The 144,179-nt window shown below is 44.5% G+C and overlaps 2 protein-coding genes across 2 annotated transcripts; one reads left to right on the plus strand and one right to left on the minus strand.

The window, feature by feature from the left end:
* Window positions 1-16,553: 16,553 nt before the first annotated feature.
* Window positions 16,554-27,629, minus strand: LOC141127661 (RRP12-like protein). Its single transcript, XM_073614363.1, has 8 exons — window positions 27,626-27,629; window positions 25,091-25,299; window positions 23,950-24,033; window positions 22,119-22,195; window positions 21,932-22,037; window positions 20,818-20,934; window positions 20,559-20,697; window positions 16,554-16,690 (listed from the first exon to the last, which is right to left on the minus strand). The coding sequence occupies exons 1-8, from the start codon at window positions 27,627-27,629 to the stop codon at window positions 16,554-16,556; spliced, it is 873 nt and encodes a 290-aa protein (XP_073470464.1).
* A 7,427-nt stretch (window positions 27,630-35,056) lies between these two features.
* EXO5 (exonuclease 5) lies at window positions 35,057-67,720 on the plus strand. The gene is made up of 6 exons (XM_073616710.1): window positions 35,057-35,296; window positions 45,902-45,965; window positions 47,547-47,827; window positions 55,235-55,339; window positions 64,928-65,100; window positions 67,156-67,720. The coding sequence occupies exons 1-6, from the start codon at window positions 35,149-35,151 to the stop codon at window positions 67,603-67,605; spliced, it is 1,221 nt and encodes a 406-aa protein (XP_073472811.1). The 5' UTR covers window positions 35,057-35,148; the 3' UTR covers window positions 67,606-67,720.
* Window positions 67,721-144,179: the final 76,459 nt, after the last annotated feature.

Consider the following 144,179-nt stretch of genomic DNA (forward strand, 5'->3'; position numbering starts at 1 on the left):
GGAGATGCCGCTGATCGGCTCTCCTCACCACACACTCTGTCAGAGCGAGGTGAGGAGAGCCGATTACCCGCACTTCCTTCTTTACATGTGACCAGCTGTGATTGGACACAGCCGATCACATGATTAAAGAGATCGGGTGCTGCGCCGTGTCCTAGCAACACAGCATGACTGCGATTGCCACGCGCCCCCGCGGGCGCGCAGGAGCGGGCCGTTCGGATGCGCCGTCATGTGACGTCCACCCAGAACGAGAGCCGCACCGCCTCGCCGTCATTTGATGGTGGGCGGGCGGCAAGTGGTTAATGGGGAACTGCAGTCCGCTCACATAATCTGTGATAAAGAACATCTTTGCCATTCTGAAGCTTCCCTCCAACCACTTTGCATATTATTTTATATATACTGCGATTCTGCCAAATATGCTGCAGAAATCTCCCTCCACTGAGTCTGGCTGCAGCCATTTTAACTGTGGTCAGCTGAAGCTTCTACCTGTTCACTTCCCGGATTTCCACAGAGGCACACCTCCAGCTCTGCAGCTCTCATTGGCATCTTTTTTATTACTCACCCCCCCCCCCTTCCTGGCAAACTCTCACCAGAGTGAGAGAGAGAGAGAGAGAGAGAGAGAGAGAGCTGTGCGTGATGTCATAAGCCTAGACCAGTGATGGCGAACCTTGGCACTACTGGAACTTTTGGAACTACATTTCCCATGATGCTCATGCACTCTGCATTGTAGTGGAGCATCATGGGAAATGTAGTTCCAAAACCTCTGAGGGTGCCAAGGTTCTCCATCACTGTACTAGGCCAATGACCAGACAAGAGACAGGAAGTGGGCTGTATAAGGGATTTACTGGCAGGAAAAAAAATGTTTTACTATCCAAAGTTAAAACAACAACAAGAAGAAGGGCAGAAAATTTAATAGATGGAAAGATGAAAAAATGACTGAAGGTTCCGCTTTAATGACCAGGCCATTTTTTTTTGCGATTCGGCACTGCATCGCTTTAACTGACAATTGCGCGGTCGTGCGGCGTTGTACCCAAACAAAACTGACGACCTTCCCCCCCCCCCCCCCACAAATAGAGATTTCTTTTGGTGGCATTTGATCACCTCTGCGTTTTTTTTTTTAATTTTTTTGCGCTACAAACAAAAAAAGAACAACAATTTAATAAATTAAAAAAAAACAATTTTTTTTTTAACTTTCTGCTATAATACGTATCCAAAAAACAAAAATATAAAAAAACAAACGTATTCGTCAGCTTATTCAGATATATATTTTTCTAGATATTTTTGGCAAAAAAAAAAAATTGCAATAGGCGCATATCGATTGGTTTGCACAAAAGTTATTGCGTCTGCAAACTACGGGATAGATTTAGGGACTTTTATTTATTTTTTTATTGTTTTTGCTGGTAATGGCGGTGATCTGCGATTTTTAGCGGGACTGCGACATTGCGGCGGACAAACCTGACCCCAAATTACACTTTTTGGGGGACCAGTGACCTTATTACATCGATCAGAGCTTTAAAAATGCACTGATCAATGTTTAAATGTCACTGGCGGGGAAGAGGTTAACACTAGGGGGCGATCAAGGTATTAAATGTGTTCCCTGGGTGTGTTCTAACTGTAGGGGGGGGGCTGACAGGAACATGACATAGATCGCTGTTCCCGGTCGCTGCTGGCTTCCTGCGGCCGAGTGCAGGGTGTACCAAGATGGGCGTCGCGATGTTCACTTCCGTCCGCTAACTTCCGGTTGCGCCGCCTCTCCCAGGTATCGGATTGGGCATCGGGAGCATTTGTGCGAGTACAAGTAACTCGCGCAAATGCTCGTTATTGTATCGGAACAACCCTAGTTAGAACCCTCAAACATTATATATATTCATTTTTTTTTTTGCACAGACCCTATAGAATAAAATAGTGGGTGTTGCAATTTTTTATGTCACGCGGTATTTGCACAATTTTTTTGAAAAAAAAAACAAAAACACTTTCATGAATTAAAACATAAATAAATAATAAAACACTAAAGTTACCCCAATTTTTTTGTATAATGTGAGAGATGATGTAAATAGATACCTCACATGTCACACTTTACAATTGTGTCTGCCCGTGGAATGACAGCAAACGACGGTGCTTAAAATTCTCCATAGGTGGCGCTTTAAACTCCTTTACAGGTTACCAGTTTAGAGTTGCACGGGAGGTCTGAATTGCTGGAATTATTGCTCTCACTCTGACGTTCGCTACAATACCTCACATGTGTGGTTCAATCGCTCTTTACATATGAGTAACATATGCATTCGCATTGAGCACCGTGGGGCAGGGGTGCTCGGCCATCACAGACCGCACCCCTGGGGCCTGCGGGCAGCACGAGAAGACGCCCATGTGCGCCCTCCCGGCATTTTAAGCCCGCGCTGTAGCCGTCTTTCGGGCTATAGTGTGGGCAAAAACTGGTTAAGCCCCAGAGGCGGAAGTGTCATCCATTGTCGCTCTGATCCTCCAAGGGCATAGAGCCAAGTGGGGAGGGGGGGCATCTTGCCCTCACTTGACCTCCTGCCCAGCTACCACTCTGACTTCCTGCCCAGCTACCAATCTGACCTCCTGCCCAGCTACCAATCTGACCTCCTGCCCAGATACCACTCTGACCTCCTGTCCAGCTACCACTCTGACCTCCTGCCCAGCTACCAATCTGACCTCCTGCCCAGCTACCAATCTGACCTCCTGCCCAGCTACCAATCTGACCTCCTGCCCAGCCGGTGAGTGCTGTGGTGTGGAGGTGATGGTTATCCGGTGAGTGCTCTGGTGTGAAGGTGATGGTTATCCGGTGAGTGCTCTGGTGTGGAGGTGATGGTTATCCGGTGAGTGCTCTGTTGTGGAGGTGATGGTTATCCGGTGAGTGCTCTGGTGTGAAAGTGATGGTTATCCGGTGAGTGCTCTGGTGTGAAGGTGATGGTTATCCGGTTAGTGCTCTGGTGTGAAGGTGATGGTTATCCGGTGAGTGATCTGGTGTGGAGGTGATGGTTATCCGGTGAGTGCTCTGGTGTGGAGGTGATTGTTATCCGGTGAGTAGGGATGAGCTTCGTGTTCGAGTCGAACCCATGTTCGACTCGAACATCGGCTGTTCGATCGTTCGTCGAATTGCGAACGATATGGGCCGTTCGCGCCAAATTCGTGTGGCGCGTCACGGCCCATAATTCACTGCGGCATCGCAGTGCATTGCTTGCTGATGATTGGCCAAGCATGCACTATGACCCGCATGCTTGGCCAATCACAGCGCCGCCTTAACAGAGAGCCATAATTGGCCAAAGCCAAGGAGGCTTTGGCCAATTATGGCTCAGGGGATTTAGTACACGCCCCACACTATATAAGGCCGCCTGCACGGCGGCCCTGTGCAGTGTGTTCCGGTGTGCTTAGAGAGAGAGAGAGACAGTGTCATTTCATTTGAGTTAGCTAGATTAGGCAGGACAGTCAGTCAGTTAGCTGCACTTAAAGTGTATTGTGTATATATATGCATCCCAGGTGTTGCATATATATATATATATATATACACTGTATTCAGTTTAGCTAGATCCGTTCCTGTTATCTTCTAGACTATTTACATTTAGTGCAGTGCGTCCTGCTCACAGTGTTCAGCTAGATCCGTTCCTGTTATATTCCTACTGACAGGCAGGCTTGTCTTGTTACAGTATTTTGAAGAAAATTACTGGTGTTCTTTTGATCCTATTAGTGCCACAGTCAGGCAGCTAGACTATTTACATTTAGTGCAGTGCGTCCTGCTCACAGTGTTCAGCTAGATCCGTTCCTGTTATCTTCTTACTGACAGGCAGGCTTGTCTTGTTACAGTATTTTAAAGAAAATTACTGGTGTTCTTTTGATCCTATTAGTACCACAGTCAGGCAGCTAGACTATTTACAGTTAGTGCAGTGCGTCCTGCCCACAGTGTTCTGCTAAACCTACAAGTAAGTGGGGTGCGTCCTGCTCACAGTGTTCAGCTAAACCTACAAGTTAGTGGGGTGCGTCCACCTCACAGTGTTCAGCTAAACCTACAAGCTAGTGGGGTGCGTCCTGCTCACAGTGTTCAGCTAGATCCATTTCTGTTATCTTCTTACTGACAGGCAGGCTTGTCTTGTTACAGTAAATACAGCTACCTGAAGAAAATTGCTGGTGTTCTTTTGATCCTATTAGTACCACAGTCAGGCAGCTAGACTATTTACAGTTAGTGCAGTGCGTCCTGCTCACAGTGTTCTGCTAAACCTACAAGTTAGTGGGGTGCGTGCTGCTCACAGTGTTCAGCAAAACCTACAAGTTAGTGGGGTGCGTCCACCTCACAGTGTTCAGCTAAACCTACAAGCTAGTGGGGTGCGTCCTGCTCACAGTGTTCAGCTAGATCCGTTCCTGTTATCTTCTTACTGACAGGCAGGCTTGTCTTGTTACAGTATTTTAAAGAAAATTGCTGGTGTTCTTTTGATCCTATTAGTACCACAGTCAGGCAGCTAGACTATTTACAGTTAGTGCAGTGCGTCCTGCTCACAGTGTTCTGCTAAACCTACAAGTTAGTGGGGTGCGTCCTGCTCACAGTGTTCAGCTAAACCTACAAGTTAGTGGGGTGCGTCCACCTCACAGTGTTCAGCTAAACCTACAAGCTAGTGGGGTGCGTCCTGCTCACAGTGTTCAGCTAGATCCGTTCCTGTTATCTTCTTACTGACAGGCAGGCTTGTCTTGTTACAGTATTTTAAAGAAAATTACTGATGTTCTTTTGATCCTAATAGTACCACAGTCAGGCAGCTAGACTATTTACAGTTAGTGCAGTGCGTCCTGCTCACAGTGTTCTGCTAAACCTACAAGTTAGTGGGGTGCGTGCTGCTCACAGTGTTCAGCAAAACCTACAAGTTAGTGGGGTGCGTCCATCTCACAGTGTTCAGCTAAACCTACAAGCTAGTGGGGTGCGTCCTGCTCACAGTGTTCAGCTAGATCCGTTCCTGTTATCTTCTTACTGACAGGCAGGCTTGTCTTGTTACAGTATTTTAAAGAAAATTGCTGGTGTTCTTTTGATCCTATTAGTACCACAGTCAGGCAGCTAGACTATTTACAGTTAGTGCAGTGCGTCCTGCTCACAGTGTTCTGCTAAACCTACAAGTTAGTGGGGTGCGTCCTGCTCACAGTGTTCAGCTAAACCTACAAGTTAGTGGGGTGCGTCCACCTCACAGTGTTCAGCTAAACCTACAAGCTAGTGGGGTGCGTCCTGCTCACAGTGTTCAGCTAGATCCGTTCCTGTTATCTTCTTACTGACAGGCAGGCTTGTCTTGTTACAGTATTTTAAAGAAAATTACTGATGTTCTTTTGATCCTAATAGTACCACAGTCAGGCAGCTAGACTATTTACAGTTAGTGCAGTGCGTCCTGCTCACAGTGTTCTGCTAAACCTACAAGTTAGTGGGGTGCGTCCTGCTCACAGTGTTCAGCTAAACCTACAAGTTAGTGGGGTGCGTCCACCTCACAGTGTTCAGCTAAACCTACAAGCTAGTGGGGTGCGTCCTGCTCACAGTGTTCAGCTAGATCTGTTTCTGTTATCTTCTTACTGACAGGCAGGCTTGTCTTGTTACAGTAAATACAGCTACCTGAAGAAAATTGCTGGTGTTCTTTTGATCCTATTAGTACCACAGTCAGGCAGCTAGACTATTTACAGTTAGTGCAGTGCGTCCTGCTCACAGTGTTCTGCTAAACCTACAAGTTAGTGGGGTGCGTCCTGCTCACAGTGTTCAGCTAAACCTACAAGTTAGTGGGGTGCGTCCACCTCACAGTGTTCAGCTAAACCTACAAGCTAGTGGGGTGCGTCCTGCTCACAGTGTTCAGCTAGATCCGTTCCTGTTATCTTCTTACTGACAGGCAGGCTTGTCTTGTTACAGTATTTTAAAGAAAATTGCTGGTGTTCTTTTGATCCTATTAGTACCACAGTCAGGCAGCTAGACTATTTACAGTTAGTGCAGTGCGTCTTGCTCACAGTGTTCTGCTAAACCTACAAGTTAGTGGGGTGCGTCCACCTCACAGTGTTCAGCTAAAGCTACCTGTAGAAGGTTGGTGGTGTTCTCATACTACAGGCAGGCAGTTGATTTTGCTAGCTGCAGTATCAGTACATATATATATATATATATATATATATATATATATATATATGTATATATATATATATCCCAGCTTAGTGCAGCTACAGGCCATTAGTATGTCTGGAAGGCCAAGAAGGAGAGGCAGACAGTCACAAGCCAATAAGAGAGGGCAAGCAGGCTCTGTGTCTAGTGCTGGTCGTGGAGACGGTGCATCCTCATCAGCACGTGGCCATGGGACACGCTTGGCCTTTTTTTCGGCAGCTGGCCATGTTGAGCCGCAACATGCGGAAGACTTGGTCGAGTGGATGACCAAGCCGTCCTCATCCTCCTCATCCTCTCTCACCCATGCCCAGGGTACTTTGTCTGGCAAAGCAGCGGCCTCTTCCCTCGGCTCAATGTCATCAGTGACTCCTTCCCTAGCCCCACCATGTCCTCCTGAGGAGTCCCTCGAACTGTTTGACCACAGTGTTGGGTACATGCTCCAGGAGGATGCCCAGCGTTTGGAAGGCTCTGATGATGATACTGAGCTCGATGAAGGCAGTAACACGAGCACGGACAGAGGGGGTGCCCAAGAAGGACAGCAATCTGGCAGTCATGCTCCCCCTGCTGCAGCATACTGCCAGGTTTGCTCCAGTGATGAGGAGTGAGGGGATGATGAGGTCACTGACTCAACGTGGGTGCCTGATAGGAGAGAGGAGGAGGAGGAGGAGGAGGAGGAGGAGGCGGCACATCACCAACGAGGCAGGATGCCCTCCAGGGGCCAGCCTAAGGGCAGCACATTGACTGCATCACACCCCAAAGCTCCACATGTGCAGGGCGCTGCAGTCTCTGCGCGTTATTCAAAAAGTTCTTTGGTGTGGGCCTTTTTTGAGACGAGTGCATCAGATCGCACCGCTGCTATTTGCAACATATGTCTCAAGCGTATCTCGCGTGGCCAAAACATCTCCCGCTTGGGTACCACATGCTTGACCAGACATATGTTGACCTGCCATGCAGTTCGTTGGCAAGCGTATCTAAAAGACCCACACCAAAGAACAAAGAGGACCTCTGCTTGCTCCTCATCAGCTGAGATTTCCAACCCCACTAGACCTTCAGTCCTCTCTGAGACCTGCACTGAGAGGAATGAAGGTGTAGAATTAGGTGTGTCACAGCCACGTACTTGTGGGCAATCTGATTTTGGTACACCGACGTCAGATTGTACCAGGCAAATTTCCCTGCCCCAGCTGCTGCACCGCCGAAAGAAGTTTGCTCCCAGCCATCCACATGCCCAGCGGTTGAATACTAGCTTGGCAAAATTGCTAGCACTTCAACTGCTGCCTTTTCAGTTGGTAGACTCTGCCCCCTTCCGTGAGTTTGTGGAATGTGCAGTTCCTCAGTGGCAGGTACCCAAACGCCACTTTTTCTCACGGAAGGCGATTCCGGCTCTCTACCAGCATGTGGAAGGCAATGTCCATGCCTCGCTGGACAGGGCGGTCAGCGGTAAGGTGCATATTACCGCTGACTCATGGTCCAGCAGGCATGGACAGGGACATTACCTAAGTTTCACGGCGCATTGGGTGACTCTGCTGGCAGCTGGGAAGGATGCAGGACAAGGTGCAGTAGTGTTGGAGGTTGTTCCGCCACCACGCCTCCAAAATGCTAATGATTGTGACACACCTCTCTCCTCCACCCCCTCCTCTTCTTCTTCCTCCATGGCCTCTTCCTCGGAACCAGCGGTGCTCCGTAGTCATTCAAGGGGCTACGCAAGTACGCAGGCCAAAAGATGCCATGCGGTGCTTGAGCTGGTGTGCTTGGGGGACAGGAGCCACACTGGGGCAGAGGTTCTGTCAGCTCTGCAGGGGCAGGTTCAGAGGTGGTTGACGCCACGCCAACTTAAGGCAGGAATGGTGGTTTGTGACAATGGCACCAACCTCCTCTCTGCCCTCCGACAGGGACAAATGACCCATGTGCCCTGTTTGGCTCACGTCCTTAACTTGGTGGTGCAGCGGTTCTTGGGCAGGTACCCGGGCTTACAGGATGTCCTGAGGCAGGCCAGGAAAGTCTGTGTGCATTTCCGCCGGTCATATAATGCCAGTGCTCGGCTGACGGACCTCCAAAAGGAGTTTAACCTGCCCAAGAACCGCCTAATCTGTGACATGCCCACCAGGTGGAACTCAACGTTGGCCATGCTGCAGCGGCTGCACACGCAGCAGAGGGCCATCAATGAGTACCTGTGCGACTATGGCACCAGGACAGGGTCAGGGGAGCTTGGTTTTTTTTCCCCACGCCAGTGGGCCATGATCAGGGATGCATGCACTGTCCTGTCACCATTTGAGGAGGCCACGAGGATGGTGAGCAGTGACAGTGCATGCATCAGTGACACTGTCCCCCTTGTCCACCTGTTGGAGCACACGCTGCGTGGAATAATGGACAGGGCACTTGAGGCAGAACAGAGGCAGGAAGAGGAGGACTTCCTTAGCTCTCAAGGCCCCCTTTATCCAGACAGTGTTCCTGCGTGCCCGCCGATCACACAGGAAGAGGACGAGGAGGAAGAGGAGGAGGAGGAAGATTGTGTCAGTATGGAGGTGGAGCCTGGCACTCAGCATCAGCAGCAGTCTTTAAGGGATCAGTCCCAAGAAACACATGGACTTGTACGTGGCTGGGAGGAGGTGGCTGCGGACCATGTCATCCTTAGTGACCCAGAGGACTCCGGACCGAATGCCTCAGCAAACCTACGCTGCATGGCCTCCCTGATCCTGCAAAGCCTGCGTAAGGATCCTCGTATTCGTGGTATCAAGGAGAAGGACCAATACTGGCTGGCAACCCTCCTTGATCCACGTTACAAGGGTAAGGTTGCGGACCTTATCTTGCCATCGCAGAGGGAGCAGAGGATGAAACATCTTCGGGAGGTCTTGCAGAAAGGTCTGTGCAACGCGTTCCCAGAGACTGGGAGGTTACAAACTCCTGTTTATGGACAACGTGTTGCTGAGGCTTCGGTCAGTCAAAGAAGGAGCGGTGGAGAAGGTGGCCGTCTGACCGATGCGTTCAGACAATTTTTTGGTCCGCAGCCCCAAGATATGATCGGTTCCAGCAACCATCGCCAGCGTCTGTTTTACATGGTGCAGGAATACCTAGGGGCAAGATCAGACTTGGACACCTTTCCCACCGAAAATCCTCTGGGTTACTGGGTCTTGAGGATGGATCACTGGCCAGAGCTTGCACAGTATGCAATTGAGCTACTGGCCTGTCCTGCATCCAGCGTTCTTTCGGAACGCACATTCAGTGCTGCTGGAGGCGTGGTAACCGATCACAGGGTGCGTCTGTCCACTGACTCGGTCGATCGACTGACCTTCATAAAAATGAATGAGTCTTGGATCACCACCAGCTACCAAGCACCTGATGCTGATGTAACTGAATAATTTTTTTTGAAATCTCAGATCCCTTCAAAGACTGCCTATGCTGATGCTGAGTGACTATTCCTGAGTAATTATCCTCTTCCTCCTCAATCATCACGCTGATAGCTTGTAAGAGCATTTTTGGTTCTGGGCGCCACCACCAGTGCCTAAGGCACAATTTTTCAGCCCCTGTTTAACAGGGGCGTGTAATTACGATTTTTGATGTAATACTTTGCAGCAGGGCTCGTTCCTGCATTCCAACTAGAGTGTCTGTGAGGGGTTGCAGTGTTGTGGCACCAGCACCAGTGCCTAAGGCCCAATTTTTCAGCCCTTGTTTAACAGGGGCGTGTAATTACAATTTTTGATGCAATACTTTGCAGCAGGGCTCGTTCCTGCATTCCAACTAGAGTGTCTGTAAGGGGTTGCAGTGTTGTGGCACCAGCACCAGTGCCTAAGGCCTAATTTTTCAGCTCCTGTTCAACAGGGGCATGTAATTACAATTCTTGATCTAATATTTCACAGCAAAGCCCTGTGAGGGCTTACAGTGTTGTGGCCACAGCAACACCTAAGGCCCAAATTTCTGCTGAATATATAGGGCAGGACCCTACTTTCAAACAACTAACTTACAAACGACTCCTACTTGCAAACGGAAGGAGACAACAGGAAGTGAGAATAAATCTACCCCTAGGAAGGGAAATTCTCTCCTGTAAGAGTTAATATGGGAAAAACATTTCTCCTTTCCACTGATGCTTTCCAATCCATTGGGACAAAAAGTGAGGTGAAATCTTCTGAAGAGGAGGAAAGACAGCAAAACAAATGTCACAGGGGTGATAACCCTTCCCTATGTTTTCCAAAAAGCTTAAAAAAGATTTTTTGGCTGGAGCTAAACACGTTAAAAATGTACCTACAGCCTGTATACTGCTGTTCAGAGTATATAGGGCCTGGTGGCCCCACACCTTTCCTTATTTTAATTTTGGTGCGGGGTTCCCCTTAATATCCATACAAGACCCAAAGGGCCTGGTAATGGACTGGGGGGTACCCATGCCGTTTGTCTCACTGATTTTCATCCATATTGCCAGGACCCGACATTACATTAAACCCGCAAGCAGTTTTAAATGAGATTTTTTCCTTTAAAAATGACATTTGGTGCAGGGACTGTTCTAAACACGGGAAACACGTGTCACTTTACAGGCATACTATAGACACCCCTCAGGTACGATATTTAAAGGAATATTTCACTTTTTTTTTTTTACTTTAAGCATCATTAAAATCACTGCTCCCGAAAAAACGGCCGTTTTTAAAAGTTTTTTTTGCATTGATACATGTCCCCTGGGGTAGGACCCGGGTCCCCAAACCCTTTTTAGGACAATACCATGCAAATTAGCCTTTAAAATGAGCACTTTTGATTTCGAACGTTCGAGTCCCATAGACGTCAATGGGGTTCTAACGTTCGTGCGAACTTTCGGTCCGTTCGCAGGTTCTGGTGCGAACCGAACCGGGGGGTGTTCGGCTCATCCCTACCGGTGAGTGCTCTGTTGTGGAGGTGATGGTTATCCGGTGAGTGCTCTGGTGTGGAGGTGATGGTTATCCGGTGAGTGCTCTGGTGTGGAGGTGATCTCCCCATCCTGCTAATGACCCAGAAACCATGTGTAATGTCTCCTAAACATCTCCTGTACTATGTCTGCAGTCTCTGATCGTCTCCTGTAATATATCTGCAGTCTCTGATCATCTCCTGTAATATGTCTGCAGTCTCTGACCATCTCCTGTACTATGTCTGCAGTCTCTGACCATCTCCTGTACTATGTCTGCAGTCTCTGACCATCTCCTGTATCATGTCTGCAGTCTCTGACCATCTCCTGTATTATGTCTGCAGTCTCTGATCATCTCCTGTACTGTCTGCAGTCTCTGACCATCTCCTGTAATATGTCTGCAGTCTCTGACCATCTCCTGTAATATGTCTGCAGTCTCTGACCATCTCCTGTAATATGTCTGCAGTCTCTGACCATCTCCTGTATTATGTCTGCAGTCTCTGACCATCTCCTGTACTATGTCTGCAGTCTCTGATCATCTCCTGTACTATGTCTGCAGTCTCTGACCATCTTCTGTACTATGTCTGCAGTCTCTGATCATCATACACAGCCGCCTCTGTACCACCCCCCTGTACACAGCCGTCTCTGTACCACCCCCCTGTACACAGCCGCCTCTGTACCACCCCCCTGTACACAGCCACCTCTATACCCCCCCTGTACACAGCAACCACTGTACCCCCCTGTGCACAGCCACCTCTGTACCCGCTCCCCCCCGCTGTACACAGCCACCTCTATACCCCCCCCCTGTACACAGCCACCTCTGTACCCCTCCCTGTACACAGCCACCTCTGTACCCCCCCCTGTACACAGCCACCTCTGTACCCCCCCCTGTACACAGCCACCTCTGTACCCCCCCCTGTACACAGCCACCTCTGTACCCCCCCGTACACAGCCACCTCTGTACCCCCCTGTACACAGCCACCTCTGTACCCCCCCGCTGTACACAGCCACCTCTGTACCCCCCCCCCTGCACACAGCCACCTCTGTAGCCCCCCTGTACACAGCCACCTCTGTACCCCCCCCTGTGCACAGCCACCTCTGTACCCCCCCTGTGCACAGCCACCTCTGTACCCCCCCCTGTGCACAGCCACCTCTGTACCCCCCCCCCTGTGCACAGCCACCTCTGTACCCCCCCCTGTGCACAGCCACCTCTGTACCCCCCCTGTACACAGCCACCTCTGTACCCCCCCTGTACACAGCCACCTCTGTACCCGCCCCCCCTGTACACAGCCACCTCTGTAGCCCCCCTGCACACAGCCACCTCTGTAGCCCCCCTGTACACAGCTACCTCTGTAGCCCCCCTGTACACAGCCACCTCTGTACCCCCCCGTACACAGCCACCTCTGTCCCCCCCCTGTACACAGCCACCTCTGTAACCCCCCCCCCTGTACACAGCCACCTCTGTACCCCCCCCTGTACACAGCCACCTCTGTACCCCCCCCCCTGTACACAGCCACCTCTGTACTCCCCCCCACACAGCCACCTCTGTACCCCCCCTGTACACAGCCACCTCTGTACCCCCCCCTGTACACAGCCACCTCTGTACCCCCCCTGTACACAGCCACCTCTGTACCCCCCCTGTACACAGCCACCTCTGTACCTCCCCTGTACACAGCCACCTCTGTACCCCCCCTGTACACAGCCACCTCTGTACCCCCCCCCCCTACACAGCCAACTTCTCTGGAGTTAATCCCTTTTTAATGCATGCCAATATTCTGTTTGCTTTGTTAGCAGCAGCTTGGCCTTGCAAGCGGCGCTTTCCCTTTTGGGTGGAGCTCTGCTTTAACATCTAGGGACGATCAAGGGGTTAAATGTGTGCTCAACAATGTGTAATGTGTGTAGTTAGGGATGTTTTTCACTAAACAATGTCCTGGGTTTTTACTCCCAGGAGAAAAAAAAAACAAACAAAAAAAAAAGGGCACATCGCTGCTGTCTGTAGAGGGCCCTGTGTTGTTTACCAACACATAGCTCTCTTCTGTCATTCGCTCAACCGATCAGAGGGTCCAAGCCATAAATCATTGGTCGGGACCCGATAATCGCTTGTGCTACAGTGAATGACAGCCATCTTCGGGGCCGCACACGTATGCGTGGGGGGGGGGTACCCGGAAGAACATAGCGATGTACAGGTACGTGACTCTGCAAGCTGACCTGTCGCAGTAAATGTACTGCGGTGAGTCGGCAAGCGGTTAAACTCAATGCACCTAAACATAAGCGAAGAGCAGTGTGCATTAGGCCTCATTCATATGGGCGTACCGATCCGTACATTTGTGCGAAGGTCTTTTAGCGCAAAATCACGTACCTGTGCGTGAATTTTTTTCCCGGCTGTTTCCGAGTCTGGGGGTGTGCACGCGCGCTGCCGGCGACCTGCTCCCGCTGCGATTGGACACAGCAGGATCAAATCAGCGGGTCCAGCGGACCCGCCAATCGTTCCCGAGGCAGATAGAATGGTGGTCTGCTTATGTAAACAAGGCAGATTGCCGTTCTGTGACAGGCGAAGATAGAGAACTTGTGTCCTCTTACAGTACAAGCACCTCCCCCACACAGTAGGCACTCCCTAGGGACACATTTAAAGTGATTGTAAAGTCTTGTTTATTTTATTTTTATAAATAAACATGTTATACTTACCTCCTCTGTGCAGTTGACCGTTGGCCTCTTCTCCTGGCCCCGCTTTGGTGCTCTTGGCCCCTCCCTCCTGTGGAGTACCCCCACTGTGGGGGCACCCGAGCCGAGTCACAGCTCCCTGTGTCCATTCAGACACGGAGCGCCAACTCGGTCCCACCCCCTCTCTCCCCTGATTGGCTTACTGATTTTGATTGAAAGCCACGGGAGCCAATGGCTCCGCTGTATTTCGGACAATCAGGAGAGTTCCAGACGGGTAAGACACTTGTGGACATAGGAAAGAGAGGGGGCTCAGGAAAGTATTAGGGGGAGGGGGGGGCTGCTGCACACTAAAGGTTTGCTATCTTAATGCATAGAATGCACTTTCTGCCTTAACAACCCCTTTAACCCTTTAATCGCTCCTGATGTTAACCTCTTCCCAGCCAGTGTCATTAGTACAGTGACCGTGCATATTTTTTTTTTAGCACTGATCACTGTATTGGTGCCACTGATCTTAAAAAAAAAAAGAGTGTCAGTTAGGTGTCTGTTTTGTCTGCCACAATGTCGCAGTCCCGCTGTAAGATGCTGATATCGCTAGTAAAAAAACAAACAAAAAAACACAATAAAAATTCCATAAAAATATCCCATAGTTTTTAGACGCCATAACTTTTGCGCAAACCAATCAATATACACGTATTGGGATTTTTTTTTTTACCAAAAACATGTAGCAGAATACATATGTGAACGGATCTGAACGCAGTCTGCGCTTGGATCTTTTCATTGGATCCACGATCCGGGATGCACTTGGAGATCAGTGCAGCTGGCCAACAGTTACTGATTTCAGCAGCCTGCCTGGAACGCCTGTGCATCCCGCGTGGGTGTAGACGTGTGTAGACGATCCTTTACAGGGGTGTACGGATCGGTATCTCGGTGTGAATTAGACATGTGCAATTTGTTTCGTTCCGAATTTGTTAATTCTGAAATATCCAAATTTTTCTGAATATTTCGGAAAATTTTTCAAACGAATAAAAATCCGAAAATTCAAAAGAAGGAAAATCTGAAAACCCAAAATTCGAAAAATCTGAAATAATTTGGCTGCTAGTGAACGTAACGAATACGAATTTATCCGAAGTTACGAATGCTGTATCTAAAACGAATGGAACGTAATGAAATAATAATAATAATAATAATAAATATATATATATATATATATATATATATATATATATATATATATATATATATATATATATATATATATATATATATATATAAATATATATATATAAATATATATATATATATATATATATATATATATATATATATATATATATATATATATATATAAAATAAAAACTATTATTATTATTAATTAGTTCAGTTCGATTTGATTAGATATTTATTTGTTATTTCGGATAATTTGTAACTTCGTATAAATCCGTATTTGTTACGTTCACTAAGAGCCAAATTTGAAAGGAAATTCCAATACCTATAATTTAAAAGTTAGTTATTATTAGTTAGTTATTATTTGGATTTTTCGGATTGTCGTTCCTTCAGATTTCCAAATTCCGAATTTTCGAAAAAAATAAAAATAAATTTTTTCCCGGCAGTGCACATGTCTAGTGTGAATGAGGCCCAACACCATTTAACTCCTAGGAGCTGGTGCCTACCGGCCCTTTAAGGGGGCTTAGGAGGCAGGGCAGGGTTTATGATAATGTGACTGCCGTGATTGTCCGTCACATGAACAGAAAGCTCCCAATCGGAAAAAGGCGATTGCGCGCGGTTAGCGGGCCCGGGAGCGCACTCTCGGCACAGCTGTATTAGCCCTAACGAAGGCAAATTTTCGGCCACTCAGCGCCAAGGCCCACCCGCCGAGAGGCTCATAGGCGTTAAAACCATTTCATGCATTTTGAAATGTAAACTGTATGTGAATGAGGTCTTATTGGCTCTAAAAAGGTAACAATTTCTGTAATTACCCCCCACCCCAACCCCCGCCCCCCCGGATGCTGCAGGAAAAACTGTGGGAACAGAATCTCAATAAACAGATTTTTTGGTATTATTGCTATTTATTCTTCTTCGATGAATTAAATATTAAACACATGTTTTGAAATAATGCAGCAAAATACATCTGAGGGCGAATCATTCCTATATACATCATAACATGTTCAATGGCCTCTATGTACAAAAATAGCGTTTTCTCCTCTATCCCCGCCCACTTTATTCAGATAACGCACAGATGTGCTGCAGCATGGAGATGTGTCCTAATGCCAAGTTGGCGCATATATATGTCTCTTTTTTTGCATGCCCCCAGCATTGTTACTGAGCTGTTACCGACCATTCATGGTCACCTAACCGGCCCCTGATCCCTGTGACAGCCAATCACAGTGATCACACGGTAGAGGAAGCCCAGGTATTGCCCCATAAAGAGATGACATTGCTCCAGCCTGACGATCATCTTAAAGGGCCGTCAGAGAATTGCTTTATTAAAACAAACATATATTAGTGCCATTCCCATGCCGCTTGTTCATGTCACACGGAGAGAAGATGAAGACGGCCATTCATGTGGCCAACCAACAATACAAGATGGCGGAGGAGCTCCCGGAACATCGGCGCAGTTGATGAGCAGCGTAGTCAAGGTGAGAACATCCTCCATACATTGTCTTTGACCACCACGGGGGAAAGTCACCGATAGGAGTTCCAAACCATTCCTAAACTATCAGATGTCCCCCCTGTAGTGCTTAAAATATGTTGTATTCCTCCAGTCCAGAAGGGGGAGACACATGTAGTCCTGGATTTCTATTCACATATCTGACCCAGATGCAACAACTCCCCCCCCCCCATCCTCCATCCTTCATCGCTTTATCTGGTGCAGATACCCGGAGAGCCGCCTCTGCTGCTGCTGCCTCCTCAGCTCGTGTTTAGTTCTTTGAGCCATCGGTTGGTTCTTCGTTCCGGAGACCGGCGGCTCAACCGGTGCGGTTTCATTGGAGCGGTCAGAATCCTCCTCAGAAGACGTGCTTCCTCTGTGGCCACTTTCATTGATGCTGTAAAGGGATCATAGAAGAAGGAGGAGTTTGTAAAGGTTTTACACAGAGCGGCCCCCGATCCTCCTTTTCTGGGGTCCCCCGGCGGGTGCCCCCATGGAGAGCCGCTTTCCATGGGGGCACTCGTGCGGGCACGCACCCGAGTCCCGCTGCTGCATCCATTGACACGGACAGCAGGACTCCGCCCCCGGGTCGCTGGATTTGATTGACAGCAGCGGGAGCCAATGGCACCCGAGGCAGCGGCTGGAGCTGCTGGGATCGTCCTTGACACTGGAACGATCAGGCTCAGGTAAGAAAAAGGGGGCAGGGGGGTGGGCTGCAGCACAAAAGGGTTTTCACCTAGAATGCATTAAAGTGAAAAACTTCGAGACTTTAAAACTCCTTTAAAGTGATTATAACATTAAAGTGGTTCCAAAATTTGAAAGTTTTTTTTTTAATTCAAAAAACCTGTGTGCGGCAGCCCCCCCCAATACTTACCTGAGCCCCCTCTCAATCCAGCGATGTGCAGAAAAGCATCGGCTCTCAGGGGAACCTCCCTCCTCATTGGCTTCCGCTGCTGTCAATCACAGCCAATGAGGAGAGAGAGAGAGAGAGAGGGGGTGGGGCTGTGTCTGAATGAACACACAGAGCAGCGGCGGCTCAAGAGCGCTGCTGCTTGGGTGAGTATTTTGCAGACCTCACTTTTTGTCACAAAGTTTTGAAAATTGAAAAAAGAAAAAAAAAAATGTTTTTTCTTGTCTTTCTTCATTTTCAAAAACAAATGAGAGCTGCAAAATACTCACCATGCCTCTCAGCAAATAGCTTGGGGTGTCTACTTTCCAAAATGGGGTCATTTGGGGGGGTTTTATGCCATCTGGGCATTCCATGGCCTCCGAAACTGTGATAGGCAGTGAAGAGTGAAATCAAAAATTTACACCATTAGAAATCCTGAAGGCGGTGATTGGTTTTCGGGGCCCCGTACGCAGCTAGGCTCCCAAAAAGTCCCACACATGTGGTATCCCCATATTCAGGAGAAGTCATTATTCAATCACTTGGGACAAAAAAAATAAATATTCAATGGGTTCAACATGCCTCTCAGCAATTTCCTTGGGGTGTCTACTTTCCAAAATGGGGTAATTTGTGGGTGTTTTGTACTGCCCTGCCATTTTAGCACCTCAAGAAACGACATAGGCAGTCAAACTAAAAGCTGTGTAAATTCCAGAAAATGTACCCTTAGTTTGTAGACGCTATAACTTTCGCGCAAACCAATAAATATACGCTTATTGACATTTTTTTTACCAAAGACATGTGGCCGAATACATTTTGGCCTAAATGTATGACTAAAATTGAGTTTATTGGATTTTTTTTATAACAAAAAGTAGAAAATATTTTTTTTCAAAATTTTCGGTCTTTTTCCGTTTATAGCGCAAAAAATAAAAAACGGCAGAGGTGATCAAATACCATCAAAAGAAAGCTCTATTTGTGGGAAGAAAAGGACGCAAATTTCGTTTGGGTACAGCATTGCATGACCGCGCAATTAGCAGTTAAAGCGACGCAGTGCCAAATTGGAAAAAGTCCTCTGGTCCTTAAGCAGCATAATGGTCCGGTCCTTAAGTGGTTAAGCAAGCATTTTACTGAATGAAACCAATTCACTCAGTTTTGTTGTGATTAGCTGTGATTGGTCAAAGCTAATCACATGGTACAGATGGGCTGCGATTGCCCCTATCAGTACCATATGATCACATTGTACACAATGGATGGCATGAAAAGGAAGCAGGCCCGTGATTGTGTAACGCACGCCCCCAGCTCCTCCCCACTGCGTCCTATTGTCAGAAACTTCTCCCACTTGAACTTTGTAATAACATTGTATTTACTTTCAAAGTCTGACCTTCAGGCCACTTTCACACTGAGGCCCTTATAGGCTCAAAAAAATAGCGCCTGTCTAATCAGGTCCACCTGAAAAACTGACAGGCGGACCTGATCGGACAGCCCATGTGAAAGAGCCCTTACCTATATTAAAAAAAAAGTGTTTACTTCCGCCCTAGACCAGAAGTGATGTCGCTCCAGTCCTCCAAGATGGTAAAAGTGATCAGAGACAATCTGGTCTCTCTTCACCGCTATGGCCAGCGTCACAAACTGTTGGATCCTTGCCTGGGTATTCCTGAGCAGCAAGGAGTGGGGGCGCGATCCAGAGGCTAATTACCTGCTCGGATCGCTTTCATGAGAAAGTGAATGATCAGCTGAAAAAAATAAATACCGGGGGTTATGGCTGATGGTTTCAGCCATAACCCCTGCAAACCACTCCAAAGCCGCAACGTATATACACACACATACATACATATACACACACACACATAATATAATATATATTACGGGGCTCAAAATTTCAAGTCCTGAGCTACTAGCCAGGCCTCAAGGGTTACTCGCCACCAGTTGCCCCGCCCAACCACTACCCTGCCCCTAATTCCACCCCTAAACACGCCCTCAAATTATCTCATGAAATTACATTTAAATGATTTATACAGAATTAAGTTATAAAAATAAATATTAACAACAACTTTATTCGTGCCCAAAAATGCAGCCTACCCGTGTACCGCCAGTGCAGCTTGCCCGTACAGGGGAAGAGAGAGGAGAGCAGCCGCCTGGTTGATCAGAGCGCAGGGGGAACATAACAGTTTTTATTTCAATAGCTGTGTGTTACCCGCCGTGCACCGTTGTATACAGCCCCCCCTTGTCCGGGGAACTGTGATAGACAGATCACCCATCCCAGGATTGGATGGGTGATCTGTCTATCAAAGTACCCGGACAAAGAGGGGCTGTATATGGCAGCGGGGAACACACAGCTATTGAAATGGAAACTGTTATGTTCCCCCGCGCTCCGATAAACCAGGCGGCGGCTCTCCTCCCCTACGATCGCTGGGAGAATGGCTCCCATACAACCCAGGCTTCCGGCGGTGCTAGCCTGCCGCCGCCCCCAACTCCCAAGCAGCCCACACTCACCAGCCCTCAAAATCCACTGTATATATTATATATACACACACACACACACACACACACACACACACACACGTTAGGGATCATCCGATTAAAAAAAAAAAAAAAAAAAAAGTTACTTTTTTATCACTGTTATTGCTGTCACAATGAATGTAAACATTCCGTGTGACAGCAATAGGCAGTGACAGGTTCTCTTTATGAAGGGATCGGGGTGTCTATAAGACCCCAAACCCCTCCACTGCACTTGAAAGTATTCAAAACGTCAAGATCAGCGTTTTTGAATACTTTCTATTTTTTAAAACGGATGCCTTTAAGATGCCAGTAATTTGGGAAGTGATGTCATGACACTGCTTCCGGATTACTAGATCCGACACCCGAACGAAGCATCGGCTTTGTTCGGGTCTTCGGCCAGCCGGCAGACATGCTGGCTGGTTGCTCGGGCCTCCTGGTGGGACGGGAGAGCCCAGGCGAGCGGCGGAAGGCAGCGGGAGGGGGGTGTCACCTCCCATTGTTTGTAATAACAGCTGAGCGGCTGCTGAGCTGCATCGGTTGTTATTACAGTAAAGCCGACCATCTGCTCTAGAGAGCAGTACCGGGGTGATGCATGCAGCTGCGTGCATCACCCCGGAAAAACCCCTTAAAGCAATATCGGTCTAGCTTGCGACCAATACTGATTTTTCAGAAAATGCTGATATCAGCCTTACCGAAAATCGGTTGATTCCTAATATACGTATAGTGATCAAGAAGTGGGTAAAGGTCACCAACATTTTCGAAAGTTGCTTTACAGTTTATTGTAGCAAAACTCTAATACTCTTAATTTTTAAACAATTTTCAGTCTTGATATTTGATACCCTTCCCCCAGTGTTCTGTTCCTTCCCACAAATACAACTCTCACCTCCCGATTTCTTGATCTCCTGGACACAAAACTTAGCGGTGGACTGGGCAGCAGGATGGTGAGCGGGGGCGGAGTCTGTAAACATGAACTCGCTGCCCTTCAGGATAGAGCACACGCCAAGCTGAGCGGCCTTCCGCACCTACAACAAAAATCACACACACACACACACGGAGGATCAGATCATATTAAAAAAGTACCCACAGACCTCTGAAGACTTCCTTTTCTAAAGGTCTCTCGTTTTTCCTGGTCTACAACGTACTTTTGGCTTTGCATGGACAGTGAAGCTCAGTAAGCCATGGTACACCTGCAGAGTGGAGGGATAACTCCATGCAGACAGGTCCTGTTTCTGAAGCAACACTGACAAACATGAAACGATCTGAAAAAAAAAAAAAATTAAAAAAAGAAGACAATGTAATAATGAGATTGCAGGAAGACATACAAAAGTATATGAAAAAAGACATCGCTATCACCGTTGTACTGCAATCTTTGCTCCCACACTCTAAAAATATGTATGAATCTACTAAACACAATATATGAAAGTGCAAGGTGCTACATGTGCAAAAAAGCAAAAAGTATCAATTAAAGTGATTGTTAGTTAAAAAAAACGAAAAAACAAAAAACTCCTCCTTTTCAAACATGTCATACTTGCCTCCACTGTGCAGCTCGTTTTGCACAGAGAGGCCCCGATGACTGCCAGGTGTTTTTTCACCTAAATGCATAGGATTTTTTTTTTTTTTTTACCAAAAATATCGCAATAAGCGTATATTGATTGGTTTGCGCAAAAGTTATAGCGTCTACAAACAATGGGAAAGATTTATGGCATTTATTATTTCATTTTATTTTTTTTTAGTAGAAATATGGCGGTGAGCTGCAATTTTTAGCAAGCCTGCGACATTGCGGCGGACAGATCGGACGCTTTTGACACTTTTTTGGGACCATTTACATTTATACAGCGATCAGTGCTATAAAAAATGCACTGATTACGGTGTAAATGTCACTGGCAGGGAAGGGGTTAAATGTGTGTTCCCTCGGTGTGTTCTAACTGTGTGGGGATGTGATAAGGAGAGGAGACATATCGTTTTTCCTACTCAGTAGGAACAATATGGCTCCTCTCCTCTGACAGCACAAGGATTTGATTTGTGCGTTTACACACACAAATCCCCGTGCTGGCGCTCGTGCACGTGATAGCGCGTGCCGGCGGTGATCGTGCCAGCCGGCCACGCGCATTCGGTCCCCCAGCGGTGCGCGCCCTCTGGTGGCCAAAAAGGGGTAGGACCTACCCATACGGGGTTTCACTCAAGGGAGCCATTCTCTAATATTACAGAAACATGAAAATCTAAAACACAGGATAATACAAAAGGAACACGACTTACCCATCTAAGAGCGGAGGTGCTGCCGCTGGCAGCCTGTGAGGACATAATATCCATGAAGGCCTTAGACGTGTCCGAGAATTTCTTAATCAGCACAGGACCCGGAACCCTAAAACACATCATCAGTTACTGGAAGATGAAAGACCAATAACCCGTAACCACTGGGGGCGGGGGGGACAGACAGGCTTACCTTTTCAGAACCAGGTTCAGCAGGTAGGCAACGGCAGACAGCGACTCCGCAGACTCAACAGCTTCCAGAGTGGTCATCTATGGGGGAAAAAAAAATATATATAAAAATTTTTGTTTTTATGTTCTGCAGTGTACAGACAAACCATGGAGGGATTTCCGCATTTAATCTCCTCATCAGTTAGTAAAATGAAGAGAAAACCAAATCATAAGCAAAAAAGTGTCACCTGGAAGACGATTTTCAGAGCCAAGCTTAGGAATTGCTTTACTCCCACAGGTTTCAGTTTTATTAAATAGTAATACAGTAGTAAACTCAAAACAAAGTTGTAAAAGTGGAACTTCTGCTTACCTAATTCCATCCCCCTCTCCGGTGCCACATTCCACATTTTCAGGGGGAGGGGGGAGCAGGTACCTTTTTTTTCTTTTTTTTTTTTTTATTATAGGTACCCTGTCCCCACTCCTGGGTGACCGGCAAGTTACGTCAAGAGCTCGGCCCCCTCCCCCTTCTGCCGGGCCAGTGACACTGCCAGGCTCCTTTACCCGCAACGGTGGCGGCAGCACCTGTCCATCGGCTGAGGTGCCGACATCGCTGGACTCCAGGACAGGCAAGTTTTCTAACGTTAAGGCGGCATTCACACCTGAGCGTTTTCAGCTCATAAAACGTCTGAAAAACGCCCATTCATTTCAATGGCACCTGTTCACATTTGAGCGTTTTGTCACCTGAAGCAAAACGTCTGAAAAACACCCTAATCTCAAAAAATAACATGAGCTTCTTTGGGACAGATTACAGGTGTTTTTCTGCCTTTTACATTGGTGACCTGAACAAAACCGCGGCAAAAACGAGGCAAAATGCGCGGTAAAAAACGCGCAACTTTGAAACGCTCAGGTGTCAATGCAGCCTAAAAATCAGCAGCTGCAGTATGTGGTGCTGCTGACTTTAATTTTTATTTATTTATTTATTTTTTTTAAAGGGGCAAGCGGAAGGAACTCCACTTTAAAACAAAAATTAAAAAAAACCTTCTCCCTGCAAGGTAATGTCATAATGTGCTAGTAGGCTTCACCTACTGGCACATTATGAAAACGTTACCTAAGAACGAAGCCCTCCAGTGGTGCGCTGTCAACGCTGACAGGGCTTCCATCTTCACCCGGTCTTCCTTCCGGGTTCACGGGGCTCCGGCTGCTTGAATGGCCAAGCTGCGATGACATCACTCCCTTCCATGCGCGCTGGAGTCTCGGCCACGGCACAGATCTCTGAAGGTAACGGCACGAGCATGCTGCCTCTTCAGTGTGACGTCACCGGCTGCAGGGACATTGAATATCTCCTGTACGGCGCACATTTAGGAGATGTTCCCCGTAGTTACAAGGACTCTTTATTATAAGCTTACCTGTAGGTAGAAGTGTCCAATGGGAGTTCACTACCACTTTAAGCCCCCGTTCACATGGGAGCGACTTCGCATTCGATTTGACGGAGGCACCGGTCAAATTGGTGCGACGCCGACTTTGCGGTGCCACACCAATTTGAAACAGTAGTACATGCGTTGCTTTTGCCGATTTTGGGTGTGACTTGAATAGACATTTGTGCATGAACTGGGCCAACCCCCGTCCATCGCTGTGCTGCTCTTCCAATGTCAGCTCTGCAAAGACAACAGAGCTAGCGGTGGCTGAGGGGAAAAAGATGATCCTAAATCCCGCAATTGCGGTGGGTCCGAAAGGGACATTAACTTGGTCAGGACCTGGACCGTGGTCCACCATTTAGAGACGCCCGTTTTATTGCATTATAGTGCAGCACATTTGAAAAATGAAGACAATGGCAACCATGCAGAGAAATCACTCACCAGAGCAGCAAAGTATTCCGTTTCTGTCTCCTTCCCTCCCTGAGAGCGGATCACTTCTGTTACTGCAGCCAGAACCGCACAGATCTAAAAAGACATAAACAATTAAGTCTCAGATCTATACTTTGTATCGGTGATAGAAGTCCTATAAACACAAATGAATGCAACAGTTAAAACACTACAGTGGAGCAAACAATAGATAATGACTTCTCCACTGATCACCAATGTAAGGAACATTCTTCTCACTGATCACCAATGTAAGGAACATTCTTCGCACTGATCACCAATGTAAGGAACATTCTTCTCACTGACCACCAATGTAAGGAACATTCTTCTCACTGACCACCAATGTAAGGAACATTCTTCTCACTGATCACCAATGTAAGGAGAATTCTTCTCACTGATCACCAATGTAAGGAACATTCTTCTCACTGATCACCAATGTAAGGAACATTCTTCCCACTGACCACCAATGTAAGGAACATTCTTCTCACTGACCACCAATGTAAGGAACATTCTTCCCACTGATCACCAATGTAAGGAACATTCTTCCCACTGATCACCAATGTAAGGAACATTCTTCTCACTGATCACCAATGTAAGGAACATTCTTCTCACTGACCACCAATATAAGGAACATTCTTCTCACTGACCACCAATGTAAGGAACATTCTTCTCACTGACCACCAATGTAAGGAGCATTCTTCTCACTGATCACCAATGTAAGGAACATTCTTCTCACTGATCACCAATGTAAGGAACATTCTTCCCACTGACCACCAATGTAAGGAACATTCTTCTCACTGACCACCAATGTAAGGAGCATTCTTCCCACTGATCACCAACATAAGGAACATTCTTGCAACTGAGGCAGACAGCTTGTAGTTCTGAATGAACTATGAGTGCTCTGGTAGTTCACTGAACCTTCCTGCTTCTCAGTAATTACCTCCCCTAGGGGCAGACAGCGGTACTGACAGTCTGCAGGAGCCGGACATTGTACCCGCCATCTACTGATTATAGGTGCAATGCTCTGCAGGCTAAAAAAAACAAATGCATATTTCTGTGTTTGCAAAACAAGGTGCAGTTATTGTTTATTAAATGAAAAGTTATCCTTCAAAGGTCTACAACCCGAGTCGCCACCCACCTCCTTGTGAGCGGCCGAGTTGGACTCCCAGAATCTCTGGACTTTGTTGAAGGTGAGGTTGGTGCAATCGGAGAGGCCGCTGAGGAAGGTGGCCCCGGATCTTTCTGTGATGGCCATTTCCTCCTCCTCCGGCCTCTTCTGTATGGACAGGGAACCTGACTGCAGGTCATTGTGCAGCTTTACAGCGTCTACCGTCAGATCACTCTTCCCTGGAGAGCAGAAAAATGAACATCAACCAATGACAGGTGAGGACACAGGAATCACAAACCTGGAGATGTTTTCACCGGATTGGAAGGACTTTTGAAGTCACTTGCCAACCGCAAAATATGATATAAAAAAATAAGAGATGATAGAGATATACACACATTATATTACCAAAAGTATTGGGACGCCTGCCTTTACACGCACATGAACTTTAATGACATCCCACTCTTAGTCCGTAGGGTTCAATACTGAGTTGGCCCACCCTTTGCAGCTATAACAGCTTCAACTCTTCTGGGAAGGCCGTCCACAAGGTTTAGGAGTGTGTCTATGGGAATGCAAGACGGCAGGCATTGCTTTATAAAGTTGGTCGCACCACATACTAATATACTTGACACCCGAGCGCAGGAGAGATTTCTACTGTTTATGGGAATGTTTGACCGTTCTTCCAGTAGCTCATTTGTGAGGTCAGGCACTGATGTTGGACGAGAAGGCCTGGCTCTCGGTCTCTGCTCTAATTCATCCCAAAGGTGTTCTATCGGGTTGAGGTCAGGACTCTGTGCAGGTCAGTGAAGTACCTCCACCCCAAACTCACTCATCCATGTCTTTATGGACCTTGCTTTGTGCACTGGTCCAAATCATTTGGTGGAGGGGGGATTATGGTGGGGGGGTTGTTTTTCAGGGGTTGGGTTTGGCCCCTTAGTTCCAGTGAAGGGAACTTTTAAAGGGTCAGCACCCCAAGACATTTTGGACAATTTCATGCTCCCAACTTTGTGGGAACAGTTTGGGGACGGCCCCTTCATGCTCCAACATGACTGCACACCACAAAGTTGGGAACATGAAAATGTCTTGGTATGCCGACACCTTAAGAGTTCAATCAGTCCTGATGTACTTAAGGCCGATCTCTTTTGTTGAGACTCAAAAACGCCAGGAAAGTACAAATACCCCCCAAAAGACTCCTTTTAAAAGTAGTTGAAAGTAGACAGTCCAAGGTGTTTAGAAAGAAGCATTGCTGGGTTTTTTTTTGTATTTCTGAACCACATCCCGCCCGCCAAATGACGGCATGGCTCTTGTCCTGGGTGGACATCTTATTACGGCCTCCCAGAGCGACCGCGCATCGTGGTGATCGGTGGTGCGGTGTGTCAGTCAGACACACCGCTCTCGGTAAAGAGCCTCTGGCGGAGCCTCTTTATCACGTGATCACCTGTATCCAATCACGGCTGATCACGATGTAAACAGGAAGAGCCGATCGGCTGCTCTCCTTAAAGGGGGGGTCTGTGCTGATTGTTTATCAGTGCAGCCCCCCCTCGGATGCCCACCCAGGACGCCGCCAGGACCACCAGGGATTGGCACCACCCTGGACCACCAGGGAAATGCTAATCAGTGCCCAGGCAGCTGCCAATCAGTGCCCATCCCCAATGCCTGCCAGTGCCATCGGTGATGCCTACCCATGAGTGCCCATCAGTGCCACCTATGAGTGCCCATCAGTGCCACCTATGAGTGCCCATGAGTGCCACCCATGAGTGCCCATCAGTGCCACCCATGAGTGGCCATCAGTGCCGCCTTATCAGTGCCCACCAGTGAAGGAGAAAGCTAACTTATTTACAAAATTTTATAACAGAAACAAAAGAAAAACTTTTTTTTTTTTTTCAAAATTTTAGTTTTTTTTTTTTTTTTATTTGTTTAGCAAAAAAAAAAAAAAAAAAAACGCAGTGTTGATCAAATACCACCAAAAGAAAGCTCTATTTGTGGGAACAAAATTATAAAAATTCTGCTTGGGTACAGCGTAGCATGACCGCGCAATTGTCATTTAAAAAGCGACAGCGCTGAAAATTGGCCTGGGCAGGAAGGGGGTGTAAGTGCCCGGTATTAAAGTGGTTAATAAAAAATAAAAAAAAAACCCTCAAAAATTTTTTTTATTATTATATATTGTCACCAGTGTAGTACCGCGTTGTCATATAACTTGTATGGTAGCGATCAGAGACACTGACTGGTGACAGTATGTGAAAAAAAAAAAAAATATATATATATATATATATATATATATTTTTTTTTGGATTATATAATAATATCTTTTTTTTTTATAACTATAGCAACACTGTACTACTCTTGAGGAGGTCGTCAGTTGTTTATTATTTTTACACCTTATAGCAAAAAAAGAGGGTTTCATCGAATATTTTTTATGTATAATTAATAAGATTGATTTTATAGTAATATTCAAGCGTACGTCGCCTTTAAAGTCCCAATAAAGAGGGATCTCTCTTTTTCTACCATCTATGAAGAGCCAGGCTTCCACATTCAACTGAGTTGTCCTGTCTACATTTCAGGTCAAACCCATGGCTAGCTCATGTCCTCTAAGAGAGAGCTTATCCATGGAGTAGAGACACTATACAGACCAGAGGACACGTATTTGTCCCATTCCCCACGACCAATATTGGCGTAGTGACCACTGAGGCCTACAACGGCTGAAGGACTCTGTAGCTCCAGGTCACTCTACAACAAGAATCTGCATCTCTAGGTCACTTAAGAATATCGTAACCCAAGGAAAATGAAGGGGAAATATGGACGCTCGTGGGTAGGGTGGGTGGAATGAGAATCGTTCATAGAGTCTCCCCCTACAGGACAGGATATTGAAGAGGAAGAATTCCATGAACATGGGGGAGGCATGGACAGTTCATCTGTAGGGTTGGTGGAATGAGAACAGTTCATACAAACTCCCCCTACAAGACAGAATATGAAAGATTCATAACTCTACAACACTGGGGTGTTTGGTTCATATTCTGACCAGGACATTGTCTGCATGAAGTCCGCATGTTCTCCCTGTGTTTGCGTGGGTTTCCTCCGAGTACTCCATTTTCCTCCCACACTCCAAAGACATGCTACCTCGCCATGGTGGAGCAGTGGTGAGCATAGCTGCTTTCTAAGCAGCTGACCCGGGTTCGATTCCCAGCCAACGCCATCTCACAAGATGGCTGCCTCACCTGGTACGTGTCAACCCCCCCTTCCCATCATATCTGTATATACAATGTTATCTCTACAGTACTGTGCAAATGATTTAGCCAGGTGTGAACAAATTCTGTAACCATAGAAGCCATGTGATCCCTTCCTGGCTATGTCCTGGTTGGAGATCACTATGAACCTACCATAGGGTCCAAGTGATCCCTTCCTGGCTATGTCCTGCTCAGAGATCACTATGAACCTACCAGAGGGTCCATGTGATCCCTTCCTGGCTATGTCCTGCTCAGAGATCACTATGAACCTACCAGAGGGTCCATGTGATCCCTTCCTGGCTATGTCCTGGTCGGAGATCACTATGAACCTACCATAGGGTCCATGTGATCCCTTCCTGGCTATGTCCTGGTCGGAGATCATTATGAACCTACCATAGGGTCCATGTGATGCCTTCCTGGCTATGTCCTGGTCGGAAATCACTATGAACCTACCAGAGGGTCCATGTGATCCCTCCCTGGCTATGTCCTGGTTGGAGATCACTATGAACCTACTATAGGGTCCATGTGATCCCTTCCTGGCTATGTCCTGGTTGGAGATCACTATGAACCTACCAGAGGGTCCATGTGATCCCTTCCTGGCTATGTCCTGGTCGGAGATCACTATGAACCTACCATAGGGTCCATGTGATCCCTTCCTGACTATGTCCTGGTTGGAGATCACTATGAACCTACCAGAGGGTCCATGTGATCCCTTCCTGGCTATGTCCTGGTCGGAGATCACTATGAACCTACCATAGGGTCCATGTGATCCCTTCCTGACTATGTCCTGGTTGGAGATCACTATGAACCTACCAGAGGGTCCATGTGATCCCTTCCTGGCTATGTCCTGGTCGGAGATCACTATGAACCTACCATAGGGTCCATGTGATCCCTTCCTGGCTATGTCCTGGTCGGAAATCACTATGAACCTACCAGAGGGTCCATGTGATGCCTTCCTGGCTATGTCCTGGTCGGAGATCACTATGAACCTACTATAGGGTCCATGTGATCCCTTCCTGGCTATGTCCTGGTCGGAGATCATTATGAACCTACCATAGGGTCCATGTGATGCCTTCCTGGCTATGTCCTGGTCGGAAATCACTATGAACCTACCAGAGGGTCCATGTGATCCCTTCCTGGCTATGTCCTGGTTGGAGATCACTATGAACCTACTATAGGGTCCATGTGATGCCTTCCTGGCTATGTCCTGGTCGGAAATCACTATGAACCTACCAGAGGGTCCATGTGATCCTTTCCTGGCTATGTCCTGGTTGGAGATCACTATGAACCTACCAGAGGGTCCATGTGATGCCTTCCTGGCTATGTCCTGGTTGGAGATCACTTTGAACCTACCATAGGGGCCTATTGACATGAAATGTTCCCCACATGTCAGTGAAAATCTATGAAATCCATACATACAGAGACACTCCAAAAACAGAGATATTGTGCTGCACAGTTGCTCGGGACTCCCATAAGAGATATTTTGAGACACAGTTGCTTGGCACTCCCATACAGATATATTGTGCTGCACAGTTGCTCGGCACTCCCATAAGAGATATTTTGAGACACGGTTGCTCAGCACTCCCATACAGAGATGTTGGGCTGCACAGTTGCTCGGAACCCCCATACAGAAATATTGGGCTGTACAGTTGCTCGGCACTCCCATACAGAGATATTTTATTGCACAGTTGCTCAGCACTCCCATTAAGAAATATTGGGCTGCACAGTTGCTCGGCACTCCCATACAGAGATATTGGGCTGCACAGTTGCTCGACACTCCCATACAGAGATATTCGGCTGCACAGTTGATCGGCACTCCCATACAGAGATATTGTGATGCACAGTTGCTCAGAACTCCCATACAGAAGTATTGTGCTGCACAGTTGCTCGGCACACCCATACAGATGATATTGGGCTGCACAGTTGCTCGGCACTCCCATAGATATTGGCCTGCACAGTTGCTCGGCACTCCTATACAGACGTATTTTGCTGCATAGTTGCTCGGCACTCCCATAGAGAAATTTTACTGCACAGTTGCTTGGACTCCCATACAGTAAGTATTGTGCTGCACAGTTGCTCGGCACTTCCATAGGGTTATTGGGCTGCAGTTGCTTGGAATTCTTAAACAGAAGTATTGTGCTGCACAGTTGCTTGGCACTCCCATAAAGAGATATTGTGATGCACAGTTGCTCAGCACTCCCACACAGAAGTATTGTGATGCACAGCTGCTCGGCACTCCCATACAGAAGTATTGTGCTGCACAGTTGCTCTGGACTCCCATAGAGATATTTTACTGCACAGTTGCTTGGTATTCTTATACAGAAGTATTGTGCTGCACAGTTGCCTGGCACTCCCATAGATATTGGGCTGCACAGTTGCTCGGCACTCCCATAGAGATATTGGGCTGCACAGTTGCTTGGCACTCCCATACAGACATATTGGGCTGCACAGTTGCTGGGCAGTAAATGAGTCTCTAGTGAACCCCATGACTTAAAGCAGCACTCCAGCCCTCCCTTCAGTCTTGCACAGTTGTATTAGATCTTTTCCTGTCCTGAAATTGCTTATTGTCATTAGTACAGTGACAGTGCATATTTCTAGCACTGATAACTGTATTGGAGTCACTTGTCCCCAAAAAGTGTCACTTAGTGTCAGATTATCCGCCGCAATGTCACGGTCCCGCTAACAATCGCTGATCGCCGCCATTACTAGTAAGAAAAATGAAAAACAATAAAAATTCCATAAATCTCTCCCTTAGTTTGTAGACACAACCGATCGATATACGATTATTGGCATTTTTAGAGGAAGAAATTTTATTTTTTACATTTTTTTTATTGGATGTTTTATAGCAGAAAGTCAAAAATATTGTTTTTTTTTTTTCTAGATTTTTTTTGTTTATAGGTGATGAAATCCCAGCAATAGAAAGTTCTATTTGTGGGAAAAATGAGATGAATTATATTTGTGTAGAGCGTCGCACGACCGCGCAATTGTCACTTATAGGAACGCCGTATCACAGAAAACGGCCTGGTCATGAAGGGAGGGGGGTGAAGAGGTTAAACCCTAATGGTGGAGATAATCACTTTGATAAACGATTAATTTCTTTTCTGATCGATTTCCTCCAATAGGAATAATCGATCGATAGGTGACAACCCATTCAATCGATATGATACATCTGAGGAAGTGGATTTCAATGGAAAAGGATACAATCATAATGGATAATAAATGTATTTCTGTTTCCATGGTGTAATCCCAGAATCTGATTGGTCACAATAGTAGAGTGGGAGTGGTTTAGATCTTTATCACTGTCTGGGGTCCCTATAGTGGAGATTTAGCCCTCACTTCCTCCGGGGTCAGAAAGGCAGGAAGTGAGCAGAATCTCTCCCACAGCAATAAATAAGGGGAAAAGGAGCATCTACTCTACACACAGCGGCCATCTTGGATTGCAGAGTCTCTTTCCAGGGATAAATGTTTTCGGGGACCAATAGAAATCCCCCAAATGGTTACAAGGGAACCCCATACTGAGAGAAATATGTAGGCTGCCATTGCTGATCGCCTTCTGAAAATGCTATACTCCTGGCTGGCTCTGGCTTCCATGCTTTCTGCATCACTGCATGTTCATTTAGAACTTCTTCCCAATCAGTGATGGAGAACGGACAGAAAGCATCAGACTGACACCCAGGCGATGAGTAGATTCAGTCTCTGTATTCTCCCATAATAATCAATCCAGGGGCTTTACAAGACGCCCCCCTCCCCCCCACTACCCTCATAGCAAACACTCTCATTTCTCTCTTTGTAATAAAATGACATTTAAATATAAAAAGGCCCAATGAGGAACTGCTTGTCTTTGGCAGACTAAGATCTTCCTAGCAGTCCAGCTTCATCCACATGCAGTGCAGCATAGGAGCTGTTACATTGTACAGAAACATACAAGAAGCTGCAGTCCCACCACAAGTTACAGCAATGAAGTGCTTTGCTCTTCTGCCTGGCAGCACCGGGGTCGTAGCTTCAATTCCCAACCACAGCGCCCCCCCCCCCCCTGCCCGGAGTTTGCATGTTCTCCCTGCGCCTGCGCGGGTTTCCTCCCACACTACAAAGACATGCTGGGGGGTAGATTGGCCCCTAGTACGTGTATAAATGTGAGTTAGGGAGATTAGATTGTAAGCTCCTCGGGGGGACTGATCATTATCACATGGCCTACCTGTTGGATTGCCTCTGCAGACTCCTCCCCTCCCCCCGATACCTGCAGCTTTCCTGCCAATCCCCTGGACAGGTTGGTCGGTGGCGGAGGGTCCTCTGGGCTTGTACGGCCCTCTGTGGAGACACCAATTACACAGCGAGACCCTTTATCTCCATAGCAACAGTGAGACACACCCCCCCCTCATAACACTAACAATAAAAACATTTTCCTTTTTTTATAATGTAACATATGAGGGAGAAATAAAAAAAAATAATTTGGCAGTGAAAGGGTTAAAGTGGAGTTCCACCCACTTTTACAACTCTCCAGCATCCCTCACTAAACTGTGCACTGTAAACAAATTGGATATATATATTTTTTTTTTCTCAGCACTTACTGTATATCTGCTGTATTCATTATTCACTTCCTCCTTCCTGGCCGTGGCCCATCGCATCATTTCCTGTTTGCAATGCCTTCTGGGAAGGGGCGGCAACTTCCTCTGAAACTGCTATTTTTATGGAAACCTGACCTGAAACCTATTACACTGCTTGTGCTGCACTGAGCGTGTGCGAGATCTGCAGATCTAGATCTAGGAAGATCTAGGAAGAAATGCAGTCTGGCTTCAGATGCCCACACTTAAGATGGCCACGGCCTGCTGTAAGTTTATAAAATAACAAACTACTGCTATAAACTAACAAAACAGACCTTAGTTTACAGACTAACTTTACTAGAATACATTAAGCTTGTGTATTATAGGGGTATTTTTATCTATAAAGTATAATTTCGGCCGGAACACCACTTTAAGGACATCCAGTCCACCATCCTAACAACCTGCACATAATTGTCAGCTTCCTCCATCACTGACAATTTTACTGCGGACATTATTCCTCATATGGCTGCATCCTCATCTGCCCTCCTTCATGTTTATATCTAATCATTCATCAAGTCATTCATTGGGATCATTCATTCCCCTGTACATGATATCTTGATAGCAATACTTTGTATCTATTTAATAGGAGGAGTGTTTGATGTTTGTATGTGGTGGCCATCTGTGTTGGTTTGTTGACAACGTTGTCATGTTTCAATATTGGTGGTGGTGCCTGTTTTTTTAACCATATATTGTTGATTGGTGTTTAAGTGTATCTTTTTCAATAAACATTTATATTTTTGGTAATTGCATGTTCCTCTTTGAAGAATTGCTTTTTCTCTTTTTGATTTTGATATGCATATACAATTCAGAGGTTCGCACCATTATTACGGCCTAGTGGCCATTGGTGTAAGTCAATTACCCTGATTTCTTCAAGGCACAGATACTATTAATCTTAGCCTTATTATCATACTACTCTGTAGAGCTGCTAGTTCTGTTTTTACCCTTTGGGTGTTTTCGAAATCTGACAGGTCGCCTAATCTGACAGAACACAGGCATGAAGGGGTTAAACCTGCAAAGCTTTTTTTTCACTATTTCCTTATGTTCAAAAGATGCAGAGCAATCTTTTAGATGATGGATGAAGAGTCCACTTCTATGAAGGTTACACAACAGAACTGAGGAAGGGCCTCTGAGACATATGCCCCGTACACACGATCCGAAAATTGGACAACAGAACGTCCTTTTTTTTTTGCATGCTAGTCTTATATTGAACCTGAAGAGTTTACTAAAGTTACGAAAATTCTCATACGACAAAATTAAAAATCGGAAGTGATGTCATGTGTTGTAGTGTATTTGTATTGTATTTTCGGACGACAACTGTACTGTTTAAACGAAAATCGTACAATCTGGTATTGCACGAGAAAAATTTTCGTGCATGTCCGATAAAATAATATCGGATGAACTTTCGTGATTGGCTCTTGAAAGCTCTGTACTAACGATTGGATTATCGTAAGATCGCGTCAAAAGCGATATTTTTCATCCGATTTTTGGATTGTGTGTATGGGCCAATAGGGTGGGACTTGACTCGCTATGAGGGTCAAGAGGGAGGGAACACGTGACCTGTGCAGCACCTCTATCAGCGTTCTAGGGGTGTCCTATCAGATAGCCTCTACCCATCAGAAAGCCGCTACCCAGCCTACTGCACATGCGCGATGCGCAGTCAAAGTGAGTCAAATGCCTTGCCACCATCTTGGTACACCCGCACTCTTCTGCAGTAAGCCTAGAGTTAGAAGTCGGCAAGCGGACATCTTTATACACCCACCAGAGTCTTGCTTTTCACAATTATTTTTAACAGTAAACTCAGCTTATATAGTGAAATGCAATATTTAGAAGTCCGTAACACTGTTTTGATGTTGAATCTTAAAAGCAGCGGCAAGCCTGCCGATCTCACAGGTTTGCTGATGTGACCGAACACCGCTGCTTTTAAAATTAAACATCAAAACAGTGTTTCGGACTTCTAAATACTGCATCTGACTTTATAAGCTGAGTTTACTGTTAAAAATAACTGTGAAAAGCAAGACTCCGGTGGGTGTATAAGGATGTCCACTTGCCGACTTCCAACTCCAGACTTACAGCGGACGAGTGCGGGTGTACCAAGATGGCCGCGAGGCAACGTCACTTCAGCTGCGCATTCGCAGAATACCGGGTAGCGGCTTTACAATAATGTTGTTTGTATCACGTGACAGCTCTCCCTCCCACCCACGTGACGTAAGATATGTGCTGAGATGAAGTCATAGATATGCACGCTGTGTAAAGAACGAGAAGCGCTATGTCGGGCAGCGGGGAAGCGCAAGGAGCAGACACTAAAGTCGGAGAGCATGACTACCGGGCGAGGATAGAGGAAGATGGGGAGGGGGACGACTTCTCAGACATTAGTGACTCTGAGCTCCTCAGTCTGCAGGAAGCGGCGGAGAGCTGTGAGTGACGTCAGGGGAGGGGAGTGGTTAGTTTGGTGGACACTGAACCTACAATAAAGGGGCACTGTTATTAGATATACTGTGGGCGTTTATAATGGAGATCCATCATAGTGAGAACATTCCAGGCAGGCCCTGGTCTTTTTATTTTTTCACAGCACTCTGCTAGGGCCCTTTCACACTGGGGCGGTTTGCAGGCGCTATTGCGCTAATAATAGCGCCTGCAAACCGACCCGAAAGTGCCGCTGCTTTGATTCCAGTGGGAAACCCCGAGGGCCTTCACACTGGAGCGGTGCGCTAGCAGGACAGGAAAAAAAGTTCTGCCAGCAGTATCTTCAGAGCGGTGAAGGAGCAGAGTGTATACCGCTCCTTCACTGCTCCTGCCCATTGAAATCAATGGGACAGCGTAGCTGTACCGCCGGCAAAGCGCCTCTGGTGGTTTTTAACCCTTTCTCGGCCGCTAGCGGGGGGTAAAACCGCCCCGCTAGCGGCCGAATACCGACGGTAAAGCGCCGCTTACAATAGCAGCGCTTTACCGCCGACGCTGCCCCCGCCCCAGTGTGAAAGGGCCCTTATTGTTACAGGTGTGTCATTACAAGAGCATCCTCCATTGTATACAGGGATAGTGGGAAATGGGCACACCTCAGAGTGACACCATCAAATCCCGGGACAAGCCTTGGTCTTAGGTCTCATGCACACGCTGGACGTATTTAGCACGGGTTCACACATGTGCAATGTCAGACATTGCATGTGATTCGCACCCACACTGTGGTGCAGGTCACATGCGAGGTCTGTGCAGTGGGAGTTCAGCTATACAGTTGTTTGCCTGTTACTCGCATTGGATCCGCATAGAAAAAGGTGCAGGGTCTTTTTTCTCTGCACTGGAATCGGATCGTGTGGGTGTTCTCACCCACTTGATCCGATTCTTGTCCGAATCCACAGTTTGCACTGCGATCTGATCTGGGGGTGTCATTAACATCGTATTGACACCCGCAGCAGTTTGCAGAAGGCAGTGTGAACTGCCTGCGGGAGAGATGCGATGTGGGACAGTGTGAACCTAGGCTGACAGCTGCTGTTTTTGGCTTCAGACTTTTTTTCTGCAGCCAGTAAACTCCTCAGCACGTTATCCTATGTGTCCATGCACACATAGGCTTCAGCGTTTTTTGGCTGGAAAAAACCCCCAGAACTAGTGAGTTTTAAGAGAAAAATGCTCTAACTCTGATAAAAGGTTAAAAACGCTAATAAATGCAGCTATTCTGGTTTTTTTTTAGCTTTTTTGAGCCATAAGCTTTTGTGGAAGTATAATTTAGCTAAAAAACGCTACTGCAAAAATGCTGCAAAACTCATTCTACAGCTTTCTACAGCTAATGCTACTGTTGCTTGTATAACATCCAGTGTGCATGAGGCCTTACAGATTACATTGTATTCTGGGACAAGCCTTGGTCCTATAGATTACATTGTATCCCGAAACAAACATTAGTCCTCTAGGTTACATCACATCCTGGGACAAGCCTTGGTCTTTTACATTGCATCGTATCCAGGGACAAGCCTTGGTCTAAGGCTACTTTCACACTGGCAGCACGCGGAATTAGCGCTAAAGTGCCGCTCGTTTTTGCGCTTTTCGGCAGCTAATGGAACTTTTTTTTACCCAAAAAAAGGGTAAAAACTCCAGTTTTGCGGCACTTTCAAATCGCTTTTAACCGCTTCAGCCCCGGAAGATTTGGCTGCTGAATGACCAGGCCATTTTTTGCGATTCGGCACTGCGTTGCTTTAACTGACAAGTGCGCGGTCACAAACAAAATTGACATCCTTTTTTCCCTTAAATAGAGCTTTCTTTTGGTGGTGTTTGATCATCTCTGCGTTTTTTATTTTTTGCGCTATAAACAAAAAAAGAGTGACAGTTTTGAAAAAAACAATATTTTGTACTTTTTGCTATAATAAATATCCTAATTTTTTTTTTTTTTAAATTTTTTCTCAGTTTAGGCTGATATGTATTCTTCTACATATTTTTGGTAATAAAAATCGCAATGGGCGTATATTGATTGGTTTGCGCAAGTTATAGCGTCTACAAAATAGAGGATAGATTTATGGCATTTTTATTATTTTACTTATTTATTTATTTTTTACTAGTAATGGTGGCGATCTGCGATTTCTTTTTATCAAGACTGCGACATTATGGCGGACACATCGGACACTTTTGACACATTTTTGGGACCATTGGCATTTATACAGTGATCAGTGCTATAAAAATGCATTGATTACTGTAAAAATGTCACTGGCAGGGAAGGGGTTAACTGTGTTCCCTCTCTGTATTCTAACTGAAGGGGGGGGGGGGGGGGACTGTCTAGGGGAGATGACAGATCGCTGTTCATACTTTGTATGAACACACGATCAGTCTCTTCTCCCCTCAGAGAACCAGGATCTGTGTGTTTACACACACAGATCCCGGTTCTCGGGGTGTGTCACGAGCGAACGCGGGAGCCTGGCGGTCATCGTGCCTGCTGGGCACTCGCATTGGCTCTGGGGGGGCCAGCAGTGACCCTAGTGGCCACAGGGCGAAGCGACGTAACATAACCAGCCGTGCCAACTGCAGCAGCTGGTTGGCAAGTGGTTAAGATGCTTTGGAAGCACTGGCCATTCAGTGCAATGGGCAGGGGCGTTTTGGGAGAGCTAAATACAGCGCTCCCAACCCATCCCAAAGATGCTGCTTGCAGGACTTTTCCTAACGTCCTGCAAGCGCACCTCCCCAGTGTGAAAGCACACACTGCACAGAATGGGAAGCAGTTTTCAGGCGTTTTTTTAGAGGCTACAGTGCTTTGCAAAAGTATTCACCCCCTTGGCTTTTTACCTATTATGTTACGTTACAGCCTTTAGTTATAATTAGGATTAAAAAAATATTAAATATGTGATGGATCAGAACACAATAGTCTAAGTTGGTGAAGTAAAATTAGAAAAATATATGCATAAAACTATTTTTCAGAAATAAAAAACTGATAATTGGCATGTGTGTATGTATTCTCCCCCTTTGTTATGAAGCCCATAAAAAGCTCTGGTGCAACCAATTGCCTTCAGAGGTCACATCATTTGTGAAATTATGTCCACCTTTAAGTGTCACATAATCTGTCATTACATATACACACCTTTTTGAAAGGCCCCAGAGGCTGCAACACCTAAGCAAGAGGCACCACTAACCAAACACTGCCATGAAGACCAGGAAACTCTCCAAACAAGTAAGGGAAAATGTTGTTGAGAAGTCAAAGTCAGGGTTAGGTTATAAAAAAATATCAAAATCTTTGATGATCCCTAGGAGCACCATCAAATCTATCATAACCAAAAGGAAAGAACATGGCACAACTGCAAACCTGTCAAGAGCCGGCCGCACACCAAAACTCGCGGACCAGGCAAGGAGGGCATTAATCAGAGAGGCAGCACAGAGACCTAAGGTAACCCTGGAGGAGCTGCAGAGCTCCACAGCAGAGACTGGAGTATCTGTACATAGGACGACAATAAGCCGTACGCTCTATAGAGTTGGGCTTTATGGCAGAGTGGCCAGAAGAAAGCCATTACTTTCAGCAAAAAACAAAATGGCATGTTTTGAGTTTGTGAAAAGGCATGTGGGAGACTCCCAAAATGTATGGAGGAAGGTGCTCTAGTCTGATGAGACTGAAATTGAACTTTTTGGCCATCAAAGAAAACAGTGTGTGGTGCAAACCCAACACATCACCTCACCCAAAGAACACCATCCCCACAGTGAAACATGTTGGTGGCAGCATCATGCTGTGGGGATGTTTTTCAGCAGTCGGGACTGGGAAACTGGTCAGAGTTGGAAAGATGGATGGTGCTAAATACAGGGATATTCTTGAGCAAAACCTGTACCACTCTGTGTGTTTATTGAGGCTAGGATTCACCTTCCAGCAGGAGAATGACTCCAAACACACTGCTAAAGCAACACTAGGCCTAGTCAAAGCCCAGACCTCAATCCAATAGAAAATCTGTGGTCAGACTTAAAGATTGCTGTTCACAAGCACAAACCATCCAACTTGAAGGAGCTGGAGCAGTTTTGCAAGGAGGAATGGGCAAAAATCCCAGTGGTAAGATGTGGCAAGCTCATAGAGACTTATGCCTCGTACACACGAGCGGACTTTGCAGCAGACTTGGTCCGACGGTCTTTCTGCTGGACTTTCCGCCGGACTACCTGAACGGACGGTCTTGCCTACACATGACCGGACTTTCCGGCAGGCTATGTCTGCCCGTCTTTCCGACGGACTTTTGCCGGAGTTACAGCAGACTTTCAGAATGAACGGACTTGCCCACACACGGACAAGTCCGTTCATTTTGAACGTGACCCGGGTACGACGGGACTAGAAAAGGAAGTCAATCTTGCCGGTTTTATCGGCGAGATTGACACCTTGCGAGCCCCGTCGCGGGTCATACCAGGCCCTTAGGTCTGGTATGGATTATAAAGGGAACCCCCTACGCCGAAAAAACGGCGTGGGGTCCCCCATAAAGTCCATACCAGACCCCGATCCGGCTTGCTGACAGCTGTTATGTCATGAGCAGTCTGTCCCATCGTTGCTCACTGCCACAGCACGTGTATTTATTGGCGCTCTGCTAGCGTCCTCTTGTTTTAAACAATTGAATAAATGTTGAATACTGGTTTCCATACGGATCGCTCTTAGAAGTTTTTTTCATTATGTCATTTACTCTTCCTGGGGATCTCTATCTCTCCGCCCGGCATCTCCACACGGACCTCCTCCCTCTCCGAAGGATATTGCCAAATTGAGAAAGAAAAGAAAATATCCAGCGGTATTATGGTTTTATACTCCTGATCTGAGGAGATTTCTGCAGATCACAGCCAGCCCAGCAGTCTGCCACGGACCCATTTATGCTGTTTCGGACCCCCTATAATCAAGGGGTCAATTGGATCTGGTAGCGCAATCTCTTTCCACATTTACCGCATGGATTGAAGTTTGTTACCAGTTTCCCCAGAAGAGAGTTATCTGCTACTTTCACCATTTCATATTTAAGGACTTTTGTTATTTCTTAGGATTTATTAGATTATTCAATACTCCATGATTATTAATATTCTTTTGCGCTGCACTTATTTTATCTATTGTATGTCACTGAGGTTGGTGTTATCCTCCTAGTGTTCAGCCTGCATATTGTTCTTTCACATTTGGTTTGCGCTGATTGTTTTTTCATTTTATCTTGATCCGAGCACGCAGCCTGGCCGGTCAGGAAAGGGGGTGGGATGAGCGAGCGCCCCCCCCTCCTGAACTGTACCAGGCCACATGCCCTCAACATGGGGGGTGGGTGCTTTGGGGGAGGGGGGCGCCCTGCGGGGCCCCCCCAAAGCACCTTGTCCCCATGTTGATGAGGACAAGGGTCTCTTCCCGACAACCCTGGCCGTTGGTTGTCGGGGTCTGCGGGCGGGGGGCTTATCTAATCCGGGAGCCCCCTATAATAAGAGGGCCCCCAGATCCCGGCCCCCCACCCTATGTGAATGAGTATGGGGAACATGGACCCCGCCCCCTTATGCCGTCACAGTCCCTGGGCATGCTGGGACTGTGACGTTTTTGGGGGCGTGGTCAACATCACCGGGTGATGTTGACCACGCCCCCTAAAATGTCAGTCCCAGCATGCCCAGGGACTGTGACGGCATAAGGGGGCGGGGTCTCCGCCTACATAAGTCACAGCGGGGCGCTCAGAGAGCAGTCCAGCCGGAGAGACTGTCGTGTCAACATCTGGAGAAGAGGGAAGAAGACAAGAAGTCCGGACCTCCGCTGGCAAAAGAGCAGCATGAAGACAGCAGAGGAGCCGGCAGAAGAACTGGAACACCGGGAGAAAAGGCCAGAGAGAGCGGAGAAGAACCAACCGGACGCCGGGAGAAGAGGAACCGGAGGGACCCCCGAAGCCGGAAGAAGACCCCCGAAGCTGGAGCAAGACCCCCCGGAGATGTTTATTAAATTATTTTAAAAACCTGTGTAGTGTGTTTTATTATTGACACTTTTCCCCTAGGTAAATGGGTAGGGGTACCATGTACCCCATACTCATTCACATAGGGTGGGGGGCCGGGATCTGGGGGCCCTCTTATAGGGGGCTCCCGGATTCCGATAAGCCCCCCGCCCGCAGACCCAGACAACCAACGGCCAGGGTTGTCGGGAAGAGGCCCTTGTCCTCATCAACATGGGAACAAGGTGCTTTGGGGGAGGGGGGGGCCTGCAGGGCCCCCCCCTCCCCCAAAGCACCCACCCCCCCATGTTGAAGGCATGCGGCCTGGTACGGTTCGGGGGGGGCGCTCGCTCGTCCCCACCCCCTTTCCTGACCGCCCGGGCTGCGTGCTTGGATCGGGGTCTGGTATGGATTTTAGGGGGGACCCCACGCCGTCTTTTCGGCGTAGGGGGTTCCCTTTATAATCCATACCAGACCTAAGGGCCTGGTATGCCCTGCGCTCGCCGCAATAGGAAAATTTGCTTTTCCTATTGCAGCGAGCGCGAGATGCAATACCCTGCCCTTGCGTCGTATCTGGTCCGTCGGACCAGCATACAGACGAGCGAGCTTTTCGTCGGACCAGCATACAGACGAATGGACTTTCCGTCAGGAACTGAGTCCGACGGAAAGATTTAAAACATGTTTCAAATCTAGGTCTGGCGGACTTTTGGGGAAAAAGAGTCCGCCGAAGCCTACACACGATCCGATTGTCCGGCGGACTCTGGTCCGCCGAGCCAAGTATGCTGGAAAGTCCACCGTGTGTACGCGGCATTATCCAAAGCGACTTGGAGCTGTGATAGCCGCAAAAGGTGGCTCTACAAAGTATTGACTTTAGGGGGGTGAATAGTTATGCACATTGACTTTTTCTGTTATTTTGTCCTATTTGTTGTTTGCTTCACAATAAAAAAAAAAAAAAATCTTCAAAGTTGTGGGCATGTTCTGTAAATTAAATGATGCAAATCCTCAAACAAGCCATGTTAATTCCAGGTTGCAAGCCAACAAAACCCGAAAAATGCCAAGGGGGTGAATACTTTTGCAAGGCACTGTATTTCAAGCGCTAAAACGCCTGAAAACTGCCTCAGTGTGAAGGATGTGCTTGGGTGTGTTCAGGATCCTAGTCCCATCCCACCTGCCCGATCCCACCAGGAAGCTGACACTGCTCACCTCCAATCACAGCCAGTGAGACATTTCCCAGTCTGTGCAGCTGCGGGCGGGAAATGCCTCACTGCCTGTAATTAACGGTGTGCAGTGTCGGCTTCCTGGCGGGATCAGGCAGGTGGGTTGGGACTAGGATCCCAAACACGCTCAAGCCCATCTTTAGTTACATCATATCCTGGGGCAAGACTTGGTCCTATAGGTTACATCGTATCCAGGGACAATCCTTGGTCCTCTAGGTCAGTCATTCTCAAGTACCCCCAATGGGACATGTTTCGGGAACTTCCCTTAGATAAAATAGCTCTTATCAATACCATGTCATTGATATTGATTTAAAGCAGCTTTGCAAAGTAAAGGAAAACCTGAAAACATGGCCCGTTGGGGGTACTTGAGCACTGAGGTTGAGAACCACTGCTTTAGGTTACATCATATGCAGGGATAAGCCTTGGTCTTATAGGTTACATCGTATTCAGGGACAAGCCTTGGTCCTATAGGTTACATTGTATCCCTTGATCCTACGAGTTACACCATATCCTGGGAGAAGCCTTTGTCCTATAGGTTACATAGTATCCCTGGCTGACAGCAATGATGACTCACTGGTTTTTAAGGACATGAAGGGTACCGACTACTGAACAACCAGCAGCCCTGAGCTGAACTGTCACATTGAGGAGTGGTATGGTATTCCGTTGCTAAATGTTTCACTTTTGCTGCAGCTGGAGGTTCATCTGTGTTAAAATAAGGTGCAAAAAAGCACCCTAAATACTGCAAAATAAAAATCTTAAAGCACGTGGTATTTAACTTATTTTTTTGTGAATTGCATGCTCCTGAGTTAGTGATATTAAAGTCTCTTGTTTGAAAAAAAAAAATTTAACCACTTGCCCACTGGGCACTTATACCCCCTTCCTAACCAGGCCAATTTTCAGCTTTCAGTGCTCTCACATTTTGAATGACAATTACTCAGTCATGCAACACTGTACCTATATTAATTTTTTGTCCTTTTTTCCCCACAAATAGAGCTTTCTTTTGGTGGTATTTAATCATCACTGGGTTTTGTATTTTTTTTTTTTTTTGTGCTATAAATGAAAAGAGACAGAAAATTTTGTTTTAAAAAAAAAAAAAATATTTTTGTTCGCTTCTATTATAAAATATTGCAAATTAGTAATTTTTTTCTTCATGAATTTTTGCCAAAAATTATACTGCTACATATCTGGTAAAAATAACCCAAATAAGTATATATTATTTGATCTGTGTGAAAGTTAGAGTCTACAAGCTATGGTGTTAGTCACGCTGGATGTACTGACGGCCTATCATTTATTGAGACGCTAACAAGCCAGGAAAGTACAGATCCCCCCCCAATGACCCCTTTTTGGAAAGTAGACATTCCAAGGTATTTAGTAAGAGGCATTGTGAGTTTTTTGAAGTTGTCATTTTTCTCCCCACAATTCTTTGCAAAATGAATGTGAATGTGTGTGTGTGTGTGTGTGTATGTATGTATATGTATGTATGTATGTATGTGTATATATATATATATATATATATATATATATATATATATATATATATATATATTATATTTTACAAAATTGTCATGTTAACAGGTTATTTCTCTCTCACCTGGCATAGGCATACCACAAATTACACCCCAAAACACATTCTGCTACTCCTCCTGAGTATGGCGATACCACATGTGTGAGACTTTTTTTTATACAGCCTGGCCACATAGAGATGCCCAACATGCAGGGAGCACCTCCAGGTGATCTAGGAGCATAAATTACACATATAATTTCCTGACAACCTATCACACTTTTGAAGGCCCTGGACCACCAGTACAATGGAAATACCCACAGAAATTACCCCATTTTGGAAAGCAAATACCCCAACGTATAATCTGTGAGGCACTTTTGAACATGTCATTTTTTTTTCCACAGGTTTTTGGAAAATGTGGAATAAAAATTTTTTTACGCAAAGTTGTCCATTTATAAGATATTTCTAATGCCCTGTACACACGAGCAGACTTTTCGACTGGACAGGTCCGATGGACCAAATCCGGTGGACAATCCGACCGTGTGTGGGCTTCATCGAACTTCCAACGGACCTTTTCGGTCGAAAATCCGACGGACTTTAGATTTGAAACATGTTTCAAATCTTCCAGCCAGAACTCCGCCGGACCCAGTTCCTATTGGGAAGCCCGTTCGTCTGTATCCTGTTCCAACGAACCAAATACGACGCAAGGGCAGCTACAGCACCTGCCCGTGAGAATATTTCCAGCACGATCCTGTTGCGCTGGTTCTCGGCGACAGGGTACTATACATCTCGCGCTCGCTGCAATAGGAAAAACGCATTTTCCTATTGCAGCGAGCACGATAAAGAGGCGACAATGTCCCTTAGGTCTGGTATGGATTTTAAGGGGAACCCCTTAAAATCGAGCACGCAGCCCGGTCGGGAAAGGGGGTGGGGACGAGCGAGCGCCCCCCTCCCTCCTGAACCATACCAGGTCGCATGCCCTCAACATAGGGGGTGGGTGCTTTGGGGAAGGGGGCGCCCTACGGCCCCCCCCTCCCCAAATGCTCATGCACTCTGCAGTGTAGTTGAGCATCATGGGAAATGTAGTTCCAAAACATCCGGGGTGTCAAGGTTCGCCATCACTGCTCTAGGGAAACCCAAGCAGGCGCGCTCCCTACCTGCGGCGCCGTGTCTCCGCCCTGCCTCCTCCATCTCCTGACTGGCTCACTGGCAGTGATTGACAACAGCAGGAGCCATTGGCTCCCACTGCTGCCAAAAGCCAATCAAGGGTGCAAGTCCCCCTGGACATCGCTGGACCGAGGTGGGGCTCAGGTAAGTATTTGGGGAGGCTGCTGCACACTGAGGCTGGTTTCACACCTATGCGAATTTGATGCAGGTTTCCCCACTTCCAATTCACTCCCATGGAGCCGGTTCACACATCCCCACAGCGGCCCTGGTGTGAATTGCACAGGAGACCTGTGCATCTTTTGATCCGTTTCAGGTCCGAATTCTGCCAGAAATTCGGGCTGAAATCAGACCTGAAACTGTGAATGGGGACGCACCGGACTGTGAGCCGGAGAGTGCTGCGGTGTGAACCCAGCCTGAAGGTTTTTTACCTTCCTTCATAGAATACACAAAGGTAAAAAACTGTGTTCCTTTTGAAAGTACTGCATGACTTATTTTAACACTAATACTCATGCGGTATGTAACCCTTAGTGAATTGAGCCCACTTCTGCCTAGATTTCTTCAATCAAGTGTTTCGGAAATCCCAGGTTTTTGCTGTAAAATCTGAAATCAGAATTAGTGTCCCTTTTCAGTATAGCACAGTGTACCTTCTGGAAAACATGATAAAAATTTCAGCTTTTTGTTGATACAGTCAGTTTAATTTGCATTTTGACAAACTGTATTCAATTGCTAGGTAAAATAAAATATACTGTACATTAATATTCCTTTTTACAGGTGATGCATATGTAGCAGATGGAGAGGGTTTGGAAACCTTAGACATTACAAGTCCTAGAAAAAGGTATGTGAAATCCTGTTTTAAATAAATGATAAAAGCACACTTGTAAAATTGCTGAAAAATATTGTCTTTCACCTGAAAATGAATGTGCTGGCTAAGTGTGAGGGCCCACACACACTTGTATTGTAAAATGTAAACGCTCTCTCAACGTACATTGCACAGTAATACATCTGTAATATGTTGCAGTTTACCAATCCTCAACCCCTTAGTGACAGAAGGTATAACAAATGTTAATGTTCGAACACAATTTTGCAACTTTGACATGTGTTATTAAAACTGTACATATCATAACCAGGGCTTTTTTTCTCAGAGAATAGGTGCAGGAACTCCCCCCGTCTGAGTCACCCCTTGTCTCTGCCCCTACCCACCTCTGACCACGTCCCTTGGTTCCACCCCCTACCCACCTACCAGTACTGCCCCTTTTAGAGAATACAGAACCAAGTATCATTTTGTGGTGCTAAATCATTTGTATGGAACATGTTAATGATAAAAAGAAAAGCAGTAAAATAGATCCCCTGCAGCCTGGAATAGAATCCCAGCAATAGATCCCCACACAACAATAGACTCCCCCAGCAACAATGGACTCCACCCCAACAATAGTAGATTCCCTGCAGCAACAGTGAACCACCCACAACAAAATATCACACCCAGTAACAAAATATCCACCCAAGCAACGTTGGACACCCCCCCCCAGCAGCAACAACAGATCTCCCAGCAGCTAGCATCCATAGATCCTCCAGCAGCCAGTAAAAATAGACCTCAACCTCAACAGTAGATCTCTTCCAGCATTATAAGACCCCCCAGCAACAATATATTCTCCATCAGCAAAAATAGACCCTCACACAAAATCAGATCCCCCACCAGCGACAATAGATCCCCCAGCAGCCAACATCAATAGACCCTCCAGCACACCCCATGCTATTACATACATATATTCAGTGCTGGAGGTGCCGGAACTGCGTTCCCCCGCGTTCCCGCTGAAAAAAAACCCTGATCATAACTACTTTGTGTATCCAGAGTAAAAGTGAAAATTAATGCAGCCATCACATATAAGAATTGGTAAGCTGCAATATAATAAATGTTTAAGTTCAGTTTAAGGCCAGGATTGGTAAAAATGTAATCAGCATCTACAATGGCTTTGGGTATGTTGTGAGCTGATCACCTGTGTTTTAATTTTTAAAATTTTTAGTTTTAGTCATAGTCTTTTGACTAAAATGCCATTTTAATTAGAGGTGCACCACATGGAAATCTTGGCACCGAAAATGCAGGATGCACTAAGCCGAAAACCCGAAAATGGCAGTTTTTAAAAATATTTTTATATATAATTGTATTATATTTGACTTTTTAATTAATATCATGATTTTAAGAGCCCTTTCACACTAAGCCGCGGGCTGCATTAGCTGTAAAACACCGCTAGTTTTAGCGGCGCTTTACAGTCGTTTTAGCGATACTATTCGGTCTCTAGCACTTTTAACCCCCGCTAGCGGCCAAAGAAAGGGTTAAATGTGCCCATGTATCGCCGCTGCCGAAATTTTCATTTCACAGTAGTCATAATTTAGTCCTTTACCTTTTTTCTTTTTGTAGTGATGTAGATGTGAACGCACCAGCTGAAGGTCAGCTCCACAATCATGCAGGAGTAAGCTGCAGTGAAATACCTGGTCCGTCAGAGATAACAGCGAGGAAAAGGAAACAGGAATCACTGACCCCACTGCAGAAATATCATATGAGGCACTTGGCTGTGACAAACATTTGCTCCCAGATGTGGTGTGAACAACAGATGGTGTACAAGATTGAGCAGCCAGTAGCTCTCAGACCAGGAAAGACTGCTGCAATGAATGAGGGATCCAGTATACATTTAGCCAGAGGTGAGGCATTTCCTGAAATTCGTTTTGAATCTCTTGTCTTCTTTTGAAATGAAAATGTAAGTGTATCTCCACTCATAACTAAATGTATATTTAAAATGGTTCTTTGCCCTGTATGAAAAAATACAATTACTGTAGCTGCTGACTTTTAATAAAAAGGACGCTCACCTGTCCAGGGGTCCAGCTCCATTGTCACCCAAAGTGGTTCTTCGACGGTCATTGCGTCCCTGGCACTGACATGTTTACTGTGGGTAGCCTGCTGTGATTCCTTGCGGCTCCACTGTGCATGCACAAGCCTTGTTGCACTTTGTAAATGGTCCGGCAGCCTTCTGGGACCTGCCCCTAGAAGGTTGTGGGTGGGAGGGGGAGGAGAGCTTCTGGTGGATCCGCCAAAGCAATCCAACCTTGGTTGGAGTGGGTACCTGTTTACTTTAATGAATATCCCACATCAGAGAAGAAACACCACACCAGGTGGACTCATATTAGCTCCTTCACTGTGTGATTGGGCGCTAGTCTGGTCCACAATCAATGCCATTTCAATAGTCAAGTAATGGGGGGGGGTGGGGGGTGGCTTAGAGTCCATGAGAGTGGCTGCTTAGATCCGTAGCTCCGGCTCTACACAGACATCCTGTCCAATCCTTTCCAAAAAGGCACTGAATCCTTCCTAAAGATGGTGGGATCCCAAGGCAGGCATTATAGTGAATAAATACGGGCCACCCGCGCCCCAGTCAGTGACGGAACAACTGGCAAAGTATCACAGGCAAGATGGCACGATCCCTCAGCTGATCCCTCCTTGAAGCCACGCTGCAGCCCTCTCCTATCTTAGCACAGCGCTCCACATCAGGGGTGAGTGACTCACTGCCTGCTGTGTTCCACACTCAGGCTGACCTAACTTCATTATACTCCCCCACATGCTCTGAAGACTGTAATTCTCCAGCCCCTCCCTCAGGGGAGCCTATTCTGGCTGAAATCATGCTCAGGTGGAAGGTGGCTGAAACCAGTTCTGGTGGCATCCATATTTACTTTTCGCTATTGAAGCAAGATGTGCAAACCTTGAGGGAGTGAACTGGGGGGGGGGGTGGGGGGCAGAAGAACGTATAAGCTACCTGGAGGACACTGTAGACCCCTTAGCTGCCACTGTGTGTACGGCTACTGATGAGCTGGTGTCCCTCAGAGCCAAAATGGAGGACTTGGAGAGCCGCTCTGGCAGGAATAATCTCCGCTCTGTGGGGTCCCCTGAGCGTTCAGAGGGGAGCCCGTTCTGAAAGGTTCCTTCACTCCTGGCTGAGAGATGTTTTGTCCCATGCCTTTATGATTGAGCTTGCACATCAACCCCCCCCCCCCCCCCGTCCTCCCTCGGGGGCCCCCTCAAGATCCCTGATTGCAAAAATCCTCAATTTTTAAGACAAAGCCGCCATCCTGCGCCTTGCTAGAGAAAAGGGCCCACTCAAGTTTAATGGTAGCAATATCTCCATATATCTGGATTTTCTCGGCTGAAGCGCAACGCCAGCGCATATCCTTTGCTGCGGTAAATGACTGCCTCCGTCCTGAGGGCCTGCCATATGCGATGCTCTTCCCTGCTAAGCTGCGGATCATCCGTGAGGGTAAAGCCCACTTCTGCACTTGTCCAAAAGATGCTATGGCCTGGATAGACGCTTGTTTTGGAAAACAGCCTAGACAACGCCGCAACTGATGCTGTACGCAGTAGCTTTTCTTCCTCTCTGCCTCACTACTCATCTCTCCTGAAGCAAGCTTGAGCACCTGTGGATCACCCTATGCTTCTTTTTGCCTCCTACACTCCATTGTTACAGATGACCTGAGGACTGCACCCATCCCTTCTTTCCTTCTTTTCTGCTATATGTTACCTGTGTGACCGATAATAAACTGTCAGATGCCATTGTAGGCTATAGCACCTGTCCTAACTGGCGGGTAACCCCTGCCTTGCCTTATATATTTTGTGTTTTTTGTTTAGGGAACCAAAGCTCACTATGTTTGGGATGGTTGAGCACGGTAGGGGGGAAAGGGACTTATTTTTTCTTTTTTGGGCCCTCTCACGTTTTAGTTGTTGGGACTGGCCAGACTTAGGTTTTTTTCTGCTGCTGTTTTTTATGCTCCTATTGCAGATTAATTTCTGTTGCTACAGTGCATTTATTCCGGTGTCAATGTTTTGTATGTTGTATTGCATCTCCCCATGATCCTCCCTATGTTGTTATGCTGTATATGATTGAATATGGCTAATGTGCTAAAACTGATCTCTTGGAATGTCAGGGGTTTGAACACCCCTCCTAAGCGGTCCTTGGTATTCTCCTTCCTTAAAAAATATAAGCCACATATTGTCTGCCTTTAAGAGACTCTCCTCACCAATGCTAAACCGCGGTCCCTTAAACGCCCTTGGTTGGTTACACAGTACCATGCTACACATACCAACTACTCCCGTAGGGTTACTGACCTGATAGCAAAATGTCTGTCTGCGGAAATCTTGTGGATTAAGATGGATCCAGAGGGCAGATGCGTTATACTTACTATCCAAATTATCCGTAGTATTTAAACTAGTGAACATATATGTACCTCCCCCATTTTCCTCAGACCTACTTTCCAATTCATCCCTGATGCTGCTATCTAGAATCCCTGGCCCCCTGCTCTATGTTGGGGACTTTAAGGCTGTTCTTGATCCTGCCATGCACCGCTTGGGGGGGGGGTGGGGGTAGACCCTACCCCTCATTTATTGACTGGACCCAGATGTATGGTCTTACTGAGCTGTGGCGGTGGAAGCACCCAGAGGAGCAACATTTTTCTTGCCACTCTGACTTTTTCCACACTATGTCACGTATAGATCTGGCATTCTCTACTGTTGAAGTACTCCCAATTGTGCAGGTGGCTTCCTACCTTCCCCGAGGGGTGTCTGATCATGCCCCCCTTTCTGTGGATCTCCTCCTCCTGCTAAACTTGAGCACTTTTGTCTGGTGGCTGAACTCCCTTGGTTGGAGAATGAGATAAAACAGAATGACTGCAGGAAGAACATTGCGGAATATTGGCGTATGAATCAGGGCACTATTGGGTCCCCAACTGCCTGGGAGGCTTCTAAGGCCGTGTTATGAGGCACCTTTATGTCCATTACTGGAATTCTGCGCAAGAACACCCAGCAGTGCACTGAAGATCTAGAAAATAAGATGGTAGCTGCAGAAGCAGCATATGCTGTGAATTCTTTTTTTTTTTTTTCTTTTTTTTTGCCACTTCAACAAAGTATTTTACCGGGAATCTTGTTTCAACTTTGAAGTTCAATCTCGTCCCTTCACATCCTCACATAATTGTGGCTTTTTCATCTGCTTATTTACAAATCGAACATAATATATTGAAACATAAGTAACACACAAAAAGAACCCCGTATCCGTTTTCTTCCCCCTTCAAACCCTCCTAAAACCCTCCCGACCCCCCCCCCCCCGTACCCTCCCCCCCTTACCCCACTGGCTCACCTCTCTTACTTCACTCCCATCTCCTACTCTCCCCTCATCTCTCCACGTCTGATAATCACCGTCTAGCCCCCACGGGGCCTCGTAACTGTATACCCCAAACCTCGGCAGCCCTCATTGAACTTTTATACTCTACCCATTCCCTCCATTTCTTCTCGAAGGCTTCCATTCCCGTTCCTTCGCTGAACCTGAGATACTCTAGGCTTTGAATATCATTAATTTTATTGAACCAATCTTGCATCGTGGGTCTTCCTTTCACCTGCCAGAATCTAGGTATATGGCTTTTGGCCGCATTGGTGAGCTGTGGTATTAATGTTTTCATATATGCCTTTGTGGGCATTTCACTTTTGTGAAATCACTCCCATGGGTCGTCCGGAATAGCAATATTGGTGATCTCTTTTATTATTCTCCTAACCTCCCCCCAATAACTTTTAATTTCTGGGCACTGCCACCAGATATGCGCCATTGTTCCTATTTCATTGCATCCCCGCCAGCACAATTGCGATGTTTCGTCCTTAAGTGGGGTTAATCTCCAGCTATTGCCCTGTTTTTGACACACTCCTATTTTCAGTTGTAGACTCACAGGCGCATGGTCTGAGAAGGTAATTGTTCCGATATTTGTACCCACAACCTCCTCAAGTTGATACTGATGCAGCTTCTTTTTCAATTTGTTCATCCATACTCCTCCCGTCCCCCGTGTATGGGACGTACTATCTTTCCCTGGGTCCAAACAGAGATTAAAATCTCCTGCTATTATGGACCCCCCCTTTTTGAACTCTTCAAACTTCGCCAGAACTCCCATTAGAAACCTATTTGAGTTCTTATTTGGGCCATATATATTTGCTAGTGAATATTCTGATCCTTTTAATTCACCTCTTAGAAACAGCGCCCCTCTGGGTTGATCATTCTCTCTTCAAGCTTGAACCTTACTTCTTTGGCAAACCCTATAGCAACTCCTTTTGCGCCACTAGTCGGAGAGTCACCATAGTACCAAACGGGGAATTCCCTAGAAAAAATGTTTTGACTCTTGCCCAGAAAAAGGTGAGTCTCCTGTAGCAAAACCCCATCTGCTTTCAAAAATGTCAGTTCGCCCATTATATTGGCATGTTTTATGGGGGAGTTCAGTCCTCTTACGTTATATGAAATTAAATTTAGGCTAGCCATCTTTTCTTACAGTAGGAGGAGGTTTACTATTCCAAACCGACCAAAGGAGTAGGAGTCGATATAGTGATTGCCCTACACTACCCCACCTCCCCACCCCCCTCCCGCCACTAACCCCTCCCCCTCCCAACCCCTCCCCCCACCCCCCTTCCACCCTCCCACTTGGGGAAAAAAGGGTCTCCCCATGACCCAGCAAACCGGAGCCCCACTTACTCCTCCCGGCCCCACGGTTAGTCCCCTGGAGGTTAAACTTGGCGCGGCCACCATCAGAGCTAGTACTCCCCCCAGATTTTTGTGGGGGGTTCCTTGGCCCATTCCCCCCCCCTGCCCTCCCTTCCCACCCCTCCCCCCCACACACACCGAGCGCCCCTTTCTTATTAACCTTTTTGGACACAGTTTATGCTCCCAAGCCAGTTTTCCAAACCCATTTGACTTTTACTACTTCTTCCCATCTATTCTTTTTGTTGTAAAAACAGGTTGCCAAGCTTGCAATACTTCAGAGCTATCTGCGTTTTCAGATTTGGAGTGCAGTCAACCTTCATTACTTTACTTAAATCACTTCAGCTCAGGAAGGGGTACCCCCCTTCCTGAGCCAGGCCATTTTTTGCAATCCGGAATTGCGTTACTTTAATTGACAATTGTGCGGTCGTGCGCTGTACCCAAATAAACTTTTTGTCCTTTTTTTTTTTCCCACAAATAGAGCTTTTTTATGGTGGTATTTGATCACCTCTGCGTTTTTTATTTCTTGCGCTATAAACAAAAAAAAAACAACCATTTTGAAAAAAAAAAAAAAAGATATTTAATGATATTTAAAGATATTTAAAACATACCCAATAAAAAGCTGTAAAAAATCTAATTTGTTCATCAGTTTAGGCCAATATGTATTCTGCTACATATTTTTGGTAAAAAAAAAAAAAAATCCCAATAAGTGTATATATTGATTGGTTTGCGTAAAAGTTATAGTGTCTACAAGCTATGGGATATTTTTTATTTTATTTATTTACTAGTATTGGTGATCAGCGACTTATAACGGGGCTGCGATATTGCGGCAGACAAATCAAACACCTGACACTTTCTGGGGACTAGTGACATTAATGCAGTGATCAGTGCTAAAACAATATGCACTGTCACCGTACTAATGACACTGGCAGGGAAGGGGTTAACATCATGGGGCGATCAAAGGGTTAAATGTATGCCTAAGTTGTGCTTACTAACTGTGGGGGAGGTGCTTTGACTAGGGCAAGGCAAAGATCTGTGTTCCTACTTAGCAGAAACACAGGGCCAGTGCCTTCCCCTCTGACAGAACGACAATCTGCCTTGTTTACATAGGCAGATTGTCTTTCTGCCTCTACTCTCTAATCTGCGGGCGCCGGGGGACATCGAGTCCGCAGTACCCACCGCTGAGCTCCCGCTGTGTATAATCACAGCGGGTGCGGGTCGCAAGTGGTGTGTGTCACAGACCCGAAAGTGTCAGATTACGTCTGGCACAGAGCGGCCGCCCTGCTGTAGTAAATGCATATGGGGCAAGTCGCTAAGTGGTTATAGTGGAACTTCATGCAGAATCTAAAATCCCTGCATCTATAGACACTAGGGATCTAAAACTATCCTCTCTCTCCCTGTAAAGAAAAGATGAGTATACATACCTTTTTGGAAGCCGATCTGACCCGATCTCCAGTGACGGAAGCTCTGCAGAAGACACGGTGGACAACGGCTGTGACATGACAGGGAAGTGACGTCACCCATAGACTTACTATGGAGCTTCCGTTGTCCTTCGTCTCCTCTGCACCCGCCTCTACAGTGAACCGCGGCTGACAGCTCAACGTGGGATCCGGTCGGAGCGGGTCAGATCAGCTTTCAAAAAGGTATGTATATTAATTTTTTTCAGGGATAGAGAGGTTAGTGTTAGATCCCTGGTGTCTATAGATGCAGGGATTTTAGATTTTACATGGACTTCCACTTTAAGTAATGTCTCTCTGATACATATTTTTTTTATTTGCACTAATACTCATAATTGCACTTTCAGGACAAGCTTTCAGGGGTGTTTGCTTCTTCTTTATCCTATAGAGCTGCAGAGCAGAATGCAGTGCCTGAGTATGTAAAAAGCAAATATGATTACTCCCATATACTACAGTAAATGTATATTTTATTACAAATATACATATATTTATAGGTAGAGAGATAGGCATACTGTAGGTATATAAAGCTAATTACTTTGATATGTTTAAAAAAAAAATGTGAAAACTATATATTCCTTAAATTGCTTATGGGCAGTAAAATTATGAATTCTTAATAACCTGTTTCTACATCCATTTTTTTGTTTTAAAGGAATAATTCCTGGTTGTGTTCTCAAGACAGGACATTAGGTGAATTCACCCCAGTGGGGACAAAGACTAAAAACCAGCTTTTCTAACATTTTCACGCTATTTCTAAAACTAGAAAACGTTTTGTTGGTTGTTCAAATTTAATGCAAGCCAGAAGCACTTTGATAGCATTGGGCCAACCAATTCTGACAGGAGCCAATGAACCTGCAGAGTTCCTGCAAGAAAACCAGAGTACCCAGAGGAAACCCATGCAACCACAGGGAGAACATGCAAACTCAATGCAGTTCTGTTCGAAATGTATGTCCTAGTCGAAATTTGAACTGAGGACCCAAGTACTGCAAAGCATTGTAGTAACTATTTAAAGAACACTGGCATAGCATATGTGATATTATTCACACATCTATTGATACATTGTGTAGATGTGCCAAAGTAACCATCCACTTTTTTATATTTACTAGAGTTGGAACTACATGATGTTGTATCGGTGACTACACAGACTCGTGAAGACATCTGGGCAATAAAATGTCTCAATATTTTAGCAATGATTCCAGTTTTACAGTCTGGTAAGTTAAGAACACAGGTTACATTATAAATGTTGGATAATTGTACTTTGCAGACAGTTCTAAAAAGATGCAATACTCAGTTTAACCACTTGGTGAGGCGTCTGACGATCAACGGCTCTTCCTGTTTACACTGTGATCAGCCGTGATTGGACACGGCTGATCACAAGGTAAAGAGTCTCAGTCAGAGACTCTTTACCTAGATTGGTGTTGCGGTGTGTCAGACTGACACACCGCAACAACAATCGCCACCATGTGCGCCCCTGGGGGTGTGCAGCGGCTTGATATCCTGCTGGACGTCATATGACATCCGGTCAGGTTATTGAAACCACTTTGCCGCTGTCATTTTGCTATATGGCGGGCGGCAAGTGGTTAAGTAAATGTTCACAGTTTACTTTACAATTTAGATTATAATCAATCATTCTTTGCTAGCACTTATTTACCTAATTGCTATTTTCCCTCCTTAATCCATGATAGCAAACCACGAGAGATGGGATCTGCCTACTTAAAAGGGACAGGAATGGGAAAAATTATACATTCAACTCCTAATACCCAATGGTTTCCTGTCCCTTTCAGTTCAGGAGCAGACACCACAGTCAGTTGTCTTGTGAACTGAATTGCTAGATCTCTGTACCTTAACTGCCCTTTCTTCCTCTTACATGGTAACCCCGAATGGGGGCGACCACAGTGAGAGCCAGCCAGATAGTGAGTTTGGTGCTGATTAGCAAGTATTCAGCAGGACCCCTCCGCCTTTGGTCACCAGTGATAAGCACTGCAGATGCAAACTCCCCAGGGCAACACAGGTAGCACCCTGTTGGGTGTCCCCACATCTACCTTCCACCTGGACACGGGTCTGGGTGCCAGGAATCATGGCTGCAGAGCACTGTACTTACATCATCAAATGTACCTGAAGTGCACAGACACCGCCCCTTAGGGATCCTTGGGTGCCCTCTGTGATGTCACAGGCCAAACTGCAAGCTGCAATGCATATGTATGGCTCTTCCACTGAGCACAACACAAGTATATGACATAATGCGTGCATTATGTGCATAGGGATCTGCATTAGAGCTGCACGATTAATCGTTAAGAATCGTTATCGCAATGTTTTTCCCATTGCGATCTTGACAATGTATTTCCTGATTCTTTCTATGCAGAGAATTCTCTCTGCTCTGTTAAAGCCGACAGCCACCAAAAGAAAGGAAAAAAACCCAAAAAGGGCAGTCTGCCAAGAATTACAACATTCTTTAGCAGTGGAACTTATGTATAAACATTTTAACAATTTGTCCTTTAGATCAAAAGAATACACTTTGGTGTGTAAATGAGGGAAGTTTAACCACTTAAAGTGGTTGTAAACCCTTACAGACCACTTTGTGCTACAGGTAAGCCTATAATAAGGCTGACCTGTAGCTACCCAGGATATCTCTCCTAAACCTGCATAGTTTAGGAGATATCCCCTGTATTTGCATGTGCCAACGTCATCGGCATATGCACACTGACACAAACTGAAGCAACGGCACGTATGTGCCGTTGCTTCAGTGAGTGTGCCATTGCCGCGCGCATGCATGATGTCATTGCGGCTCCGGCCAATCACAGTGCCAGAGCCACGTTACCCGGAAGTAACCCCCGGCGGACTCGAGGTCTACTGGTCTCCCGGCGATCGTGTCACGGAGCCACAGAACGGGGAAGTGCCTTGTGACATGACAGAGATTACTGCTCCCTGTCATCGGGAGCAGTGATCGCTGCCATGCGAATTGAAGCCCCCCCCCCCCAATAGTTAGAATCACTCCCTAGGACACACTTAACCCCTTGATCGTCCCCTAGTGTTTAACCCCTTCCCTGCCAGTGTCATTTATAGCACTGATCGCTGTATAAATGACAATGGTCCCAAAATAGTGTCCAAAGTGTCCGCCATAATGTCACAGTCACAATAAAAATCACAGATCGCCGCCATTACTAATAAAAAAAAAAAAAAAAATATTAATAAAAATGCCATAAAAACTATCCCCTATTTTGTAAACGCTATAACTTAAAGGGGACATACAAGTATGCATATTTGCCCACCGGTGCCATTGTGCCGAGGTATATCGACGTGCGGCAGTCGGCAAGTGGTTAATCACTTAAGGACCGAGCCTCTTTCTGAGATTTGTTTTTTACCAGTTAAACACAGGTTTCTTTGCTAGAAAATTACTTAGAACCTCCAAACATTATACATTTTTTTTCTAACACCCTAGAGAATAAAATGGCGGTTGTTGCAATACTTTCTGTCACACCGTATTTGCGCAGCGTTCTTACAAGCATACTTTATTTTTTGGAAAAAATGCACTTTTTTGAATTAAAAAATAAGAAAACAGTGAAGTTAGCCCATTTTTTTTATATTGTGAAAGATAATGTTACACCGAGTAAATTGGCGACAAACTTTTACCCTTAATCTCCATAGGCGACTTTTTCAAAAATTCTACAGGTTGCATGATTTGAGTTCCAGAGGAGGTCTAGGGCTAGAATTATTGCTTTAGCTCTACCGATCGTGGTTATACCTCAAATGTGTGGCTTGAACACCGTTTTCATATGCGGGCGCTACTCATGTATGCGTTCGCTTCTGAGGTTTCTTGGGCAATATAGTACTCAACACTCTATCATTGCCCAATATATGCCAATGCTTCTGAATCAAACGTTTTATATTCTGGTGCTGGGTAGAGAACATGGTAATAAATGGAAGGGGAGGTATATTTGTATCATTACCATTCGTTCTTGGCCTTTCAGCAGAATAAGCCCTATCCATCTCCTGAACCTGGCCCATAATGGCATTAAGAGACTCAAGCTTGTATCCTTTTTATACAAATCTATTGGTTAGAACAACTGCCTGTGTGTTATACTCATCCACCTCAGTACAGTTACACCTTAAACGCATATATTGGCTCTTAGGTACTGATCTGAGCCAGGACTCATGATGGCAGCTGTCCCAGGAAATGTAGGAATTTCTGTCTGTAGGTTTGAAGAAAGTAGATGTAATGAATCTATCCTCTTTCACGGAAATCCTCAGATCTATTAAACTGATCTCTCCCGTAGTCGCTTCATAGTTTAAACTAATTCCTCTGTCATTATTATTCAGAAATCTCATGAATTCTTGTAACTCAATACCACTCCCATTCCATAGTAGGAGGATGTCATCTATGTACCTAGCCCACATGACCACATAGATGACATCCTCCTCCCATTTTGCCATAAACAGATTAGCCAAACTGGGGGAATATTTAGCCCTCATGGCTACTTCAATGTCCTGGCGATAAAACTGGCTCTCGAACCAAAAGTAGGTATGCGTTGCTACAAACTGTAAAAGTTCCATAATAAATGTTGACTGCTTCTTGAAAAGACCTGAATCCCAATCTAAATAATATTTGCTAGGCGAGACCAAAAAACCATATCCTAATAGTCAGGGACAAAGAGAGGAACTAGAGGAGGGAGACGGATACAATCAAAAAACAGTGTAAATGGAGTTGGGATCTATAATTGAAGTCATAAAGTTTTGACAAATTCAGCAAAAAAGATTTTAGACAAGGGCTTGAAATTTGCTCCACCTAGTAGGCTGAATAAATTTCAGACCTATATGGACGTACATAAGTATTTACATAAACGTAACATTACACGGTACTTGCTAACGAATCCCATTAAAGAAAATAGGGTTGCCTCGGCACTCTAACCTCCAATGCCTTCCTGTTCAATCCCCCTGGAGCATTAGCCCCTTCCCTTTAAGTTTTTTGGGATGTAGTCCTGAGAGATTTAGTTCAGATTAAAGTTCGGAATATCAAAATGCAAAAGAACTTGGAAAAGGGCCTTGATTGTGTAAAAACAAAGGACTGATTATTCGACCAGCTGATAAGAAGGGTGGAATTGTGGTTCTAGACAGGTGTGATTACCTGTCACAAATGCTAATATATGCGTTTAAGGCATAACTGTACTGAGGTGGATTAGTATAAGATAAGTATTCTTTACCCAGCACCAGAATATAAAACGTTTGATTCAGAAGCATTGGCATATATTGGACAATGATAGTGTTGTGTACTATATTGCCCAACAAACCTCAAGTAGTCTTTAGGGGAGCTCCCTCCCTAAGGGATAGATTTACTCTGAATGTCTATAATCCACCATCAAAAATTGTATTTATTTTTTTTACCTTTTTCAGAATCTTACGGAATACTACCAGTGCAGAAAATATCAAGTGTGTAGCATCAATGATTGTAAGAATAGGAGAACAAGTGGCTTCACTTATGTGAGCACTTCTCATGCTTTTATAATAGAGCCACTAAGGTAGTGTACCTGTTACAATGCCCTTGTATGTGCCAATAGGTGGGCATGACCAAGCAAACCCTGCAGGATAGGGTGAATGAGCATATTAACAATATACGGAAGGGTTTTAGGAGCCATTCTGTGTCCAAACATTACGCAGTGGTACACAATAGGGAACCTTCAAATACCATTTGATCTAGGCATTGACAGGTAGAGTCCCCACTGGAGAGGGAGCTCTCTAGTTAGGAACATTTCTAAACTTGAAATGCAATGGATACATAAGGTGAAATCATTTATCCCCTATGGCTTAAATGTAGATGTTGATGTTAATGCATTCATAGACAATTCTTAATCTTAATGTCCTTAGAACCCACTGATATGATGTATTATTTTTTAGATATTGTAACCTCTGATCTGAGTCTCAGTCAGCTCACTTAGGGGCAGGGGGGAACTTTTTGAAGATAACCTAATTTTAAGTTTAGAAGTCCAATTTTCGGATTACTTATATACTTAATTTCTAATCTAAATTCCTTTTTTTTTTTTTTTTGTCATTTTTGTTTCGATTTATATACCGTATTTATCGGCGTATAACACGCACCTTAATTTTAAGAGAGAAGTTTCAGGGAAAAAACTTCTCACTGCAGCCTAATCAGTGGCCATCTGCAGCCTTACTCCTCACTGCAGCCTAATCAGTGCCCATCTGCAGCCTTGCTCCTCACTGCAGCCTAATCAGTGTCCATCTGCAGCCTTGCTCCTCATTGCAGCCTAATCAGTGCCCATCTGCAGCCTTGCTCCTCACTGCAGCCTAATCAGTGCCCATCTGCAGCCTTGCTCCTCACTGCAGCCTAATCAGTGCCCATCTGCAGCCTTGCTCCTCATTGCAGCCTAATCAGTGCCCATCTGCAGCCTTGCTCCTCATTGCAGCCTAATCAGTGCCCATCTGCAGCCGTGCTCCTCATTGCAGCCTAATCATTGCCCATCTGCAGCCTTGCTCCTCCCTGCTAACTGATCAGTACCCATCTGCAGCCTTGCCCATCATTGCAGCCTAATCAGTGCCCATCTGCAGCCTTGTTCCTCACTGCAGCCTGATCAGTGTCCATCTGCAGCCTTGCCATTGCCGAAATAGGTAGAGCTGAATCTCCTGTGTACTCGGCTCGACGTCACACCCAGTCCCGCCCCTTGGCCCGGATCCTATGATGGACATAACGCCGGGACGTCAATGCTAGGAGCCGTCCAGGGGGCGGGACTGGGCGTGACTGTGAGCTGAGCCAAGTACATAGGAGATCCGGCTCGGTCTATTTCGGCAGTGCTTGTCTCCTCCTTCCCCTCGGTGGCAGCCTACATTGGCGTATAACACGCACACATGATTGAGGGAAGTGCGTGTTGTATGCCAATAAATACAGTATTTTCTGAGGCTGGCCGCCAGTTTATTTGGTGATGCTGGCATTTTCTTAGGTTGGTTGGAACACTAAGATATTAAATGACATGGAATGAGGCCTCATTACTATGCATCTCTTTGTTTACCAACTAACAGTGAACAGCATATCAATTTATGTTATTTGGTTTATATTTTTTCTTTTAATTTTTCTTTCTATTTTTAGTTGTGATAATGGATTTCTTAGTATAGGAACTCATTTTGGCGTTGCATGATTTTTATCCACTAGATGTCACTCTAGTCGATTGCAGTGCTGTGTCCCCATTGAAATAATTGTGACACTTCCTGCCGTTAAATATAGCTTTTAAAACCTTTCTCTGCAACTAGTGTTGTAGAGTCTGCTGCTAATGTATATTAAAACTTCTTATGCGGATCTCTGGGCATTAGGGGGTACTCCAATCTAATAGAGTGGTGTGACTCCATCTGACTATTTAGGACACTTCCTGTTGCCGAGTTCAGCTTCGGTTTATATTTGAATTAATTGTGGGTGCTGTCATGGTGCTCGCTATCACCATTCCTGGGACACTTTTGGAAGGGAGTGGTTTGGTTTTATCTCCAGAATTTTTTTGTTTAGTCACATCTACTATATGACCAAATTTTGAACATAGTTTGAGGTCCAGTATTGATGATTTAATTGGCTGCTTGAGACTCAGATTGAGGCTTGGTTAACATGTAGTGTATTTAACCGATTGCCGACTACCGCACACACATATACGTTGGCAGAATGGCACAGGCAGGCCTTTCGTGCGCGCATGCCGCATGAGGGTGCCTGCGGGTCCCGGGAACTTGATGTACGCCGGCGGCCCGCGATTGCGGTGTGGAGAGGTAGAACGGACAGATGCCTATGTAAACAAGACATTTCCCCGTTCTGCCTTGTGACATGACAGAGATCCACTGCTCCCTGTCATCAGGAGCATTGATCGCTGTCATGTCCTAGGTAGACCATCCCCCCCACAGTTAGAATCACTCCCTAGGACACACTTAACCCCTTGATCGCCCCCTAGTGTTTAACCCCTTCCCTGCCAGTGTCATTTGCACAGTAATCAGTGCATTTTTATAGCACTGATTGCTATATAAATGACAATGGTCCCAAAATAGTGTCAAAAGTGTCCGATGTGTCCGCCATAATGTCGCAGTCACAATAAAAATCCCAGATCGCCGCCATTACTAATATAAAATGTTTGCGCAAATCAATCAATATACGCTTATTGCGTGTTTTTTTTTTTACCAAAAATATGTAGAATACATATTGGCCTAAACTGAGGAAAAAAAATTGTTTTTTTTATATATTTTTGGGGGGATATTTATTATAGCCAAAAGTAAAAAATATTGCTTTTATTTTAAAATTGTCGCTTTTTTTTTTTTGTTTATAGCACAAAAAATAAAAACGCAGAGGTGATCAAATACCACCAAAAGAAAGCTCTACTTGTGGGAAAAAAAGACGTCAATTTTGTTTGGGTACAGCGTTGCACGACTGCGCAATTGGCAGTTAAAACGACGCAGTGCCAAATCGCAAAAAGTGCTCTGTTCAGGAAGGGGGTAAAATCTTCTGGGGCTGAAGTGGTTAAAACGATGATGCAGCATGCCGCTCGTGCCCTGGACGATGTCACCATATGACGAAATGCGTAGGACGGAGCTGCATGCTGATGTCATCGCATTCCTCGAGACCTGGAAGGACGGGTTACTGTTGTATCGCCGGCTGGCAGGATTATTAAAGGCGTTTTTTTGGGGTTTTTTTACCTTTCTTGATGTAAGTGCAATTTTGAGCTTTTCTAATAACGTTTTAAAGATGTTACACTATGTGGAGCTTTATACATGTTGAGGATGACGTATGAAAATACTCTCCGGACGGTTTGCTTACATGCTGCAAGAGGATCCTCAGACGGCACCTAAAAGGCCCTGGCTGGGTGTGTAGCCACAAGTGTCACTGACCTTCCGTAATAAGAGGTCTGTGTGAGCTGGTAGGCGAGCACTTTGTATTGGTGGTGGTGCTTCAAGTGATCACACATAACAGGTGGCGGATGGTGGCGATGCTGATGCATTGACAAGAAAACTCCCATTTTGAAAATTACTGTATTTCACTATTTTGGACTTTTTAATTCTCTTTATCACTTATGGTTTGTTATATTTAGAAAAATCACTTAATCAGCACATCTCTAAAAATGCTTTTTATTGTTATGGGACTGTGTTTTATATCGTGCAGGAGAGTTGCTGCTTAAATAATGATACATTATTCGGTCATTTTATTTATATTTGGTCATTTTATTTAATTAGTGCAGTTTATTCTCTTCTTTTTCCTATATGTTTCTGAAATGCCTGTCAGTGGTAGAACCTTGGACTGCTTCTACGACAGGATCTCCCCCGGTGTTACCACTGTACCGGAAGCCTACATCTTACTGCATGGCTTATGAGATGGACCTCCTTAGAGCCAGGGGGATATTAGATTCTATAATACTGGCTATGAATCATGCAGAAAGATAAAAAAAAATTCAGAATCTATTTCTTCACTAGGGAGAAATCAAAATAACCCTTTGAAACCTTTAACTATTCCCAGAGCTTTGGATTTAACAAAACGGCCTGGACAGTGATAATGAGACCAGCCATGTTTAGAGTACAAGTAGTGACTTTAATTTCCTACTTTGATTATAGGCTGTCTGTACATCTGTGGGTTCTGAGATTTATGAAAGCAGTGAATAGACGGTTTCCTTTATTTTATTAATCTTGCCTTCCTTGGAACCTCACATGGTTGCTGAATGCACTGATCCAGCCCTCATTGAGCTTTCAGAAGATATTTCCTATACGTTCCTAACATTATAAATTTATTTCCTTCTTGCTATGAAGACAGTATGAAGGCTTTCGAAAATTCAGGCATTCACAATTTCCTATTTTTGATGACCAAATTAAATTTACTTATGAATCCTACCTTCGTCCCAAAGAAAAATTCTCAGAGACCAAGAATTGTTCCACTTTCATTTATATAGATCCTTATCTAACTGAAGCACACTGAATTGTGGCATATTGACAAAAATGTACTGGTATTATACCAAGAAAAGGATAAGGACAGGAAAGCCTCCAGTTTGATAGTAACAAGATGGTCAAAGACTACGATTTCCATCACTTACTTTTTACTAGGGATACCTATTCTACCTGGTCTTTGAGCCCATTCAAGAAGGGCCATGCCAACTATTTGGGCAGAGACAGTGGTGGGGCCATGGGATTTAGCTTTAGTACCTTTGCATTATGGACTGGATGCCTCCAAAGATACTGAACTAGGATTTTGTTTTAGAGTGTTGTCTGCAGCTTACTACTGTTAGATAATATATGTTATATCTGTCACATTGTGCTGTCATGGGGTAAAGGGGAAAAATAAGCATACTCACCGGTAATACAGTTTTCCACACATCTCCATGACAGCATACCGCTTTCTTCCCTGTCTCCTCCTTACTTACCTGTATAGTTATCTATATTATTCCCTGTGGATCAAGAGGAAGAGTCAAAATGTGTAATTTGTCTGTTCCTGTCCCCTTTTGTGTCATGCTGTTATGGAGAATTGAGAAAATGATGTTACTGGTAAGTGTAATTTGTGTTTTTTCATCTCTAGCCAAAGTTTGTATGGTTGATTATCTACATCTGTAAAGTATACAGTATAAAATCTGTTTAACTGCAACTGTCTTAAGAGAAATATGATTGCTGCTGTTGTTAGTCTACTTCTAACAATGTCAGTTGTCTGACTTCATTCGGCAAAGCATCTGTATGAAACCCAAGGAAGTAACATTTTGCAAAAGAGAGTTGAGCAATACCTATCTTTTATATTTATTTTACTGGGTTTATTTTACCGTCTGCTCAGCCTGATTAGTTACCTTATCTTCCAGGTGGTGGCATTCGTGAATTTCCAGTTTTAGGAGAACTGGATGGTATTTTCATGGTCGGAGTAATTGATGAATTAGGTTACTCCTCCATTGGTGAGCTGGAACTGCGGGAACTGAAAACACGAGCAACCCCAACCTTGCCTCGACTGGCACAGAGGAGAACTCACGAGCTCCAGGTGGGTTCATGTATATGTTGTGTGTATTTAATCTATTTATACATTATTGGAAAGAAATTCCTACTTTCACTCATCTGAATTATGATTGTAACATGGTCAATTCCAAAACTAAAGTCTATGTTTCACTAGAAAGATAATCTATATGCCAGAGCTGCATTCATTAGCTTCTCTTGTTAAGTTGACTTGGTATAAACAAACTGGCAAGCCCTTATGACATGACAGTCTGCCCCAAAGAGCACACTCCAGTTTATTCACACCTATTGATTGCAGGACTTGCTGAGGTAGCCTCACTTGATGATGTCAATGTTATTTTTATTTTTTTAATAAAGTCTTTATTTTTCAAAGATATATATATATATATATATATATATATATATATATATATATATATATATATATATATATATATATATAATATATGAACAAAAACCGGTCAAATTGACATCAAGTAAATACAAGTTTCAGTTAATAGGTATATTACAGTACATATGTATTCGTAAGATTAAACTATACGTTTCATACAAGGAAATATGATGGTATTTGGAGCAGAATCACTATTTCAGAAATAGTAGGCAAAGGTTGAGTAATGCTGGCCATACACTATACGCAAAAATGGCCGAACCCATTTTCGAAAAATGAACATTCGGCCGTGAACGCAAACGATAGTGCCATCATGTAATGATCGATAAATCGTTCAGTGGACATAAATAAATGCATTTTTTTTTTTGTTGGTTTTTTTTACATATACATAGTGCAGATAGTTCGGACGGGAAACGCATTAACCTGTCAAAAACGTCCCAACGATTTTGTGCCCATTAACTGGCCAAAAAATGAACGAACTGTCTAAATGACCGAACTTCGGCCGTTTTTTTTTTTTTTTTTTGTATAGCGTATGGCCAGCATAAGTTGAAAATAAAATAGTTCAATACGTTTCTAGATCTGTATTTTAGGCTAGTCCCGCATAATTAGCAGTAACTAGGAGTAGGACATGAAAAGGAATGAGAAAAAAGGGGAGGGAATAAAAAAAAAAGAAAAAAGGAGGGGTGGGAAGTCATCCCCCCCCCCCCCCTTTCTTTAATACAGACCAATTTTTCTGCATCTGTATGTCACAGTACAGCTGGTCCCTACATGAATAATGAAGCTAGGTAGGTGAGAAGAAGTAGAACCTGGGAAGTAAAATAACCTCTTTTTGATTTTTTTTTTTTTTCAGCAAGAGAATAGATTTGTTGTTTGTTTCTACTACAGTGAACTGCCCAGCTAGAAACCTCTCAGAGAAAATGATATAGAAGTCTGAAGTGCTCCATTCATCCAATATACAGAAACTCATATACTTGTTTGTGAGAAGTTATGGCTTTAAATGCAAATCCACTCAAAACCTTTTCTACATTTTAAAGAGAACAGTGAAGGCCTAGAAGCTTTCTAGGGTTGTTTATTGCTCTATACTAGCCTGTTGAGGAGGGCTTTTCACACTTCGGTTTCTAGCGATGGTTATCACCTAGACTGGAAGTAAGTTGCAATATCTCCATTGAGGGCACAAACCGCAACACAAAGCAATTTTAGTATTAGGAAAGGGTTAGAGCTTCTGTTAGGTTTCTGTTAGACTATCCTCCTGTTCTGTCCCAAGGACAGAAAAGAAAATGAGGGGGACGGTTCCTCAGTTAGGTACCTTTTTTAAACATCAATAAAAACTTTAGAGAGTAGGGTAACTCCATGATTTGTTCTTGTGGACCACAAGTTGCCTGCTCCTATCCTTTCCTACAAGCCCAATCTGTACACTTCAACCCATTGAAACACTTAACCAGACCGCTAACAGGATTGGGAACTGGCCTGTGAGCAGATGAGCTGCTTTAACCCAATGCAGATTTTGACTTGCACACTTTCTTAGTTGTACAGGACCTTTGGACATCTGAAGTGGTGGATTCTACAGCAGGAGTGTAGACCAGTTAGGAAAACCTACCTAATATGCTAATTTGTGGCTTGTTTTTTTTTTGTCTCTTTTGTTTGTTTTTTGTAGAATTCCTTTAGATCTTCTAGACATAATTATATGTTTTTCAGGTTTGTGTATACAAACTGCTTTTTGATGGCATGGTGAGTGGTGTTCTACAATCAGAATATTTAATCCAGATCTTGAACCTGAGGCCAGAACAAGAACTGGGACCTCAAGTAAAGGAAAATGCACTTCAGTGTGGGCTGACTGTGTCTACACTGAAAGATATCATAGAGCTGACCTGCCTGAACCTGATTTTCTCAGAGTTGCCCAGGATTGACCGCTTAAAGCTGGAATATTGCTATCAGGGGGATGGAACCTTATTAGGATGTGACATGGTGAACTTTAAAGAGGAGAGTGTTATGGAACAAGTGACATTTTATTTATCCTTCTGGAAAGGACAGAGAGAGATCCAGGGAGTTGATATAGAAGATGCCTGGAAGTGCAGAATGTGTGACTATTCTAATATATGTAAATGGAGAAATCAACACAGGACTCCGACGAAGAGATTTAAATGAAGACTGGCACATTCAACTATGATGGCATGACCTATAGAAATATTCTATATTGTCAAAAGTATTGGGACGCCTGCCTTTACACGCACACATGAAATTTAATGGCATCCCAGTCTTAGTCCGTAGGATTCAATATTGGGTTGGCCTATCCTTTGCAGTTATAACAACTTCAACTCTTCTGAGAAGGCTGTCCACAAGGTTTGGGTGTGCGTCTATGGGAATGTTTGTCCATTCTACCAGAAGCGCATCTGTGAAATCAGGCACTTATGTTGGACGAGAAGGCCTGGCTCACAGTCTCTGCTCTAAATCATCCCAAAGGTGTTCTATAAGGTTGAGGTCAGGACTCTGTGCAGGCCAGTCAAGTTCCTCAACCCCCAACTCACTCATTCATGTTTTTATGGACTTTACTTTGTGTACGAAGAGCTAAAGCTGTTATAGCTGCAAAGAGTGGGCCAACTCCATATAGAACCCTACCGACAAAGACTGGGATGCCATTAACCACTTGCTGCCCGCGGACGGTGCAGCTCTTATCCTGGGCCGCTGTCATATGACGGCTCAGCCTTCCAGGCAGCCCAGGGGGCGCGCCGGCGGCGCGCGCCCGCCGCATCGCTCGGGTCCCGGTGCGCGTGCCGGCGGCCGCGATGTCCGGCCGGCACCCGCGATTTCCCGGTAACCGAGCAGGACCGTGGATCTGTGTGTCCTGTCAGATGGGAGGAGACCGATGGTATGTTCCTTGTACAGAGGAACACCGATCGGTCTCCTCCCCTTGTGAATCCCCTCCCCCCACAGTTAGAATCACTCCCTAGCAACACATTAACCCCTACAGCGCCCTCTCCTGGTTAACCCCTTCATTGCCAGTCACATTTATACAGTAATCAATGCATTTTTATAGCACGGATCGCTGTATAAATGTGAATGGTCCCAAAAATGTGTCAGAATTGTCCGATGTGCCCGCCGCAATATCGCAGTCATGTTAAAAATCGCAGATTGCCGCCATTACTAGTAAAAAAAAAATAATAATAAAAATGCTATAAATCTATCCCCTTATTTTGTAGACGCTATAACTTTTGCGCAAACCAATAAATATACGCTTATTGCGATATTTTTTACCAAAAATATGTAGAAGAATATGTATCGGCCTAAACTGAGGAAAAAATTTGTTTAAAAAAAAAAAAATTTGGATACTTATTATAGCAAAAAGTAAAAAATATTGTGTTTTTTTTCAAACTTGTCATTCTTGTTTTGTTTATAGCACAAGAAATAAAAAACGCAGTTGTGATCAAATACCACCAAAAGAAAGCTCTATTAGTGGGGGAAAAAATGATAAAAATTTCATTTGGGTACAGTGTAGTATGACCGCGTAATTATTATTCAAAGTGCGACAGCGCTGAAAGCTGAAAATTGGCCTGGTCAGGAAGAGGGTGAAAATGCCCTGTATGGAAGTGGTTAAAGTTCATGTGCGTGTAAAGGCAGGTATCCCAACACTTTTGACAATATAGTGTATTTCCTCTTCACTGCAATTCCAGTTTTTTCTTATTGTTTACATTGACCAATTTCCTCTCTTAATTTTATCATTCTCTTAATTTCAACAAACAATTTTTTATGGTTTATTTTTTTTGTATGTACTTTCTTAATATTTTAAAATATTTATAAATGTTATAGTAATCATTCATTTGTTTGATTTGGTATTTAATATTGCTGTATTTTTTTTTCATATTGCTATATCATGAAATAATAAATGTTTTTACTTATATTGTGTGTATGTAGCAGCGTAGAGTATAACATATCCTTTGTGCAATATCAGAACTGATGCTGGCACTAATCCAGGACTCCAGAGTTCTGTTTCCCTCTCCCATACACCCTTTCATGATTTAGTTAGCATTGCAAGGACTTGTATTCTGCCTGGAACCCAAAGCAGGTCTATCGGAGGTGAAACTCACCACTGAATGTTGCTGACCCCTTCACAGCACCTGGGAATAAATTCCTCTTATCGTGGTGAAATGCTCCCTAAAACTTCTTTTTTTATTTCTGGATAGAGTGGGAAATGGTTAGAACCTCTGTCAGATTTTACTGCTCTGTATTTCCACAGTCAGAAGATTTCCTCGCACTTCCTGTTTTGAGTTCAACTTCAAAGAATGAGACAGGATTTGTTAAATTGCACTGTTAGGGTACTTTTCTGAATGCACAATGGTCAACTTTCATAGTTATGTAGTCTTCAGTTCTTCTAAATTTTGTCACTAAAAGCCATATATACACCCTATACACCCTCCAATGTCTACATCTATCACATTGCTGATAAACCATAAACATTTGTGCTTCCTTCAAACAGCCAATGCTTTCAAACTGTACTTCTGGCAAACCGCTTACAGTAGATGAAATGCATTCATGGAAACTGTTATACTTGCCGAAGTGTTTGTATTTCTTTCCATCCAGTCCTAAGATTTGCTCAGCAGAGCCTTGTCTGGCAGGGCAGGGGACCTGGTTTTTCTTTTCTGTAGTTAAAGGATAAGCTCCTATTTTGTAACCTGTTACATCCGTATTTAGGCTGGTAAGCATCCTTGTAGTTAAAGCGGAGCTCCACCCAAAAAGAACATTTTCACTTTAAGACACCACCCTTCTCTGCCTAACATGGCATGTAATTTTGGAGTGGGGAGCGGATAGCTGTGTTTGAATTTCTCCTCCCCACAGTCCTCTGGGACATGTCACAGGTCCCAGAAGACTGTGGGACCATTCACAAAGTACAGCGCAGCTCATGCATGGACAGTGGGTAGCTGGCTGTGAAGTCAAAATCCACACTGCTGCCCACAGTTAGGACTAGGTTGGGTGAGGACAGCGCTGAATCCTTGGATAGGGAAGTACCATTTATTAAAAGTCAGCAGCTTTAGGATTTGTAGCTGCTGACTTTTACATTTTTTATTTATTTTTTTTTACACACTGAACCACCTCTTTAATTGATTCTTCCTGCACTTTAGTAACTGCCTGTATGGAGGATCCTGGTGTTGCAATTGCGATCCACTGATTGCAGCTGCAATGCTTTGCAGGTCTTGCCCCTCTCCCCAGCCTGTGACTCGACCATAAAAGGAAAAGTAACAGACTAATGAGCTCATCTCTTATCACCCTTCTTTCTCCTTCTGTCTTCGTTTCCTTTGTTTACGTGAGCAGCAAGTGATTGGCTTGTGCTGCATTTCCCTCTCCAGTTTGAGCTCTGCTGTATAGCCGATTACAAGAGGCTGATACCAGGTCAAACTCACGTGTGTACATTTAAAAAAAACCACACAGTTCATGATGTATTAACCACTTCCGGAACGCCGCACGCCGATATACGTCCTAACTTTGAAGAGGAATATCGTTGTTATGGCAGCAGCTAGCTGCCATAACCCCGGTATCCTCCTCTTCGGCCGGCGGTCCGGTTTCCGATAATAGTGGTCTCTGTGGCGGCCTCCTGCTGCGCTCCGGTGTTCTCCGCCGCTTACCGGAGCCATCGGCAGCTGCGGAGGCGATCAGATCCTTCTGCTGGCTGTGTATGGAGACGAGTGAGGGGAAGATGGCCCCCACCCGTCTCCATACCATTGCAGGGTGGAAGCGACGTCAAAACGTCACTTCTGGGGGGGCGTGTCCGGACTATGGAGGAGTGAGGACATGTGCCTTCTCAGCTCCGCTCCACCGCTGCACCTTTTCAGCTTCACAGCGGAGATAACACCCGCTCCCGCAGCGAATTATGTCCCTGAGACACCGGGCATCCTCCCAGCCACAACGGACTGACTGATTGCGGCAATCCCAGCTGGATTCCTTTTACCCTGGGCAGACCGGGAGAGGCCGCGAGCCTTCCAAGATGGCGCCGACAGGGAAGACACAGCGTGCAAACAAGGCCGCAAAGACCTCCGCTGGCCAGTCACCGCAACTGGAGGAATCTTCCATACCATCTCCAGGGTTGGTGAGTGACTCGGTCCCCCTGATCTCCCCAGGCTCCCACAATTCCTAGGACGGTGACTCCGCTGACCTAGACCCCCTGGCAGATGCAGATATCAGGCGCCATATGTCCCTACCCACGAAAGCTGATCTTGAACGCTTTGCTGACAGGGTGGAAAAAGCTTTTAAGGAGGACATTGCTCAGCTCAAAGTCGACACAACTCACTTAGGAGGCAGGCTCGAGTCCCTGGAACAGAAATTTGAGGAAACTCTCCCTGTCATTTCCATGCTTCAGGACAAATGCAACATACAGGGCCAGCAGATTGAGGCCCTGCTATGTCAGTTAGATGACACAGAGAACCGTAGCAGACGGGCAAATATCAGGATACGAGGCCTGCCTGAAGCTACTGGATCCAGGGACATTATTCCCACTCTGGAAGGAGTCTTCAAGGAAATCCTAGGGCTGCCTGCCACTGCTACGATCGAAATAGACCGCGCACACAGTACCCTGAAACCCCCATCTCAGGATGCAAACAATCCAAGAGACATCATCTGTAAATTGCATAAATACACGCTAAAAGACCGCATCATGCAGAAAATGAGGGGGAAACCTTATTTTGATTTTGATGGTGCACACTTGGCCTTTTTTTTAGGACATATCGAGACGCACCCTCATGCAACGTAGAGCACTACGCCCTCTCCTAACAGCTATCCAGGATGCAGGCCTGGTGTATCGCTGGGGATTTCCTTTCAGCCTTCAAGTCACCAAAGATGGCAGAACCATGACTCTTCGCAAACAAAGATGATCTCCCGCATGTTCTGACCTCCCTGGATCTGGACCCGGTAGACTTTCCTGATTGGAGATGTTCCTCAAAACTGGGAACTGCTAAACTACCTACCCACCAGCCGTGGCAACCCGCCAGGAACCAGAACCGCAGGAGAAATCGCAGGTGACATCTCTCAGAATCTTCGCTGGGAATGTCCTTACCTGGGAACTAACAAACATGCCTCTCTAGGTCAAACGAACTGTTGTTGGGATTTTTATCTCCAAGTGTTTTTCTTTTATACATATTGCACTTAGACTCTCCCCTTAACATTAGCCGTAAGGTTACTTGAAGGTTTGCACGTTTTTGAGTTTTCTAAGGCTTCTCCACTTTCTCCATGTCAAATGTCAGATGCGGTGGGCGGAGACGGAGGACCCCCTGCCCTCTCTTTTAGACGGCACACATACCCCCTAGTAGGCCGCCCTGTTTTTTTTGGGCACTAATCCCCTTTGGGATAAAGGGTCATGGTCTGGACCCCCTTCCTTCTCTAGGGGGGGGCTCCTCAGCATGACCCTTAGTAGTTGTTACACATGCCTGGATGCTACCATCCATACTGTTTTGATGGTTGTGACTATGTTTTCATTTTTTTTTATCTCATACATGTTTTGTCTTCTCTCCCTCTTCTTCTTATCTACTCTCTACCCCCCTCCCACAATACAGGTTGTTTCGCCTTGCTGTCTGCAACGGGCCCCTCGCAAACCACACACCTTGAACACCTACGTATCATCCCATGGCCTCCCTACGGGTAAGTACATATAATATACAGGGCCTCTGCTCCCCACACAAACGTAGTAAGCTTTGGGGGTAATTAAAACATCTGAAAACTCAAGTGGTTTTCCTCCAGGAAACCCACTTTACGCCAAAATCTCTTCCCAAATTGCCTACTCACCTTTTCAACCAATGGTTTATTAGTACATCCCCGACTCCTAAATCTAAAGGGACAGCTATCGCCATACACAAGACATGCCCTTTCCAACCGGCAGATTATGACGCAGACCCCTTGGGGAGATATGTCTTCCTAAAGGGCAGTATTGCTGGTCAAATATACACATTCGCGACTATTTATGCTCCGAATGCTGATCAACTCACCTTTATAGACAATACACTAGACCGCTTGGCAGATTTTAGAGAAGGCTTCCTAATCCTAGGGGGCGACTTTAACGTAAGCCCTGACCCAATGCTAGACACCTCTCATGCGAGGCCCTCACACTCCTACGCATTTCTGAAACACTTCCGCAGGACTATTCAGTCCCACCTACTTACCGATAGTTGGCGGACGCTTAGACCACTAGACCGTGACTTCAGCTATTACTCTAAAGTACACGACGTATACACACGAATTGACCACATATATGTGGATCGAAATATTCTTGAACTTCTACAGTCTGCAGACATTGGTTCCATTTCCATTTCCGACCATGCCCCAGTAACGATGGCCTTTACTTTACCATCAGGCACGCGCGGAATTCGGACTTGGAGACTTAATGAAAACCTATTAGACAATGCGGTAGTGATGGCTGAGGTCACGGATACCCTGACTCATTATTTTAAGGAGAATCCCATAGGCGAAGAGAGTGAGGGGACGGTTTGGGAGGCCCACAAAGCTGTGGTTCGGGGGGCACTAATTTCCCAGGGCTGTAGACTTAAAAAGATACGACAAGCAGATTTTTTGAGAGTACACACTGAACTCCAAAAGGCAGAACTCAGGCACAAAGCCAATGGAAGCCCAGAGGCACTGAAAGAACTGACAGAGCTACGCGAACTGTTCCTACGCCTACTCGATCGTCAAACACGCAAACAGTTCCGATTCATGGCACACAGGTACTATGAACACGGAAACAAATGCGGTCGCATGTTAGCTCGGGCTCTCCGGAAGCGTCATGCTCAGACATACTCAGACTGCTGCTGAATTCCGAGCCTATTACGCCAAACTGTACAACATAGACTCCGACCCCTCCCCTACATCACGTGACACTAGAAAAAACGCGATCCGAGATTACCTGACCGCAGCCAGACTCCCAACACTCACGGACGAGCAATCCTCAGATCTAGACGCCCCAATTACCCTAAATGAGCTTCGTGCCACGGTGAACTCCTTGCCCAATGGGAAGAGCCCTGGACCTGATGGGTTCACTAAGGCATATTATAAAGCCTTCCTGACTCACCTGGAGACTCCCATGTGCAAATATTTTAATTCTATAGCAGATGGAGGAACTATCCCATCAGAGGCACTTCTGGCCCACATTACCGTGATCCCGAAAGAGGGCAAGGATCCCACCGTCCCCCCGAGCTACCGGCCAATCTCTCTCCTTAACCTGGACATTAAAATTTTAGCAAAAACACTGGCAAACAGACTTAAATATCCTATCCCCGACATTATCCACCCAGACCAAACGGGATTCATAACAGGTAGAGAAGCCAGAGACAACTCTATCAGGGCGGTACACCTTATTCACTGGGCTCGTGCCCGCCCCGAGCCACAGCCTTACCTCATACTGTCAACGGACGCTGAAAAAGCGTTTGATCGAGTTTACTGGTCCTACCTGACAGAAGTGCTTCGATCACTGCGGATGGGTCCGAGAATGTTATCCTCTATTATAGCCTTATATTCTGCACCTTGCGCACAGGTCAAGGTAAATGGAACCCTTTCAGCTCGCTTCCCCATCAGAAATGGCACGAGACAGGGGTGCCCTCTCTCACCTCTTCTGTTCGCCTTAGTGCTGGAGCCATTGCTCTGCACAATACGCGTTAACCCTGACATTAAGGGTCTTATGGTTGGCAACACAGAACATAAACTCTCGGCATATGCCGATGACGTCCTGTTTCATGTTTCAAACCCCCTGATCTCACTGCCCAATTTGATGAAGGAACTGAAGCTCTTTGGGTCTCTCTCAAATTTTAAAATTAATTTTTCAAAGTCAGAAATCCTTCCCATTTGCATGACATCCCAATTAACAACGAGCCTTAAATCCGCCTTCCCCTTCACCTGGGCCACGTCGGCTATTCGATACCTCGGTGTACAACTCACAGATAACTTTAACAGCCTATGTATCGCAAATTACCTCCCACTGCTAGCTATGGTTAAAAAAGACCTATCCCAATGGACACAGACGGCCTTTACATGGTTGGGTAGAGTGAACATAATAAAAATGAACATCTTACCACGCATACTGTTCTTTTTACAGATGCTACCAATTCGACTGCCCCGATCTTTCTTCGACAAAATATCTAGCCTACTGTCAGATTTTATATGGAATGCACGTAAACCTAGGATAGCCCTACGAGTTCTCCAGCGCCCGAAACAGAATGGAGGCCTAGGCCTTCCAGACGTTAGACGATACTACTGGGCTATAGCGTTATAGAATGCTCAACTGGCGTTTCCACACTCGCTCTAAGCTATGGGTACATTTAGAGAAATTTCTAGCTGGTAGGAATTTATCATATGCTCCCTGGCTGTCCCAAGAGCATAGAGGACTGTCGAAGACGACGTCCCCTTTGACAACCCAGGTATTGTCAACTTGGGATAAGATTAACCCGCTGCTAAAATTGGCCCCCTCAGTGTCCCCGCTGGCCCCACTGGGAGGTTTCCTATGGTTCCCTCCGGGGGAACAAATGGGCTTTTTTGAATCGTGGATAGAGGGTGGAGACGCCAGTTGTGGTAAACTTATGAAGGACGGGAAAATCCTGAGCTACGAATCTCTGCCTATAGGCCGAAAGGGCACACCAATTAACTTCTGGAAATATAGACAACTACACCACTTCTTTCAACTACAGGGCCATAAGATTAGAGACCCCTCGTTTCCCACCCACCTTGAACAACTTTTTATTGCAGAGGAACCTACACCGCACTTGGTCTCGGAACTATATAAATTAATAGGCTCTTCACTCCCTCATACTACACCTGCCTATATTAGCTGCTGGGAAAATGACCTAGGCTTAGTATTTGCAAAGACAGACTTAACACACTTATATCTGCTTACTCATTCATCCTCGATAGAGTCCAAGACCCAGGAAACAAACTTTAAGCTACTATCCCGCTGGTATAGAGTACCTGCGGACTTGGCCCGCTTTTACCCTTCCACATCCGAGCTGTGTTGGAGAGGATGTGGACAGAGAGGTACATTGAAACATATATGGTGGGATTGCCCTCTGATTAAATCCTTTTGGGAAGATATACGAAACCAAATCATAATAGTGACAGAGATAGAAGTCCCTTTTTCCCCGACCCACTTTCTTCTGCAGGTCCCCCCGATCTCACTACGTAAATATAAGAAAAGTGTGCTGCCGCACTTATTAAACGATGCTAAGCGCATGACCCCAATTTATTGGAAGAAACCCACGATTCCCACAAGTGCTGAGTGGATCAGAAGGGTTAGTGAGATCCGGGAGGCTGAAGACTGGGTGGCGACCAATAAAGGCCACAAAGATCGATTCCATGACATCTGGGCGTCATGGACTGAATATACCTCAGACCCTACTATAGTGCCATCTAGTTTAGATGTTGCACTATTGGAACTGGCAGACCCCGCTCTTAGAGTACTTAGGCTAACAAAAACTCAACCCAGTAGGCCAGACCCTAAGACCTGAACTTACCCAAGGAATATTGAATCCAGCTCCGAGGGGTCCGTTGCAGAGGCAGAGGAAGCTTACCTCTATTTGCAGGTAACCTGATCCAACCCTTCTCCCCCCCCCCCATTTCCCCCTTTCCCTCTCTTATCCTCCCTTTTACCCATTACTGTATCCCCCCTCCCCTCTTTTCTCTTTTTTACTCCCCTTTATTATTGTGTTTCTGCATTTATTACTGTTAATTTATTATAATACTAGGGAAACTCATGCGAGATAGCTAATTACGGGACGCCTAATATAGACACGAAACCCGCTGAGGGGGACCTCTGGTTTTCTAGGAGTCCGACAAACTCTGCATGAACAAACCACTGTATCATGGTTGCGGGGGCCTACGTGGGAGCGGGAGGCGGATTGATGGAGGCCTTGAGCCCCCCCCTCCTGCTCCGGCCGTGGGCCACCGGGCTATGTACCCTGCGCGTTCCAAAGGGCTCCCCAACTGGAATATACCCTTGTGAGTCCCTAGGCCGGTCCCACACTATTTATATACTCCACGAACATATAGGGCTTACGGAGCTCCTGGATTACCCCCTAAGTGGGTCCCATAGAGTTATCCCTAGAATAGCACCTTTCTTTAGGTAAATGGTAATGTATGTGTCTGTTCAACCCATATATTGAATATTGTCACTGATACGACCCTGCGTGGTCGCTGTTTACATGACTTGCACTGTTGGACATGCCTTGTTATGTTTTGCTCTAAAAATAAAAAGTTATTAAAAAAAAAAACGTCACTTCCACCCATAGCTCTTAAAGGGCCTTTTTTTTTTTTTTTTTTTTTTAGTTGCATTTTAGTGTAAATATAAGATCTGAGGTCTTTTTGACCCCAGATCTCATATTTAAGAGGTCCTGTCATGCTTTTTTTTTCTATTACAAGGGATGTTTACATTCCTTGTAATAGGAATAAAAGTGACACAATTTTTTATTTTTTTTTAAAAGAACAGTGTAAAAATAAAAGGTAAAATAAATAAGGTAAAAAAAAAATTTTAAACGCCCCCCCATCCCACCGAGCTTGCGTGCAGAAGCGAACGCATACGTGAGTAGCGCCTGCATATGAAAACGGTGTTCAAACCACACATGTGAGGTATCGCCGCGATCGGTAGAGCAAGAGCAATAATTCTAGCCCTAAACCTCCTCTGCAACTCAAAACATGCAACCTGTAGAATTTTTTTAAACGTCGCCTATGGAGATTTTTAAGGGTAAAAGTTTGTCTCCATTCCATGAGCGGGCGCAATTTTGAAGTGTAACATGTTGGGTATCACTTTACTCGGTGTAACATTATCTTTCACAATATAAAAAAAAATGGACTAACTTTACTGATGTCTTATTTTTTAATTCAAAAAAGTGTATTTTTTCCAAAAAAAGTGCGCTTATAAGAGCACTGCGCAAATACGTTGTGACAGAAAGTATTGCAACGACCGCCTTTTTCTCTAGGGTGTTAGGGAAAAAAATGTATAATGTTTGGGGCTTCTAAGTAATTTTTTAGCAAAAAAAATGTTTTTAACTTGTAAGCAACAAATCAAATATGTGATGATTGAGAAGGTTGATTGAGAAGTAAGACATGCCATGTCTCTTTCTGCATAAAAAAAAACAAACAAACCTACCTGCCTGTTCAGTCTTCAACTAAATGTACACTGAGCTGTGCATGTGCAACTCGGCATTCGTTCTTGGCACGGTGCCAGTGTTCCGGGACAAATGTCTCCTGGGCACTTGTGCGGGAGTCACATCATCGCCGCTTGCTAATCAATGGGCTGAAAACCCTATACCCCGGCAAAGCCTTGGGAGAAGACGTCAATGGGATCCAATGGTCACAGCGCTGTAATAGAGGTGAGGACTTTGCAAACTGTAGTTCCACTTTAAAATCCTGGAATGGCCAAGTCAACAAGACGAATCGAGAAGGCGAATCTCCTATGTGATACAGACAGCAATAAAAACATAACAGGTGTTCTAATCCATGTCCACTCTGTACAAAACAAAAAGAAATGTCTTGCCTTTAGTTGTGCTTTAAGGAGTCTATTTCTATTAATCAGCATGAAAAAAGCCAATGTATGTTAAAACACGCATTAGTGAATTGGGCCTAAAATGTATGTGTAAGGACCCATTCATAGTAAAAAGTGGATTGCACTAACTCTTGTGTATAATAACCACCAAAATTGTGCAAAATAACAAATATTTCTATATTGGTCCTATGAAGTGTTTTTCTCTGCCATCTATATTGGTATATTGATATTTTTCACTTTTTTTTTTTTTTTTTTTTACATCAAAAAACTTATCTTTCCCATATATTATTTCTGATCAAAATGTATCTAGGTAAAATATCTTATAGTGTTACCAACCACTGTGTAAAGTGCTAGTGCTAACAAAATATATAGGTATATATATATAAGTAAGAAATAAACTGAAAACTAAAATCATACAATGTGCCAATATTACTTCATAGAATTCCCATATCAATGTATATATGTGCTGCACAGTGAAAGAAAATTTGCAGAAAATTTTTTTTTTTGAAAAATGTCCCCAACATGTGCACCACAGTACACTAGATGTCCTCAGTGAGTGATCACTTCTGTGCAGTAATAACGTTTTTCTTCAAAATAAAGTGCTCCAAATTCATCACTTATTGTGATTTCACCACCACCTGTTGCAATGGCCACTCACCAGATACGGTAAAAATATGCGCCTTTGGTTCATTTAGGATAACCACTCCGTTTATGATGGGTCCAATCGCAGCCTGTTCAAGCAGTACAATAGTGTCTCTTGCTCTATATAGTGCTCACAAAAACATGTGGATAGCCATCATGGTGTAGTATGTAACTCTCATTTATTAAAAAAATTAAAAAAAAACATAGTCAAACTCACATGTTTTGGTGCCCCTCAGCCGGCACCATACGGCACACCTGTATGATCGGACGCGGTAGGAAAGTCCCCAGCAGCCTCTACGCGTTTCGCAATAGGGTTTGCGTCAGGGAGCTTCCTGATGACGCAAACCCTATTGCGAAACGCGTAGAGGCTGCTGGGGACTTTCCTACCATGTCCGATCATACGGGTGTGAGGCGACACTAGGACAGATTGAGACTCCGCTCTACACATGCACTGCTGTATTAGCTTGGTGCTGACTGAGGGGCACCAAAACATGTGAGTTTGACTATGTTTTTTTAATAAATGAGAGTTGTATACTACACCATGATGGCTATCCACGTGTTTTTGTGAGCACTATATAGAGCAAGAGACGCTATTGTACTGCTTGAACAGGCTGCAATTGGACCCATCATAAACGGAGTGGTTATCCTAAATGAACTAAAGGTGCATATTTTTACCGTATCTGGTGAGTGGCCATTGCAACATGTGGTGGTGAAATCACAATAAGTGGTGAATTTGGAGCACTTTATATTGAAGAAAAACGTTATTACTGCACAGGAGTGATCACTCACTGAGGACATCTAGTGTACTGTGGTGGACATGTTGGGGACATTTAAAAAAAAAAAAAAAATTTTCTGCAAATTTTCTTGCACCGTGCAGCACATATATACATTGATATGGGAATTCTATGAAGTAATATTGGCACATTGTATGATTTTAGTTTTCAGTTTATTTCTCACTTATACCTATATATTTTGTTAGCACTAGAACTTTACACAGTGGTTGGTAACACTATAAGATATTTTACCTAGATACATTTTGATCAGAAATAATATATGGGAAAGATAAGTTTTTTGATATAAAAAAAAAAGTGAAAAATATCAATATACCAATATAGATGGCAGAGAAAAACACTTCATCATAGGATCAATATAGAAATATTTTTTATTTTGCACAATTTTGGTGGTTATTATACACAAGAGTTAGCGCAATCCACTTTTTACTATATTTGCATTCCACTATTTCTTGGGTGGACCCACATGATTGCAGCAAACTAGATTGATGGGTTATTAAAACTTAGTTTTGCGCCGGTAACACATCTTGTTGGACAATAGACCCATTCATACCTGTTCACTTTAAAGCATGTTCTCACATGACCGCAGATTGTCCAGTGTATAAAATAGTGCTATTTCACATCTGTGTGGCGTGTTGGCTGAGAAGATCACATTGTTTTGGTTTTTTTTTTTTTAGTTTTTGTTTTTAGTTTTTTTCAATGCAGGGAAAAGCAGATGCAAAGAAGCCAACCTAAGTTAAGTTCCTCCCATGAGGAATCAGATGGGAAGGACTAGCATGGGGAGTCCAGGAAAATCTCCAGATATAAATTGTCCTTGGATGAGGTGGAAGATCTCCTTGGGGCAATTTACACAACCCCTGTCACTCCATGACCTAATGTACAACGGCTTGGGGGATCAAAAGAAAAACATTTTTCCAGTACATGAAGTACTGGTTGAAATAGTTAAAAAAGAGTGGCAGGATCCCGAAAGGAAACCCTTTTTTTTCTAGCTCCCTAAAGAGAAGGTTCCCATTTTCGGAGGATCCAGCGTGCATTTGGAACAAAAATCCCAAATTGGACGCCGCCTTCTCACAGGTCTCTAGGCACACAGACCTGGCATTTGAGGATATGGGGGCATTGTCGGATGTCATGGACAAAAGGATAGATTCACTACTTAAAAAAACGTGGGACTCAACAATAGGTAACTTAAAGCCAGAAATGGCTGTTACAGTGGTAGCCCACAACTTAGAACATTGGCTTTTCCAGATTCAAGAGCATATTGAAGCAGGCACGGCCAAGGAGACTATCCTATCTTCTTTCCCCACGATTCTGTGAGGAATGGCATACATAGCAGTTGCCTCAGCAGAATCGGTCCATATGTCGGCCAGATCAGCGGCTCTGGCTAACTCAGCCAGAAGAGCCCTCTGGCTGAAGACTTGGCCTGGCGACACCGCCTCTAAGGTCAAGTTGTGCGGGATACCCTTGACAGGTGATCTTCTCTTTGGTCCTGGGTTACAGTCTTAGACCATACAGCGGACAAAAAGAAGTCCTTGCCACTCAAACGGAAAACCCCAGCACAAACAAAGAAGGGGTTTCGTCCGCAAAAGCGTAGGGAAGCTCCAAAACAAGGGGGGCAGAAGAAATCTTGGGGCCAAAGAGGCAAGGGCAGAGGAGGGACGATTTTTCACCCTCCTGAAAAAGCCTGTAAAGATCAATGGCTCTTCAGGTACGGTGGGAGTAAGACTGGGGGCCTTCCTTCCACAGTGGGAGACCATCTCCCCCAACCGGTTCATCCTGGGGATCATAAGAAGGGGGTATCTCCTGGAATTCACAAGACCCCCCCGGCAAAGGTTCCTTGTCACGCAGCTTTCCAACTGCACGGCAAGGGCCGAGGCTTTGTTAGAAGCTCTAAAGGAACTAGAAATTCAGAACGTAGTTCGCAGAGTTCCAAATGGGGAGGAAGGAGAGGGTTTTTATTCCCACGTATTTGTGGTGAAAAAACCCTCAGGGAAATTCAGATTGATTCTGAATTTAAAACCCGTAAACAGGTCAATTTCCTACAAAAGATTCCGCATTGAGTCAATCTTCACAGTCAGAGCCCTGCTACCACACAATTGTTTTATGGTGTCTCTGGACCTCAGGGACGCTTATTTACATGTCCCTATCGCAGAAACCTCTCAGAAGTTTCTCCGTTTAGACCAGGACGGTGCAATACTGCATCTACAATTTCAAGCACTGCCTTTCGGGCTATCCTCCTCGCCCCGCATATTTTACCAAGGTCCTGGCAGAGGCCATGGCCTTCCTGCGACTCCAGGGAGTGTCAGTTATAGCCTATCTGGACGACCTGCTCCTGTTTGCAGTATCCCCAGAACAATTAATCAAAGATCTCGATCTAACAGGACTGGGGTGGCTGCTGAACTAAGAAAAGTCCAGCCTCATTCCTTCACAGCGCATTATGTACCTAGGATACCTGCTGGACTCAACGATTTTGAGAGTTTTTCTCCCGAGGTAAAAAAAAAAATTATAAAACTGGACAGAGCAGTATCCTCCCTCCAGTGCAACCAACTGGTTTCCAAAAGGTCCATAATGTCAACGCTAGGCCTTCTAACCTCTACTCTCCCAGCAGTGCAGTGGGCAGGACTACACTTTCGTCCCCTGCAGTCATTTGTACTAAGGGTGTGGGACCACAATCAGAGGGATCTAGACACCTTAGTACATGTTCCTCATCAGGTAAAGAGATCTTTCTGGTGGTGGAGGAAGAAAATGAACGTGTCGCAGGGACATCTGTGGCTTATCCCAGTTTCTCAGATAGTAACCACAGACGCAAGTGGCAAAGGCTGGGGGGCACATCTGAGATCCCTTTTAGCACAGGGCACGTGGAAGGGCGACAAACTAAAAAGATTGTCCAATTGGAAAGAGCTGAGGGCAGTTGGCCTAGCCCTCAGATTTTTCAAAAAAACTCCAGGGCCACCATATCCAGGTGCAGTCAGACAACTCGTCTGCCGTGGCCTATATAAACAAGCAGGGAGGCACCAGTAGTGGAGTTCTGCTGGCCCTAGCAACAGACATTCTAAACTGGGCCGAGACCAACACTCTCTCACTCTCAGCAGTTTTTCTGAGAGGGTAGAGGAAGGTAATAGCAGACTTTCTCAGCCGAAGGAGACTGAGAGAGGGAGATTGGGCCCTCAACCAGGAGGTTTTCAATCTCATATCCGAAAAATGGGGACCCCCGGAAGTGGATCTTTTCGCGTCAAGAGACAACGCGAAAACTCCCTGCTTTTTCTCCCTAAAGGCAGAAGGAGCACTGGGGGTGGACGCGTTAACCCAGAATTGGCATTTCAAAACATGCTATTCCTTCCCTCTTCCGGTGTTATTACCGGCAGTTCTAAGGGAGTTTCAACTAGAGAACACCTCGCATTCTAGTGACTCCACATTGGCCAAAAAGGGCATGTTTTTCAATTCTCAGTCAGTTAGCAGCAGACCCGCCCCTATTCCTTCCACCTCAGGAGGATCTCCTTTCACAGGGCCCTGTCCTCTGTCCACAAGTACACCAGTGGATGTTTGCGGCCTGGCTACTAAGGAGGGTATATTAAAATCTAAAGGATTTTCACAGAGATTAATCTCCACCCTCCTCAACAGTAGGAAAAAATAGACGTGCCGGATTTATAAAAAGGTCTGGCTCCTTTTCAACGAATGGTGCGTAGGAAACTCCTTCTCGGTGCAAAGCCCCATAGCTGTGTTGGAGTGTCTGCAGTGTGGAGCAGACAAGGGGTTATCCATAGGTACCCTTAAAAGTCAGGTGTCAGCACTCAGTGCTTATTTAGAAAAATCACTGGCCACCAATCCATGGGTAGTCAGATTCTTTAGAGCGCTGTCCAGACAGAGACCTATCCGAGGTCCACCCTTTCCCGGGTGGGATCTATCTTTAGTCCTACAGAGCCTAATGGGAATCCCCTTTGAGCCTTTGGACAGATGTTTGTTAGAGGAACTAACCTTAAAAACAGTATTTTTAGTAGCAGTGACAGCTGCCAGGAGGGTCAGCGAAATTGAGGCTTTATCAATTAGACCTCCTTTTTGCATTATTTTTCCAGACAGGATAGTCCTTTGTGGGTGTAGGACCCACTAATTCGGGGTACTTTGTCGCAGTAAGTGGGCTTAGCACTATATGACCATATAGTGTGACCAAACCCCCGTATTTTTTGAATATGTTCAGGTGTTCAGGTGTTTTTAACTAGCCCTGCAGGAAATGTCATTCTTGTATGTGTGCGCTGTAAAATATTTTGTACTGTTTATAGGTCTTACAGCAGCACCATCTTGAATTTAAATGCATTGTATGGTGTGCCCCCCAAATATGTACTTGTATGTTGTAATAGGCCCTGACCAGGTTTTTGGGCTGGAGCACCCCTCCCCCTCCTCATTACCTCCTATTTAGTGGCCACCAGTGATTAGGATGTATCCCTTTCAGTTCTCCCACATAGAGGAGTTCAGCTCCCATGGTTGAGACAGAGGATCTTCCATTCTATTACCAGTGTAGGACCCACTAATTCGGGGTACTTTGTCGCAGTAAGTGGGCTTAGCACTATATGACCATATAGTGTGACCAAACCCCCGTATTTTTTGAATATGTTCAGGTGTTCAGGTGTTTTTAACTAGCCCTGCAGGAAATGTCATTCTTGTATGTGTGCGCTGTAAAATATTTTGTACTGTTTATAGGTCTTACAGCAGCACCATCTTGAATTTAAATGCATTGTATGGTGTGCCCCCCAAATATGTACTTGTATGTTGTAATAGGCCCTGACCAGGTTTTTGGGCTGGAGCACCCCTCCCCCTCCTCATTACCTCCTATTTAGTGGCCACCAGTGATTAGGATGTATCCCTTTCAGTTCTCCCACATAGAGGAGTTCAGCTCCCATGGTTGAGACAGAGGATCTTCCATTCTATTACTAGTGTAGGACCCACTAATTCGGGGTACTTTGTCGCAGTAAGTGGGCTTAGCACTATATGACCATATAGTGTGACCAAACCCCCGTATTTTTTGAATATGTTCAGGTGTTCAGGTGTTTTTAACTAGCCCTGCAGGAAATGTCATTCTTGTATGTGTGCGCTGTAAAATATTTTGTACTGTTTATAGGTCTTACAGCAGCACCATCTTGAATTTAAATGCATTGTATGGTGTGCCCCCCAAATATGTACTTGTATGTTGTAATAGGCCCTGACCAGGTTTTTGGGCTGGAGCACCCCTCCCCCTCCTCATTACCTCCTATTTAGTGGCCACCAGTGATTAGGATGTATCCCTTTCAGTTCTCCCACATAGAGGAGTTCAGCTCCCATGGTTGAGACAGAGGATCTTCCATTCTATTACTAGTGTAGGACCCACTAATTCGGGGTACTTTGTCGCAGTAAGTGGGCTTAGCACTATATGACCATATAGTGTGACCAAACCCCCGTATTTTTTGAATATGTTCAGGTGTTCAGGTGTTTTTAACTAGCCCTGCAGGAAATGTCATTCTTGTATGTGTGCGCTGTAAAATATTTTGTACTGTTTATAGGTCTTACAGCAGCACCATCTTGAATTTAAATGCATTGTATGGTGTGCCCCCCAAATATGTACTTGTAGGATAGTCCTTAAGACTGATCCGGCATTTTTGCCTAAGGTTTTTGGATGTAAGGAGATGTATTCTACAATACCTAGAACTGACTAAAACCATAAGAAAGTCTGACTCTTTTTTTTTTTTGTTTTGTTTTCCCGGGACCAGAAAGGGACTCAGAGCGTCTCAACGCACAATTGCCAGATGGCTTAGATTAACTATTGGTCAGGCATATGCATTAGCGGGGGAAGGAGATTCCTATGAGTATAAGGGCACACTCTACCAGAGCCATGGCAACTTCCTAGGTAGAGCAGGCTGGAGCAACGCCAGAGCAAATATGCAAGGCAGCGACATGGTCCAGTTACTCCACTTTCGTAAAACATTACAGAGTGGACCTGGTGTCGGCAGGTGAGCAGGCCTTTGGGCGAAAGGTTCTGCAAGCTGTAGTCCAACCCTAATTGGTAAGTGCTCGATTATCCTCTCATAGTGGCTGTCCTGAATGACGAAAAGGGAAAATTAAAGTTACGCTTACCGGTAACGTCTTCCTGTAGTCTTTCAGGACAGCCCTAGTTACCCACCGAAACTTTGGGGGGTCTTATAAAAGACCAGAACGCAGCATGGTAATGATATTGGATAGTAATGTTATTAATGTGTTCTTGCGCCTCCCCAGCTGGCCGGAGTGATCTTGAAAAAACTGAGGTCCGGCAGGGATAGTATGAATTTATGGGCTGGCGCAGTGTTTCCTAAAGGAAGAGGAGGAGACTATCTCTCAGTGGCTGTCCTGAAAGACTACAGGAAAAGACGTTACCAGTAAGCGTAACTTTAATTTTTCTTGCATGTAATAATTATTGCAGCAGAAGATAATCTTGTCATTTACTGAGAAAATAATCTTGGTTAAATTGCATATAAGGAAGAATACTATGTAAAGTGGTGCAATGTTCAGACCATAAAAATTGGTCAACGACTAAGTTGTAATTTGAGGGGTGAAATAGGTCGTAGTGACCTTAGCACTGTCTTTTTTTATGAACATACAGTACTTTGGCAGTATGTTTTAGAATTAACCTTCCTATGGCGGTGACGCACCCCTCCTTGCTGCTTTCTTGGCGAAGAAACAAAAGCAAAAGTGACTTAGTAAGTGAAGGACTGAGGCAGCATTTTAAGGCACTGTAATGGAGAGCAAGCTAACTCTAATGCCGCGTACACACAATCGCACATTTCGACAACAAAATCCATTTTTTTTTTTCTGACAGATGTTGGCTCAAACTTGTCTTGCATACACACGGTCACACAAATGTTGTTGGAAATTCCTAACGTCAAGAACGTGGTGACGGACGACCAGCCGAGAAAATTGAAGTTCAATAGCCATTGCGGCTCTTCTGCTTGATTTTGAGCATGCGTGGAATTCTGTGCATTGGATTTGTGTACACACGATCGGAATTTTCCAACAACGGATTTTGTTGTCGGAAAATTTGAGATCCAGATCTCAAATTTTGTTTGTCGGAAATTCCGACGGAAAATATTCGATGGAGCCTACACACGGTCGGAATTTCCGACAACAGGCTCCCATCGAACATCTGTTGTCGGAAATTCCGACCGTGTGTACGTGGCATAACTATTCTTGTTTGTGTGCTTCTAACATCAGGTAAGTAGCTGTGTCACAATAGGTGCCTGTTTAGAGGACTGATGTGTGCAATAACAGCTGGCCACACTGAAGTTCCTGCAGAAATACAGTGCCTTGAAAAAGTATTTATACCCCTTGAAATTTTCCACATTTTTTTTTCATGTTACAACGAAAAACGCAAATGTATTTTATTGGGATTTTATGTGATAGACCAACACAAAGTGGCAGGAAGGAAAAATGATAAATGGTTTTCAATTTTTTTTCAAATAAATATGTGAAAAGTGTGGCGTGCATTTGTATTCAGCCCCCTTGAGTCAATACTTTGCAGGACCACCTTTCGCTGCAATTACAGCTGCAAGTCTTTGAGTATGTCTCTACCAGCTTTGCACATGTAGAGAGTGACATTTTTGCCCATTCTTCTTTGCAAGTCTTGCCACAGATTCTCAATTGTATTTAGGCCTGGACTTTGGGCCATTCTAACCCATGAATATGATTTGATCTAAACCATTCCATTGTAGCTCTGGCTGTATGTTTAACCATTGCTTACTGGGCACTTAAACCCCCTTCCTGCCCAGACCAATTTTCAGCCTTCAGCGCTGTCACTCTTTGAATGACAATTGCACGGTCATGCTACACTGTGCCCAAATGAAATTTTTATCATTCTTTTTCACGCAGAGTTTTCTTTTGGTGGTATTTAATTGCTGCTGGGTTTTTTATTTTTTGCTAAATAAAACAAAAAGGGACTGAAATTTTGAAAAAAAAAACAAAACTGTTTCATAGTTTGTTATAAAATTTTGAAAACAGGTAATTTTTCTCCTTCACGGATGGGCGCTGATGGGCTGTGCTGATGGGCAGCACTGATAAGCGACACTGATATGCACTGATAAGGCGGCACTGATGAGCACTGATTAGGTGGCACTGATGGTTGGCACTGAAGGGCACTGATAGGTGGCACGTGACACTGATAGGCAGCACTGATCTGTGGCCCTGATTATTAGACTGATGGGCATTGATTGGCAGCACTGGTGGGCATTGATGGGTGGCACTGGTAGGTGGCACTGTGGGCACTGGTGAGTACTGATAGGTGGCACAGTGGGCACTGGCAGGTGATACTGATGGGCACAGCCGCGGCTTTCTCAGTGAGGAACCGATGTCCCTCTGACAGAAGCCGATGATTGGCTTTTTTTTCCCCTCATGCTGACAGCATGAGGAGAAAAAAAATACCGATTACCGAGCTTCTGTTTACATCACGTGATCAGCCGTCATTGGCTGACAGCTGATCACGTGGTAAGGGGCCGGGATTGACCCCTTACTCGGATCTGTGATCAGCCGAGTCTCAGGCTCGCGCAGACTGCGCTTGCTCGGGAGGACGTCCATGGATGCCCTCCCAGCAATTAAGGCCCGCGCTGCAGCCGTCTTTCAGGTATAGCGTGGGCGCCAAGTAGTTAAGGTCGTTGATGTTCTGAAAGGTGAACCTCCGCCCCAGTCTCGAATCTTTTGCAGACTATAACAAGTTTTTTCTAAGATTGCCCTGTATTTGGCTCCATCTATCTTCCCATCAACCCCGTCCCTGCTGAACAAAAGCATCCTCACAACATGATGCTGCCACCACCATGTTTCACGGTGGGGATGGTGTGTTCAGGGTGATGTGCAGTGTTATTTTTCCACCACAAATAGCGTTTCGACTTTAGGCCAAAAAGTTCAATTTTGGTCTCATCTGACCAGAGCACCTTCTTCCACATGTTTGCATCTTCCATAAATGCCAGATTTGTGGAGTGCACGGCGAATAGTTGTGCTGTGGACAGATTCTTCCCCCTGAGATGTGGATCTCTGCAGCCCCTCCAGAGTTACCATGGGCCTCTTGGCTGCTTCTCTGATTAATGCTCTCCTTCCTCGGCTTGTCAGTTTAGGTGGACGGCCATGTCTTGGTAGGTTTGCAGTTGTGCCATACTCTTTCCATTTTCAGATGATGGATTGGACAGTTCTCCGTGAGATGTTCAAAGCTTGGGATATTTTTTCTTAAAACTGAACCCGGCTGGGTTCACACTAGTGCGACACGACAGCCGTCCTACTTTGGATCCGACTTTGCCCTGCGACATGAAGCCGGCATGCGTCCAACTTTCAATGAACGGGGATCCGACTTGGATCCCCGCCAATGCCCGGCACTGTGTTTGGTTAAATCTTGAGGGGGAACTCCGCACCAAATTTTAAATAAAAAACTGGCATGGGTTCCCCCCTCCAAGAGCATACCAGGCCCTTGGGTCTGGTATGGACCTCAAGGGGAACCCCCCATGCCAAAAAAAGGCATGGGGGTCCCCCCAAATCCATACCAGACCCTTATCTGAGCACGCAGCCCAGCTGGTCAGGAATGGGGGTGGGGACGAGCGAGCGCCCCCCCCTCCTCAACCATACCAGGCCACATGCCCTCAACATGGGGGTGGGTGCTTTGGGGCAGGGGGGCGCCCTGTGGGCCCCCCACCCCAAAGCACCTTGTCCGCATGTTGATGAGGACAAGGGCCTCTTCCCTACAACCCTGGCTGTTGGTTGTCGGGGTCTGCGGGCGGGGGGCTTATCGGAATCCGGGATCCCCCTTTAATAAGGGGGCCCCCAGATCCCGGCCCCCCACCCTATGTGAATGAGTATGGGGTACATGGTACCCCTACCCATTCACCTAGGGAAAAAGTGTCAATAAAAAAAACACACTACCCAGGTTTTTAAAGTAATTTATTAGGCAGCTCCGGGGTCTTCTTCCGTCTTCGGGGGTCTTCTTCGGGCTTCGGGGCTCTTCTTCCGACTTCGAGGGTCTCTCCGGTGTCCTGATCTTCTGCAGGCTCCTCCGCTATCTTCTGCAGCTCTTTTGCTAGCAGTGGCCCGGACTTCTGCCTTCTTCCCTCTTCTGATGTTGACACGACGCTCTCTCCGGCTGGAATGCTCTCTGAGCGCTCCGCAATGGACTTATATAGGCGGTGACCGCGCCCCCTTATGCTGTCACAGCCCCTGGGCATGCTGGGACTGTGATGTTTTAGGGGGCGTGGTCACCGGGTGATGTTGACCATGCCCCCTTATGACGGCACAGTCCCAGCATGCCCCGGGACAGTGACCTCATAAGGGGGCGGGGTCACCGCCTATATAAGTCCATTGCATCCTATATATAGGGGGGGCAACATTATGTCCAACGACCAATATAGGGCAATGTGTAAAAAAGTTTTGGCAAACCGAGATTGGTACAAACCCATTCCTAGAGCATGCATTGTCAGATTTGAAACTCAGTTCTATGCCCTTGTAGATGGAGCTTTCTCTGAAGGCATTATAGATCAGGACACCTGGGAATTCTTGCGCATCAAGTATCCCAGGACCCCAACCTTTTATTGCTTACCCAAGGTCCACAAGCTTCTATGTCGATACTCACCTCAAACCCTTCGTTGAGCGTTTACCCTCCTTTGTACGTGATACCATCCATCTCTTACAAAGCATAGAGGGCCTTCATGTCTCGCGACGGTCTTTGTTGGTGACTATCGACATAGAACCTTTATACAGTTCCATCCCCCATCAGTTAGGCTTGGCTGTAATCAGACGTGTTATTACGCAAACGGACAGAGATGACAAAAAATTATGTGAATTCATCATTATGGCATTGGAGTTCATTCTCCATCATAATGTCTTTTCTTTCGATGGCTCCTACTTCCTCCAGGTACAGGGCGTGGCGATGGGGACGTCCTGTGCCCCATCATATGCCAACCTGTACCTGGGGGAGTGGGAGAAGTCGTTCTTGTCTGACGAGTCTTTTCGATCTCATACACAATATGTAGCGGCTTGATTCCGATACATTGATGACATTCTGATGTTTTGGGAGGGCTCGGAGAGGGAGCTGGAGGAATGCATCAATTGCATGCAACAGTACACTTTAAATCTAAAGTTCACTTTCACTTATAGTGAGACCAGTGTTACTTTTTTGGACACCATCATCACTAAAAATGAGGATGGCAGTCTATCAAGTGGTCTCTTCCGTAAACCCACAGCAGGCAATACTATATTGCATGCCTCTAGCGCCCACCCCCAGCCCCTTCTCCGGACAATCCCTTACAGCCAGTATCTCAGACTGAAGCGGAATTGCTCTGATCAAGAATCATTTCTACGCGAAGCATCTGCCTTGAGAGACAGACTTCTCCTCAGGGGATACTCGCATTCAAGAGAGCCAATGGACATACCAGACGCGAGCTATCTTTAGCCATCGAAGGAAATCTGACAATTGCGCTCCAGTTAGGATGATTATGAGGTTCAGTAATCAACACGAATCAATTAAATCAATTTTTAATAGGTTTTGGCATATACTATATGCTGACCCGACTTTACGTCCACACCTATACGCACAACCCTCTATTACATACCGATGCACTAGCACATTAAAAGACCAAGTAGTCCACAGTGAATTTGTGGGTGAATTCCGAAATGATCCATGCAAAATATTTGGGACATTTACATGTGGGGGTTGTCCTATATGCAGATACATGAACACAAGCCAAAACATCATTCTCCCTAATGGTCGACCATATACACCCCATCACTATTTTAACTGTAAGACCGAGTGTACCTCCTTACTTGCCAATGCCAGCGATTCTACGTTGGCAAGACCAAATTGAAGTTCTCCTTGTGGGCCTCTAGGCACATCACCTCAATGAAAAAAGCCAACCCCGACCTTCCTTTGGGAAGGCACGTCATTAATGAACATCATGGGATCTTCCCGGGAATTCAATTTCTGATCCTGGATAGAATCCATCCTAATCCAAGGGGCGGGGATTGGAACAAGGTCCTCCTACAGCGGGAAGCCCGCTGGATTGCGGACCTTGTTGCAACCTCGCCCCCGGGTTTAAATGAGCAACTTAATTATAGGCCATTTCTAGAGGGCTTTACATCAGGAGGCTGCGAGAAGGATCTTTAGCCTCCTCGTATTAGGACATGTCCTCTCGGTATTTATGCTAATTTCTGTCTCTATCTTTCATGTGCACTATCACATTATAATTGCCCTTTGGTAATATTTAATATTTGCTTTGTCGCTCACCTGTCATGCCCAGTTTTCAAACATGATGTATATTTTGTGTGCCCTTGTGCCCTACCAGTGCCGGAGCTTCCCTTGCTGTGTCTGCTTGCGGACGTATTGGTTTCTCCTTACATCTGGCTGACCCCATTCTGTCCCGCCCGGCACAGGGGGGCCCCCGGGACCTTTTTTTGCTCCTATGGGGGGCTTCCGTTCTTGGCGTGCCGGTGGGCATTTTTGTTGCTTTCTCCAGCGGCGACCGTTCACCTGGCTGCCTTCCTGCGTTGGTGGGCCATCGTTGCATGACCCTCCTCTCAGGTTTTTTTCTCTGTGGGGTGGGCCGTGCAGCGGTGGCTCGGGATTCCCCCCTCGTCGTTGTGGGCATCTGTAACATCCTTCCCACTTGCTCAGTTGGGATGTATGTGGGAATTCTTTTTCTCAGTTATTTAATCATCCTGGTTGGTCCCCTTTATCTATATAGGACTGTGAATGATCGGTGTGAGTGGTTTTCGAAAAATCCCCTACTACATGCCTATGTTCCAATGCCTTGTTTATGTTTTGCCTTACAGCTTCTGTTCATCGGTTACTAGGCGACTAGTAGTGACGCCTAGCCGCCCTCCACGTTTTGGTGGGCGGAACCGTCTGTCAGATGTGTACAGCTCGCTCGATGGGAGCTGTGGGCGGGTGCGATGCGGTGGGCATGGCGCCGCTGCACGGCCGCTCGTATATGGATATTGCTTCCTCTGTTGATTGACATGATGACGCCGCATATGTAATGCGGCGCCACGTCTGATCCCGCCCCTTCAAGCTCTTTAAAACACCGTGCTAACTGGAGCGATTCTGTCATTGCTCCGCACGGCGTTGGACGGTCCGGACGCTTTTGTATGAGTGTCCCTGGCCTGGCAGGAAGAAGCTTTGCACCTATATGTAAGTGCTCTCTGTGCTGCTTGGTAGATATATACATATCTCTCTTCCTTAGCATGTTGATGGATGGTTATTTATACAACATTGCCTCCTGTCATTCACAGACCTCGATGGTATGAAGAACCATCTAATCAGCTATCATCCCTACATCCCACATTTGTATGGTGTCTTTCTCTTCCTCTCTGGTTCCCATCTAAACTTACTAATGTACACCCGTGGACACCCCGGTATGATACTAGTAATTTAACTAACTTATTTATCCCCATTGTACCATGATCGTTAAATCGATCAGTTGACACAGATACTGTTAAATTACATTATATATATTTTATTGATTTTTAGATATCCAGTTGGGTACTGCGCTGTGATTTAGTTTCCCTCTGTACGGGTAGCTGTCACGGAACGTCCCACACTCCGCTTGAGTGCTTCCGTCATATACCACTTCCTCCCAGTCTGTATACAGATATCCCAACCTCTCTGAGCACAAACAAGGCGACACTTGCTTGTTGCTACCAAGAACTCACTTTATTCAGAACCAGAATACAGTCTTATATACGCAGGAGAAGATTACTCTAACAATACAAATGTAACCTAATTAACATGAGCTAATTATCTAATCCTTTATACAGCCTAGGTGACTGAGACATGACCTTTCGCCCAGACTTGTGGGCACCGAGTTTTACACAGTTATATCAACACAATAGCAGTCGTCCCGTCTCCTACACAATGTCATTAGCTCATTCAATTAACATAAACACAGGTTGATGACACCAGCATCTCCTCACAGGATGTGTCCCAACAGAATGAATCCATTGAAAATCCAGGGCCCATAATCAAAAGGCAACAGGCTTGCATACAGTCCTCTCCAACAGCCTCTGTCCCGGCTAGGTCTGTGACAGTAGCGTTGTTTGGTGTCCCCTTTTTTGTGGGGGGGGGATCAGTGTGGATAGAGTGGGGCCAACCGTACACCCCGGTTCCTCTGGCTCTGGACCCGTGGGTGCTGTTTTGACACTTTCGCTGCTGCGGTTTCGGCAATGGATGCTCTGACGCTGTTATGACTGGGTAGGTTGCTTCCCTTGTTTGTGTTTACACTGACCTAATGCTTTATATGTAATACTAAGCAAATGTCATTTCTATGCTTTTTGTTTTTGTACTTATTATTCTTTTTCAATTTGTATTCTATCATACAATAGGATTATGTTCCATGAATTGTCTCTGATGAAGGGACAGCCTGTTCAGTCCCGAAACGCGTAAGCCTTCGTGGAAGACTATAGAACATAGCCTCAATTCCTACATATCAGTACAGCTTGTATAGCCTTTTACTTGTTATTTGTGATATCTTTGTGTCATGCATTTTTGAATACTTGAATTTTTTATATACTGTTTTCTACCTAATAAAATTAGATTTTACATTATGTGGTTGCCGTTAAAGTCCCATTAATCCCTTGCTGGGGGTAATTGTTTATATAATTTGACCCTGGGGATGTTGGCAACATTTATGATCTAGTTGGATGGCAGTTCTCCTCCTTTCTGATATTGCATCTTATATAAGTCCATCCCATTGGGAAGAAGGCGGATGTCCGGGCCACCGCTAGCAAAAGAGCCGCAGAAGATAGCGGAGGAGCCGGCAGAAGATCAGGACACCGGAGAGACCCCCGAAGCCGGAAGAAGACCCCCGAAGTCGGAAGAAGACCCCGGAGCTGCCTAATAAATTACTTTAAAAACCTGGGTCGTGTTTTTTTTATTGACACTTTTTCCTTAGGTGAATGGGTAGGGGTACCATGTACCCCATACTCATTCACATAGGGTGGAGGGCCGGCATCTGGGGGCCCCCTTATTAAAGGGGGCTCCTGGATTCCGATAAGCCCCCCACCCGCAGACCCCGACAACCAACGGCCAGGGTTGTAGTGAAGAGGCCCTTGTCCTCATCAACATGGGGACAAGGTGCTTTGGGGTGGGGGGCCCGCAGGGCGCCCCCCCTGCCCCAAAGCACCCACCCCCATGTTGAGGGCATGTGGCCTGGTATGGTTCAGGAGGGGACCTGCTCGCTCGTCCCCACCCCCATTCCTGACCAGCTGGGCTGCGTGCTCGGATAAGGGTCTGGTATGGATTTGGGGGGGACCCCCATGCCGTTTTTTGGCATGGGGGTTCCCCTTGAGGTCCATACCAGACCCAAGGGCCTGGTATGCTCTTGGAGGGGGATCCCATGCCGGTTTTTTATTTAAAATTTGGCGCAGAGTTCCCCCTCAAGATCATCTGAGCACAAGTCACATGCCGAAGTCAGATCATGCGAGACGGCAATCCGACTTTGATCCGACTTCAATGATAGTCAATGGGCTGAAGTAGGATCAAAGTCGGACCATAGTAGTACAGGGAGCATTTCTAAAGTCGGAACGACTTGTGTCGGACCAGTTAGGATGGCTCCCATAGGGAAACATTGAATTTCACACGTCATGCGACATGAGCTCCCAATGTCGGAGCGTTTGTCGGACCAGTGTGAACCCAGCCTTAAACTTCTCCACAACTTTATCCCTGACCTGTCTGTTGTGTTATACTGAGATTAAATTACACACAGGTGAACTATATTTAGTAATTGGGTGACTTCTGAGGGCAGTTGGTTACACTAAATTTTAGTTAGAGGTATCAGAGTAAAGGAGGCTGAATACAAATGCACGCCGCACTATTCATATATTTATTTGTAAAAAAATTTGAAAATCATTTTCATTCCACTTCACAATATTGTGCCACTTTGTGTTGGTCTATCACATAAAATCTCAATAAAATACATTAACGTTTTTGGCTGTAACATGACAAAACGTGGAAAATTTCAAGGGGTATGAATACTTTTCAAGGCACTATATATGTAGAACATTTATATTGATCAGCTCAGTGCTTGACACACTTGCCTTGCAGCACCAGAAACCTTTGATCACCAATGAGTACACAGGGGTTGATTTTGATTTTACTAAAGACAGACTGTTTGCCTTTCAAGGGATTTTTCCCCAGAGCTTAGTGAATGAGTTGACACTCTGCTGACTTACATCATCCAATCACGTGTAAGCAAAAATGCTGTTTTTATTTTCCTTACAAGTGATTGGGTGTGCTTTGCAATGTGAAATTTCACCACATTCACTAAGTTCTTTGACAAATTCCAATGCAAAGTGTAATTTCCCTTGCACAGTGAACAGCTTATTTGCCTTTAGTAAATCCATGTCCTTTATAAACTGTACTGGTATTACTGTATTGATCCCTAGTGAGCAGAAGAAGAAGCTAAAAGTTCATCTTTCTGACCATGTTACACCTATATATAGGATAACCCTCCCCCATACACTTACCAAATGCAAGGGTGGTTCTCCCTGTCAATTCCTATCAATTTTTAATTCAATGTGGCTGTGCGTAACTTTTCCAGTAAAGCCGCATCATTTATTCATAGAGATCTGGGAATAAAAAAATGACAGGTCCCATCTGCTACCACAGTAGAAATACCCATAAAACACAGTCACTTCCAGCGCTAATAGGCCTTCCAAGATGAGGAGTAACAGATGTCAGATAAAATGGTGGTGTGAAAGGTATATATGGTATCCCAGAACTAGGTGGATGCTGCCTTCCTCAGATAAGGTAATCCGAAACGAACTACAAGAAAAACAGAAATGGAAGGCGTGCACACCTAGTGCATTACCAGAGATAATTCCATAATAACACATTTTTGTATAAAATTGGGTCCTCACAAAATGCCTAGCTTTGAGGAAGGGGAATGCATTATCTGTACCCCGTGTTCTGTGCATGTCCATGGCCTTTTGTCAGTTGCATTTTGTGAGTACCCACTTTTATACAAAAATGTCTTATTATTAAATTATTCCTGGTAATGCACTAGGTGTACGCGCCTTCCATTTTTGTTTTTCTTGTAGAAATACCCATAGTTCCCAGTGGAGCTCAAGTGCAGTGATGTTACCACAGTAAATCCTTGTACACACGATGAGAATATTGGATGAATGATTGTCTGTTTTTTTTTTTTTTTGCATGCTAGTCTCATATCATAGTTACATAGTAGGTGAGGTTGAAAAAAGACACAAGTCCATCAAGTCCAACGTATGTGTGTGATTATGTCAATATTGCATTGTATATCCCTGTATGTTGTGGTCGTTCAGGTGCTTATCTAATAGTTTTTTTAAACTATCGATGCTCCCCGCTGAGACCACCGCCTGTGGAAGGGAATTACACATCCTTGCCGCTCTTACAGTAAAGAACCCTCTACGTAGTTTAAGGTTAAACCTCTTTTCTTCTAATTTTAATGAGTGGCCATGCGTCTTGTTAAACTCCCTTCCGCTCCGTTTCCAGTACATCCTTCCTGAGGACTGGTGCCCAGAACTGGACAGCATACTCTAGGTGCAGCCGGATCAGAGCCTTGTAGAGCAGGAGAATTATCATTTTATCTCTGGAGTTAATCCCATTTTCAATGCATGCCAATATTCTGTTTGCTTTGTTAACAGCAGCTTGGCATTGCATTCCATTGCTGAGCTTTCCCCTCCCCTCTAAAACATGCACAGATCACTCCCATTCTTAAAAAGCCCTCACTGGACCCTACCGACCTGAACAACTTAAGACCCATCTCATTACTCCCATTCACCTCTAAACTTCTAGAACGCTTAGTCTACAACCGTCTTAGCTCCTACCTCAATGAAAATAACCTTCTTGACCCCTTACAGTCTGGCTTTCGCTCGCAGCACTCCACGGAAACTACCTTACTAAAACTCACTAACGATTTACTAACTGCTAAAACCAACAGCCAGTACTCCATACTCCTACTACTTGACCTCTCTGCGGCCTTTGATACTGTTGACCACCCGCTCCTTCTCAATAAACTACATTCCCTTGGCCTCCGAGATTCTGCTCTATCCTGGTTCTCTGGCTATTTATCACAGCGCTCCTTCAGTGTCACCTACAACTCTGTCTCCTCCTCTCCATTGCCCCTTTCTGTGGGGGTCCCCCAAGGCTCGGTTCTTGGACCCCTTCTCTTCTCTATCTACACCACCTCCCTTGGTCACCTAATAACTGCCCACGGCTTCCAATACCACTTATACGCTGATGACACCCAAATCTATCTGTCTACTCCTCACCTCACTCCTTCAGTCTCCTCTCGCATTACTAACTTACTAACTGACATATCAGCATGGATGTCGCACCACTTCCTTAAACTAAATCTCTCTAAAACTGAGCTATTAATATTCCCCCCTGCCCGTGCCCCCCTCCATGACTTTTCCATCAAAATCAACAATGCAACCATCAGTCCCTCCCCTCACGCCAGGGTACTAGGTGTAATCCTAGACTCCGACTTGTCATTTCAGCCTCAAATCCAATCATTGTCAAAAGTTTGTAGAATTCACCTCCGTAACATCTCTAAAATTCGCCCTTTTTTAACAAATGAAACCACCAAGCTCCTCATTCACTCCCTTGTTATCTCTCGCCTTGACTATTGCAACTCCCTTCTCATTGGCCTACCGCTCCATAGGCTATCCCCTCTTCAGTCTATCATGAATGCTGCTGCCAGACTTATCCACCTTACCAACCGCTCAGTGTCTGCCAACCCTCTACTTCAATCCCTACACTGGCTCCCAATCACCCAGCGAATTAAATTCAAAATTCTAACCACAACATACAAAGCCATTCACAACTCTGCCCCAAGCTACATCACTAATCTTGTCTCCAAATATCACCCAAATCGTCCTCTCCGCTCTTCTCAAGACCTCCTGCTTTCAAGCTCTCTCATCTCCTCCTCCCATGCTCGTCTCCAGGATTTCTCCAGAGCCTCTCCCATCCTCTGGAACTCGCTACCTCCATCTATCCGGCTAGCCCCTACTCTTGCTACCTTCAGGCAATCCCTGAAAACTCATCTCTTCAGGAAAGCCTATCACGTCTCCAACTAATCTCCTACCACTTCCACCAGCTCATTCCCCACAGTTACAACCTTTTGTACCACCTGCCCCACCCTATTAGATTGTAAGCTCTTCTGAGCAGGGCCCTCTTAATCCTATTGTATTGTATTGTATTATATTATAACTGTATTGTCTCCCTTTTATATTGTAAAGCACTGCGTAAACTGTTGGCGCTATATAAATCCTGAATAATAATAATAATAATAATAATAATAATAATCATCTACTAGGACCCCCAGGTCTTTTTCCTTCCTAGATTCCCCCAGAGGTTCTCCCCCCAATGTATAGATTGCATTTATATTTTTGCCACCCAAATGCATTATTATACATTTTTCTACATTAAACCTTCTGTGCCATGTAGTTGCCCACCCCATTAATTTGTTCAGATCTTTTTGCAAGGTTTCCACATAATGTGGAGAAGTTATTGCCCTGCTTAGCGAAAATGAAGAGGGTTACAAAAATTCTTGTATGACAGAATACAACTTCGAAAGTGACATAATGTATTCTTTAGTTTCCGAGCATGTGTGGTCTTGGCCATCCTATTTATTTTTTGGGGCGAATACTGTACTGTTTAAATGAAAACCGCTCATCCTGGTATTATACGAGAGAAATTTTTGTGTTTGTCCCTTTTTGGATAATATCACATAAGGGGCTCTAGAAAGCGGTGTACCAATGATCAGATTATCAGAAAAAACACTCTGAAAGCGGTATTTTTCGTATGTTTTTTTGATCGTGTATACTAGGCTTTAGTCTGCAGGAGCCAGGGCTTTACACCCAACCAAAAAAAAAAGTTCTTTGTTTTAGTGTTATGCCGCTGATTCGGTTGAATTGATGATAGGCAACTCCTATCCTCATATTGATTAGTGGTTCCAAATTAATAATAACTACTGCAGTAGGGAACAGACACAAAAGATACGCTCAGCATCTTTCCAAATTACTGTTCTGCCTTATTATGACGCAATTGAAGGTTTTTATGCACATGATTACGTAGGTATCACATTAATATTACAATTGTACGTTTATGGTAACAAGGGGCGTTACATAGACAGGCTTATTCTAATCAGGACTCAAAAGAATGTAAACATTTACTGAAAACATTATTAGTGCCGTGTGCACAGTGAGGGCAGTGTGCAATACATACAAAATAGAATACAATTATATACAGAACTTACAAATTTCCATTACACCGCGTACACACGGTCGGACTTTTCGTCTACAAAAGTCCAACGGACGCTGACGGACTAAAGCTGGCTGGTAATCCGATCGTGTGTGGGCTTCTCCGGACTTTCAACGGACTTTTTCAGCCTCAAATCCGACGGACTTTAGATTTGAAACATGCTTCAAATCTTTCCGACGGACTCGAGTCCGGTCGAAAAATCCTCTCGTCTGTATGCTAGTCTGACGGACAAAAACCCACGCTAGGGCAGCTATTGGCTACTGGCTATCAACTTCCTTATTTTAGTCCGGTGTACGTCATCACGTAAGAATTCGACGGACTTTTGTGTGATCGTGTGTAGGCAAGTCTGTTCGTTAGAAAGTCCGCCGCAAGTCCGTCGAAAGTCTGTCGGACAGGCTGTCGGACTTTTGTAGCTGAAAAGTCCGACCGTGTGTACGCGGCATAATAGTGTCCGGGGGTTTTTGGTGGAATAAGCAAAATGCACACTCTTGTTTCTTGGCTTTTACAGGTACAAATAATATACACATATGTGGTATCTACACGAATGTCACGAGTTGGAGAATTTATTTTGGGCTTTTTGTTGGCGGTGAGTCATGGTAATGGCAAGACATGCACAGTGGGCAAAATAATTGTTTGATCCCCTGCAGATTTTGTAATTTTGCCCACTTACAAAGAAATGAAGGGTCAATAATTGTTATCATAGGTGTATTTTATATCATTAGAGACAGAATATCAACCAAAAATCCAGAAATATCACATGATTCAAAAGTTATAAATTGAGTTGCAGTTCAGTGAGTAAAATAAGTATTTGATCCTCAAGCCAAACATGACTTGGCACTTGGTGGAGAAACACTTGTTGGCAAGCACGGAGGTAAGACATTTTTTCTTCTAGTTGGTTACCAGGTTTGCACACCTCTCAGGAGGGATTTTGCTCCACCCTTCGTTACAAATCTTTTCTAAATACTGCGACGCTGGTGTTCCCCTTTTTTTTATGGTTCAATAGTTTTTATTGAAAGCATTACATATTAAACAAAGAATAAATAAACAGTATCAGTTACATGCTTCAAAGGTGGCATGAGTAACAGCTATGTTTACATAGACCATAAGTACTTGACTAAGTTCAGTTTTATCCACTATATTTATCCATTTTATGTAATATATTTTCCAGTATACATAAAAGTTGGGTAGTCAGTAGTATAATATTCACATTGTTCATAGATCATTAATGTGGAAGATAACTTTGCTGATACCTATATGATATCCTAGGAACTTGAGATTTATCCCAAACTTGGTTATACAGAAGCAGGCACTGATAATTCAGCAATCAAAGAATAAACAGTCAGAATCTGCAGAAGTGTAGGAGGGGATGAAATCAATAGGGAACAGGGTCACAAATTTATGTATTTAACACGCACCCTAATTTTAAGAGGGAAGTTTCAGGAAAAAAACATATTTTTTAAATAAACAAATTTGAAGCAAATTAAGGATCAGTGCCCATCAATGCCTATCTGCAGCCTGATCAATGCCCATCTGCAGCCTGATGAATGTCCTCAATGCAGCCTGATCAATGTCCATCTGCAGCCCATCAATGCAGCCTGATTAATGCCATTTTTTTTTTTGCCTAATTTGCAGCCTCACCATCTCTCATCAAACAGCCTGAACATCAGGAAATCACCGAGCCGTCATCTCCTCTCCACTCAGCTCTCACTTGGCTCTCATGTCACACACACACAGTCCCGCCTCCGCCATCGGCATTGGACCAATTCCTGTGTGTGACAGAACACTGGTCCAATTCCGGTGGTGAAGGGGGACTGTGTGTATGACGTGAGAGCTGAGTGGAGAGGAGATGACGGCTCTGTGAATTCCGGTGTTGCTTGTCCCCCTTCTTCCCCTATAAGGTACACTATCAGCATTTAACACGCACCCCTGATTTGCCCCCTATTTTCAGGGGACAAAGGTGCGTGTTATACGCCAATAAATACGGTAAATCAAAATATAAAAATAATAATACACCATTTGCCTATATTAATACAATAGAAAGTAATGAACTTTAGAGTGACTTGTCTTTCAGATATGAATCCATGATGACCATTTTGTATTGAAGGAGGTTAAAGAGTTGTTGTTGCATGTCTTTCATATAGACAGTGCAAATTTACTCTATGAACTTCTGAAATGTCAGGGGCTAAGTTCGTTTTTCCATCTTATAGTTCTCACTAGTCGAGAGGCTATTAAAATATGCGTAACTATAGTGCAGTATTGTACTGGGAAATTGGATATGTATAGGTTAAGTAAGACAAGCCACAAAAAACAGAAAAGAAATCCCCAGAGGTACTCTTCAAAAAGGATACATAAGTATTTGGGACTAATAATCTTAAATATCCACCATAACAGTAGAAAAAAAATAGAGAAAACTTTAGCACATAACATGTAATGAATTACAAATACCCTCCTCCAAAAAACATTTAATCAAAATTAAGACAAGAAAGTCTTAATAGAACACCGGTGTCCACAGAAACCAGCCATACACAACTATCATCCATCCCATACACACAAATCAACTCTATTGTAAAGTGTTCACTTGGAATTGGCTTGGTTAACCGGTTAGGGCAATGAACAAAATTAAATGGATTTTGAGATTGCCATCAGTGAACTTACTAGTTGAGAGATTATGGGTTCCGTTCAGAAAATAAGTTTGTTAAATAGGATTTCATTAATTTTCACTCAGGCATATTAAAAGGTGGAAAGAAAATGCAGAAGAAAGTTCATTTGCAGATTACTCAGCAGAGAAAGACTGGTTTGATGGTTTATCATATGTATGGGTGTGTAACGCAAGTAGATAGGTCAAGGATAGCATCGGTCAAGGAAAACAAAACGTGATTAAGGCAATAGGTTTCCCAGTACAGCTCACCGTTTTGACGTCTTGTTCCATGTATTTGCAATCCTTATATGTTTAAATCCATAAAAGTGATCCAATCACTCAATGATAAAGTCCATGGAACATCAAAATGGAATCATCAGTCGGAATTTATTCAACCGAAGATCTTTGTTTTATAGATAGATAATAGTCCTTTCCAGATGTTCCTCCCAACAGATTTGGTATCTCAAGTAACACTGCGTACCATGCAAACACTGCAACGTTATTCAATCCAAGTCTGCCCGAGTGGCTCGTAAGGTGCTGAGGGCTAAGAATGTGTTCTGGACGGAAACTTTGGGATGTATAGATTGGGTTCACCGTGTAAGTGGACAAGTTGGTGCTCACATCGCTAGAGACATGTGAGTGTCTTGCTTACATGTTTCGCTTGTGAACCAAGCTTCCTCAGAGCATGCGCAGTATTCAAGGGTGTATCCTTAAGTATCCAAAAGCTTGATTAGTTAACTAGATATCAGTATGATACCTTGTTTATACTGCAATTGATTTGACTTCCAATCCCACATCATATAGACAAAAAAACTTTCACCCTATGTGATCACCCATTGCCAAAATATATTGCACACTGAGTATATAGCAATAGTTAAACCTTTCAGAAAAACAGAATAAGACCATTAATATCTTATTAGGTATGTGGAGATATAATGGAAATATTCCAAAATCAGTAGTATGCTACCATAATTTCAAAAAATGAATATCCTATATCATATCCAGAGGAAAACGATGCTTATAGCCCAAGGTTTATATTGGTTAAATTTGTTACTGTTCTAAAAAAAACGACAAGTTACATTCATTGTTTAACCCTGTAGGCTGCATACTTCTCAAATTGAAAATCCACATTTTTTCCTTCTGATACAATATCTTGTCAAAATCACCCCTCCTTGGGGGTAGGTTAAATCTGTAGATTCCTTTGCATTTAAGGCCAGTTGGTTTTCCACCATGAAATTTCAAAAAATGCAGAGACAGTGGACGCTCATCATCTTTTTTAACTATACTCTGGACATGTTCACCGATTCTTATTTTGAGCTGTCTTTGTTTTTCCCACGTAGTTTAATCCACACGGGCAGGTAAACATAAATAACACACTCCGTAGAGCAATTAATGAAGTAATTTATTTTATAACATTTCTTACCATCTGAATCGGTGTCTGTTTTGTCCACATATTTGCAAATATGGCATCTGCCACATGGAAACATGCCTTTCAATGGCGGAAGATCAGTGAGCCAGTTACGTTTTTTGGATCTCTGCTATTCAGAGTGTACCAACTTGTCCTTCAAATTTGGGGCTCTTCTGGCCATCAGGAGGGGTCTATCACCAACAAGATCACCAAGAATAGGAGCCTCAGCTAGGATATGCCAATGTTGGTTTAGAATGTGTTTAAGCTGTTCCCACTTTGCTCCATATCGGGTGATTATTCTTAATGGAGTTGATTTTGTGTTTTTTTGTTTTTTTTTAATTTGCTCTTTACTGTTGGCCAGAAGTTCCACCCTTTCTGTCTGAAATGCTCTTTTCTTTGCTCTGCTAATGGAGTTATGTGAGTGGCCCCTATCACGGAACCTGCCATATAGTTCCCGTGTCTCATTTTTGAACTCTTCCAAGTCTGAACAGTTTCTCCTAACACGGAGAAACTGGCCAACGGGAATTCCTTCTATGAGCGACTTTGGGTGATAGCTTGAGGCTAGTAAAAGCGTATTTGCCTGCTGCCATTTCCTTCCTAAATGTCCTTGTCTTTATTATTCTGTCCTCCACATAAATCGTGAGGTCCAAAAATGGCAAGGTCACCGGATCATAAGAGAAGGTTAGGCGGATGTTACGATCGTTACCATTAAGTTCATCAATGAATAGAATTAGGTCCTGGGGTGAGCCCCCCCATACCATAAACACGTCATCGATGTACCTCAGTCACAGACGACAGTGGCTGAGGTACATCGATGAGGGGTAAACGAGGTCCTTTTCCCAAAGTTCCAGATGTAGGCACGCATAAGAGGGAGCCCAAGGGGCTCCCATTGCCGTGCCTCTGATCTGCTGGTAGTTGATACCCAAAAACTGGAAGCAGTTGTGTTCAAGCATGAATTTAAGGATATCCACAATGAATTCATTTTGTGAAGCAAGCATCGGAAATTTGGATTTGAGGAAGTGATAGACAGCCCTAAGACCCCGTTGTGTGGAATCCAAGTATATAACGACTCCACATCAATTCCCACTAATAGGGCTTGAGGTGGAAGAGTGAAATTCTCCAGACTGCATAAAACATCACGCGTGTCCTGTACAAAAGATGGTAGATCTTGCACTAGCTCTTTTATCAATGTATCCACATACTTGCCAATCCTTTCTAAAGGGCCTTTAACGGCCGAAACGATTGGCCTTCCTGGTGGTCTAGACATAGACTTGTGAAGTTTTGGGATCGTATAAAATGTCGGGTATTAAACTCCTGTACAGTCAAATAGTCATGTTCTTTCCTTGTAATAAGGTGTTCTTCTAAGGCATACCTCAATTTAAAATTCAAGTCTGATACAATCTCCTGAAAGGGATTGGATGAGAGCCTCTGATAAGTAGTTTTCATCTTGTAAATGACGTAGTGTTTCTCCCTCATACAGGGTCTGTGAAAGTAGGACAGTATTGGCCCCTTTGTCACTACTTTTAATTATAATATCAGTGGCCTCCTCCAGTTCCCTACAGGCCCTTCTCTCTTCTTTGGTTAAGTTATCTAACCCTCTCCTTTGCCAGGACAAATCCTTTTTAACCTGTTCAAGGAACAAGTTAATCCACTTATGTTTTGAAAGTGGAGGCATTTTAAGGGATCTAATGAGTATATGAGTAAGGAGTAAAGCGGTGATGAGTGAGTTTGAGGTATTCAAGGACGTTGGCCTATTCTTGAGAAAGGTTGTTTTTAGGTATTGACACACTTACCGTAAAAACACGAAAGAAACTACAGCTGATTATAGCAGAGAAGAACGGGAGTCCCTGGATGCCCTAGTGGCCCTTTTTCAGAAGAACCCTCATTTTGACTCTGACACAGAATCCCCTACTCAGTCACAGGCTAATCCGCGTAAATCTAATATACTCATTAGATCTCTTAAAATGCCTCCACTTTCAAAACATAAATGGATTAACTTGTTCCTTGAACAGGTTAAAAAGGATTTTCCAAAGTAGACTGGCAAAGGAGAGGGTTAGATAACTTAACCAAAGAAGAGAGAAGGGCCTGTAGGGAACTGGAGGAGGCCACTGATATTATAATTAAAAGTAGTTACAAGAGGGGCAATACTGTCCTACTTTCACAGACCCTGTATGAGGGAGAAACACTACGTCTTTTACAAGATGAAACTACGTATCAGAGGCTCTCATCCAATCCCTTTCAGGAGATTGTATCAGACTTGAATTCTAAATTGAGGTATGCCTTAGAAGAACACCTTATTACAAGGAAAGAACATGACTATTTGACTGTACAGGAGTTTAATACCCCGACATTTTATACGATCCCAAAACTTCACAAGTCTGTGTCTAGACCATCAGGAAGGCCAATCGCTTCGTCCGTTAAAGGCCCTTTAGAAAGGATTGGCAAGTATGTGGATACATTGATAAAAGAGCTAGTGCAAGATCTACCATCTTTTGTACAGGACACGCGTGATGTTTTATGCAGTCTGGAGAATTTCACTCTTCCACCTCAAGCCCTATTAGTGGGAATTGATGTGGAGTCGTTATATACTTGGATTCCACACAACTGGGGTCTTAGAGCTGTCTATCACTTCCTCAAATTCAAATTTCCACTGCTTGCTTCACAAAATGAATTCATTGTGGATATCCTTAAATTCATGATTGAACACAACTGTTTCCAGTTTTTGGGTATCAACTTCCAGCAGATCAGAGGCACGGCAATGGGAGCCCCTTGGACTCCCTCTTATGCGTGCCTACATCTGGGACTTTGGGAAAAGGACCTTGTTTACCCCTCATCGATGTACCTCAGCCACTGTCGTCTGTGACTGAGGTACATCGATGACGTGTTTATGGTATGGGGGGCTCACCCCAGGACTTAATTCTATTCATTGATGAACTTAATGGCAACAATCGTAACATCCGCCTAACCTTCTCTTATGATCTGGTGACCTTGCCGTTTTTGGACCTCACAATTTACGTGGAGGACAGAATAATAAAGACAAGGACATTTAGGAAGGAAACGGCGGCAAATACGCTTTTACTAGCCTCAAGCCATCGCCCAAAGTCGCTCATAGAAGGAATTCCCGTTGGCCAGTTTCTCCGCGTTAGGAGAAACTGTTCAGACTTGGAAGAGTTCAAAAATGAGACATGGGAACTATATGGAAGGTTCCATGATAGGGGCTACTCACATACCTCCATTAGAAGAGCAAAGAAAAGAGCATTTCAGACAGAAAGGGTGGAACTTCTGACCAACAGTAAAGAGTAAATTAAAAAAAAAACAAAAAAAACACAAAATCAACTCCATTAAGAATAATCCCCCGATATGGAGCCCAGTGGGAACAGATTAAAAACATTCTAAACCAACATTGGCATATCCTAGTTGAGGCTCCAATTCTTGGTGATCTTGTTGGTGATAGACCCCTCCTGATGGCTAGAATAGCCCCAAATTTGAAGGGGCTATTGGATACCTAAGGATACACCCTTGGCTACTGCACATGTTCTGAGGAAGCTTGGTTCACAAGCGAAACATGTAAGCAAGTAAGACACTCGCATGTCTCTAGTGATGTGAGCACCGACTTGTCCACTTACACGGCTAACCCAATCTATACATCCTGAAGTTTCCATCCAGAACACATCCTTAGCACTCAGCACCTTACGAGCCAATCGGGCAGACTTGGATTGAATAAAGTTGCAGTGTTTGCATGGTACGCAGTATTACTTGAGATACCAACATAGGACAATCTGTTGGGAGGAACGTCTGGAAAGGACTATTATCTATCTATAAAACAAAGATCTTTGAATAAATTCCGACTGATGATTTCATCTTGATGTTCCATGGACTTAATCGTTGAGTGATTGGATCGCTTTTATGGATTTAAGCACATAAGGATTGCAAATACATGGAACAAGACGTCAAAACAGTGAGCTGTACTGGGAAACCTATTGCCTTAATAACGTTTTGTTTTCCTTGACCAATGCTATCTACTTGAGATCCATACCCATACATATGATAAACCATCAAACCACTCTTTCTCTGCTGAGTAACCTGCAAATGAACTTTTTTCTGCATTTTCTTTCCACCTTTTAATATGCCTGAGTGAAGATTAATGAAATCCTATTTAACAAACGTATTTTCTGAACAGAACTTGTGATCTCTCAACTAGTAAGTTCACTGCTGGCAATCTCAAAATCCATTTAATTTGGTTCATTGCCCTAACCGGTTAACCAAGCCAATTCCAAGTGAACACTTTACAATGGAGTTGATTTGTGTGTATGGGATGGATGATAGTTGTGTATGGCTGGTTTTTGTGGACACCGGTGTTCTATTAGGACTTTCTTGTCTTAATTTTAATTAAATGTTTTTTGGAGGGGGGGGGTATTTGTTATTTATTACATGTTATGTGCTAAAGTTTTTTCTATTTTTTCTACTGTTATGGTGGATATTTAATAAAGATTATTAGTCCCAAATACTTATGTATCCTTTTTGAAGAATACCTCTGGGGATTTCTTTTCCCGTTTTTTGTGTCTATATGCTTCTGTATTCAGAGGATCACCACCCTGGAGCCGTAGTTTTTTATTTACAGGGTATGGTTTTCAAGTAAACTTGTTTACTGGTCATTTGTTCAGTGATGTAGGCATTATATTATATCTACTTCACTGAGACTCTTTACAGCAGGACTCCTCTTTGGATGAGCTATAGAGTCCTTCTTTCTAATTTTTGTTCGTAAGTAAGACAAGCGCAGGGCAAGGCTTCGTTAGAATACCTGTGAATTCTGAAATTATTATGAATATAGCATTCCAGAAGCTACAGAGATTGGGATATGAAGTAAATTGCCTATATCACCACAATGGCGCCAGCAGAGGGGCAAGTAAGTCAGGGGAAAATTTTTGCCAGATTGTATGGGGTAAAGTAGCCTCTATGCAGGATCTTGAGGAGGTTATCCCAATGATCCATGCAATGAGTGGTGGTAAAGCCATTGGTAATGGCTACTGCCCAGATTTCTAAAGGGAACGAGTTCCCCGGTTCTTTTTCCCAATGTATAAATGATGATGATTTCTGGACTATTTTAGGGTATTGAAGTATGTTACAAAACCATGAAATTCCTCCATTAGCAATCTGTCTAGTATTGAAATAGTTCCACACTAAGGAGTCCAGGGTTACATAATTTGAAGGAAATTTGGAGCGGAAATTATGAATCTGCATATATGCGAACGTACCTGCCCGCCTATACTCGGGGATCTCAGATACCCTATGGTATCATCATAGCTCTGAGAAACTCTTGCCTTCAAGCACATTATTAAGGTAACACCTCGTGATCTTAGTATAAGTTTTTCATTCTTCTATTCCCATTTCCAGTATTTTTGGTAAATCTTAATGGACTTAACTATCCATTATAGATGTTCACCTACAACCTTGACCAACCATCTGGTTATATTATGGAAACGGCAGCTTGTGTTCTGGGGATGACGCATGTGCATGCCTGCCCTATGCTGGATTCCAAACCACCTCAGCTCCCGGGACGGACACCCCTTTTGGCCCAGCTTCCGCTCACACCCAAGCTCGGTATATTTTGTAAGTACCCAGAACTGACACATTATCTCTTCTGGTTGCACCTAGTCAATCTTTTTGACTTTATTATATTCTGTTGTTTCAGATAGCCTATAGCATCCGCCCCTGAGGAAGTGTATTCACAGAAATGTGTCAGGCACCAAGGATGTAGCTATATGCCCTAATAGGACTCTATCCAGATATATCTTTTTTATGACCTATATAATTTTATACTTCGTTTACATCATGCCGTCAATGTGTTGCCTGGCCTTTATATGTACTTATTCTATGCCATTTTTGACTATAACAACTTAGTGCTATATGTTACCAAGATGACTACTATGTAAATGTATTAATGTTAGTTATGCTATGTGCGTATGTACATGCTACCTTTTATACATGTGATATATTTTTACCTTATACCTATGCAATAAAAATGTTATATTTTTATCCTAACCCCAGTCAACTACTTCATTTAAAGTCCCAAAATGCCCTTTTCTTTGTTACATCTTGAAAGGGAATAAAATATTCATAGGCCCTAAGGGACAGGGGAATCTTAAAGAGGAAGTAAACCCCGGCCGATTTTTCTTATTTTTGCAATTTCCAAATACCATAGCTCATTACAAAGGATGATACATTAAAATCGGCCTAAAACGAGGTCTGTAAATACCTTATTTAGCATCTTTATAATATCTCCATTGCTTCTACTGTTTTCTGAATCTTTTCTGGATGTCACTTCCGCTCTTACTCTGTTTCCCTTTGGAAATCTTGCGCATGCGCTGTAACCACACTTCCCTGTGTGCCGTTGGTGGGCACGCTGAGGGGAAGCTTGTCCATACAAATGTCCTGGCACGCAGGGGAGATAGAAAGTGCACACTTTATGTGCCGTTAATGAAAATACCTACTGCGCAATAGCGAATGACGTCACTTTTGATTGCAGGACGATTTCCATGGAAACAAAAACAGTGAGTAAACTTTCACAGGCCGCGATCAGCTGCCTGTGCTATCTACATTACTAAGAAATAAAGTTGTCTTGGAGGGTTTACAACCACTTTAACTGTAGATGATTTTGGGGGATGCGAGTTTAAGAAGGATTGCCAGGCCTCCAGCGAAACTTGTATGGAGGGAAATTCAGGGATTGAGAGGCAATGAACAGTGGTCTTAGCAATCAACAAGGATGGAAGGTCCCGATTATAAGGAAAATAATGGTCAAGAATAGCAGCAGTGTGGTAATGTTTCAGCACCGGTAGGACGATACCTCCTGACGATTTATGATTGATTAATGTGTTATAAGGCATTCTAGCCCTACTTCCTTTCCATATAAATTTTCTAAAAGAGGATTTGAAGTCCCCAAAGAACTTAGTGGGTAGGGATAGTCCTAAAGAGGTATAAAATCGTAGGCAGTACCAGCATTTTAAATGCTGCAACCCTCCCCATCCAGGACAGTTCGTAGGTCATTATGGAACTCAGTACCTTCTTAACTAATTCCAGGAGAGGGGCAAAGTTAGTTTCAAATATTTTGGTGGAAGGATAGGGGAGGGAGATCCCCAAATATTTCAGTGAGTTCTTTTCTCAGACATACTGGTACCGTGACTGTAATAATGAGTGTTTTTGTATCTACACAAATGGGAAGAGCAGAGGACTTGGTGAAGTTAACTTTATAGTAGGATACTACGCTTTTGGAGTTTTTTTGACTTCATGCAGAGATGATAGGGAGCTTGTCAGGGTTAAAATAACATCGTCTGCAAAAAGTCCAATTTTATGGACTTCAGGACTTCATTACTTACTGTTAGAATGAACCCCCTGATTTTGGATATAATTACTGTGGTGAGGGGTTCCATAAATAAGGTAAAAATAATTGGGTAAAGTGGGCACCCTTGATGTGTGCCATTAGTTATATTAAACGTATCCGATAGAAAATTGGAGGTATAAATGCCGAGGGATTTGAATATAGCGCCATGATAGCTGATTAACCTAGACCAGTGAAGCCAAATTTAGTGAGGACAGAACGCAGAAAACCCCAGCGAAGTCTATCAAAAAGCTTTTTCGGCATCAAATGTTAATACTTAGGGTTCTTTGCGCTTCTCCAACAGCCTCAGGAGGTTGAACATATGGCGGGTGCCATCCGGGGCTTGACGACCCAGCACAAAGCCCACTTGATCTGACATGATAAGAGATGGGGTAACTTCAGCTAATCTATTGGCCAGGATTTTGGCATGTATTTTTAGATGCATGTTTAAAAGTGAAATTGGTCTAAAGATTTTAAGGTGAGTAGGGTCTTTCCCTGGTTTAGTAGGGTAATCACTATAGCCTTCAACATTTCTTGTGGAAAGGAACCAGAGGCTGCCACTTTGGTAAATGCTGAGGTCAAATGAGCTATGATATCTTTAAATGCTTTATAGTACTCCGCAGAGAAACTGTCTTTACCTAGTAATTTATTACTTGCAATTTTTTTGATAACATTTTTGGTTTCCTCGACAGTTATAGGGGCATTTTGGAGATGCCAGAACATCTGGAACTACTGAGGGGAGTAGGATAGAAGCTAAGTAGGTAGAAATGGATTCCTCCCCAGGTTGGGGGGTGTCCACATCTTCTTCATGTAAGTTTTATAAAGGGAATGATAGAACTGCCGGAAAGCATTTGCTATACCTTTTAGCATGTAAACAACATTGCCATCTAGTGGATTCTGGATAGAAGGAAGGTTGGATGTTATTCATTGCTTTTTGAGCTGTTTTGTTAACATTTTTACAGCTTTATTATTTGAGAATAAAACCTAGCCTTCAAATTTTTCATTGCTTTTTCCTGATCTACGATTAAGAGTAAGCAAAATTCTTGTCTGGATTGTAACAAAGCTACAGTGTTAGCAGGGGTAGCAGAAATTTTAACTTGAACTTCAAGAGTATCTTGAAACAGCCACACCACATGTTTTCAGAGAGTCCTGTATTTCACCTGAAGTTATTTGTGGGTTTTTCCTTGCATCCCAAACAATTTTCCTGGCAGTTGTGGCTGAAATTTTAAGTTGGTCTACCTGACCATGGTTTGGTTTCAACAGAACCCCTAATTTTCCACTACTTGATTAGAGTTTGAACATTGCTGATTGGCATTCTCAATTCCTTGGATATCTTTTTATATCCCTTTCCTGTTTTATACAGTTCAACTACCCTTTCCCGCAGATCCTTTGACAATTCTTTTGCTTTCCCCATGACTCAAAATCCAGAAACGTCAGTGAAGCACTGGATGAATGATGCAAGTGTCTGTCAGGAGTCCAGAAACTCATTGACCTTTTATACACACACAATAATTACAAGCAAACTGATTACAGGTGAGGATGGTTATCTTTAATAGCCATTCAAACCCCTTTGTGTCAACTTGTGTGCATGTTATCAGGCCAAAATCGCCAGGGTATGTAAACTTTTGATCAGGATCATTTGGGTAGTTTCTGTTGCCATTATGATTTAAAAAGAGTAAACACAGTTGATTGATAATAAATGACGTCACTTAAACACTAATCATGAGTAAAAGAAATGTTTTTGTGTTATCATTCATATTCTTTGAAAAATGGCCAAGAAATCATAAATTCTGCCAGGGTATGTAAACTTATGAGCACAACTGTAACTGAGTTTCTGATAGCTATGAATACCCCCCCCCCCCCTTTTTTTCCAGTCAGTTGGCCATAACCATTTGTGGATTCTTTTTATGAGAGCACTTGGGTGCTTTTCCATGCATAAGGTGAGACTCCTGGATGCATATTATGTCTCCCTTTAGTCTCTTGGCTTCCAGCCACAGGGCCCTGTGTTTTTATATGGGCTTTTCAGGCCATGGGCGTTCAATGAGATAAATTCAAGGCCCATTTCTGTTGGTACAAAGAAGATGAGGATAGTGGTAACTTACGTAGAAGTCCAAGCGTGTTAGGTTGATATCCACGGAGAATAAGATGTAAAGTGGTGGTAGGCAGCTTTTCCAATGGTAAGACACAAATGGATTAATTGGCGCTTGTAAACCAGCCCAGTGTCGGCTGACGGGGTCAGATGGACTATAATAATATAGAATGATGTAAAGACTGTAGGGAGCACAATGGGGAATGGCTTATTAAAAGTCCATAATGTGTTAGATCTATCTATCTATCTATCTATCTATCTATCTATCTATCTATCTATCTATCTATCTATCTATCTATCTATCTATCTATCTATCTATCTATCTATCTATCTATATCCACTTGGAAGGCAGCCCGGTGATAAGCAAGAAGCAGCACAGGAACAACTGGGAAGAAAGCACAGGCGGCAATCTAAGTGTCAAAAGGGGTGATGTCTCTAATGCATGGGGGTGACCCCCTTAGGCTTTATACTGGCTGGTACAGCAGCACAAAAATAGCTTCTTAGAGTGAGTATATGACACACATGGATTTATTGGCACTTGTAATTTTTGGTAATTGTTTTAAATAATATTTGTCAGAATTGTTTACAGGAACTTGCATGTGCGTACATCTGTGTATGTATATGTAATTGCATACGTGTGTGTGTGTGTGTGTGTATATATATACACTACCGTTCAAAAGTTTGGGGTCACCCAAACAATTTTGTGTTTTCCATGAAAAGTCACACTTATTCACCACCATACGTTGTGAAATGAATAGAAAATAGAGTCAAGACATTGACAAGGTTAGAAATAATGATTTGTATTTGAAATAACATTGTTTTTACATCAAACTTTGCTTTCATCAAAGAATCCTCCTTTTGCAGCAATTACAGCATTGCACACCTTTGGCATCCATCCACAACACTTTTTTCCAGTCTTCCTCTGTCCAATGTCTGTGTTCTTTTGCCCATCTTAATCTTTTTCTTTTATTGGCCAGTCTCAGATATGGCTTTTTCTTTGCCACTCTGCCCTGAAGCCCAAAATCCCGCAGCTGCCTCTTCACTGTAGATGTTGACACTGGTGTTTTGCGGGTACTATTTAATGAAGATGCCAGTTGGGGACCTGTGAGGCGTCTGTTTCTCAAACTAGAGACTCTAATGTGCTTATCTTCTTGCTTAGTTGTGCAACGCGGCCTCCCACTTCTTTTTCTACTCTGGTTAGAGCCTGTTTGTGCTGTCCTCTGAAGGGAGTAGTACACACCGTTGTAGGAAATCTTCAATTTCTTTGCAATTTCTCGCATGGAATAGCCTTCATTTCTAAGAACAAGAATAGACTGTCGAGTTTCAGATGAAAGTTTTCTTTTTCTGGCCATTTTGAGCGTTTAATTGACCCCACAAATGTGATGCTCCAGAAACTCAATCTGCTCACAGGAAGGTCAGTTTTGTAGCTTCTGGAAGGAGCTAGACTGTTTTTAGATGTGTGAACATGATTGCACAAGGGTTTGCTAATCATCAATTAGCCTTCTGAGCCAATGAGCAAACACATTGTACCATTAGAACACTGGAGTGATAGTTGCTGGAAATGGGCCTCTATACACCTATGTAGATATTGCACCAAAAACTAGACATTTGCAGTTAGAATAGTCATTTACCACATTAGCAATGTATAGAGTATATTTGTTTAAAGTTAGGACTAGTTTAAAGTTAGCTTCATTTAAAAGTACAGTGCTTTTCCTTCAAAAATAAGGACATTTCAATGTGACCCCAAACTTTTGAACGGTAGTATATATATATATATATATATATATATATATATATATATATATATATATATATATGTGTGTGTGTGTGTGTGTATATATATATATATATATATATATATATATATATGTGTGTGTGTATAGATATATATATATATACACACATATATATAATAATGTGCGCTTACTCGGTACTAATAAAAAACTAAACTAAACAAGTCTAATATAAAGTGCAATATTCAAGGAAGAAATTCTTCATAAAAAATAGATGTTCATAAAAAATTTGCAAATATGCAATATCATCAAAATAAGTAACTTTCATAAAAATGGGCAAATAATCTTCAAAGATAAGGTGCAAGATACGTCAAAGTGATAATTAGTGCAAAAAAAATTGTGTCCAATCAAAGATAACAGATAAACAGTTAAAAATATATCAAGTGCTTGTGCAAAGAAACAAGGAAATCCAATTCATCCAAGTGTTTCCACCATCCGCTGTGCGCTATTAGTTTGCCCTAGCCTCTCACCTCATATGGAGACCCCTACAGGTCAAGTCAAGCCTCTATGGGGATGGAATACTGATTCCACAGCAATCGATTAGTTTCCAGCAGTATCCAAGACAAGACGACACCAGTAAAAGTATCAGTTTCCAGGCTCATCAAATGCATATTACATGCAATAAAAGGGGGGGGAGGGGCTCTATGGTGTAGTAATCCAATGCAATTTATTAATTCACAAGTAGTAACTTACAGTTTAAAAACGCTCAATACAGCTTCACAAACGAGGTGACTTGCAGTCTAGGCTGCGACCAGAAGTTACCACACCTGGCTCCTCCCTTAGGGTATCTTCACTTCCGGTTGTGGCCGAGACCTCAACTAATCTACATGGCTTAGATACATTTGAAACACTGGCCGCTTGAGATGCTACTGCAGAAGAAAACAACTGAAGTAGACACTGACACAGAAGGGAGCACAGACTGGGGAGCAGACACAAGAGGGACCACATCATCGGATCTGGAAACTGACAGCTGGGAGTTCCCCTCAAGACTAGCTGAAGCATCCCTACCAATCCCTTGCTTCCCCCCTACGTTTCTCCTCCGCCATCCTCAACAGCTCTTCCACTACCTCTGGCTGATTATGGAGGGCTTCAAGGCAAAGGCTATAGGGATGGCCCAGCTTGTCACACAGATTACAACAAATATGGTTGCAATCTTTTGCCACATTCCCTAGGCCCTGACAGAGGGAAAATCTATGCACAGAACATGAGCTTGACAAATGTCCTTTTTTCACCACAGTGATGGCAAAGCTTTAGTTGTCCAGCATAAAAAGTGATGATCCTGTCCTGACCTATGAAAGCTGATGAAGGGATGTGCTAAACAGTGGCATCATGGGGCGGGGGGGTGCGGTCCGCACCGGGTGCCACCTGCTAGACGGGTGCCACCATCCCGAGGGTGATGAAAGCCTGCTCCCTTTTGGCATTTTGTTTTTTCTTCAGCCGGGACACACCTCCAGCGCCACGGCCGTGCCTGTCATGTGTTCTCCACCTCTGTCTCTCACTCCTGTCTCGATCTGCTCTCCACCCGGGCGGTGCGGCTGCACACTGTCCTCTCCTTTCCAGCTGCCGCCCGGGTGTTCTGTGTACCTGAGCTGCCCAAGCTGGTGCCGTAACGGGCGGGGGGTATCGGCTTGAGATTAGGGGGGGAGATGTCCTCCGCCACCCGAGGTGAGGTGTTGTGAGGGGGGATTTGTGATAAGGTTGGTTTATGCTGCTGGTCACAGCTATATCATATGGAGGAGGGGTTTGTTCTGGGGGGTCTGTACTACTGCAGGGGGGTGGTTTGTTCTGGGGGGTCTGTACTAATGGAGGGGAGGTCTGTATTAATGGAGGGGGGGTGGTTTGTTCTGGGGGGTCTGTACTAATGGAGGGGGAGTGGTTTGTTCTGGGGCATCTGTACTAATACAGGGGGTGGTCTGTTCTGGGGAGTCTGCACTACTGGAGGGGGTGTTTTGTTCTAGGCAGGGTTTGTACTAATAGAGGGGGGGTTGTTTTGGGGGGGTCTGTACTAATGGAGGGGGGTGGTCTGTTCTGGGGAGTCTGCACTAATGGAGGGGGGTGTTTTGTTCTGGGCGGGGTCTGTACTAATGGAGGGGGGTTTGTTCTGGGGGGGGTCTGTACTAATGGAGGGGGGTGGTTTGTTCTGGGGGGGTTTGTTCTGGGTGGGGTCTGTACTAATGTAGGGGGTGGTTTGTTCTGGGGGGTCTGTACTAATGGAGGGAGGGTGGTTTGTTCTAATGGAGGGGGTGGTTTGTTCTGGGGGGGATGCCGTCTGGTGCTGTATGGTGTCCTGTACCGGATTACAGCCACAGAGCGCTGTGATGCGGAAAGAAACACTACCACAATGACAGCGGCTGTCAGAGGGACATCAGTCACGATCGTGGGATCATCTGTGCCCACCTGTCCCACCTGCCAGTTCCACCTACCAGTGCACAACAGTGCCAACTAAAAGTGGCCACAGTGCCACCTATCAGTGCCCACGGTGCCACCTATCAATGCCACCAATCAGTGTCTCATCACCAGTGCTGCCTATCAGTGCCACCTATCAGTGCCATCTATCAGGGCTACCTATCAGTGCTGCCCATCAGTGCCACCCATCAATGTCACCTATCAGGGCCCATCAGTGCCGCCTTATCTTTACCTATAAGTGCAGCCTATCAGTGCCCATCAGTGCAGCCTCATCAGCGCATATCAATGAAGTAGAAAAATTACCTGTTTGAAGTTTTATTTTTTCCAAATTTTCCATCTTTTTTTTTTTTTTTTTTTTTTAATCAGTAGTGATTAAATACCACCAAAAGAAAGCTCTATTTGTGTGAAAAAAATTATAAAAATTTAATTTGGGTACAGTTTAGAATGACTGCGCAATTGTCATTCAAAATGCGACAGGGCTGAAAGCTGAAAATTGGTCTGGGCAGGAGGGGAGTTTAAGTGCCCAGTAAGCAAGTGGTTAAGCAACTATTTGATTTACATACTTAAAGTGGTTGTAAACCCTAAAAACAAACAAAAAAAAAAATCTGCAAAACAAAGGCATAATGAGCTAGTATGCAGAGGATATCTCCTAAACTGTGCAGGTTTAGGAGATATCCAGGGTAGATACAGGTAAGCCTAATTATAGGCTTACCTGTAGCAAAAAGTGGTTGTAAAGGGTTTATGACCACTTTTAATATTGAATTATGTATTTTCCTAGAGTTCTCATTTAATTATAAGCAATGTGCTTACAGCTGTAAAAAACATCTACACCTAGCGTAACATGATTTTGGCACATTAATCTGTATTCTGGAAGAAGAATAGCATGAATTCACTCTTCTTGTCATTATCTGAAAACAGGAACAAGCAGAGTGCCTCATATACGTTGGTATTGCCAGACCAAACTGGCAGATGTCTTGCCTGCAAGGCGCAAGTGACTCTTATTGGCTCAGATATTAAGCAGTAATCGTGTGCCGTAATTATAGACAGGTCAGGAAAACCCATTTGCCCACTCACCCAAGAGCAGAGTAACATTGCTCAATTCTAATGCACGACTTCACAAAGCATTATAGTGATTAAAATCTTGCTTTCCAAAAGTGTTCTGCAGCTGCAGTCATTTTAGAGCTGGCTTCTGAGGTGGACTGATGAGTCATCGCCAACACCCTTGAGACAATCCATATGCCCTCCATGTAGTCATGTATAGTTTGTAATTGTCATAATTTTAAGGCAGGGGTCTCAAACTGGTGGCCCTCCAGCTGTTGCAGAACTACAATTCCCATGAGGCTTTGCAAGGCTGACAGTTACAAGCATAACTCATAGGCAGAGGCATGATGGGATGTGTAGTTCCGCAACAGCTGGAGGGCTGCCAGTTTAAGACCCCTGTTTTAACCACTTCAGCCCCGGAAGGATTTACCCCCTTAATGACCAGGCCATTTTTTTCGATACGGCACTGCGTTACTTTAACTGACAATTGCACGGTCATGCGACACTTAACCCAAATAAAATTGATGTCCTTTTTTCCCACAAATAGAGCTTTCTTTTGGTGGTATTTGATTACCTCTGCAGTTTTTATATTTTCTGCTATAAACAAAAAAAGACCAATTTCTTTGGTCCTGGACCCTCCTACAGCTTGATGTTCTGCTTCTTGGCATAAAGCTTGTACCCCTTCAGGGGCAAGCTGGGTCCATTCTCCTGTAGAGTCTCTCAAACCATGGGGCTTTCTTAACAAAGCGTCAATGTCTTTGTTCCCGACCCCCGGTTGCTATTTCAAACCGAAGGTGAACCCCCGACAGGGCAGCCAGCCACCTGTGACCAGTGGTGTCCAACTTGGCGGTAGTAAGAATGTACGTGTCTGTCTTGATCACAAATTCTGCTCCGTACAGATAATCGCTTAGTTTATCCACGGCTGCCCACTTCAAAGCCAGAAACACAAGTTTGTGTGTGGGGTAGTTCTTTTCGGTGGGTGCTGAGCTCCGGCTCACATAGGCAACAGAATGTAGGTGCCCGTCATGCTTTTGATATAGCACCCCGCCTAACCCATGTCGACTGGCATTAACGTGTAGTTCATATGGCTTGGTTGGATCTGCATAGGCCGGGACTGGAGCATTTGTGAGGCTCCACTTCAGCTGTCTAAAAACCTCCTCACACTGGGTAGTCCGCTGTTCCTGAATGGACTCTTGAGGTTTCTTGGCCCCCTGGACGGTCTGACAGACTTAGTTAGGTCTGGGTCGTCATCTTCCTCTTTTCGCTTTTCAGTAGCTCATTGAGTGGGCGAGCTATTTTAGCAAATCCCTCGACAAAAATGATCTAAGCTCAGTCACATTGGTAGGCTCGCTCAGGAGGTAACAGCTTCCAGCCTCTGGGAGTCGTGGCCACTCCTTTGGCAGACACGATATGTCCAAGATAGTTGACTGAGGGTTGACAGAACTGGCATTTCTCCAGAGACAGCTTCAACCCCTCATTATGGAGTCTCTTTAAAACCTTCTCCAGATGCTCTTCATGCTCCTCTAGAGTCTTGCCAAAGACAATAATGTAATCTAGATACACCAGCACCTCAAGCAGGTTCATGTCACCCACTGCCTTCTCCATCAGCCTTCGGAAGATGGCTGGAGCGCCAGACAGGTCTTGAGGCATCCAGTCAAATTCAAAGAACCCCACTTGTGTAATGAAAGCTGTCTTCTCCCGATCCTCAGGGTGCATGGGGATTCAAATCCAGTACTCTGAACCACTTTGCCCCTGACAGGCTCTGCAAAGCATCTTTTATCCTTGGGGTGGTATATTGGTCGGGAATAGTCCTTTGGTCCAGCGTCCAATAGTCGATGCCCAACCTCAGAGACACATTCGTCTTCTCTACCACCAATATTGGGGAAGCGTATGGACTCCGGGATTCTTGAATGATACCTGCTCTCTTCAGTTCTGCCAGTTGTTCACGCAGGTCCTTCAAGTCCCCTAAAGGAATCCGTCTGACTCTTTCTTGGAATGGCTTATCCTCCTTCAAGATGGATCCGGTGTTGGGCGCTTCTTGCATGCCCCACATCAAACTCACTCTTGGAGAACGCAGCCTGCCATCTCAGGAGCTGACTCTTGGCCCTTTCCTTTCATTCAGGCGGAGTATTCTTCTGGTAGTCCCCTCAACAAATCAGATAGTGAGACTGGGGTGGCCAGATTCACTTGTTCCAGCAATATCTGAGCCGGCATCTTTATGGGGGAGGCTGTGATGTTGCGGACTAACTGAGACGTCCCTTCTGGCTCCTGATCCTGCTTTCTGTACTACTATGTTGATCTCTGGCTCTCTGACATTGGCATTGGCTGACTACCCGATCTGGTTACTGAACTCTGGCTATGTATTGACTACGCTTACTCTGTTTACCTTTTTATTAATATTAAACAAGTGTGATTAACTGTACTTCTGTCTTGGTCTGATTCATGGTTTCTGACACTTAGTTGAAACCACTTCTTGGTTTATCTCCACTCCTGTGTCTCCTCTCTGGCCGTCTGCTTCAAGGACGATGAAAGTACCCGGTTGCTTCCAATTTAGCTTAACAGGTGCTTGTAAACAGGCCACCTCACCGGGCCTGTAACACCTTCTCTTTTTTTAAATCAAATTTTTTTTTTTTTTTTTTTATTGAACATTACATACAAACAAATAACCACAATTAAATCATTATAGGGATAAATAATCCCCATAAAAAAGGGAAAAAAATACATTCAATTGCATAAATTATATCTAACAGTATCAAAAATAGAAAAACACACAAAACAAACAAACAAACCTTGCACCTCTCGGACTAAAATAGCTTAGCATATAGTAAACAAAGCATAATATTACATAGAGACATGGATACATTTTACATGTCGAATTGTTCACCCCTGATATCAGGCCTCAGACTTTGGCAACCTCCTCTATGCAGCATCAAATTATCTCTCTTTTACGTACTAATTTCTTCTCTTCTACTCCCCCCCCCCACCTCTGCTCTTTACTCCCATCTATCTCCTCTGTCCTCACTCCTCTCCACTGAGTAGACCATCATATAGTTGATTACTAGGTTCTATCCAACATGACCATATTTTTTCAAACCTTTGGGGTGTACCTCTATGCTTGTATGTTAATTTTTATCTTAAGTATATAGTTAAGTTTCTCACCCCATTGTTTATGGGTTGGAGGATCAACAGATGACCATTTTTGTAGAATAACTTTCCGTGCTTAATATAAGGATCTTATCCACATAGTATGCATCTCCACTGGTATCGCTCCAACAGGGATTATTCCCAATATTGCAAGTTTGGGTGTCCCTGTTATCTCAGTGGAGTCTTTTTGCCAACGAACAAAACTATTAATTGTTTTCCAGTATTCTCTATTGTTTGTATATTAGAATAAAGGTCTCCTATTAATCCCCGTTTCGTGCAGATTGCCGAAATTGCCTTTGATAATATTTTAGAATATTAATACTGTAATTGGAGTTTTGAGGTTTGGATTTGTAATGCATGACATAGTTGGAAATATTGATAGAAGTTATTGTTCGTTAACTGATAGCGGTCTAAAAATTCCGGAAGTCTATCCAATTCATAGAGATGGTAGTTATCCCATATAGGCATATGCTTCTTATAGCCCTTATGCTGAGTAATAGTTCACACTGCTTCCCATACCCTATGAATTTAATAAAACGTAGGGAATTTTCTTTTATTATAAAAATGATGAGCTACTATTAATTGAACTAGAGGGTACTTTTTGAATGGGATATTATCTTCTGTGTGGGGTCCTGCATGTCCACAACCTCCCAGCCATGCCAATATTGCAATTGTGATGCAAAAAAGTATAGTCTTGCCTTAGGTATCGCAATTCTCCCCTTATCTATGGCATGTTGTAATGTTTCAAATCTAATTCTAGGTTTTCCACCCTTCCATACATAATCCCTAAAAACCAAGTCAATAGTCCTAAATAATCGTAACGTCAACCATATGGGGAAGATATGTAGTACATATAGCATCCACAACATCTTCACCAAATTCGCTCTCCCTACCATGGACAATGGGAATTTACTCCAGGTTTTGCTCAATTGTCTAAATTTTACAATAACTGGGAGTATGTTCTTATCTGCATATTCTGTAATATTCTGTGTAATTACCACTCCCAGATATTTAAATGATGTGACCAGGGCCATTTGATGGGCCTGTTGTTGAAGCCTAAAACGCACAGGCTCCAGAGGCAGCATTACGGACTTGTCCCAATTGTTATTAAATCCTAAAAAGGATCCATAAACGTCTATTAAGGACATAACTGCGGAGAGGGATGAACCTGTATCCCTCAAAAACACTAGGGTATCATCCGCATATAGTGCTATCTTATCTTCACCTGTAGATCTACGAAATCCCTCAATATGTGTAGAAGAACGAATAGCCTCCGCCAATGGTTCAATGGCCAGAGCAAAAAGAAGCAGGGATAGAGGACATCCCTGCCTCGTTCCTCTGGTCAATGAAAAAGGGGCCGATACACATCCATTCACCTGTACCCTTGCACTTGGGGAATTATATAAAAGTTGTATCCATTTTATAAATCTAGGGCCAAACCCATATCGTTTTAAGCAATTCCACAAAAGGACCCACTCTATACTGTCAAATGCTTTAGCTGCGTCAAGTGACAGTATAGCTCTATTTCCTATGTTGTCTGTTGGGAGTTGTAAATTTAAAAATAACCGCCGGATATTATTCGCTGTGGATCTATTAGGAATAAAGCCTGATTGATCACAATTAATTAATTTTGTAATGCATTTTGATAATCTAATCGCCAATACCTTTGCCAGCAACTTGATATTGTACACCCATAATTGGAGTGCCAGGCTCCAGAATAAGAGGTGTCAACAGGCTTCTGACAAGATCAGTATTAGTCCCTATGATCAGGGAACTCCTGCTGGCACCTAGTGGGCGAGGACAGACCACCTCCAGTGTGTTAATCGTCTCTGTCCTTCCAGCCACAGAAGGGTCAAAGGTTAGCTTTACTGGTAGATACCCATCATAGAGAAAATTCTGGGTCCCAATGCCCCATATCTACAACACTTCAAACTTCTGCAATTGCAGGTGCTTAAGGTGCCTGTCATAGAAGTCTCTGTAGAGAAGGGTCACTTGAGCTCCTGTATCCAGGAGGGCTTTGGTGTATATTCCTTATACTTGGATGAAAACAACAGGAGAAGGTCCCACTAGCTTGGCAGGGATCTTGCAGGAAATGGTAGCCTTGGCCTGTTCTGGGGCCGCAGGTGGTTGGGCGGCACCCGCTACACATTATAAAGGAGCTTACAGGTTTAGCATATCATAAGTCATGAGTAAATCTTCTGAAACTAAATGTGCCTTTATCAGAAATTAGTTTTGTTTACAGAATACCATGTCACAGTTATCACCGAGTTTCATAAACAAGAACATCGGCAGTATATAGCAGTCTTGTGACTTCTATCAGTGTTTGTCCGAGCACTGGTTAAAGCTTGTAGGAGGAGTTTTCATTCTCCTCTGACTGTCCTATGAGACTGCAGGATCCCTGACTTTCTGACTGGACAGTGCTGAGTGGTCCTGTGCTGATCACTAGGGATGAGCCGAACACCTCCCTGTTCCGTTCGCACAGAACATCTTGAACAGGGAAAAAGTTCTAGCGAACATGCAAACCCTATTAACCATTTGCCGACCAGCCACAATTGCTCCTGACAGAGAGAGAACGGAGATCTGTCAATGCAAACAGACAGATCTCTGTTCTGTCAGGAGAGGAGAGACAGATCGTCTTTTCCTAGTGATTAGGAACAGCAATCAGTCTCCTCTTTTAGTCAGTCCCATCCCCCCACAGGGAACACATTTAACCCCTTGATCGCCCCCTAGTATTAACCTCTTCCCTGCCATTGACATTTATACAGTAATCATTGGCTATTTTTAGCACTGATCGCTGTATAAATGTCAATGTTCCCAAAAAAGTGTCTGATCTGCAATGTCACAGTCCCACTAAAAATCGCAGATCGCCGCAATTACTAGTAAAAAATAAATAAGTAAATGAAAATGCCATAAATATGTCCCCTATTTTGTAGATGCTATAACATTTGCACAAACCGATCAATATACACTTATTGCGATTTTTTTTTTTTTTTTTTTAACCAAAAATATGTAGAAGAATATATGTCGGCCTAAACTGATGAAGAAATTTGTTTTTTAAAAACATTTTTGGGGATATTTATTATAGCAAGAAGTAAAAAATATGGTTGTTTTTTCAAAATTGTCATTTTTTTTGGTTTATAGTGCAAACACTAAAAACCGCAGAAGCGATCAAATACCACCAAAAGAAAAGGTCTATTTGTGGGAAAAAAAGGATGTCAATTTTGTTTGGATACAACATTGCATTGTCAGTTAAAGCGACGCAGTGCCGTATCGCAAAAAATGGCCTGGTCATTAAGGGGGCAAATCCTTCCGGGGCTGAAGTGGTTAAAGTCTATGGGACACTAACATGAAAAACCAAAAGTCCTAATTTTAAAGGCTTATATGCAAGTTATTTTTTGGGGGGACCTGGGTACTGCTCTGGGGGACATGTATCAATGCAAAAAAAAAAAGTTTCCAAAAGAGCAGTGATTTTAATGATGCTTAAAGTGAAACAATAAAAATGAAAAATTCCTTTAACCACTTCAGCCCTGGAAGATTTGGCTGCTCAATGACCAGAGCACTTTTTCCAATTTGGCACTGCTCTGCTTTAACTGGCAATTGCGCAGTCATGCTGTACCCAAACAAAATTTGCATCTTTTTTCCCGACAAATAGAGCTTTCTTTTGATGCTATTTGATTGCCTCTGTGATTTTTATTTTTTGCCATATAAACGGAAAAAGACCGAAAATTGTGAAAAAAAATTATATTTTCTAATTTTTGTTCTAAAAATCCAATAAACTAAATTTTAGTCATACATTTAGGCCAAAATGTATTCAGCCACATGTCTTTGGTAAAAAAAAAAATGTCAATAAGTTTATGACTGCCTATCTGATTACTTGAGATGCTAAAATGGCAGAGCAGTACAACCCCCCCCCCCCCAAATGACCCAAGGAAATTGCTGAGAGGCATGTTGAGCCCATTGAATATTTAATTTTTTTTCACAAGTGATTGAAAAATGACAAAAAAAATAAAAATTACACAAAGTTGTCACTAAATGATATATTGCGCACACAGGCCATGGTTATATGTGGAATTACACCCCAAAATACATTCTGTTGCTTCTCCTGAGTATGGGGGATACCACATGTGTGGGACTTTTTGGCAGTCTAACCCCGAAAACCAATCACCGCCTTCACACCCTAGACACCCTAAGCTATTTGCTGAGAGGCATGTTGAGTATTTTGCAGATCTCACTTTTTTTCACAAAGTTTTGAAATTTGAAAAAAGAAAAAAAACATTTTCTTTCTTTATTTTCAAATACAAATGAGATATGAAAAATACTCAACATGCCTCTTAGCAAATACCTTGGGGTGGCCTCCGTAACTGTGATAGGTAGTGAGGAGTAAAATCACAATTTTACGCTTTTAGAAAGCCTGAAGGCGGTGCTTGGTTTTTGGGGTCCTGTACGTGGCTAGGCTCCAAAAAAGTCTCACACGTGTGGTATCCCCATACTCACTAGATGCAGCAGAATGTATTTCAGGGTGTAACTCCACATATAACCATGCCATGTTTTTTTTTTTTTTTACATAGCGTTATGTTGAATCTGTTTTTATTAAGTTTTGAGTATTTTAAACCATATTGAATAACCATAGGAAAGATATAACATATTTCCATTATATGAACAAGTATACATTAGGATCGTAAGGACATTAAAAGAACATATATCAGATAAGCATAGTGAAGTTGATATAATCAAAAAGTGTAGAAATAAACCAAGTAGAGGTAGATCAAGATACCAGTAGATCCAGTAGATTAGGTTAAACAATGGTGTAGAAAACATATATGGCCTGAAAGTGTGGTGTATCTACCGGTAAGATTACTTTAATCTTAAGAAGGTAAGGGAGGAGGAGTAGAAAGGGCGGAGAGATTAGATATGAGAAGAAGAAATAAAAAAAAATAAAAAATGGAGGGGAGGCGGGTATAAGAAAGAAAAGGAAATGGGGGATAAGGTATATCCAACTACTCATGAGAGGGCCCAGGGGGAGCAGTAACGGCTATATCTGCTATAAAGGGTCAAAATCAGAGGAGAACTGGAAGTGTAACCAAACGGTGCACGTAATAGTGTGGGTTTCACTTTTATCAGCATCCCATGCTAACAGCCATTTAATATGTTTGATCCTATCCACTTTGCAGGCCCAATCCGCTAGAGAGGGAACCACAGGTTGATGCCAAGATCTAGCAATAACTGAACGTGCAGCAGTCAGCCAATGGCGAATTAAGCTCTTCTTGATTTGTTTGTATGACCCCGGTAACATAGATAGGACCGTTAAGCGGGGTTCATTAATATATTTGTCTCCTACAAGTTTGTCATACAGCTGGAGAATCTTGTCCCAAAAGGGGTAACAAGTGGGCACGTACCCCAAATGTGTGTCATGTTACCCGGGGCCTGCAAGCATCTCCAACATATATCCGAAACATTAGGATCAATCTTATGTAAAACAGTGGGGCACCGATACCACCTAGAGAATATACGATGATTCCGTTCTTGGGCATGAGATGAGATAATTTAAAAGAAAGCGCCATTGTTGTGCCCCATTCCATATCATCCAGAGAAAGGTTCATCTCTCCTTTCCCATTTTGAACGGAATGACGGTGGGTTTGGATAAGAGACCTGAATCAGTATCTAATATATCAGGGATAGTGAATGCTCTGGTCTGTCCGACTGGGATAACAATGATTCAAAGGCTGTATATGGTCTTGTCAAATCGTCAACGTTCGGTATTTTGTTTATAAGGTGCATTCGTTGAGTGTGTTCAAGCCATGCCATAGAGGGGTTGTGGCAAGAAGAGAGCAAGTCAGATAGGGGAATTGGTTTTCCAGCACGGAGTGTATGTTTTAATAGAGGAGCCACTGTCTTTTGCTAAACAAGAAATTTAGGTTTAGCACAAGTCGGAGGGAAAGAGTTGATATCAAATAATGGAGTCAAGAAACTGGGTCTTGAGGACAATAAACCTTTGGTAAGGTAGTTGTACCAAATTCGCAACGTAGCAGAAGTCACTAAGGGCATTAGATCTGTGGGGGGTCTGTGTGTCGGGTGTGTCCATGGAAGGGATGTGAGGTCGGGAGGTATTTGGTTGTTTTCTAATGATGTCCACAGTTTAGTGGAAGAGCCATGGTACCAATCGACTATTCTGATCAACGATGCAGCGTGAAAGTACAGCTGTAGGTCAGGGAGAGCAACGCCTCCTCTTTTTTTAGGCAAAGCTAAAATATGAGAGCCAATCCTGGACTTCCTATGACGCCATATGAAGTCCCGAATAGCCTTGTTGAACGATTGGAAGAAACCACGAGGAGGTGGGTTAAAAATTGCCTGAAAGATGTATACAAATTTAGGCAGAATGTCCATTTTGACGGCGTTCATTCAGCCAAACCAGGAGATGTTTGGTTTATCATAAGATTCAAGGCACGTTTGCAATGTTCTTATGAAGTTTAGATCTGTCAGGGAGGGCAAGGCAGTAGGAATTTGGATCCCCAGATATTTGACAGTTTTTTTGTTGCCATTTGAATCCAAATGCAGATTGAACCCGGGTTAATGTAAGTTTGGTTAGGGAGATGTTAAGGGTCTCTGTCTTATCGTAATTTACTTTAAAGTTACTAGCCAATCCAAACTCTGTGAATGTTTCGATAATGGCTGGTATAGATGTGTGGAGCTTGGTGACGTAAAATAAGAGGTCATCAGCATAAAGGGATCATTTATACTGACGCTGGCCAATAGAAATACCCTGAATATTGGAGTTGTGTCGTATGGTTGTGACAAGACGTTCCATACTGAGTATGTATAGTAGTGGCGACAGGGGACATCCCTGACGGATTCCATTACGGATCCAAGTTGGGTCAGATAGGAGGCCGTTAGATTGGATCCTTGCCGTAGGGTTCTGGTATAGAGCCAGGATCTTGCATAGCATGTTGGACCCTAGGCCCACTTGTTGAAGTGTTCTCTCTAGAAATTGCCAGTGAACCCGTCGAATGCTTTTTCAGCATCGGCCGAGATCAAGCAAGCTGGGATTTGGCATTTTTGGGCTTATTCCATCAGGGAAATGGTTTTAAGAATATTATCCCTGGCCTCCCTCTTGGGGGTAAACCCCACCTGGTCAAGGTGTATCAAGTTGGGTATAGCTGGAAGAAGGCGATTGGTCAGTAGTTTGAAGCGAATGTCAATGTTGATGAGAGAAATGGGACGGAAGCTACAGCATAGTGTAGGATCTTTCCCAGCTTTAGGTAAGACTATGATATGGGCTTCAAAAGCTTGTCTCAGGAAAGGAGAGTCTCTGGAGATGGTATTGTACGTTTTTATGAGAAGTGCTGTAAGGGAGTCTCGGAAAGATTTATAGAAATGGGTCGAGTAGCCGTCCGGGCCTGGGCTTTTGTTAGGTTTGAGGGAGGATATTGCCAGCACAAGTTCGTCCTCGAAAAAATGGTTTCTCTAGATCCTGCACTAAGTCTGTAGGGATAGTTGGAAGTGCTGTGTTAGCAATATATTCGTCAATTTTAGATTGATAGTCCACAGGCGACATGTTTGGAGGCCGTGGTGGCAGGTTGTATAGTGTGGCGTAGAATGAACGAAACAATTCGTTAATGTCTTTCGGGTGATGGGTGATTTGGCAGTCAGGTCGTTTGAGTTTAGGGATAGAAACAATGCTATTTTTTGCGTGGAGGGCTCTGGCCAGCATTCTACCTGGTTTGTTAGCTTCGACATAAAACAGTTTACGTGATTTGTCCCTAATAAACAGGGACTTCTGTTCAAACAAGTTCAGCAGTTTAAGTCTTGCGTCGGATAGGGCAAGTTGGGTGGTCGGGGATTGGATACGTTTATGGGATCGCTCCAAGTCAGTAATCCGATGAGATAGTTCCTGAATCTGGGCAAGACGGATTTGAGCTAAATTTTCTGGATTTTCTAGAGCCATGTTTAATAAAGACCCCACGTATGGGGGCAGAGGCATCGTCATTACTATGGTCCGAGATGAAGTTGGATATGGTGGTCTGGATATCTGCGGAGCATATGTCGTCTTGTAATAGTGAGTCATTAAGTCTCCAAGTCCAGTCGTGACAAGGTAGATTGGGAAGGGAGAGGGACAGAAACACAGGCGCGTGATCAGTCCATAATATGTTCCCGATCCTACTCTGGGAATGGTATGTCAGTGCATAGTGGCTGATAAGAAAATAGTCAATGCGGGAGTAGGAGTTATGAGCTGCAGAAAAGAAGGAATAATCCCTATCTGTGGGGTGGAGGATGCGCCATACATCCATCAGGTTGTGCTGAATCAATCTCTTTAGTTTATTGATTTTGTTGTAAGAAATAGAACTTTTACCTGAGGAGGTATCCATTGTAGGGTTTAAAACGCTATTAAAATTTCCAGCGATAAGGATCGCCCCTTCTGCAAATTCCAATAGCTTGTGAAGATATTGAATAGTATTAGCTATTTGGTCTTGATTAGCAATATATATATATTAGCCAGGGTGTACGTTTTGCCACTGAGAGATATTTTCAAAAACAAATACCGCCTATCGGGGTCCGAACAGGAATCTAGAAGAGTATAATTCGATGATTTGTGGAGGTCAATGGCCACTCCCCTAGATTTAGATTGGGAGTATGTGCTATGTAGCCAGGTTGGGTAATATTTATTTTGCAACACTGGTATATGATTTGTGCGGAAGTGGGTCTCTTGGAAGAAAAGGATGTCAGTTTTGGATTTGTGAAAGTCAGACAGTATTTTTGAGTGTTTAGTTGGTTCATTCAAGCCACGGGCATTGAATGAGCACAGTTGGAGGGTAGCCACATCCCAGGGGCCTCCCATGGTAGTGAGATGAAAGAGGGGGAGAGAAGGAGAGAAAGATAAAAAAAAAGGGGAGGGGGGTAGGAGAAGGGTCAGAGGGGAGGGAAAGGGGGAGAAAAGACAAAAACCTTAGATGCTAGTATAAAGTCTAGCACCACTCAAGTACCCTAAACAGGGGTGGCCGTGTAGGCCAATAGAATTCAACCTGTCCCTAAAGGTCAAAACAGGCTGAAACACTGTTTTCTACGTGGGGAGGAAAAGTTTTCAAGCAGTCGCAAGTCTAAGCAACTCCCCACAATGCCATAAAACAAGTTATAATACATATTTCAGGAAGAGGATTCGCCATAATTAGAGTGGCTAAGTCATTTAGAATCTTTTTACGTTTAAGGAAACAACAACAGTAGATAAACACATCTCAGCTACTTCATTTGTCATATTGGATTCACAAGAGGGGTATCCCAGTGAGAGAGAACCCATATGACACAACATAAAGAGATATGGGGAGGGAGACTCCATAGGACGGTATGGACAATATGTTCTATAAGGGGTTTTATCCGTCAAATGGTTCACCAGACAATATGAAAATAATAGGGCAAGAACCACCCTCTACAATTGGAGGTAGCTTTGGGATATATTTGGGGTCTCACCCAGGGGTCCTCTCGGAATCCAAGTTAGGGAAAAAAGTTCCTATGTTAACAGAGCCTACCATTATGCTTACATTAACTTCTATATTCATATGAAGGAGCATCAGTAGATATACAGGTGTTGAACTATATTCAAGACTAGGGTTCTGGATATTGTTCAATAGTACCTTGTAGGAAGGTATACATTAAAGGAAAAACCATCACATGTTATTAAGTTTCTGTATATGTAATAGATCCCCCCTAAGTTGCAATGTTGGTGTCCAATGTTTGTGGACTGGAATCGGGGGTGAAGCAGTCCATTATTTTGGACATACCTTGTAACATCGTATCAGTTGGTGGTTATAAGCTGACAAGGCAATTCTAAACGCAGTTCCGGTCAACATGGGACCTTGAGGGTTTCCTATTGGAAGGCTAAGCATTGTACTTGTGTCTGTGTCTGCATGCATCTAAAGGCCAGAACAATGGAAAAGCATGTATAGTTATCTCGTAAGATGTTCACTCAAATGTATAAACAATGTCATCATGTTGAGCAGCATTCTGCTAATCCAGTGGTAGAGGTACTACTCATTCCCCCTAGAAAACATTATGGCAAGGCGGTATGTTCCTTTGTCATATGGGTGAGAAGTCATTTATATGTTGTTAGGGAAAGCAGTAAGGTAGAGATTCAGGGTCAGACTTGTTTCAGCATCTAGGACAAGTCATAGCTCTCTAGAATGTGGGCCAGCAGGTGGTGATCTGGGAGCATTTCTGTTGGAGGGTCCTGCACGTCTGCTTTGCGAGAGCGAGGGACCAGTGGGAACTGTATCCAGCGCTAACCAGTCAGGTATGTCAATTGTTTCGGTGTCCAGGAAGCGGAAAACCTCCGGTAGTTGTCTGTGGTCATTACAAAGATGCTGTCATTGCGTAGGCGGATCGTGAGGCCAAAGGGGTAGTTCCACACATATGTGCCGCCACAGTCCCCAACCTTATCATCTAGTAAATGTTTCATTTGATGTGTCATGTACAGAGTTCTCCGAGACAGATCCAGCAGGAGGTGAATCGTAGCGCCATCCAAGTGAAATGGGCCCCTGTTCCAGGCACGTTGCATTATCTCCTCTTTCATGAGAAAGAAATGCACCCTACATAACACATCTCTGGGCTGGGTGCGTTCTCCACCACCAGGGATATTTACTCTGTGCACCCTATCCAACTCGATGGGTGCATAGGAAGGTCTGACCATGATGTCGTTAAATATGCCGGCCTCAGGGATGCCCTGCAGTTTAATATTATTTCACCTGTGGCGGTTTTCCAAATTGTCATGTTGCAAGCGCAGCTTGGTCATAGCAGCCTGGTGTTGTTTATGCAGACCTTCCAGAGAGTCTAATCTGAATAGTATTGCGTCTCTGTCTGTAGAAAGTATTTCAACAGAGTTTTCAAGCTTCTGTACATTCTGAGAAATGTTAGTAATGTCTTGGACGCAGGGATGACACCATCCTGGATGCAATAGTTTCCATGTCTTGTCTTGTGGGTAGAGATAAGAGGATAGCTGACATTTCTGCAGGGGACAATACAGCATTAGAGGTGGGGGCGCGATCAGTGAAATCACCAGATATGCTAGGCTGATCAGGGCTGTCAGGTAAATCCTCTCTCAGCAGCACGGGTATGCCAGAGAGGCTGGAGCTCGGAATGGATAGATCCCTGGCAGTAGCAGAGGGAAACGGAGGGAAGCCTCCTACCTGATTCTTAACCGCGGGGGCTACCACGCTGTCTCTCTTGGCGGATTCCAGCGCCATTTTGTCTCTGGAGGACAACCTAGTTCTTGGCGATTCTAGGGTGAAGTACTGCTGGATGTCAGCGGGATGCGTTCCGCGGATGTCCCTGTGTTTAGGGCCTCATCTGGGCATGGATCTCTTGGGCAGACGCAAGTGATCTCTTCCTCGCAGGCATGTGGTGTGAAGCTCAGACAACGCGCGTTTTCACGCCGCCATAATGTAGCCCCACTCCCAACTTTTGCAAACTTAAGTGGAGATACTGTTCTGGCAGGCCCAGGTGTTGTGGTGACTGAGTGGGAGGAAAGGCTGGGAGATCGAGGGTGTCTGTAGGGGTGTGTAGCAAGATGGCCGCTACTTACTTGGAGGATTCTGGCATTTCCCACAGGCTAATGCCCGGCGAAGTCCCTGCGAGGGTTGTGGGAAGCAGTGGGTAGGCTGGCCGGTTGTTGGATCTGTGTAAGGAGGTAGCAGGGGGTCAGGAAGACCAGGATGCGGTGCTAATTGAGAGTCCGGGAGGAGCAAGATGGCCACCGCCATCCGAGACTAGGCAGAAGCCGCGGTCTTGCCTGGAATCTGCCGCTGTGTGGAGGATAGCCGTTCCGTTTGGGCCCCGTTCAGCGGAAACTCGTGGATCCGGTTTGGTACACGTGGAGGGTCCTTAGAGTGATCTGTCCGGCTGGGAAATGAGAGTGCCAGTGTCTAGGATCCCTGAAACCCAGGAGTATTGGATGGAGCTCAGGGAGCACACGTTCTTCTCCTTGCTGTGCTAAGCCACGCCCGTTTTAACCATGCCATGTTTGAACAATATATCATTTAGTGACAACTTTGTGTAAAAAAAAAAAAAAAAAATGTAATTTTCCCGAAACTTGTGGCAAAATATAAAATATTCCATGGACACAACATGTCTCTCAGCAAATAGCTTGAAGTATCTACTTGGGGTCATTTGTTGGGGTTTTGTGCTATCTTGACATTTCATGGTCTCCGAAACTGTGATGGGTAGTGAGGAAGTGAAATCACCATTTTATGTCCTTAGAAAGCCTGAAGGCGGTGATTGGTTTTCGGGTCCTGTACACTGCTAGGCTCCAAAAAAGTCTCAAATATGTGGTATCCCCATACTCAGGAGAAGCAGCAGAATGTATTTTTGGGTGTTAGTCCACATTTGCCCATGGCATGTTTGAGCAATATATCATTTAGTGACAACTTTGTAAAAAAAAAAAAGGTTTGTAATTTTCCCGAAACTTCTGGCAAAATATAAAATATTCCATGGACTCAACATGCCTATCAGCAAATAGCTTGGGGTGTCTACTTTCCAAAAAGGGGTCATTTGGGGGGTTTTGAACTGTCCTGGCATTTTATGCACAACATTAGAAGCTTATGTCTCACATCACCCACTCTTCTAACCACTTGAAGACAAAGCCCTTTCTGACACTTTACATAAAAAATCTTTTTTTTTGCTAGAAAATTACTTTGAACCCCCAAACATTATATATATTTTTAAAGCAATTAAATGTTGGGTGTTGCAATTTTTTTTCACACAGTATTTGCACAGCGATTTTTCAAACGCAATTTTCTTGGAAAAAAAACACTTTTTAAATTTTAATCCACTAAAACACAGTATATTGCCCAAATGTTTGATGAAATAAAAAAGATGATCTTTTTGGATCAAACACGATGGATACCAAACACGACATGCTTTAAAATTGCGCACAAACGTGCAGCGGAGTCAAACTACATACATTTTCAAAAGCATTTAAAATCCTTTACAGGTTACCTCTTTAGATTTACAGACGAGGTCTACTGCTAAAATTACCGCCCTCAATCTGACCTTTGCGGTGATATCTCACATGCATGGTGCAATTGCTGTTTACATACGACACCAGACTGATGCTTGCATTCGCATTTGCGCGTGAGCACAGGGGGACAGGGTTTTTTCTTTTTTAATTATTTATCTTGCTTTTTTATTTTATTTTTAAACTGTTCCTTTCATTTTTTTTTCTAGCTGACGGAAACACCGGCTGCATTCTTGGGTTCCCTGGTGGGACGGGAGAGCCCGAGAAAACCATGGAAGACGGGGGGGGGGGGAAGCAGTTTAGAGGCTAATTAGCTGCTAGGATTACTTTTACATGGCAGCCGACCGCTGGCTGAAAAGAGTGATACCAGGATGATACCTAAACCTGCAGGCATCATTCTGGTATAACCACTCAAAGTCCAGCAACATACTAGTACGTTGCTGGTCCTTGTTGGGCATATATTGTAATGTTCTTTTTTTCATGCAGCCTGTGGGCTGAACGAAAAAAAGAGATTAATCGGTGGGTATGCTCACAATTAGAATACCGCTCTTCATCCACCCACTTCTAATGATGGGCATACATGCACCATTTTTTTTTTTTTTACTGTGGTGGTGAAATCACCTCCTACAGCGCTGGATTCACTGATTTTCGTATCGTGAGAGCAAACGCTGTTGCTGTCAAGATAAATAAATCAGTTCTGCAGCTGAATGGTGTACCTGAAAAGCAAACAATGGTAACAATAAAACATTAACTCAATAAAACAACTTCATTTTTTTTTTTTTTTCGTTGAACAAAGTTTTTTATTGAAAAAAAATGATGCATACATGTTTAACGTATTGTTTGTGTACATACATATTGCATGATGAGTTCCATAAAGCAAATGTTGAATTCAATACAGGTAAATATTCTATAATGGTATATGCAGATATATTTTATGTTAGTGCTTCCACAAAATACTGCCAATGTAAAGATTGATTATCCATTCACGTATCTGCGCCTTTGTGTGTCGCTGATCAGGTTGGTGTTTTGGTGGGTAAAAGTTTTTATTTGAATATGAGTGGTGTGCATATGAGTGATGTAGCATTTGTATATATAGAGCGTATATTAAGGCCTATGGACAGAATACAACATTCAGTGTAAATATAACAGTTGTTATGAAATGGCATATGTCGTTTCCCATTTTATCATGTAGATTCATTAGACACAGCAGAAATAACTACCAATTGTAGGCATCCAAGTTTTGTGTTGCTGATCAGATTCATAATTAACCGCAAGTTTCTGGTTCCTGTAACCAACGATCCCAGATCTTATTGTATTTGGCCGAGCAGCCTTTATTGATATATACGTATTTTTGTATGGTAAGGTTGTATTGACTTCTGTCCTCCACTCTGCAAAACTAGGGGAAGATGATCTCATCCACTTTCTTGCAATTATTTTCCTAACGGAAAACAAAGTTTCGTGAAGGAATACTTTAGTGAATTTGTCTACAGTATCTGGAAATATCCCTAGAAGACATTGTTTCGGTTCTAGCGCTATGGGAGAACCCATGGTGTCATGCAGAAAGGTTACAACTTGTTTCCAGAGCTGTTGAATTTTTGTGCAGGTCCATATTAAATGGTAGAACGTGCCCATTTCTTGCCCACATAGTAGGCAGAGGGTGGACTGGTTACGCTTATATCCAGCTACCCGAATAGGGGTGAGGTATGTCCTGTGTGTTATATAAATCTGGGTCAGTCTATCTGAAAGTCTTGGTGATACCGCTTTACATGTCCCCAGAGCCTCCTCCCACTCTTCATTCTCCATGGGACCCACCTCTCTTTCCCAGCGAGGATTCAAGTCAAAAGCTATTTTGGAAGAGGTGGGAACCATAAGCATGTTATAGAATGTGGATATCAAGCCTGTGGATCTGTGTTCTTAACTATGGCCATGATAGGGTTGAGCGTGGGTGGTGTGTGAGCCTGTGGAAATTGCACTTGAGCCGCGTGTCTTACTTGTAAATATCTGAAAAACATGCAATTTTGAAGTGAGAATTCCTCCTTAAGCCTATCGTAAGTTTTAAGGGTTCTGTCGGAGAACAAATGGTGTAGATAGTATACACCCCTAGTTTCCCACAACTCGGGATCCGGGATATGTAAAAATTCTGTCAGATCTCTGTTATGCCATATGGGCGTATAGTCATTGCAATGGGGAATTCCTAATCTAGTAGAGGCGAGGTCCCAAATGCGTCTGTAGTGATATACCAAGGACTTCACATCACCTCTCAACTCCGCACCCCTGAGGCCCGCCGAAATTGCATACAACGAGTCACTTGTGAGCTGTGCCCCTCTTGAGCGGAGTAGGACCTGAAAACGTAGGTTATCCATCTTGTCTATGTGAAATAATTGTGACAGTTGAGACGCAATATAATAAAGATTCAAATCTGGTAAGGCTGTTCCCCCCATATCTGTTGGGTTTTTAAGTGCTGGCCAGGTAAGTTTATGCCTACTAGTCCCCAAACGAAGGGCTTAAGGAGGGCCTCAAGTGATTTAAAGAATTTTAATGGAAGATAAATTGGGGTATGCCATAATACATACAGGATTTTGGGAAGAAGGACCATTTTTATCAAATTTATACGTCCCCATATCCCTAAGGGTAGGCGGGCCCATATGCGTATTTTAGCTCTGACTAGTGAAAAGAGGGGTTCAATATTAAGCCCCCTTTCACACTTATACGACTTCAAAGTTGCACGATTTTACCGCGATTTGTCGGCCGCGATTTTGCCACGATTTGGGAGCAGTACTACTTTGTACGACTTTGCCACATTTTTGGCATTAACAAATGAAAACATACAGTGGCTGGTATGAATCATAAGGGGGAACTCCACGCCAAGTTTTAAATAAAAAAACTGGCGTGGGTTCCCCCCCAGGGGCATACCAGACCCATAGGTCTGGTATGGATTGTAAGGGGAACCCCCTACGCCGAAAACTCGGCGTGGGGGTCCCCCCAAAATCCATACCAGACCCTTATCCGAGCACGCAGCCCGGCCGGTCAGGAATGGGGGTGGGGACGAGCGAGCGCCCCCCCTCCTGGACCGTACCAGGCCGCATGCCCTCAACATGAGGGGGTGGGTGCTTTAGGGCATGGGGGCGCCCTGCGGGCCCCTCCCACCCCAAAGCACCTTGTCCCCATGTTGATGAGGACAAGGGCCTCTTCCCGACAACCCTGGCCATTGGTTGTCGGGGTCTGCGGGCGGGGGGCTTATCGGAATCCGGGAGCCCCCTTTAATAAGGGGGCCCCCAGATCCCAGCCCCCCACCCTATGTGAACGAGTATGGGGTACATGGTACCCCTACCCATTCACCTAGGGAAAAAAGTGTCAATAAAAAACACAGTACACAGGTTTTAAAGTAATTTATTAGGCAGCTCCGGGGTCTTCTTCCGACTTCGGGGGTCCTCTTCCGACTTCGGGGGTCTCTCCGGTGTCTTCTCCCGGTGTCCGCATCTTCTGCCGGCTCCACCGCTATCTTCTGCTGCTCTTTTGCCAGCGGTGGCCCGGACTTCTGGATCGTCTTCTTCCCTCTTCTCTTCCAGAGATGTTGACACGACGCTCTCTCCAGCTGCACTGGTCTCTAAACGCTCCGCAAAGGACTTATATAGGCGTTGACCCCGCCCCCTTATGCCGTCACAGTCCCTGGGCATGCTGGGACTGTGACGTTTTAGGAGGCGTGGTCACCGGGTGATGACCACGCCCCCTTATGATGGCACAGTCCCAGCATGCCCCGGGACAGTGACCTCATAAGGGGGCGGGGTCACCGCCTATATAAGTCCATTGCAGAGCGTTCAGAGACCATTCCAGCTGGAGAGAGCGTCGTGTCAACATCTCTGGAAGAGAAGAGGGAAGAAGAAGATCCAGAAGTCCAGGCCACCGCTGGCAAAAGAGCAGCAGAAGATAGCGGTGGAGCCGGCAGAAGATGCGGACACCGGGAGAAGACGCCGGAGAGACCCCCGAAGTCGGAAGAGGACCCCCGAAGTTGGAAGAGGACCCCCGAAGTCGGAAGAAGACCCCGGAGCTGCCTAATAAATTACTTTAAAAACCTGTGTACTGTGTTTTTATTGACACTTTTTTCCCTAGGTGAATAGGTAGGGGTACCATGTACCCCATACTCATTCACATAGGGTTGTTGGGAAGAGGCCCTTGTCCTCATCAACATGGGGACAAGGTGCTTTGGGGTGGGGGGGCCCGCAGGGTGCCCCCCATGCCCCAAAGCACCCACCCCCCATGTTGAGGGCATGCGGCCTGGTACGGTCCAGGAGGGGGGGGGGCGCTCGCCTGTCCCCACCCCCATTCCTGACCGGCCGGGCTGCGTGCTCGGATAAGGGTCTGGTATGGATTTTGGGGGGGACCCCATGCCGATTTTTCGGCGTAGGGGGTTCCCCTTTGATCCATACCAGACATAAGGGCCCGGTATGCCCCTGGGGGGAACCACTGCCGTTTTTTTCATTTAAAACTTGGCGTGGTGTTCCCCCTCAGGATTCATACCAGACAGCTGTCAGCACTCCCCGTCGCTCATCGCGAAAGGAAAAAAAGTTTTCCTTTCCCGATCAACGAGCCAGGCTTGTGCTTACAAAGTTGTACTGAAATCGTGTCTATATTATTCAGGCCCAATTTGCATGCTACTTGAGGGTTTAACATTGAGGTCTATGGAGTACAACTCGCATAGAAGTTGGACCAAAGTAGTGCAGGGACTACATTCAAGTCGGCACGACTTAAAGTTGTGTCAATATGAATGGTAGTCATTGAAAATCATGGAGGATGACTTGTCATACGATTTTGCAGTACAAAATCGTGGGACAAGTCGTATAAGTGTGAAAGGGGCCTTAGGGAGATGTAGTCGGCTGGGTTCCTAGATATGTGAATTCCTAGGTATTTTATGGTGTTTACTATTTGGAGCGGGATCTCTATCTGGGACTCTGATGGTGGAAAACTATCTATTAGAAGAATTTGGGACTTTCCCCAGATCTTCAATCCGGAGAATGTTCCGAAGCGTTCAATCAACGGGAGTGCAGCCTGGAGAGAGGGACCTGAGTCAGCAAGATAGAATAATGTATCGTCGGCGTATAAGCTAATTTTTTCAATTAGGGGTCCCATCTGTAAGCCCACGATCTCAGGATTTGTACGGATGGACACAGCCAAAGGTTCTGCGGCTAGGGCATAAAGAAGTGGGGAGAGAGGACAGCCTTGTCTCGTGCCTCGGCTGAGGTCAAACTCCTGAGACGGCCATCCATTCGCCACCACTTTAGCTGTAGGAGCCTGGTAAAGTAACTTAACCCACTTTAGAAACCTGGGGCCAAAGCCGTAGCTTTCCAGGCATCTCCAAAGGTACCCCCACTCCACAGAATCAAATGCCTTTGTCGTGTCCAGCGTCACAATCACCCGAGACCCCACGTTTTCATGTGTGGCCTGTAAATTAATAAATAATTTCCATAATTTCCGCAAGTTAAATGAGGTATTGCGACCTGGCATAAACCCTGCTTGGTCCGTATGAATTAATGAGAGTATAACTTGGTTGAGTCGGAGAGAAAGGACTTTGGCTAATATTTTAACATCCACCTGCAGTAGGGAGATGGGTCGATAGGATTCGGGATATCCAGGATCTTTTCCCAGTTTGGGTATGAGGACTATTGTCGCCTCTCTCATAGAGGTGGGGAGTGTGAATGTCTCGAATAGGTGGTTATATAGGGCTAGAAGTTTAGGAGTCAGAATTTCGCTAAATTGGGAGTAGAATTCTATAGGTAGGCCATCCGAGCCTGGGGACTTGGATCTGGCAAATCCGGCAATAGCCTCCGCTATTTCCTCCTCGGTAATAGGTGCCTCGAGTAGGTTGACCTGGTCTTCAGTTAATTGAGGAAGTACTGTCTCCTCTAAAAAGGAGTTCATCGGGCCCATGTCCTCAGGACTTTTAGAGGTATAGAGGTCAGTGAAGAAGTCTCTAAACATAGAGGTCACTCTATGGGGGTTAGTAATATATTGTCCATCGGGGCCATGTAGGGAAATTATCACTGGAGGTCTATCCTCGCAATGGACCAGGTATGCAAGGAGTTTGCCAGCCTTCTCCCCATGCTCAAACAGCTTCTGTTTGGCGAAAAACATTTTTTGTCGTGCTTTCTCGTATTGAAGTTGAGTCACTACTCTAGTCTGGAGTTTAAGCGTGCTAGAGTTTAAAGGGGAGGGGTCGGTAACATAGTTCTGTTCTGTGAGGGACAATTTCGCCACTGCTTTGTCAAATTCTCCCGCAGAGTCTAGCTTAATTCTGTTGATGCGAGATGTGAGTGTCATACGAACATGCGATTTAAAAGATTCCCAGATTGTCGCTATGGGGGCAGATCGGTCATTGTCTCTGAAGTATAACTGCCACTAATTAGTAAGTTCATTGTCCTTGGGGAGCAGCGAAAGCCAGAATGATAATAATAATCGCCAGTTCCGCATTGGTTTGTCTGTGGGTACACTTAACGTGATCCAGTATGGACTATGGTCTGATAGTAACCTTGGAGAGAAAACTGTCTCTAGCAGTCGTGGTGTTAGGCTTTGTGAAATCAGTATGAGGTCGATTCTAGACATGGAATTGTGTGTAGAGGAGAAACAGGAGTATGTTCGCTTATGGGGGAAGTTATGCCTCCACGAATCCACAAGGTGGAAAGGGGAGATTAATTTGAAAAATTTAGTTTCCCTGTCGGTTCCCGAGTTTGGATTCGAGGACTGAAGCCTGTCCAACGATGGGTTTAGTGTGGTGTTGAAATCCCCCAGCCAAATTGCTTGGACTGTGGGATGTCTTGCCATAAATGTGAATCCCTCTAGAATTATGGGTATGGAGAAAGGAGGGGGGACGTAGAAGGCCAATACGAGGAAGGGTTCCCCATATAATTTGGCAGATATAAAGACATATTGTCCCTGTGGGTCCGTGGATACCTCACTGAGTTCAAAGTGTACAGATTTGGCCACCAGTATAGATACCCCTCGTGCATGGGACGTATAGGTCGAGTGGAACGCCCATCCTACCCAGGGGCGAAGGAGGGCCATCTGTAATCTCCCCTCCACATGTGTCTCTACCAAAACTATAATATCAGCGTGTTGTTTTTTGAGGAATGTGAGAGCTGCCGAGCGTTTCACCCTCTCACGCAGGCCTCGCACATTCCAGGTCAAGAATTTTAAGGACACCATGGGTTCTCACCTATATGATAACGTGCTCGGGCCACCTTAGGCCTGTCAACGTCTCTGGTCAAGGCTCGCAGAAACTCAGGGAGCATGATCAGCAAACAGAATGGTGTGTATAGCATGATATTTAATACCTGAGACAGTAACAACGTACTTTGCTTTGTGTGTAGTCGGAATACATCATATACAAATCTGTTCAACGAATAAACTACCCCTCCCACCACCCCCCACCCCGCCCTGCAACTCCTCCAACTGTTGCGGGCATCATCCCCGAACCAATAGAACATCCCCAACAAGAGAAGAAAAAAGAACGTTACATTGTAGAGCCTATAGGAAGTGGATACTTGGAACCACTGCACAGCAGAGCAGTGTTGGAGCAAGCTCCGCATGAAGTAGGTGGTATATGTTCGTGTACTGCAGTGGCACCCATCCTCAAAACAGTGTTCACTCTTGTTAGGTGGGGGAAAGTCTCGCTGCACTTTGCATTTGGGGAGTAGGAACGTGTCAGTTCCGAGGCTCCGTCCGCCAATAAAGCGTAGTGGGCCACTCAGGACCAGGGGGGAGAACAAATAAGAAAGGGAAAAAGAGAAAAAGGGCATAAAATTGTAAATGCGTTTTGGCCTCCGTGAACCCTTGTCTGCGGCGCTGGACCTCCCGATCCTTAAAATTAAGGAGCTTGGCTATGAAGGTGCGTGGAGGTGCTTCTTGCAGGGGTGGTCTTGCAGGCATGCGGTGGGCCCTTTCCACGGCCAGCAGGGGAGAGAAGGCCTCCCTGCCATAGGTTGTGATGAGCAACTGTTCAAGGAATGTGGTAGGGTCTTTACCCTCTGCACCCTCAGGGAGGCCAATGAGTCGCAGGTTGCATCTCCTCAACCTGTTCTCCATGTCGTCCTGCTTGGAGAATAGTTGCTGAATCTGGCGCTGCATGCGTTCTGTTCCTTCTTGCAGAGGTGGAATGGCATCCTCCACGTTGCTGATTCTGGTCTCTGCTGTTTTTACCCGGTCACAGAGTTTGTGCAGATCCTGCCTGATGAGGGATATATCCACCTTAACCTCCTCTATTTGAGCCGTGAGCGAGGTCCGGCAGAAGGTGATGGCCTCAAGGAGCCGCTCCGTGTCTCCCGCCGCTCAGTCCCCCTCAGACTTCTCCGCGGCACCATTTTCCTCCATCTCCTCTCCCTCCTGCCGGCGATACTGGGCTAACTTCGCTGCCGTCGCGGATTTCTGCGCCTTCGTTGGAGACATTGTGATCGGGTCCTCAGTGTACACAAGAGGGAAGCCGGCAGATGCGATTAAGTCGTCTATGGGCTCAGGATAACTTTAAAGCAGGAGTAGTGTACGGAGCTCCTCGTGAAAGCGTCCTACTCCATGCGCTGGAGCATTTTTTTTGTTTTTCAATTTTTGGGTCCAGCAGACGACGTCATTAACGATGGATTACATCGAGGGACACTT

This window comes from Aquarana catesbeiana, linkage group LG02, assembly GCF_042186555.1.
Source record: "Aquarana catesbeiana isolate 2022-GZ linkage group LG02, ASM4218655v1, whole genome shotgun sequence".
Taxonomy (NCBI): domain Eukaryota; kingdom Metazoa; phylum Chordata; class Amphibia; order Anura; family Ranidae; genus Aquarana; species Aquarana catesbeiana.

Excerpts from the sequence above, each read along its gene's own strand:
- LOC141127661 (XM_073614363.1), bottom strand. Across the intron at positions 22,038-22,118 it reads CTGAACCTGGTTCTGAAAAG|GGTTCCGGGTCCTGTGCTGA; the intron begins GTAAGCCTGTCT and ends GATGTGTTTTAG. Across the intron at positions 20,935-21,931 it reads GCACCTCCGCTCTTAGATGG|ATCGTTTCATGTTTGTCAGT; the intron begins GTAAGTCGTGTT and ends TTTTTTTTTCAG.
- EXO5 (XM_073616710.1), top strand. The coding sequence starts at position 35,149 with ATGTCGGGCAGCGGGGAAGCGCAAGGAGCAGACACTAAAGTCGGAGAG. Across the intron at positions 45,966-47,546 it reads ATTACAAGTCCTAGAAAAAG|TGATGTAGATGTGAACGCAC; the intron begins GTATGTGAAATC and ends TTCTTTTTGTAG. Across the intron at positions 65,101-67,155 it reads GGAGAACTCACGAGCTCCAG|GTTTGTGTATACAAACTGCT; the intron begins GTGGGTTCATGT and ends TATGTTTTTCAG.